At 40.1% G+C, this 128,988-nt stretch overlaps 1 protein-coding gene, 1 long non-coding RNA gene and 1 pseudogene across 7 annotated transcripts; 2 read left to right on the top strand and 1 right to left on the bottom strand.

Annotated features, from left to right (window-relative positions):
- Positions 1–48,277: 48,277 nt before the first annotated feature.
- LOC140712586 (uncharacterized) lies at positions 48,278–100,071 on the bottom strand. 2 transcript variants are annotated; one of them, XR_012094244.1, is made up of 4 exons: positions 99,690–100,071; positions 63,821–63,949; positions 52,480–52,541; positions 48,278–49,825 (listed from the first exon to the last, which is right to left on the bottom strand). It is a non-coding gene; the product is annotated as an uncharacterized lncRNA (long non-coding RNA). The 2 variants fall into 2 exon arrangements; XR_012094245.1 differs by lacking the exon at positions 48,278–49,825 and adding an exon at positions 52,240–52,373.
- LOC119625489 (U7 small nuclear RNA) lies at positions 78,128–78,180 on the top strand (annotated as a pseudogene).
- On the top strand, positions 100,056–127,143 carry NEMP2 (nuclear envelope integral membrane protein 2). 5 transcript variants are annotated; one of them, XM_007965656.3, is made up of 9 exons: positions 100,056–100,235; positions 109,360–109,475; positions 115,773–116,004; positions 116,148–116,220; positions 117,345–117,438; positions 118,551–118,665; positions 120,250–120,475; positions 124,123–124,299; positions 125,365–127,143. In XM_007965656.3, exons 1-9 carry the CDS (start codon positions 100,139–100,141, stop codon positions 125,486–125,488), a joined length of 1,254 nt encoding a protein of 417 aa, XP_007963847.3. In that variant the 5' UTR covers positions 100,056–100,138; the 3' UTR covers positions 125,489–127,143. The 5 variants fall into 5 exon arrangements, 4 of the variants coding, with proteins under 4 accessions (XP_007963847.3, XP_072875979.1, XP_072875980.1 ...); XR_012094243.1 differs by lacking the exon at positions 100,056–100,235 and adding an exon at positions 100,250–101,247 and having other exon boundaries at positions 124,079–124,299; XM_073019878.1 differs by lacking the exons at positions 100,056–100,235; positions 125,365–127,143 and adding exons at positions 100,253–101,247; positions 124,640–125,351.
- Positions 127,144–128,988: the final 1,845 nt, after the last annotated feature.

The following is a 128,988-nucleotide window of genomic DNA, read 5'->3' as shown; positions in this document are numbered from 1 at the left end:
TAGGTCTTAGATTTGTCTTTAATCTACTTTGATTTGATTTTTGATATGATGAGATATAGAGGTTAGCTTCATTCTTCTGCATCTGGTTATTCAGCTTTCCTAGCACCATTTATTGAAGACACCGTCTTGTCTCTAATATATGTTCTTGGCACCTATGTTGAAAATGGGTTAGCTGTAAATGCATGGATTTACTTCTGAGTCTCTGTGCCATTGGTCAATGTGTCTGTTTTTATGCCAGTAGACTTTCTTTTGGCTACTATAACTTTGTAATATATTTCAAAGTCAGATAGTGTGATGCCTCCAGCTTTATTCTTTTTGCTCAGGAATGGTTTGGCTATTTGGGGTGGTTACATTAGAATTTTAGGGTTTTTTTTTTTCCTATTTCTGTGATGAATGTCATTAGTATTTTGATAGAGATTGCGTTAGATCTGTAGCTTGCTTTGGGCAGTATGGTCATTTTAATGGTATTAATTCTTCCAGTCCATGAGCGTGGAACATTTTTCCCTTTTTTTTGTCCTCTTCAATTTTTTCATAAGTACTTTATAATTTTCATTGCATAAATCTTTCACTTCTTTGGTTAAATTTATTCATAGGTATTTTGTATAGTAAATAGGATTGCTTTCTTGATTTATTTTTTAGACTGCTCACTGTGGGCATATTATATAAATGCTGCTGATTTTTGTATGTTGATTTTATATCCTGAAACTTTATTGAATTGGTTTATCAGTTCTAGTTTTTTGGTGGAGTCTTTAGATTTTTCTAAATCTAATATATTGTCTGCAAACATTATAATTTGACATCTTTATTTTTAATTTGGATATTCTTTATTTTTTTCTTGCTTAATTGCTCTTCCTAGGACTTCCAGTATTTTGAATAAAATTCTTTGGCCATTTTAAATTGTTTTTTTAATTTTTGATTTTATTTTGACTTGTAAGAATTCTTTGTATATTCTGATACAAGTTCCTTGTTAGATAAGGTTCCATGGTGTGTCTTTCTCTTTATTGAAGCACAAAAGTTTTTTTATGGTGATGATGTCCGATTTTTGTTGTTGTGCTTTGGTGTCATATCTAAGAAACCACTGTCCAGTCAAAAGTCACAGATATTTAATGTTTTTTTCAAGAGTTTTATAATTTTTACCCTTACACTTAGGTCTTTGATTTATTTTGAGCTAGTTATTCTATAAGATGAAAGGTCAGAATCCAACTTATTTCTTTTGCATGCAAATATCTAGATGTCTTAGCCTTTCTTTTTTTTTTTTTTTTTTTTTTTTTAAGAGACTGCACTCCAGCCTTGGTTTTTCTCTGTCACCCAGACTGGAGTGCAGTCACATGGCTATACTCACTGCATCCTCAGTCTCCTGGGCTCAGGAGATCCTCCCACCTCAATGTCCTGAGTAGCTGAGACTATAAGCTCACACCACCACACCCAGTTAATTTTTTAAATTTTTATTTTCTTGGAGACAGGATCTTGCTATGTTGCCCAGCTGGTCTTGAATTGCTGGCTTCAAGTGATTCCCCAGCCTCAGCCTTCTGAGTAGCTGGAATTACAAGCATGGGCCACCATGCCCAGCTTCTCAGCACTTTATTTATTTTTGAGACAGAGTCTCACTCCCCAGGCTTAAGTGCAGTGGCGTGCTCACTACAACCTCTGCCTCCCAGGCTCAAGTGATTCTCCTGCCCCAGTCTCCCAAGTAACTGGGACTACAGGTGAATGCCACCACACCCAGCTAATTTTTTATTTTTAGTACAGACGGGGTTTCACCATGTTGGCCAGGGTGGTCTCGAACCCCTGACCTCAGGTGAGTCACCAGCCTCGGCCTCCCAAAGTGCTGGGATTACAGGCGTGAGCCACCATGCCCAGCTTTCAGCAGTATTTATTAAAAAGAATAGTCTTTCTCCTTGAATTGTCTTGACAAGTTCCCTTGTAGAAAATTAATTGACCATTATGTGAAGGTTTATTTCTGGACTCTCAATTCTGTTCTATTGATATTTATGTCTATACTTACGCCACTACTGCACTGTCTTGATTATTGTAGCTTTGTAGTAAGTTTTGAAATAGGGATATATGAGCCAATTTCTGCAAAACAACAACAACAAAAAAACCCAAAAGACAGATGGAATTTTTTATATGTATTGCACTGAATATATAGGTCAATTTGGGGAGTACAGTAGTCTTAACAATATTAAGTCTTCCAACCCATGAACATAGGATGTCTTTCCATTTACAGCCATGTACCACCATAATGACATTTTGGTCAATGACAGATACATAATGGTGATCCCATAAGATTATAATACCATATTTTTACTGTACCTTTTCTATATTCTGATATATTTAGATGCACAAATGTTTATCATTATGTTATAGTTGCCTACAGTATTCAATGCAGTAACATGCTGTACAAGTTTGTAGCCTAGGAGCAACAGGCTATGCCATAGAGCTGCAGAGTGTGTAGTAGGCTATATACAATCTAGGTTTGTGTAAGCACACTCTGTGATGTTCGCATGACAACAAAGTCACCTACATCTAACAACACGTTTCTCAGAATATAATCCCATCATTAAACAACTTATGACTGTATGTAAATCTTCTTTAATTTCTTTCTTTGGTATTTTGTATTTTTTGGTGTAGATCTTTTAGATCTTTTACTTATTTTGTTAAATGTATTATTTTATCCTTTTTGATGCTACTATGAATGAATTTTTGAAATTTCGTTTTCATATTGTTCATTCCTAGTATATAGAATTATATTGATACTTGCATTTTGATCTTGTATCTTGCAACCTTTCTGAATTTCTTAATACTTCTAATAGTTTTTTAATGGATTCCTTAGGATTTTCTGTATACAATATTATGCCATTTGTAAATAGAGATGGTCTCATTTTTTACTCTCCAATATGGATGCTTTTTATTTCTTTTTCTTGCCTAATTGCCTCGTCTAGAGCTTCTTGTACAGTTTTGAATAAAAGCAACAAGAGTGGGCCTTCTTGTCTTTTTCTGGACAAGGAAAATCATCTAGTCTTTCACTATTGTGTGTGATGCTAGTTGTGAGGTTTCTGTAGATGATCTTAATCAGTTCATTAAATTTCCTTCTGTAACTCTCTTTAAGTGCCATTGGTGGTCAGGGCTGAATTGTTAAAACAAATGAGATCTGAAAGTTCATTTGGGATTTTATGTCCTTATCATTATTTGTAATAAGGTATGGAAACAATGCCCACTGGGGACAGATTCTCTGTTTTTTTGTTTGTTTTGTTTTGGTTTTGTTTTTTTTGCTTTTCCTGGAAAAGGCTGGATGTTGCAGAAGAAACTTTTCTCTCTCTTTTCCTTTCCCCTGAGCATTCTTCCATATCTCCCACCACATGAGAGCAAACAACTGATTGGGGTGGGTAAATATAATAGCTTCTTTCCATTCTACCCTTATGCTTGTAGCATGCAATATGTTTGTGCATGAATTTTGATGGTGCATATGCCATGCCTGTTATATAAAATAGACAGCAGGAAGTCAGTAAAGGTGTCAACTTTAGAAAACTGTCTCGACTAACTTCTAAGAAGAGAAGACATTATCACATCCAACTGAGAGCTTAGTTCCCCGGGGGAAATTAAGCAAATTAGGACATGGTCTACATCCTGGAAAAGAATTGCTGATTTGATGACAATGATGATACAGCATCAATTTACAGAATAAGAACTACCAGCTGCTAGGTGGTACCTTTAAGAAGCTGAGACCCAAGAGCCAATGCAGGGCTGGCCACTGAGGTGAAAACAGTCTGAGCCGAGGAAAACACAGTATGGCAGGATTCATTGAATGGCTTTGGTGACCATTTGGCAACTTCCTATTGCTTCGTAGCTTGCCATCTTCCTCAGTGGCCTATATTCAATCTCCTACAGTCAACTTTTGACACTTTGCCTTTAGTACTATATAATGTCTAGGGGCCAGTAAGTTCTGCCCCTGGCTGCCCCATGAGCCCCTCCCTTAGATAGCAGAATGAAAAATCATGTCTCCTGATTTTTGGAACTGACCATGCACATACTCCAGGTTTGACTCTGCTCAGCCTTGCATTATTTGTATATAACAATCACAACTGGAAAAGCAAAACATAACATTAAAAAAAATTTTTTTTAACTTCATCTCGTAATTTCAGAGCCAAGTAACAAATGGGTTGCTACTGTGAGCCATTTTTTTTTTTTTTTTTTTTTTTGGAGACAGGGTCTTACTCTGTCACCCAGGCTGGAGCACACTGATGCAATCATAACCCACTGCAACCTCAAACTCCTGGACTCAAGGGATGCTCCCACCTCAGCCTCCCAGATAGCTGGGACTACAGGCTCACACCATCACATCTGGCAAAAAAATTTTTTTTTTTTTGTAGAGACAGGTGTCTCCCTATGTTGCCCAGGCTGGTCTCAAGTGATCCTTCTGCCTCAGTCCCCAAGCAGCTGGGACTACAGGTGTACACCGCCACACCCAGCTAATTTTTTACTTTTAGTAGACACAGAGTCTCACTATGCCGCCCAGGCTGGTCTCAAACTCCTGGGCTCAAGCGATCCTTCCACCTTGGCCTCCCAAGTACTGGGATTATAGTTGTGAGCCACCATACCTGTCCTACTATGAGTCTTAATAGCAAGTTCAATTCTGCTGTTTGAGTTGAGAAGTAGCTTTGCTCTCTCTGATAGAAGAGAGATTATTCTTTGCTTATTTCCATTTCACCAACTTCAGCATTTTGGGCAAGAATTACAAGTTTAAAAAAATAATTTTTAAAGAGCAAGTAATCTTCTTTCATTTCAGATGACAAAATAATGCAATTATAGAGTATGTTAAAAGTTGGCCGGGCGCGGTGGCTCAAGCCTGTAATCCCAGCACTTTGGGAGGCCAAGACGGGCGGATCACGAGGTCAGGAGATCGAGACCATCCTGGCTAACACGGTGAAACCCCGTCTCTACTAAAAATACAAAAAAAAAAAAAACTAGCCGGGCGAGGTGGCGGGCGCCTGTAGTCCCAGCTACTCCGGAGGCTGAGGCAGGAGAATGGCGTAAACCCGGGAGGCGGAGCTTTCAGTGAGCTGAGATCCGGCCACTGCAGTCCAGCCTGGGCAACAGAGTGAGCCTCCGTCTCAAAAAAAAAAAAAAAAAGTTAGACAGGCCAGGTGCTGTGTCTCACACCTGTAATCCCTGCACTTTGGGAGGCCAAGGCAGGAAGATCACTTGAGTCCAGGAGTTCAAGATCAGCCTGGGCAACATAGTGAGATCTTGTGCCTATTAAAAATAAAAAACTAGTTGGGTGTGGTGGCACGTGCCGGTAGTCCTAGCTACTTGAGGGGCTGAGACAGGAGGATTGCTCAAGCCGGGGAGATCGAGGTTGCAGTAAGCTATAATTGTGCCACTATACTCCAGCCTGAATATCAGAGTGAGACTTGTCTCAATTAAAAATAAAAAAAGGTAGATAATTAGGAATTATCTTCTTTGTCCAAAGATAATATCATCTATCCCTAGCTAATAATTTATCTTTGGTCAAAAGAGGGAAGGAGAGATGGGAGAAGCGGAAGGGACTGAGATACATGAAAAGTCACAATAGTACTCTATCTTTTTTAAGTTTTGGTGGGAGAGTTTAGGTGTTTCTTATAAAGTGTCATTGATCCTTGTGAGAGATATACTGTAGTGCTCCATGCTGACCTGGAGAGTCCAGGAACTGCTAGAAACTGACAGTGAGAAGCAAGAAACTGCTTAGAACACCTGACAAAGGGGAATAACTGATTGGCAAAGGAAGATAAGACTTGATTTGTAACTCAGTCTACACTAAACACACAGTGAGGCAAACAGCCAAAAGGCAGGATGATTTTGCTAAGGCCTTGATGAGTTACCACACTGATAAGCTGCAAGCAAAGTAGAGAACCTGCTCAGGTCTTGGACTTCTGAGCCAGCTCTGTAATGAGATAGAATACGCTCAGAGGTCTCTCCTACGCCCCTCTAAGAATCCTGGGAGACTGATTTTCCATTTAGCTACTTGATAATAAAATTCAAGTCCTCATTTTCAGGCAGTTTAAAGAATGGGCAGTAGCTAATGTCATAGTAAAAGCCTGAAAAATGGAAACAATTAAGGAAATGATCATGAAACCCTAAAAACCATTTCCAAGATTGAATCATAAAAATGTAGGCTAAATACTTAATAGCAGTAATCGTGGTAATGAGGTTAAAAATGACTACTGCAACCAAAGAAATTTGAATTCCTACATGGATTCCCTAAGAGAAATGAGGCTTTAACCCAAAGGGAATGTCAAAACTTGTTTTTTTAAAAAATATATAATCTTGTTAAGTTATTTTCTAGAAAATTTGCATTTGTGGGTTTATTCTGAGTAAATTTCCCCAGAGAAATGTCTGGGGATTTAGAGAGTATAAATAGGGTTGGAGCAAGAAATGAAAATGACACTCAGAAATTACATAGAGGTCAAATGGAAACTCTCTGCAGGTGAAATGTTTTTCAATCCATTGGATATTTCTAGTTTCTCTGAAAGGAGTAATTTAATTTTGGGCAGGGACAATGTGGGAGGTGGAAGGGTAGGGGTGGGAGAAATCCTGGTATTCTTTAATGAAGAGACTCGAAAGGGAAAGGAAGAATATAAAATCCAACTTTTGTTCCTCCATTTTGATTGTCCTAAAGAATTTCCAAATAGATAAGACCTTTTCAAGAATACTTCTCAGAAAAAAAGTCGCTCAGCCTCCAAATAGACCTTGACTTCAGATGACACAAAAGCTTTGGGAAGACCCTGGGTAGTGGACTTTAATGAAAACTGAAGTGTAGTAAGTTACCTATGAGGTAGGAATAGAAATGTTCATAAATTCAATGATGTAAATATGTTTTAGGAAAATTAAAAATTCAATATTTCAAATATTCTTTTTTCTTTTCTTTTTCCTTTTTTTTTTTTTTTTTTTTTTGAGACAGAGTCCTACTCTGTTGCCGAAGCTGGAGTGCAGTGGCGTGATCAGGGCTCACTCCACCCTCGACCTCCCAGGCTCAGGCGATCCAACCCCTTCAGCCCCGCCAAGTAGCTGGGACTACAGCTCCGAGCCACCACACCTGGCTTTTTTTTTTTCTTTTTAATTTTAGTAGAAATGCTGTGTTGCTCTGTTACCCAGGCCAGTCTCAAACTCCTGGGCTCAAGTGATCCTCCTACCTCGGCCTCCCAAAGTGCTGGGATTATAGACATCAGCCACCACATCTGGCCTAAATATTCTTTTCTTCAGGAAAAAAAATTAGGAAAAAATGTTATAAAACATGACTACAGTATAGCAAGAAAACTATTAAAGAGAAATTTTTATGAGAAACAAGTCTTAGAGTTTAGGTTAGGAACTCAGCATGAATCCTGTATCTGTGAGCCCCAAGGGAAGAGAGGGATCCAAAGGTATAGTTTCCTTTTATTCAAAAGAGGATGCATTGTAGTGAGCATGCCCTCTGATGTTTTGGGTGTGAGCAGATCTCCATGCTGTGTAAGCCACTGTTTATGAAGCTCATTATTTGTTATGTCAGAGTTTACTGTTCTAATCAAATACAACTTGAGAAAAATTTAGTTTTAATACATTTAAGTTTTATTAACACATTATATATAGAAATATACTGCATAATAGACAAAAATATTAACTCTATTAATTTTTCTATTCATTTTGTCATTTCTTCAACATCTAAAACTGAGGTCAGTTTTTATGATGTCCCCAATTTTACTGTCATCCTTTTTTCTCTTAACTTTCTCATCATGTAGGTGCTTCTGGTTCAGGTTTTGCCCCTTAGTATTTACGCCCATGCCCCTGGGCTGCGGTTTTTCTCTAAGTATTTTATCCCAACATCCCTCCTCACTCCATCCACCCATACTGGAGGATTTGAGCAGCTGCTTTCTCCCCTTGCTCCTGATTATTGTCTCAGGTGGTGAAGTCTTGAAGTGGCAGGAACTCGGGCCTGAAATTAAACTGCAGACTTTAACAGAAGGGCAACAGTTACCTGACAAAGTTGTAGATGAGGAAGAGAGCAACTAGGGAGGCAGAAAGGAAAACGAGGAAGGAAGGAGGGAGTGGGCCTGGTGAGAATAGGCTGGGGCTTCCTGGAGACCTTAGATTCTTCTCTAAATTATATGAAAGTGGCAGTGACAGCCTGGCACCAGGAGACCCAAGCAAGCAAGAGGTGATGTGCCGTAATAAGAAATAGATATATTTGGTCTCTCTTATTTCCTGGCTTGAGGCTCCTGAAATGCTTGGACTCTTGTCAGTGACAGGTGTCTTTTTGTGTGCTGATGAGATCACTAGGGGGTCCTGGAAAGCTTAGGGATGCTAGCTGGTTGCCACAGGAACCAACCTAGTGATTAGAGGTTTGGAACTTTCAACCTCACCCTCTCATCTCTCGGGAGGGGAGAGGATAGGGGCTGAAGGTTGACTCAGTCACTGATGGCCAGTGATTGTGTAGCGAAGCCTCCATACAAACCTCAAAGGACAGGTCTGGAGGATTTCCAGGTTGCTGAACATGTAGAGGTGCAGGGAGGCCGGCACACCAGAGACGGCATGGAAGCTCCGTGCCCTTCACACATGCCCTGCCCTGGACATCTCTTCCATCTGGCTGTTCATCTGTATCCTTTGAAATATCCTTTATAATAGACCAGTAAATACAAGTAAATATCTCCCTGGTAAACTGGTAAACATAAGTCAGTTTTTCCCTGAATTCTGTGAGCCACTCTAGCAAATGATCAAACCTGAGGAAGGAGTCGTGGGAACCTCCGATCCATAGCTGCTCGGTCAGGAGCACAGGTGCCAACCTGGAGCTTATGATTGGCATCTGAAGTTGGGGGAAGTCTTGTGGGACTGAGCCTTTAACCTGTAGGAGCCAAACTAACTCCAGTTAATATCAGAATTGAGTTAAATTGTAGGAAACCTAATTGGTGTCAGAGAATTGGTCAATGTGGAGAAAACTCCACACACATTTTGGTGACTGAAAGTGTCCTGTGTCTTGAGAGCATAGTAGGAGAAAACAGTTTGCTTTCCTATTATACAAGAGACCTCTTTGGAACTGTAATGGATGATGTTATATGTCACCCAGATCTCCTTCACGGCTTAAACCCCATTCCCTCCAGATGCCAGGAGTGACGCTGGCTGGCAGCCCCGAGCTGGGAGCCGTCTTTGGAAGTGCCTTGCCCATGGTCACACTCCATTTTTGTAGCACCTTGTATTCAGTGACCTGTCAAATATAAAGATCATCACCTCACTCCAGGAAAGGACATCTCTGAAAGTTCATCTCAGCTTCAGAGTTTGCTATGGGGTCAGCTGAGGCTTTCGTTGAGACTTTGTCACAGTCCAACTTCTCCCTCTGCTCATGCTTTCTTTCTTTCCCTTCCACAGGGGGTGATGCTGTGACAGGTCAGGTCTCACTAACACGGGCCTCCATTACAACTGTCCCAGCACTGACTGAGTAGCTGGATTAAACATTAAAAACTGATTGTGCCAGTGCCCTTATACAAAGGCTGGAATGTAACAAAGAGCCCACCGGGAGTTTTGCCTAGGCTTTTCCTGAGCCTTAAAGTTTGACAAGATAATGAAGGAATTCTTAACAGGACCCTTTTAGGATTAAACAAGTTTTATTGGGGGCCTGAAGAAACTCCCCAGGCCTCACAGACAAGTTTATTGGGGTCTAAAAAACTCCCCAAACCTCCATGATTTGGCAGGAGACAAGATAAGGGTAATCACCCCAGTACCTAGACCCATTTAGATTAAGTACACTTTCTGAGGCTCCAGAAGAAGGTCTTCAGGACTTAGACCTTAGTTATAGTTTACAAGAAGTTAATCACTTGTGTCTCTAGAGGAATGCACACTTACACATAGACATATAGCTTAGAAGGTATATAAGCTCTGGAAAACTTTGTAATTTTGAGTTGGTCTGGTGATAATTTCCAGGCCTTCTCCCTGTAACCGGTTACAGAAATAAAAACTCTCTTCCTCCCCAGTTCATCTGCATCTCATTATTGGGCCACAAGAAATAGCAGCCCGATCTTCAGTTTGATTTGGGAACAAAATTTGGTTTGCCAGCCAGGAGAGACCAGGACAGTGCTGTGTTGAGTGGCCAGCGGCTTGTGATGAGACAGTCTTTAGGAGAATTCCAGCAGCTGCTGGTGAGATTTTTCCCATGGACCCTCTTGAAGGCTGTCCCTTGCGCAAAAGTGCCTGTCCTTTTCACTATCGAGGAAGAATGGAGATCAGGAGCAGACTCACTCAAAGGGTGAGTTAACTGGGTCATATGCCGGGAGCCTATTGTTTTACTACCTGGTCTTGTTAAGTCATTTGTCTGGTACCGCTAAGGGAAACATTAGGGCTTGCTCATACACCTGCTTTGCATTTTGGTTGTGATCAGGTTTTGAGTTGGTTTTGAGTCTGTTTTCCCTAAATGCACTCCCCACTTGTGTTGTCCAAATTTTGCCTCCACTTATTTGCATATCTGTCTTATTCCCTTTCATAACATGTAAACTTGAAAATGGGAGATATTGGGTCCATTCCTGCTGAGAGGCCTCTGGGAAGGAAAAGTATTTTTTAGAAGCTCAATGATTGAGAGTCAACTTAACTAAAAGCTAACATCCAAGATGTGTTTATGTATGTGTGCGTGTGTGCATGTTTGTATTTAAAAGGCCTTCATGTTTTTGTTTTTCTCTCCAAGGACCTTGTTTTGAGCAAAAGTTTTTATTTTTCTTTTCAGTTGACTGAATTGTGTTTTCTTTATTAATAGCTGTTACAACAGAAGCTACTCGGGGGTTTTTAAGAAAAAGTGTAATTTAGACACTTAGAAATGTCTTTGTTTGGAAAAAAAAAAAAGGTTTTTTTTAAGTGCACTGTAAAGGCACCACATGGTCTAGCCTCATAATAATTCTCCCTTTTTGAAAACCCAGGATGCAGTGTTGGCTCTGTCCAGAGCTCAAAGATCCAGTTAAAAGATAGGAAAAATGAGGTCTTATGAATCTATAAATGTACTTCTACTGGCATGCCTAATATGTCTGTGTATTTATGTCTTGTGTACACCATGTTTCACTACTGAAAATATATAAAAGAGTTCTAATTAATTGGCTCAGAGAAAATTAAAAGTGCTTAAATACACCAACAGAAGAAAGGAAAGACTAGTTAAATGTTTTCTCAAGTGTATATGACTTAAGTAAAATCTTTAATAAGCTAGCTTTAAAAATTATTGGTGAAGTAATGGCTGGGCGCGGTGGCTTGGACCTATAATCCCAGCACTTTGGAAGGCGGAGGCGGGCAGATCACCTGAGGTCAGGAGTTCAAGAGCAGCCTGGTCAACTTGGTGAAATCCTGTCTCTACTACAAATATTTTAAAAATTAGCCAGGCATGGTGGTGGGTGCCTGTAATCCCAGCTACATAGGAGGCCGAGTCAGGAGAATCGCTTGAACCCAGGAGGTGGAGGTTGCAGTGAGCCAAGATCTTGCCACTTGCACTCCAGCCTGGGCCACAGAGTGGGACTCCATCTCAAAAAAAAAAAAAAAAAAAAAAAAATTGGTGAAGTAATATTAGAAATGTCTTAAGAATTGCCAGCATACATTTTTGTTTGCATTTATTGATCGAGCAACTTCATACTTAGCACTGTCAAATACTATAAGGTGTCAAAATTTGGTGTAGAGGCTACAAAACTATAATTCAGCCCAAAACAGAATGATCTTTGCTTGTGTGATTTTCAATAAATAAAACATTAATATTGGTTTAATGAAGATAGCTACATCTTGAATTATTTAGTAAAATACCCTAATCTTGTGGCCTTAGGCAGTCTAGTCGATAGACATAGAGAAAGTTCATCCTGGGAAAGGACTGTTACCATCTCTGTTTCAAAACTAAACTATAACCTTAGTTATGAATAAGAATAGCTTGGAGGTAAGAAGCAAGATGGAGTTAATTAGGTCAGATCATTTTCACTCTCTCAGTTATAATTTTGCAATGGTGATTTCATAACTTTAAATGATGACTATCACAGTTTTCATAAATAACCTAGGTAAACAATTAAAATAAATAATTAGATAAATGTAATGGGACAAATATTTGCAGAATCTAAAGTTAAACAACAGATATTTCATTATTTAGGTATTTTCCAATAAAAATATATTGTAGGAAAACGTTCTTTCTAAAAATTGTGTCCTTTTTAAAGGGTAAATAATTTTTGTCTAATTCAAAGCTTATTTAAAGGTTTTATATATAAAAAACAAGGTAAAAGAAACAAGGAAATAAGATGTAAAGTAAGTTATAAAAATAAAGAGTTTTAAAGTCTATTGGTAAAATAAAAATATCTTCAAAAATGTAAAAATTTGGTCTAAATTATGCAGGTCAAATGTTAAGTTTGCTAAATGCTTTAGGTCATAAACTGCTTTTTTGACTTAAAAAATTGTTCAATTTATTTTGGAGTGTTAAATTCTAAATAAGGCCTGGAGACACATGAAATTAGCCATGCCCCTAGCTATGCAAAAAGGTATTAAAGAAAAGATATTTTATATAATGAAGGATCTTGTGTGGTAAATTCTTGTCCTAAAGTAAAATAATTGGTTGTTTAAAAAGAGGGATGTGGCCGGGCACAGTGGCTCACGCCTTAATCCCAGCACTTTGGGAGGCCAAGGTGGGTGGGTTGAGAGATCAGGAGTTTGAGAACAGCCTGGCCAATATGGTGAAACCCCATCTCTACTAAAAATACCAAAATTAGCCGGGTGTGGTGGCACGTGCCTGTAGTCCCAGCTAGTCAGGAGGCTGAGGCAGCAGAATCTCTTGAACCTGGGAGACAGAGGTTGCAGTGAACTGAGATTGCACCACTGCACTCCAGCCTGGGTGACAGAGCAAGACTCCATATCAAAAAAAAAAAAAAAAAAAAAAAAGTGGGGGGATGTTTAGGACAAGTCAGAAAGTCAAGGCATGTCATAGCTTGTCTGTGTAGTCATGAAATAATTTAAGAAAGGGAATTTATGAAAGAAATGTTGTACAATTTAAAGGTGAGTAGGCCTCCTAAATGTTTATAAAAATGCCACTAAGACTCTTAGCTGTACAACTTGCCTGCTTTACAGCTAGGTAAGGCCTGGGACACATGGAGTTTGACACTGGAATAAATCAGACCTTATCTGCACTTCTGCCTAGGTCCTAGGCTCCACACCTAGTACATAATTAAAATGCCAGACTTACCAAGGTTTTCACCAAAAGTAAAGATTGCTAAAAGTTAACAGTGTAACATGTATTTAAAACTATTGAAGAAACAGTTTACATGCAAGGTGTGTAAGGAAAGCAAAATATACTTCTAGTAAAAAGATTATAAGGAGGCATGAGAATGTGAATTTTTGCCAAGATTAAAAGGTTAAAAGACTGTTTTAAGTTGGATAAAATAAAGAGGAAGCTTTAAATAAGTTGTGGAAGGTTGATTATAAAGGACATTTTGTGTGTAAACATATTGGCTAAAGTTAAAGGGGTATCATCCAGTTTTTCTGTAAATTGAACATTAAAAGCACAGTGGGTTTCTCTTAGAGCACTAACCTGCTCTTTAACAAAAATTGTAAAGGGTTATAAAAGTTCTATAAAAATTCTTACCTTATGGTCAAACATTAAAATTGGGAAAATCTGTCTATAAGGATTTGTTAAGAATTGGGTTTAACATTAGTAGTACACTAATGTAAAGGTGAAATTTGGTTTATTTGGTATAAATATTATACAGAAAGCATTGTCAAATATGAAATGGTGTTTGGCTTTCTTTGGGCTATGTTTGTATATGTATGTTATTGGTATGTGTTCCAAAGTTATGGGAGACTCCTATAATTCTGATACATCTTAGTGTACGTTATCAGTAATAATTATAATTGTTGTGTTAAATTATTGTGTGCTACAGAAGTAACAGATATCCTTGTCAATTGTGTCTTTAACTATGGCTACCCTAAAACTTTTTGTCATCCAAAATCAATTGTTGTCTTGTTTTGGTCCTCTTTAGAAGGTGGTTTTATAATCAGTTATAAAACTCTAACAGGTGTTCTTGAATACAGGTTTCTGATAACTTTGGAGACTGTGACATCAGAATAGAGGAAAAACGTTCAGGACTCTTGAAGAGTTAAAATGTTCATTAATATCAAGCAGGATAGGAATTAACTGCATGAACTGAACTAATAAGAGACTGAAGTGATCTTTGTGACTTTTTGCTTAAAATGTTGCTAATCCTTTGTTTTGCTTTTCAGAGTCAAGGAAACTTTTCTTTTGAGCTATTAACAGCTTTTAACAATTAAGTAAATTATACTCCTATGAACAAAATTTGGAGCATATTTGTTTCTCTCTACCTGATTCCAAAATTTGGAAACTATTTGTTAGAATTCTTAATTTATGGTAATATAGTTATTTGCATAAGTACAATAAGAATCTGTTTTCTTTTGTAACAGGATATAGTTGGAAAAACTGGTTATTTTACCAAGGCTTTGACTGGAAGGGTATGCTCTCCTTTAAGGAATCAAACTTGACTTATGGAGCCAATAAAGCCCTTGGAAAACTGGCCTCATATTTTGCATACATAGTCCCCGTACAGGGTTTCTGATCTGTGGTAAGTAAACAATGTCACTTTCCGAGAGGCCAGGAACCCCAAGTTATCTTGGAACCTTAAGAGGAGAGGAATTCACCCAACTCATAGGTATTTGATGGTACAAATCCATGGCTGGGCTTGGCTTTAAAAAGGTCTCATCTTAGATTCCTTCTATGGAACAAAGTTCCATCCAAGCCAATTTAAAAGACCTATGTGAAAATAATTATTCTTGCTGAACTTTATACAGTTAATCTGGCCAAGTATACTAAAGCAAACCAGTCCTACCATGATTTGTCTTTTAATAAAAATGGGAAACTGGAGAGAGAAAAATTATGTTTCAAAACTATAGTACACCTGTTAAATTCTAGTCTTGCCTGATGTTTTCCAGTTTTTATTGTTTTCTACAGTTTGGATTAAATTCTAATTTTTTTGGCTACAGGTCTCCAAAATAATGTTTTCAATTTTCCCCTTTTCTTTTCCTTTTTCCCCATTCTTCCTAACTGGAAATCACTGAAACCTGAGCTGTGCTTTCTTAAAACCCTGCAAACTGAAGACTAGACAACTTAAACTTCAGAAGAAAACAACAGCAACCTCTTTATATGTGTTGCTGTTGCATACTATTCTAAGCCCCCAAAATAGAGCAAATAGAAGGAACAAATCAACCTTCTCCACTCCAGTGCTGGATTCAGTGCCCCATAATCATGACCCTCTCTCAGTCAGAAGTAGCCAGAAAGATTATGATGCCCCATATCCTTATGATTCTCATGATAAATAAATATGCAAGAATAATAGAAATCATGCACAAATTGACAGTGGGGATTGTGGCAGCCCAGGTCTCACTAATGCAGGCCTCCATTACAACTGTCCCATCTCTGACTGAGTAGCTAGGTTAAACATTAAAAGTTGATTGAGCCAGTGCCCTTATACAAAGGCTGGAATGTAACAAAGAGCCCACCAAGAGTTTTGCCGGGCTTTTCCTGGGCCTTGAAGCTTGACAAGATAACAAAGGAATTCTTAGCAGGACCGTTTTAGGATTAAACAAGTTTTATTGGGGGTCTGAAGAAACTCCCTGGTCCTACGCAAACAAGTTTATTGGGATCTAAAGGAACTCTCCAAACCTCCATGATTTAGCAGGGGACAAGATAAGGGTAATCACCCCAGTACCTAGACCCATTTAGATTAAGTAAACTTATTGAGGCTCTAGAAGAAGGTCTTCAGGGACTCAGATCTGAGTTATAGATGAAAAGAAGTTAATCACTTATATCTTTAGATGAATTCACTCACTTACACATAGACATATAGCTTAGAAGGTATATAAGCTCTGGAAAACTTTGTAATTTTGAGTTGGTCTGGTGACAATTTCCAGGCCTTCTCCCTGTAACCGGTTACAGAAATACTCTTTTCATCTGCAGTTCATCTGCATCTCATTATTGGGCCACAAGAAATAGCAGCCCAACTGCCACATTGGTTTGGGAACAATGCCAAGAGCATGCCCTAATCCCCTCTATACAGTAGTCCTCCTTCATAGAACACATTCCAAGACCCTCAGTGTATGCCTAAAGCTACAGATAGTACCAGACCCTATATATACTTTCTTTTTATACATACATACCTCTGATAAATTTTTTTTAGTAAATAAGGTACAGTTAACAGATTAACAATAATAACTAATAAAATAGAGCAATGATAATAACATACTACAATAAAATCATATGCATGTGGTCTCTCTCGCTCTCTCTTTCAAAATATCCTATTGTTCTGTATTCCTGTGGCAGCAGCTTCTCCATTAGCAGACACAGCCTCTCTGGTAGTAATTTATACATTTTTCAGTCCAAACCTATTCCTGAATCTCTGTAACTATCCCTTACTTGCAATAAATGGCTTGGTGTTACTCGTTTCAGGGGATCCCTTGCTGTAGGGATCAATGCTTATCTTCATATAGGCTCAATGATTTCTGGTGCAACATGTTGCCAATCGAAACACATTTCTTTTAATGTCTCCTGCCCACAAACCGAATGCCTTTTCATTTTAACTAAGCACTTACCAAACTCTGTGGCCATGACGTTTACAGTTTGAGGTGCAGTAGCAAAACCGGCACAAATATATTTTTCTTTCTTTACAATCTCATGGGTAAAACATTTGTTCTTATAAATTTTGTTGATTTCAGCATAGAATTTTTTTTCTTTCCTTGTTAAATCAAGAACTTTCACCTTTTCACTTAAGTGAAGCACTTTATAGCTTCTCTTTGGCATATTGGAATTGCCAGCATCACTACTCTTGCACATTGAGACCATTATTAAGTAAAATTAGGATTACTCGAACACAAGCCCTGCGATACTGCGATAATCTGATAGCCAAGAGGCTACAAAGTGACTAACGGATGGGGAACGTGTACAGTGTGGGTACGTGGGACAAAGGGATGATTCACATCCTGGGTGGGACAAAGCAGGACAGCTTGAAAGTTTATACCCTACTGGGAACGTCACACATTTCAAACTTATTATTTATTTCTCGCATTTTCTATTTAATATTTTTGGACTGCAGTTTACCATAGATAACTAAAACTGCAGAAAGCAAAAGTACCAATAAGGAGGGACTACTGTACACCAGTCTTCATCTCAGAGTCTGTTTCCAGGGAAGCCCACCCTGAGGGAATGAGTGTGCACATCTATAAAATACAGAGGTTATGCTATCAGAAGCATGAGCAACAAAAGAAAAACAGACTTCAAAATGAAAGTAATTTTACCTGGAAATGGCTGGAGGTGATGAATGCACAGCAAGTGAGTGTACTTAATGCCACTGAACTGTGCTCTTGAAAATGGATAAAATAGTAAATTTATGTTATGTGTAATTTTACTATAATAAAAATTAATTAATTAAAAAAAATACAGGAGTAAGGTTGGATATGCTTTTGGTTTCCTGCCCATGCTAAAGGTCCACGATTACTCTGAGTTACTTGGCAGCCAAATCTGGGTTGGTGTGATTTCAGGGATTAGACTGTAGCATTTCTCAATCTTGGTTTTGTATTAGAATCACTTTGGATTAAAAAAAAAAATGATGCTTCAGTTCTGCCCATAGTAGTTCCTATGTAATAGTCTAGGGTCGTGGCTTTGGTATTTTTGAAAGCTCCCGCTGATTCCAATATGCAAATACAGTTGAGCCTTACTGGGCTAGAAGAACCGCAGCCCACTCCTTCCCACCCACTTGCTGTTGCCCCTGAGATTGGGCCACTTGCTTATCTTTCCAGCCTCATCTTTCTGACTCCCTCCTACACATACCCAAGCTGCAGCTGAACCAAATGACTTGTCATTTATCCTCTCCTATCAAACCCTGACTCCTATTCCCTTGCTCATGTTTCCGCTGACAAGATTGCCCTCTTCTGACTGATTCCAGCCTTCGTGGACCCCTTCTTAGGAAACTTGCCTTCAGCACCCACCATGGGCTGTTCAGATGCCTCCACTCTGAACTCTGGAAATACCTCACATGTCAGCACCTATACCGAGGACTCCGGATCAGCACGCTTACCAGCGCAGGGATCAAATCTTCCTCCCTGCATTCCCGGTACAAGGTAGGAAGCCAGGCACCAAGGAAGCTGCCAGTAGGTCTTAGTTGAATAAGATTTCTTTAATAAGATATCATTTGTTCCGCAGTTAAATTGAAATTCTTAAAGTAAATGCATTGGGAAAAATTAGCATATCAGTATAAATAAGGCATTTTAAAAAAAACATTAATTGAGCTATTATTATATGCCTGGGATTGTGCTAATGCTTTACTTGGAGCTTCTTGTTGAATTTTCTTTTATTTTTTGTTTTGAGTCAGAGTCTTGCTCTGTCACCAGGCTGGAGTGCAGTGGCACGATCTTGCTCACTGCAGACTCTGCCTCCCAGGTTCAAGCAATTCTCCTGCCTCAGCCTCCCAAGTAGCTGGGGTTACAGTCGTGCGCCACCACGCCCAGCTAATTTTTGTATTTTTAGTAGAGACAGGGTTTCCCCATGTTGGCCAGGCTGGTCTTGAACTCCTGACCTCAGGTGATCTGCCTGCCTTGGCTTCCCAAAGTGCTGGAATTATAGGCTTGAGCTACCATGCGCAGCCTCTTGTTGAATTTTCACAGCAACCTTAGGAGGCAGATATACTCTTCGTGTTAGAAATGAAGAACTAGTTTCAGACAAGTGAACTTGGCCAGGATCACAGCTAGTGTGCAGCAGAGCTGGGAGTTTCAGTTGGTATACAAGTGATGTTTCCAGAGCCTTCCTGATTTGGGGAAGAGGACAGGAAACATTTAGGTCACTGGGAATCTAAAAGGAAGAGAGGGGCTGTAACTAATAGGAAAAAGGAAGTTAGAAAAAAAGACCACAGACAGAAAAGACAAACTGTAATCTTCCCTGTTTTGGTCAGGCCTCAGCTTAACTGTGAGTGGGTATTTAAATCACAAGCACAAGACTGGAAGGTGGACACTGTGAAACTCTTGTTCCTCAGATACATTCCATTGAATTCAACCAACAACTTTTATTGAGGATCTATGGTGTGCCAGAAACAGTGCAAGATGTCTGAATTCCAAGTACAGATAATATAGGTCTTTGCCCATAAGGAGTTCTCACTTTTGTGGGGCCAAGAGGTACACTGTCAACAGACACTCCAAGCACAATGGTATGTGTTCTATAATCTAGGTATGTGTTAAGAGCTGTGAAAGTGCAGAGAAGCTAAGTTTTCTAGAGAAATCTGAGAGGGTTTTACGGGAGAACTGACACTGGAACTTGGCCTTCGTGCATAGAAGATGGCCACGTGGAACAAGAAATGAAAAGTTGAGCAGCTGCAAAAGCATAGACTCAAAAGACATGGTAGGGCTGGGTGCGGTGGCTACACCTGTAATCCCAGCACTTTGGGAGGCCGAGGCGGGCGGATCACCTGAGGTCAGGAGTTCAAGACCAACCTGGCCAACTTTAGTAGAAATGAAACCCCATCTCTACTAAAAATACAAGAAAATTAGCCAGGTTTGGTGGCGTGCACTTGTAGTCCTAGCTACTTGGGAGGCTGAGGCAGGAGAATCGCTTGAACCCAGGAGGTGGAGGTTGCAGTGACCTGAGATTGCGCCGCTGCACTCCGGCCCAGGTGACAGTGAGACTCTGTCTCAAAAAAAAAAAAAAAAAAAGACATGGTAGATTGGGAACAAGCAAAGGATTTGGGGTCATGGCAAGGAATAGTGGGACGGGAGGGGGGTGGGGGGCAGACAACATTGTGAGGGGTTAGTCCTCTATACCATGCCAAGGAATTCTGACCTTATTCTGTGAATTTATAAGCAAGAGAATGACAAAATTAGATGTGTATTTTAGAAAAATTACTTTAATGGCAACATGGGGGTTTGAATGAGAGAACACTTAGGGTTCTTACAAAATGAAAAATGAGAGTCCCGGGGTAGACCTGCCCTGTATATGTATGTGTTTATGTTTACGGATATGTATGTGAGAAATAATCTGTAGGACTTGGTGGCCAACTGAAACAGGAAAGCATGAAAAAGGGAAAAGTCAAGGGTCCCAGGCTTCTGGTTTAAGCAACTAGGTGACTAAATTGAATTAACAAAAACTGGGAACAGAAACAGTTTGCATTCGGTTTTGGTCACAAGGCATGTGAAGTGCCAAAGGAACATTTTTGTGGAGGCAGAAATGATATAGGAGGCATGACAATGTGACTCAAGAAGTCAGGTTAGGGAGAGATCAGAATAACAATATTTTGTTTAAAAAATGAACGCTGGACTGCTGGACAACATTAAAACACATCTGGGAGGCAGAGGGGTACAGTGGACATGAGTTTTGGAACTGAAGAAACCCAAGCTTCTTGACTTTGCTACTTAATGCTGTGACCTTGAGACTGTGACCTACTCTCTCTGAATCTCACATGTGAAATGAAGGCAGTATTAATCTGTCTTCAAGGTTGTGTTCAGACTAGGAATAATGTATGCAAACTCCCAGTGGCGCTGGGCTGAGTAGGCATATTGTGGTTTCTGTTGTTCAGGCACACAGATGGAAAGGGTTGGGTTAAAGGTGAGGAAGTGGACTCACCTGTGTTCAGTAGAAAAAAGGGAAGAGACTATTTGCCAGAAGTGCCTGCAGTAAGGCAAGGTGCTGTTACTATCCCCAGAAAAAGGGATCTTCAGGTCCCAGAAGTAGGTGTTGGGGTAGGGAAAAGTCCATACCACCTTTTCCATTTGATCCCTCTAGTCACCCTCAAAGGAATGAAATCATTGTGCTGTTCGGGTTAGTTTTCAGGGTAACCCTGTCTATGCCCTTTTCCCACTCACTCTCCAAGAAAGAGTAAAGTAGGGGAGAGAAGGAAGGAGGCACCTATTGATGGACACGTAGACCATCCCTATCTGCTTATTCACGCCTGGATTCCCTTTCAGGTGTGACACATTCTTTCATTTTATAATAGAGAAAGAAGTAAACGACATTCATTGATTTCAAATTATAATCAGTTCATTAAGTAAAAATGATTAAAATGAGGTCCTTTCCTACTTCGATTAGAAGAAAGAATGAAAATAGTAGGGGAGATTTGAATATGGAAAATGTATGGATGGTTGGGAGGGTTGTTTAAAAAAGGTGGGGGGTGTAAAGAGTAGGAACACAGAAAACACATTTCAGAGTTTGTCCAGTGTTTGTTTCCAATATTTGACAGACATTAGCTGCATGTAAGATTTTTGTTGTAAAAAGCTGCCAACAGTGGCAACTGTGCATCTAGAAATTTGTGAAGCTGTTGTTATAATTGTTGTTAACTTTGCTCTAAAAGGCTTTCTTCTCTGAGAGTCTACAGAACAATCATAGCTCTCTCTACTTTCCTAAATGCCAGAGCTCCCCAGGTGTCAATGTTCAGTGCAATTCAGCACACTCTGATGCATTGCATACTAGATGCCAGACACTGCCTCAGGAGTAGGATAGATAAAAGGGAGCCACTGTCTCAAGGAGCTTCCAGCGTGGAGAGAGAGGAAGCAGCTGTGGGGATGGGAGAAGATGAGGATGAGGGAGACAGATGAACAATGGCCACAGAAACAAATATATTTATTATTTCCCACAAATAACCTGGGCCTTGATCCATTTGGAACCATACGTAATCACTGAAACAAGTTCAGCTAAATTATTCAAAAATCTCTGAATGTCAATTCCATTTAATTTTAAATAACAAGCATCTCTGAGAGGGATGATTTTTGGAACAATGACTAAGGGAAAATATTTTTCCAGCAGGGTTTTTGCACAGGAAAAAATTCATTGCTTCCATCCCCACATCCCACACCCCACATTCCACACCCCTTGGTGTAAAAATATTTGTATTTAAATAATTTTAAATGTCATACATTTATAATTAAAAGCAATTCTGTGCTCAGAGAACAGAAATTACTGACATAAAATCGATAAGAAAAACTAAATTTTCCTCAAAGGAAAATTTCATGAGATTCAAAGCGGTTTAAATCAAGCTAATGGATATAAGCCCATCAGTTACATATGGTCTCCAGTGACCACTGATGTCACTGCCCATCTCCAGCAGGAGGAGTATGTAAGGCGTTCCAGCAAGGACTCTTCATTTCTCCCAGACAGCCTCTCCCTCCTCCCTCTTCCTTCCCACCTTTCAGTACCCCAGGGCTGGTTTTGCACAAAATGTTTTTGTTTCCTTCAAAACTATACTTGCCTACAGCTCCTGATTTTGCCTGCCTGACATCCCTTCTTCTAACACAACAGCCTCTCTCCCCACTCTCTGCCCCAGCCAGAAAACTGCACTCCCTTGGCCACAATGACTGGTTCAGGCATGGGCATGTACAGGAAGACAGGGCAGTCACAGCCTTCACCAAGGAAGAAGTAGAGTGGAAAGATGGGGAGGGGTAGATTCCTGGTGACTGAAGGGCACTCCCTGGGTTCCACTCAACCTGTCGTGGTTGGGTCAACTTGCATAGGCTGTGGAACCCAGTTGTTTGGTCAAACACCAGTCTAGATGTTACTGTGAAGGTATTTTTTAAAGATGTGATTAACATTTAAATTAGTAGATTATGGGTACCCTCCAAATTGTGTATGGGTGTCATCCAATCAGTTGAAGGCATTAAGTACAAAGACTGATGTTTCCCAAAGAAGAAGGAATTATCCTCCAGTCTGCAATACAGAACTGCTGCCTGTGTTTCCAGCCTGATGCCCTGGAGAATTTGGAGTCATGACTGTAACATCAACTCTTACCTGAATTCCCAGCCTGCCATCCTGCCCTAAAAATTGGTGCCACAATCATATGAGCAAATTCCTTAAAATAAATATCTTTCTTTCCGTCTCTCTCTCCTTCCTTCTCTGCCTCTCTCCCCATCCCCCTATCTCTGTCTCTCCTTCCCTCACTCTCTCCTACTGGTTCTATTTCTCGAGAGAACCCTGACTAATATACTAAATAAAATCATATTTTCATCCTCAAATTAGTCAGGGTTTTATCTGTGTGTTCATTTTAACTAGGTTGAGTTGTATTTCCATCACCTGTAACTAAGAGTCTTCAACAGTCCTAGGTGTAAGTGGATGGAATTCCCTATAGGCTAATAAGTGAAAGATTCTTCCAAAATTCTACCTTCCTTATTATTTACTATGCAACAAGCTACTTAATGGCAGGGATTGTGTCTGATGTTTTTTATTTCTACTGCTATTGCTTAGAATTCTTAGCACTTGGTCAGGTTAGTAAACATTGGTTGAGCTGAGTTATAGAGGGAGATGGCCTGGAGTGCTTAGCTCCTGGGATTGCCCTGGTACCTGGAGAAACAGATTCTTTGGCATGTAAGCAGCCCAACAGTGACCACGGGTTTTTGTCATTTGCATTAAGTACCACAACAAGTAGTTTCAGCAATCATTATTTTCATGGAGTTGGTCGGAAATTGTATTTTTATTTCCTTATATGTATATGTTTATTATCAGCTTACATAGGTTTCATTCTAGATGTTTGGATTTGGACTGTACACATTTCTTAGCACCATCAAACCAGCACCCTTCCAGAAGCTTTGAGTCAAGACGAACATAGGCCTGCCATTGCCACATTGTTACACAGCATTAATTTCCTAGGGTGGCCATAACAAGGCACCACAAAGCGAGTGGCTTAAACAACAGAAGGCTATTGCCTCATAGCTCTGGATGCCAGAAATCTGAGATCAGGGTGCAGGCAGGGCATGCTTCCTCCTAGGGCACTATGGAAGGATCATTCTGGGCCTTTCTCCTAGCTTCTGGTGGTTCCTTGGCTTGTGGCAGCATAACTCTAATCTTCACACAGTGTTCTCTCTCTATATGTGACTGTCTCCAAATGTTCCCTTTTTATAAGGATACCTGTCATATTGGATGACAGGTCCACCTGACTCCAGTAAAACCTCACCTTAACTAATTACACTTGTCATGACCCTGTTTCCACATAGGGTCACATTTTGAGGTACTACGGGTTAGGACTTCAACATGAATTTTAGGGAGATACAGTTCAACCCACGACAATCTTTTGTACTTGCCCAGCTTTCTGAGCAGCCTTCTCAGGAGGCATTAGCACCGTGTGACAAGTGGGCAGGGAAGCTGGCTGCCAGGGCTGGGGAACACACAACTAAGACCCAACCACATGTTGGGCTATGGCTGCTGCCGCACATTTCCTGCACTGTCTGAGTCCGTTTTGTATTTCTATAACAAAATACCTGAGGCTGGGTAATGTATACAGAAAAAAGAGGCTTATTTGGCTCACAATTTTGATGGCCGGAAGGTTCAAGACTGGGCGTCTGCATCTGATGAGGGCCTCAGCTTGCTTCAACTCATGGCAAAAGGTGAAAAGGGGGTCAGCACACGCCAAGAGATCACATAGCAAGAGAGGAAGCCAGAGAGAAACCAAGGAAGCCAGACTCTCTTTTACAATCCAGTCTCCCAGAAACGAATCCATTCTCCAGGAAAGCAAGGACTCACCCACCCCCAAGAGGGCATTCTTCTCTTCATAAGGAATCCACACCCATGACCCAAACGCCTCCCACTATGCCACGCCTCCCAACAGGGTCACACTGGGGGTTAAATTTCAACATGAGTTTTGGTGGAGACAAATGACATTCAAACAATAGCACACGCCAGACAAATAATTTCTAGTCTGGCAGCACTAGCCTCATTCCAAGACTAATGCTGATAACTTTCCCCTTGTACTCTAGGGAGTCCCCTTTCCTCCCCCAGTATCTTCTAGTTGGCTTTTAACCTATTTCTTCCTTCTCCTTGAAGAGCCAATAATCAAACAATGAGAATTAGAAACAACAGAAAAAGGAATGAGAGGAAGAGCAAGAGAGAATGTTTGTAAAATACCACTTTCAAGATGGCAAGTGTGTTGTGTACTGTGACATACAGAACTAAGATAAACCTTCAAAAAGTAATTTTCTAAGGTTCTAGTTGCTCTGTGCCGCTCAGACCAGCTAGAGATGTAGGAAGTGATACACACAGGGGCAGCTAGGATGGCCCGCACAGCAGGAGAGTGTGTGCGAAGCCCGCTGTGCTCCCAATAACTCTTCACAGCAGTGCCGGAAGAGGCCATTGGATCTAACGCTTGCCAAGGATGGTGCTCCCAGGTGACTGGGGAGAGGGAACATGATTGGGATGGGAGGATGGGGCACTGCAAGGTCGATGAGTTTGTGAAGATGACTTGCCTAAGGGACAGTGAAAATAGGCCCACGTGCCATCTTTGTCATCCCTGCTATAGGTCGCAGACACCTACTCTTGGAAAGCTTCCAGTGTAGTCTCGATGCATAATGTGCTGTGAACACCTGGCTTATATCATTTGGAAATTTTTACATAACTCCTACACAGCCAAGTAAACCGATTCCTGACTAAGGGCACAGCACCTAAAGTAAAAGACACAGAATCAAAAAGCAACTAAAAATTATAGTTAAAATTAAAAATTTTAAATGCATTGGTAATATTAATACTATTCCTACTGACTGATACTTAATATATTACTAATAAATCAGTAGCAAATACGGAAAAATACAGTGAACAAATTATAGACCAGAAACTATTTATTTTGCCCATAACTCATCTGAAGTTATAGACATTTCAAGAGTTTTACCTGTGATGTTCCTCTAGGCCTGCCCTCTATCCAGATGAAAATAAAAGTTTAGCCCAGAAGCTTCAGCTTTTTTTTCATCTACTTGATGCCAAGTAGTAAAGTGACAGGAAACAGAATTCTCACCACATGTTTGAGTCATATAAGCTAGATGTTTAGTTTTGTACAAATCTAGCCTGCCTTTTATAGCTTCTCTCTTCTATTTCCTGATTTCTGTCCTCTATTTATAGATGGAGAAACTGGTAACTGTTGCAGTAGTTAATCTTCACTAATATCAAAATAATGGAGAATAGATAAATTACAGCATGATTTTAGAAGAAACACATCTGATTTTATGACTAAAATAAAAATATCTTTAAAGTTGGCACAAGTCCTGGCCCATACTCCATGTTTGATAAATGTTAGTTGAAACAAATTGAGAAAAAGGGGCCTAGAGAACCACTAAAAATAAAACGAAACACCATTTGCAGTGTTTTTCTATTCTTTGGAGAAAAATGTAAATCAAGATGAGATGTAAACGCTGAATAAGGGAGTATTCTTAAACTTCAGATTAAGGTATATTAACTTTAGTCACTCTTAAGATATGAGTTTGGTCATAAGGTTATTTGGCAAGGTTAGTATTATAGGCAAAGTACAATTTTGCTGGTAGTAAAACATGTTAAGTCTGTGCAGCAACATGGCAACATGGATCTAGGTAACTATTACATTCCAATTTAAAATGGTTGCTTTGCTAGCTAGTAGATAAAATGGGTTCTTAAATTTGAGAATCACAGTAAAGCCTAACTTATTCCACTAAAATGTATTTTCAGCAATGCATCAAAGTAGTTTGCGAAGTTTTGGGGATGAAAGCAAAACACGACTTGATGCCTTTCCAAGTGGAAGGCTGGCAGCGCCACGAGTTATGAAAACAATGAATGAATCAATAGCATTCTTTAAGACAAAGGCTTATATCCATTAAGACATGTAGAAAAGCAGTTATAAGTTACAGTTTAAAATAATATTTGTGGCCGGGCGCGGTGGCTCAAGCCTGTAATCCCAGCACTTAGGGAGGCCGAGACGGGCGGATCACGAGGTCAGGAGATCGAGACCATCCTGGCTAACATGGTGAAACCCCGTCTCTACTAAAAATACAAAATATTAGCCGGGCGAGGTGGTGGCGCCTGTAGTCCCAGCTACTCCGGAGGCTGAGGCGGGAGAATGGCGTGAACCCGGGAGGCGGAGCTTGCAGTGAGCTGAGATCCGGCCACTGCACTCCAGCCCGGGCTACAGAGCAAGACTCCATCTCAAAAAAATAAATAAATAAATAAATAAAAAATAAATAAATAAAATAATATTTGTAATATTGGCTTGCCTTGGAATAAGATCAGTTTCCTAAAAACACTTGTAAGCATCTTTGAGTGACTTCCATATGTAGAAGAATTTGGAGAATAAATATCTGAGTTCTGGAGGAAGCCCTCATTTTCCTTATTCTCCCAAGAGTCTTCTCTTCCCTCTCACTAAAGGTCTTCATCTCGGCCTTAAACAGTGGTTTTTCAACCAGGGGTGATTTTGCTCTCCCTTCCCCAGGAAACATTTAGCAATGTCTGGAAACATTTTTGTTTGTCATATGGGGGTTGTGGGTAGGGAGAGAGGGAAGGTGCTACGGGCTTCTAGTTGGTGGAGCCAGGGATGGTGCTAAACATCCTACAATGCACAGGATGGCCCTACAACGAAGAAGACAATGAAGAAGTATCTGTCCCAAAATATCAATAGTTCAAAGATTGAGAAACACTGGCCTAGAGGTATAAATGGGATGGGGGTGTGTGTGCGTGTGGTATTGGCACATGAACAAGTAGAATATTTTCATAACTGAACTCTTAAAGCCCTTTGAAACCCATGTAAACTGGTGGCCTTACAAATCAAGTTCCAGTAGAGAAATTCCACTTTCAAATTGGATGAGCAAGGAACGCTCAGAAAGAGGTGTTTTTTTTTTTTTTTTAATTATTTCCCACCCCATCTCCTCAAGTAAAAGTTCTGAAGAAAGCATTGTGATAAATAATCAGAGGCACTGTTTCTTTTATTCCAAGGTTTTAGAAGTATAGCCATGCCTTAGCCTGGGATTCGCGACTACTGTGTTGGGCACCTCCATCAGTTTGCTTTTTATTCTGTCCTGGAAGTTTTTACTGTACATTTTAACATTGATCGCTACATGGACATTCTTTCTACCACCCCTTTCAGTTAGATGTTCTTTTTGTCTTATCATTCTCCAGGCCCTCATCAACACAGCAGGTAATTTTCAGGTAACATTTTTTTTCCAAGAAAGTTATTTTGTGGATAGCAATGGAGTCCTTATTATTCACAAGCTCTAAAACACTTCAGCCAAAAGTACAAAAGCTATATTTATACTCACACTTTTCCAATTCTTTTCCCAGGGCTTTTTTTTCCTCCCCTTTATCTCTTAGCCCAAATTCCTAACTCTTCACACAGTCTATTTTAGAAATTAGAAAGCTTTTTCTTTTCTTTTCTTTGTTTTTTTGAGACAGAGTCTTGCTGTTTCCCAGGCTGACATGCAGTGGCATGATCACGGCTCACTGCAGCCTCAACTCCCCAGGGCCCAAGCTATCCTCTTACTTCAGCCTGCTCAGTAGCTAGGACCACAGGAGCACAACACTACACCCAGCTAATTAAAAAAAATTTTTTTTGTGGAGATGGGGTCTCCCTATGTTGCCCGGGCTGGTCTTGAACTCCTGGGCTCAAGCTATCTCCCTGCCTCAGCTTCCCAAAGTGCTGGGATACAGGCGTGAGCCACCGGCCTGTCCAGAAAACTTTAAAGAAAATGCAAATAATGCCTTCTTAAAAAGTTGTAAATACCCACAACGTTTTTATGCTTAGTGACTTGATGCCAAATATATATATTCATGGGTGAATGAGTATGTTGGGATCTATAAATGTCATTTGTATATTTATATGCATTTGTATACTAGATTTCCAAATCTAGTTGTTTTCCCTTACTACCCAGAGACAGCAGTACCCCTGACATCACCATACAATTTCATCAGAAGAGTTGAATTATACACAAATTTATAATAAAGGTAAAAATACATGTATCTTGATAGTTTCCTTCCAGTAATATTCACCAACCTTTGCTAGAAGAGATGAAAAGACAAGCAACCAATGTTTTTCTATGGGAAGGAAGATTTAGATCTAAATAAAAATAAGTAGTATCACAGGCTTGACAAACTTTTCTAGAGAATTCTTTTTTTCCCCCTGCTCTGCAGAGGGCCCCTGACATGGGGCACAGGTCCAGCTGCTGATAGATGTGTCTATGCAAACCTTATTCTGTGCCTTCTATAATCACCACCTAAAATATGTAAGTGGTGGTGCGTACAACCTAATTTTTTTTGTTATTGTGATACTTTAAGTTCTGGGATGCATGTGCAGAAGAGGCAGATTTGTTACATAGGTATACACATGCCATGGTGGTTTGCTGCACCCATCAACCTGTCATCCACATTAGGCGCATTAGGTATTTCTCCTAATGCTATCCCTCCCCTAGCCCACCACTCCCCGACAGGCCCTGGTGTGTGATGTTCCCCTCCCTGTGTCCATGTGTTCTCATTGTTCAGCTCCCGCTTATGAGTGATAACATGCAGTGTTTGGTTTTCTTGTCCTGTGTTAGTTTGCTGAGAATGATGGTTTCCAGCACCATTCATGTCCCTGCAAAAGACATGAACTCATCTTTTTTATGGCTTCATAATATTTCTGGTGTATATGTGCCACATTTTCTTTTTCTAGTCTATCATTGATGGACATTTGGGTTGGTTCCAAGTCTTTGCTATTGTGAACAGTGCTGCCATAAACATACGGTTGCATATATCTTTATAGTAGAATAATTTATAATCCTTTGGGTTTATACCCAGTAATAGGATTGCTGGTTCAAATGGTATTTCTGGTTCTAGATCCTTGAGGAATCGCCACAGTATCTTCCACAGTAGTGGAACTAATTTACACTCCCACCAACAGTGTAAAAGCATTCCTATTTCTCCACATCCTCTCCAGCATCTGTTGTTTCCTGACTTTTTAGTGATCACCATTCTAACTGGTGTGAGATGGTATCTCATTGTGGTTTTGATTTGCATTTCTCTAGTGACCAGTGATGTTGAGCTTTTTTTCACGTTTGTTGGCCACATAAATGTCTTCTTTTGAGAAGTGTCTGTTTATATCCTTCCCCCACTTTTTGATGGGGTTGTTTGTTTTTTTCTTGTAAATTCATTTAAATTCTTTTTAGATTCTGGATATTAGCACTTTGTCAGATGGGTAGATTACAAAATTTTTCTCCCACTCTGCAGGTTGCTGTTCACTCTGATGATAGGTTTTTTTTTTTTTTTTTTTTTTTTTTTTTGCTGTGCAGAAGCTCTTTAGTTTAATTAGATCCCATTTGTCAATTTTGGCTTTTGTTGCCATTGCTTTTGGTGTTTTAGTCATCAAGTCTTTGCCCATGCCTATGTCGTGAATGGTATTGCCTAGGTTTTCTTCTAGGGTTTTTATGGTTTTAGGTTTTAGGTTTAAGTCTTTAATCCATCTTCAGTTAATTTTTGTATAAGGTGTAAGGAAGGGGTCCATTTTCAGTTTTCTGCATATGGCTAACCAGTTTTCCCAACACCATTTATTAAATAGGGAATCCTTTCCCTATTGCTTGTTTTTGTCAGGTTTGTCAAAGATCAGATGACAACCTAATTTATTTTAATGTACATCTCCATACTTTAAAATAAGCATTATTTCTTGGCGAGTGTACTCGGCAAGCTTTCTATTTAAACTGCATATATGATATGATACCAATTTTTAAAAATTGTATGTGTGGATGCATATAGGAAATAAGTCTGTATAAATACTTTCCAAGATGTTAATACATTTGTATATTTATTTGGAAGTGGAACTTTTCTTTATACCTCTCTGTATTTTTTACACAGCTTATTTACTTTAATATGCAGAAAAAGTACTAATTAAGCACAAAATGTTTATGTAAAGACTTCTCAGATGGCACTCCTTGTCCCTCTGATTCACTGGGATTTGCAGCTAGCTCTATTCATTCAATAAACATTTATTAGCTGGGTGTACTGGCGCACACCTGTGGTCCTAGCTACTCAGGAGTCTGAGGCTGGAGGCTCTCTTGAGCTCAAGAGTTCAAGGAGCTGTGATCACACCACTGCCCTCCAGCCTGAGCAATAAAGAAAGATCCTATCTCTAAAAAGAAAAAGAAACATAAAAATACAAATATTTTTTGAATACCTACCCTGTGCAAGGCCCTGTGCTAATGGCTGTTAGATAAATAGTTTTGCCATTTTACAAAGATCAAACCTTTCCATTAACAGATATTACCGAGTGCTTATAATGTCTTTAGAGCTGCTGGGAGCTCTAGATACAGGGTCAAACAAGACTTGTTTCCATACTATAAACATGTAAACCAAATAAGAAGTAATAATGATCATGATGTATGTTTTAAAGGAGATACTTTTGGGTAACATTACAGATGGTCACTGGGTGGGGGAGGTATGGCTGCTTTAGTTACGGTAGCCATGGGAAGTCCTGGCTGAAGAGTTGCCTTCTTCTAATATTTGTGACTTCTGATGAAGTCCTGTCTTCACAAAGTTGCCTCCTTCTAATATTCAGGCCTCAACCTTTGGGTTGACAGGACCTCGAGCAGAAGGAATAGCAAGAGGGAGCAAGCTCACTATATTCAGGGAACAAAAGCAATGACAAACAAAAGACAGTGGCAGAGAGGAGAGAAGGAAGAGAAGTCAGGAGAGCCAATAGGGCAACCTTCAGGCCATGGCAACGAGTTTAGTTTGATTCTCATCGCATGAGAAGTCATTGGTGAGTTATAGGTGGAGAAGTGATGTTGCCTAGTTTACATTTAATAAAGATCCCACTGGCTTCTGAGTTAACAGTAGATTTTGGGGAAACAAGAGTATAGACAGGATGCCAATTGGGATGCTGTTGAGGACACAGCTAGAAGTTGCCATGTAAGAAGAATGATAGTGGGAGAGAAATATTAAAAACTTTAAAATTGGAAAAATACCTCCCAACTGGGAACAAAAAAGCAAGGGTCCGGGAAGTTCCAGTCTTCCATTATATAGCAATGGTTCTGTTTTGACTTTTGTCTTAGGGGGAGTGGCTGAGATTACTATCTCTCAGTGTCCATTTTTTCCTAACTTTTGTCCTGGAACTCTCTGAGTTCTAGCTAGACACATGGCCATTTGGTTATAAAGGAATGATCTGATGCCTAAGCTCAGACCATTGGGAAATGAAGACAAGTAATGTATGCAGTTTCTTGGCCATCTCCTGAGGGACACAACCACAAGAGAGAAGACTCTTCACTATTCCCTCAGGCTGGAACTCAGACATGGCATCAACCCAGCTTTGACCAGAAAAATACCCTGGGGCATGGTGGAGAAGACAGAGGCACCTGCTTTCCTGAATGACTTCATGGGACAGAGCCCTCTGGCTGGCCTCCATTGCTCACCTTCAATCTATATCACATGATAAAATGAACTTTCTTTTTCAAGTCATGCTGTATTCTGGGATCTTTTGGTTAGAACCACTTCTTCTGTACACTAAGTAATATGGGAAAGCCAACGGAAGCATCTAAGCAGAGAAGCTAGAGCATGGCGGATGCCTTTGTGGCTGATCAGGAGTTTTAAAAAGATAAGCGAAAAAGTCTTCTTTTCAATGTCCTCTTGCCTGAGATAGGAGAAGACGTAACCAACTGAGAGAAAAACTATTTTGATACTAATCTTGTCAGGAGCCTTATGGCCATACCCAAGCCTTGGGAGAGTTCTCACTCTCAGCTAAGACTCAGGATGAGTAATAAAGGAACAGTCTGATCATGAACTCTGAATAACATTAAGCTTGTGAAAAATAAACTAAAAGATAACAGATTTATTTTCTATACCAGTTATTTTTAAGAAATTTTACGGTTTGAATTAATTACTCTTAATACAGAAGTTAGGTCTTCACTATACAAATATGGAAAATATACCAAGCTCTGAATCAATCAAGCACATTTATGCTAGGCTTCATTGTGCCATCTGTGTTGGGTGGATACAGCCAACTATTCTCATCTGGTTGCAGTATACCAAAATTTGGGAGCCTTTCTTAAAAAAAAAAAAAAAAAAAAGAGCCTGTCTCTAGGTTTTAGAGAGTAACATACACAACATGAAATGAATTAAGCCATACTAAATATTACAGTAGGTAAGGAAGTTATACGTCCCTTATGAAGTTTTTGTGAAGACTAAAAAAGAGAATATATGTAAATCCCCCAGCAAAAAGTATTGTTGTTGTTACTCTTAGTTTCTCGATTTCCTATACTCAGTCAATTATTTGGCTTTCACATTCCAAAATATTCTGAAATCTGCCTTGCATCCCCTTAAAGAGCAATCAAGTGATTATTCCCAGTAAACAGATAACTTGACTTTTCTACATCACTCAATGTAGGGATGAGAATGAAGCGTAGAGAAGGGAAAACAACATTTATGGAACTACTATACATACACTTTAGATTGGTTATCTCCTTTGATTTCCATAACTCAATGAGGTGATACCATTTCAATTGTCAAACTGGATTTCAACAGAGGTTAAACTTGTCAGTTACATAACCAAGTTGTTGTTAATGGCAGAGCTGAAATTCAAGCCCACAGCTGTGTGTCTCCAAAGCTTACCTTTCCCCCCTGCACCTCTGGCGGAGGGGTTGGGGGGGATCTGAGCCTCAGAGTACATAGAATACAGGGTTATATACAACCTTCTTAAACATAGTAGAGGACCCCAAAAGCACTTTGCATTCTCAATTTTCTTTTTTTAATTGCAAGAAGAATTAATCATTTCCTCCTCCGTATTCCCATTTAACATTTTGTAGTTATTGGTTTATAGGCCTATTTATGGTTGCTCCCACTAGCCTGCTAGCTTTTCATGGGCAAACATTTTAGCATTTGTGTATCTTAGTGTCCAGTAAAATACCTGCAAATAGTAGACACTCAACAAATGCTTATTGAATCATCCACAAATTCCCTAACAACAATAATGTGTTATGTCCAGTTGCTGGGCTGCTGGCCATGGCAATTTTCAGGTCTGTCTTTGAGCTCTCTTTAGTCTCCAGGCCCAAATCTTCACAAGGTTTCCATGAGCAGTAGCTATCACATGTGTGAAGACATGTGAAAAACTGTATATCAGAACTGTCACATATTGACTAGTATAAGCAATCACTTTTGGAGGTCATGCTTTATTAACCACAGAAACCTTTGTTAATAAATGAGAAAACAGCCCTTTTACTCTACCTGAGTTTGAGTGCCTGAAAAGGTTCTGAAGGGCAGCACGCACGCGCGCGCGCGCACACACACACACACACACACACACAGAGCAAGCTAGTATTATCCCTACAGTACCAGAAACCTTCTGAACTGTTATCTCACTGCATGGAGGTGGAATCACAATAGTAAACATGAGAGGCGCTTTCACAACAAATTCTTTGAACATATTCATAGCTATCAGCAATGATATTAGACTCAATTAGGCAACCCTGATTTGAGCTGCAGATTATCTTTACTGTAATTAGTTTCTTTGTTGTACACATTGTCGCTACTGAGGAAGGGTCATTAAAGGGCACATTCTCCTATAAGTCATCACACCCTGGACCATTTAAGTATGATGGCAACTGGCAAAGAAAACACAAAATTTCTCCCCCTGCATGGCAATACAAGGGGGAACAAATAGTGCCTGAATCCTACTTATTTCCATTTTTTGTCAAAATGTTCTTAGTATGATCTTGCTGAGTCCATAAGAGCACATGTCACAAAGTTATCACTGTCAGTTTGGGCAGCACTAGGCAGAAAGGTAAAATAAAAAGCAAGTCACATTCTGCACAGCTCTGTGCTGTACATGTTTTATAATCCAGGCTGTTTTTCAGTGTGGGAATATAGCCAAGAACTGTAAAGGTCTGATATTTTACCCTACTTGCAAGCTAACAAGTTAGCCCACCATAGTTTTATGAATTCCAGTAGAAGAAATAAGAAAATAAGAATAAGAATCTGGTTAAGACAAAAGGCTTTATTACTCACAACAGTTAGCAGATGAACCAACCAGACTGGCTTGGAGTTTCCATTAGGAGAAAAATAAAAACATCATACCCAGGAATGATTTGGGCAGAGTCCTGAATTTTTAAAATAAGTCTATATAACTCTCTACCTCTTTGCTCCTAATCATTACCCAGGAAGCAACTGAGAGAAAATGATCCCTTCCCAAGAAGAGTGGCATTGAATGATCAATTGTCTTACTAAGGTGTGTGGATCAGGAGAAAGTGAGGGAAGAGGAATAGGAGATGTTAATGAGGAGACCATTCCAATGTTCCACAATACCGGATGCCCACAGATGGCTCAACTGATGAGCATGGAAGGTTCATCAAATAACCTGAATGTCAACACACTGTTGAATGACTTTTGTGATAAAAGGCATACTGGTGTCAGACTTCAGATCATTCAGACAGCCCAAAACATGGCATGGATTAGTTTCAAGGGCCATAATGGTGGGGCCAGAATTGGTTGATCAACTGGAACAAAAACACCATAATCTGGAAAAGTGTCCACAGCCGTGAGGTCCTGTGGACAGCCCTGAGAGGGAATCAAAAGTCAAATGTCAATCTGCCATCGCAGGTGGGTCAATGCCCAGTGTGATGTGTCCTCCCTTGTTGCAACTTGTGGCAGAAGTTCCAAGTCTGTCATGCAGTCATAGTGTCTGCATCAGGAACATAGAGACCTTTACTTTGTGCCCAGTCTGTGATCGTGGATGTGTTTCCTCATCCATTATGGTGATGGACCCAGACAGCAGTGAAGGCAATCTGGGCAGAACAGGCTTAATCAGCAACCTGAGTCCTGGCACTCTCATCAGAGACTGGATTCTTGTCATAGGCTTCATCTAGATAGTTCCTTCAGCAGCCACAATTTATCTCCACAATTTGCAGCCCTAAATAGGGGTATTTGAATCGGCCAGTCTTTAGTTTCTAAGTGGCAGACCAAACAGCTAGGCTATTGGCAATGACTTGAGTCAGTAAAAAATATAACAGGTTCTTCAAGGATAGCATTGGCCAGAGCCACGAGAACAGCTTGAGTTCTGTCCACGGAGTGGAGCAGCCTCCTTCATTTTCGGTTTTGTGTTACTGACACTGAGGTCGAACAGCCACAGCAGCCCAGTGAATACCACCAGGTTTCAGCTTAATTGAACCAACCAGGCCCAGGATTCTAGGGAAATGGCTGTGAATTGAAGACCTTGTAGAACCAGTGACTTTGCTTCAGTTGGCAGTGTGGATAAGAGTATTTTCCCCAAAGCAATAGGTACCAATCTTACTGGTAAAGCCTAGATGCTACTGAAGCCATGCTGGTTGTGTTCTTGAATGTGCCATTTCATCACATTTGACTAGTGAAGCTTGTTGGGTCCTTCCCCACTTGTTAGTCATTGAATCCAAAAGACTCACCCCAAAATAGGAATATCACCTCAGAAAGGCACAAGGCTTCCAAGGGTCAGGCACTCAGTGCTGACAAGAGCACATAGCAAGCTAATAGCCACTTTTTCAAAAAGGGCATTCCTGGTAGCTGCATCAGGGAGGTGATGAGTCTAAAACCTCAAAGGGGAATCTCTGGGTAGAAACGACCTCCTTTTGCTAGAGGCTCCAGTCAACAAAATCATCAGTCAGAGAGACTTGTAGTCCAGAAGGGTAATTAGGGTTATGGGGCCCCAAAGTAGAGAGTGTGTTATAACTTGCAGGATAGCTTCCAATGCAGCTTATTCATCTGGGTCCCACTCAGAGGATACTGATTTGAAAGTTAGCCTACATAAAGATACTCAAACAGAATTCTCTAGTGAGGTACATACTGTCTCTAATACTTGGTAGTAGGGATCAAAGAGAGCAGTTTTTCCTTGACTACAAAAGATATTGAGTGATATGTATCCAACCACATAGTACTGAGAAACTTTTCTTGGTCAACAGGCCCCTGAATTTTGTCAGTTTATCAGCCACCTCCGATAAGGGTGACTAAGCTGAGGCTGCTGACTTGCCAATCAACAAGCTGTCATCTATATATAATGAGGGCTTTGGACAACTCTTCTCAATTAGGAGAATCTCTTTTCTGGCACTTATGGGACAGGCAAGTACAAGCATCAATTCCTATTTACATTGCAATGTAGAAGCAGCAGCAACAACACATTGAATTGGCCCAAAGGACCCCACCCACAAGGTCAGGCTAGCTTTCTTTCCCTACTGTGAACCCTGACTAACACCCCTAACTGAATCTGCATGTCTTTTCCTCCCACAGGTCTAGGTAGGTTCTGTATCCAACAGAGTCATAAAAGTTTGATTCTCTCTCCAAGATTCCCCACCATACTGGGATGAATGTGTACGGTCTTTCATTCCCCTTGAGGACAGGAAGACCTTGGCCCCATCTCTAATCATTTTTCTTTAACCTGGCTTAGATCAAGGGAAGAAAGAGAAAGAGACAGAAAGATCGAGAGATTATTTTCTCATTATTGTCCACCAATACTATAAAACCAATCTAGGCCATTAAAAGCCTGGATCCTAGTCAATGCCTCATCTGTGGTTCCCCACAGGAGTTTTTCTTTTCCAGGAAAATCTTCCAAAGAAGGCCAAAGTTCCCTTTTAGCCACCAGGGCCCCACTGCAAAAATGTCTGAGACTTTCTACTGTCATCTCCAACTGGATTTAAGATCTGCATTAGAGATTACAGGAGGTTTTGAGCTATAAAAAAAGCCCAGTTTTTGCCATTCTTGTCTTAATAAGCTTTACTTACCCAACACCTCATTTGCTGAGCAAACCAGCCAGAGTTCCAATGATTTGTCTGGGTTTTGCCCACACTGGTAGGTAGATTTTCCTCCTTTCATGCTCAGTGTAGATGTGTGTCTCTGTAACTTGTCTGAAAGAGAGGAATCTTAGTGCTAGCTGCTACAGTGGGAGAGATTTGAGGTTGACCCCTCAGTTGGTGAGGAAGTTCCCTTACCCAGAGGAGAGTTAGCAACAAGCAGCGCACTAGTTGAACAACTATTTCTCAGCCTACTTCCTGATACTCAACCTGCAATTCCTACAGTTTACCTTCTCAATTCCTTCTCACTAGCAATAGCAGTAGAGGACAATTTATTCCCCAGCTGGCCATACAATTTGGTCGGTTCACTACTAAGTCCTATGACTTTCCCCAAATCCTATTAATAGGCTTGTGGACCACTCATCTTTCCTCTTCCAGAAAGCCAGGTCTTTGTCAGCATCTCACCATCATTACCAAACTGTGAAGAACTGTGAAGAGTCTGACATTTGCCCTACTTGCAAACCAAGAAATTAGCCTACCATAGTTTCATGGAAAACCCAAGATTCCTAGATCAGCGATGAAGAATGGCTTCATTCTTCATTCAATAGCAATAGCCAGAGTATCCGTGTTTTTGCTTTTGTTCCTCAAGTCCCAATTCCAACAGGTGGCACAGAGGGTCAGGTGACATCATCCCATGCAGCAGCTCAGGTTACAGGAGGAGAACCTGAGCTTAGGGAAACTGAATCTTTTATAATGGTCAGTAAGTACGCCTGCCCTTTGCTCCAGAGAGAGACACTAGCTCCACCTTTCAAGGCTTTTCACTGTACAAACATCCCTTTACAGGAAGAAAGAGAAAGTCAGTGCTTTGCTCACAAGATGTGTAGAAATATGAGAGATGCACAGAAAAGTGTCTCCATCAGGACAGAGAACTGTCTATCAGCACTGTGGGAGTGGCACTTGAACAGCAGGTGACTGGGAATTGAATTAGCATCTCATGTCATTATGTGTATGATGTACATGGAGGTGGTGAGAGCTTATGTGATTACATAAATAAATTTTCAACCTTCCACAAGAAATGAAAATGAAAATCCTCACAAGAGGAGAAAGAACCTGAAAATTTCCACCTACGGAGGGACAATAGAAGTCAAGGCATATATTTTTTAAATAGATTAAGTTCAAGCGCTATTGATAATTGTTGAAAAAGGAACTATCTATTAGTTCCTTTTACTATTTTTAACTCTGCTTTTTTTTTTTTTTTTTTTTTTTTTTTTTTGAGACGGAGTCTTGCTCTGCCGCCCAGGCTGGAGTGCAGTGGCCGGATCTCAGCTCACTGCAAGCTCCGCCTCCCGGGTTCACGCCATTCTCCTGCCTCCGCCTCCCGAGTAGCTGGGACTACAGGCGCCCGCCACCTCGCCCGGCTAGTTTTTTGTATTTTTTAGTAGAGACGGGGTTTCACCATGTTAACCAGGATGGTCTCGATCTCCTGACCTCGTGATCCGCCCGTCTCGGCCTCCCAAAGTGCTGGGATTACAGGCTTGAGCCACCGCGCCCAGCCTAACTCTGCTTTTATGTGTTTACAATTTTTTTGTAATAAAATTTTAAAACATTTTTAACTAAACAATTTGAAGTAGCAGAACTATTCACTGAAGAGAAGGTGCTTAGGATAAAAACCTCTTAGTTGGGGTTGGTGTTGAATGTTTCTCTCCACGAAAATCTTTACTATAGTAGAAAGAAGAAAAATATGTAAACATTTTATCTACTGATATAATCAAAACTGAAAGTTTTGTTTTAGAAATACTTGATATATTTTAAATATGGGGACAAAGACCTGAGATGAAAGAATGTTAGACAATCACATTAAATTTCACTAGATGACTAAGTGCTATACTCAACATGCTAAAAGGATCTAATACATGATCCATGTATCACTAAAGTTCCAGTGATCACTGAGAGAACAAGGAGAATGCAGGTCTTACAAGTGTTTACAACAGACTATTTTTATATAAACAACAAACAAAACCAAAACGAAGCTGACTTTGAGGGTACCTAGCCATTCATTCTTCATTGAGTATCAGTCATGTGTCAGACACTGTGCTAGCTGAGTGAATCTAAAAAGAGAATAGGGTTAGACTTTATTTTAAAAATCATGATCTTCAGTATTTTTTACAAGTTGTATTGTCCTTATATTGTTGCTAGTTATTGTATGATTTAGGCATTGAATGTTTTTGAAAGGGGAATACAGAACAAATTCTGATAGGTGGCAGTTGGTTCAGTTCTGAACTGATGGAGAGAAAATGAAGAAAAACCTCACTAAGCTTAGACAAGGGATAGAAAAGTTTCCGAAAACTCTTCAGTGTGGGCAATAAGCAAACGGTGTGTCTAGGGGACATTAAACTGAGCTATGATTATAAGATGATCCTCTCTGGGTTATTTGTTTGAAGCTCTACTAATGGAATCCATTATTGACTGGTTCCTCTGGCCCCTGTTTTGTAGCTGCCTTAGAGCCCAACAGCCTGGTGACTGTCCCTGGATCCAGAGGGTCCCGAGGACAGTGCAAAGTGCCTGGACTGCCCCTCAGCCTGAGCCCCATATCTCGAGGAAGGCAGAGAAGGATCAATAGGGTCGAAATTAGGAATCAACAGAAAGACTATGATCCCTTAGGGAGATGATACCTGAGAGAGGATATAACCAAAATCTGTACTCTTTGTAGGGCCTCTGTGGTGAGGCCTGGCTGCTGTATATGGCTGTACCAGTTATACTTTGCAAGGGCACCTAGCCAAGGGCATGACATGGGGGTGGGGGACTAGACTGGAGTTGAAATCTAGCCCATGCTCCACTCACTGAGCCATGCCCCTGGCATAAGGCTGTGTCTGTCTGAAAGAGGGAGCACCCATTCTAAATTAAGCGCCCAGAGTGGGTGCTGTTTCTTATCTTCATAGAGGCCTGTATGGGCTAGAGGCAGCCCTAAAGTGAGAACATATTCAAATCCTGGAATGCTGAAATTCAGGGGCACCCATTGAAATTCTATGAAAGTAGTTTAAAGATAAATAAAAGATGGCATTACTTTATACAGTGGGTAGTAAACATATGGAACTCATTATCCTCAAGATGTTGCATAGTCCACAAATATAAATAGGATAAAGAAAGACTTAGATAAATTCATCCTTGTTAGATTCATATGAGCTGCTAGAGCATTGTTAGAAACACACAGGGAACATTTCCAAATGCTTTCAGGGAAAATACCATGTTTGTCTTCAAAATGTCCTGCAGTGCCCGTGCCATGGACTGAACACAGCAAATCTCTGGTTATCCAGCTTTCTCAGGGATATCAACATCCACAGTAACCAAGGTTTCCAAGTGACTGGAAGTTAAGCTACTACATTTTCTTTTCTTTTCCCCTCCCTCCCTCCCTCCCTCCCTCCCTCCCTCCCTCCCTTCCTTCCTTCCTTCCTTCCTTCCTTCCTTCCTTTTATTGAGTCTTACTCTGTCAGTTAGGCTGGAGAGCAGTGGTGTAATCATAGCTTGCTGTGACCCTGAACTACTGGACTCAAGCTATTCTCCCACCTCAGCCTCCCAAGTAGCTGAGACCACAGGAGTGCACCATTGCATTCAGCTAATTTTTAAAAATTTTTTTGCAGAGATATGGCCTTGCTGTGTTTCACAGTCTGGTCTTGAATTCCTGGCCTCAAGTAATCCTCCTGCCGGGGCCTCCCAAAGTGCTGGGATTATAAGCATAAGCCACCATGCCTGGCCATATTTTCTTTATATTAACGAATTGTCTAAAAGTCTTTCTCACCGGTGGCATGAATTTTTATGTGCTCTTACACAAGTTTGACAAACTTAACATTTTCTTGAGGACTTGGAGCTGTCATGATGAACACCCATAACTGTCCTGAGCTATGATTTCTTAGGACCCAGGACATCAGCTGAGATTTGTGGCACTATTTGACCATGACCTTGTTCCAGGGAGTTATGGTGGATTTTTCCTTTCATTTCTTTCAGTGTTTATGCTTGCTTCAAAGAAAATTTTTGGTCTTCCATGTTCTTCAGGCTTCCATATTCCCTATTGTGAATGTGATTGCAGAAAAAAACCTTTTACTCCTAATTTGCCACTCCTACCTCTTTGACCTCAGAGGAAAGCATTCTACTTTCCACTTTGTCATGTCATCTCAGTGTGAAACAGACCTTTGCTTACTTCATTCTAGCCCCCAGAGACAAAGTTGCACTTTTAACAAGTTTAAAGGCTGAGGAATAACAGAGGAGAAGCACATTTTGGTACTACTACTGCTAGCTTACTCCTGAACCCAGAGAGGTTGGAACCCACTCTCAGTCCTCAATAGGGATATGCCTGTTTAGTTCCCATCCCTATCAACCCAACCTTGGAAGCAGGCCAAAGATATCTATAACTCCAAGCACAGATCCATGGCCAGGCTCCAAAGAGGGAAGGGCCTACTTCTTCACTCATCATTTATTGGCACCAGCATCTTAGTACTTTTCCTAAAATTACAAAACCAGTAGAACCATGAACCTGTCCCATGGCACCCATTAGGACAATGCATGAAAACACAACAGTCCAACATCAATACATTGTAGATGGTTCAACCTGATATGGCTCACAGACATTGACAGTCCAGGCCTGGTTGAGCTCTACCAAGTCCCAGTTCTGCTCTTCTATGTGGTCTGTCTGATTGCATGAGATGCAAATCTTGCCTGCACATCCTACATGAAATCACCAGATTTTGCTTCTAAGTAAGAATATACACAAATCTCCAAATGAATATGTGGTAGTTTAAGTCCCAGTATAATCCAAATTTATACTTTGAAGAAAATCAGTATTTATCTAAGGAAGATGCAACATGCAGAGATACATTCCTATAGATTACAAAACAGGCATTTAAAATCTGTTGAATTAAAATACAGATGTTAACCACGCAGAGTCACCCTGGCTGAAAATCACCAATTCAGAACAAGGCCTTCACTTATGTTTGAATATCTAAATGACTCATTCTGATCATTTTCTCAAAATGAAAGAACAATCTTCCCTAAAAGGGATTGCCACATGTCATCTCTGGGGATTTAAAAAAAAAAAAAAAAAAAGACCTGTGACTTTCAAATCACAGGGGTTGCCCTCTCTCCTTCTGCCCATCAAGTTTTTAAAAATCGTTAAGGCTGCATATCAGTTCAAGCTCCCCTTAGGTAAGTATGACATTTAATAGATTCCAAAACACTCTCTATTTGTTTTTACATTTCAACATCTCTGACTTCAGGATAGGTCTTATAATCTATGACTTCTAACAATCACATTTAGCCAAGAAGCATTCATGACATAGTTGCCTTTTACTTATATGAGAATTTAGTCCATTAAATAACAACCTTGCTGAAAATATAGTGACTTGGCTGTTAGTGTCAGGGCCTGACCAGACAGCTGCAAAGCTCTAAACAATGGAACTTTTGAGGTCAATTGAGGAAAAAGTGAGGATCTGTTATTGTTAGAAAACCTCCATGAACATCTTCATAGGATCGATAAAGCTCCAGAATTAAAACTTGCATAATGGTGACCATGGCTTAGACAAAAGTCTTAGAGACTGTCACAGAGCACTCTTTTAAGAAATGCTTCCTCACCCATGCTCTTGCTTGTACAGAGTCTGATGCTCTGTAGAAAAGCACATACTAGCCACTCTGAATCAGAAGTCAACCTTCTTCAAATGTGCAGAAGTTTTGAAGAACACTTCAACCAATTTATTTTCATTAATTTACCTTCTTTGGTAGGCAAAAGAGAGGTAAACGACTTTTTAAGGTCTATGTCCAAATATCTATTTCTAAGAAAGCCTTATATCATAGTTTAATTGATAGTGGGTTTTTATTCCTTAGAGGCATATAAAATAATGGGGTATATGTAAAAGGAGTATCAGTGGTCTCCCAATATTCCATCTGTTCCCTCATGTGTCCCAGTGCTCTTATAGGTAGGCTGAGCTATGTGATGAGTTCTGGCCAGAGGGATGTGGATGGAAAGCGAATTATGTTATTTGTGGGCCAAAGCATAGGAAAACTAGCTCTTAATTCCAGATGTCTTTGCTCACACCACAGTAAACCCTGAAGCCTCTTATAGAGATAATGGAGCCTCCATCAGCTTATGGTTCCCGAGTGACTTAGTAGAGCAGAGGCCTCAATTGACTCTTACTGCAGCATGAAATAAACTTTTGTTGTGTAAGGAGGTTGTTTTTATTATAACACAAGTCTGGCATATCCTCACTATGATACAGTCCATCCAGCAACCTGTGACCTCTTACATTTGATAAAATAAAGTATAGGAATACTCAGTGGAATGCTGATAAATGCCTCGCTACCAGCTTTCATGGAGCTGGAGGGAATCCCCGATTTATAGCATTTGCCTATTTTTGTGGTGTAAATACTCCCATCATGGCCAATTTCAAGTTACTAATATGACTTTTTAGGAATTGCAAAATTCCTGAAACTTTAACAATCATCTCTTGGGAACCAACATAAATGGGCTCCAGCACAGCACTAGACATGTACTGCAAATATCTCCCCAGTTAACATTTTTCTCATAGAATGTTTATTGGTTTTTAATAGCCAACTTCATAGGACATATACATCTTTCAATATATCATTTTTTGGCTATGTTTTTATAGGAAAAAAATGTATATTTGCATATTTATAACTCAATAGAACAATTTTAACAAAGCAATACATGAGAAAAGAGATATAATTAGTAGAATGTCAGAATCATGTGCACACACTTTAAAAAGTGTACATTATCAACAAAGGTAAGTTTCTCTGTCACTGGCACTAACAGAGACATCACAGCATATAAAGTCCCTAGTAACTGTATCAGTCCTGAGATGATCAGCAAACATGGTTTGATCATTTTACATAACAATATGGTAGTTTGTTACTTACATATACACACTTTTCTGTGTTTTAGTTACTTTTTAAGAAATTTGTTGGTTTAAAGCTGATGTGTAACACATTGTAATTTTTTCCATTCCAAATAATGGGAAATAGGTTTCTAGTCAGCTTTTAAAATGTAGAACATGTGATTTTCAGTAACGGATTACTGCCATTAAGTGGGAAATGTTGATTATATAAATACTAAAACCTTGAGCTCTTATGAGCTTTAGTGCATGAATTTAAAATGACATCTATTTTGTCTACTCAGGGAACAAAAATTTTTGCATAATTCCTGGTTTTTAGTTATGTTCCAGATGGACAACACTGCTGGTGAGCTAAGTTGTAGATGGTTGAAGCAAGTAATTCTTATATTCTTAGTATAGTTTAAAATATACGGTACAACATTAGTTACTATCTGTTCTGAGAAGAGAAACAGGGTGGAATCCAATTATTTCTGATTCATTGAAGTAAAATAAATAAGCGTTTGGAGAATGGTTAACAACCTTAGCTACTCCATGTCCTCAAACGTCTTTACTTTGCACCAATATTTTAATCCTGCAACCTTCTCAATTCTAATCAGTTAGAATGAGATGGAGACCCTTCTTACAGTCCTTCCCAACACTGACACTTCTCCCTACTCCTGTTATCCTGGGTAAGGTCAGTCTGTGGAGGAATCAGAAGGCCATTTAAGCAAACCCACCCATCACAATATTTTTCTACCTGTCACAGTTTGGCATTTTGCTGATAGAGCTTTATCCTGTAGTGTCTTGAAAATCTGGAGTCTTAAAGACTTCCATGGGAAAGGCCACACCTTAAATTCCTTCCCATTTGATTCTGTAGAGGAAATTAAGACAATTTGTTGTGGTCTGTCCTAAAGAAAAGATCACAGTTTTCTCTTAGGAAAAGACATGTTTTAAGAAGTGTGAGACCAGTAGGGAAGACGGGACCAAAATAAACTTTATCTACTTGACAGCAGAGCCTGGAATTTCTAAGAAGTCCCTGACATTTACCCTAACAGACCATATTATCACTACCCTAAGGAGACTCCAATTCAGCCCACACAGAGCTCTTATATTCACCACTAAAAAGAGCCAAATGATGATTTTTAGATGGCATCACAAGGCTTCTCTCCTTTTATACTCTTAATTTTCTGATTCTGTGGATGGGATAGTATTGATCTCATTCCCCTGATGCATTGTCTGCCCTTGCCCAGGGTACCTAGAGTTTCCTATCTGCTTTCACCTATAGCCTTGCTTCTGTGAGTGGCCTGTCCACACACGTCATCAGCATCTCTTAGAAGTGCAGAATCTTAGGCCTCGCCCCAGGCCTACTGAATCAGAATCACCTTTTAATAGACCCCCACGTGATTCAAAGTACATTAGACTGAATGAGAACACTAAGACTAAACAAGACTGTTGAGAAGTCTTAACAGCCTTTGGAAAGCTAAGGAAGTTCTGAAGACTTCGCTACCATTTCTCAAATAGAGACCTGGGGTGTGTGTGAACTCGGTGGTCAACGAACATCTGAAAGTTTTTAACCACTGAAGAAAACACTTCTAGCATTCTTTCAGTTCTCCACTAAGTTGGACTGGATCGCTCATAGAGGTAGATAGAGGCTATTCAGGAACGACTGATAAGAGTTCTAGCCTGTTTTTATTGAATACTTCTCCCTGCTACACAACATAGCCTTTTTTCTCTATATTTAGTTTATTTTGGGATTACTGTGGAAGACATGGGCCCCAAGTTCTTTCCGCATTTATATGCCATACATCTTGGTTGCCCAATAAAGGTGCTAATCATGCAGTGTACATTTTGTTCGTTGGTCATTTTGATTTGTATTGATTTGATTTGTATTGATTATTTCATATTTATAACACTTAAATATTCAAGATAATTCTGTATTGCGTAAGCACACTATAGTCTAGAATCATAACATCGCAGAGCTTTTGTGTAATTCTTCAGGTATCTTAAGTATACTGTTATTTGCTGCTGGAATTCCCCCTAAACACCCTACAACTGGTCATCTTCACTCCACTTGAATATGTAGAATAATATGACACATATCACATTTTATGCTAACCTCTCCTAGTTTTGAACAATTCTAATTAGTAGAAGTTATTTCTCATACTAGATTAAAATCTGTCATCCATTTGTCTTTAAAATTATGTGTTCATTGCAGTTATTAATTCTACACTATATTTCCTTATCTAGCTGATGTTTTCTTTCTTGTTACTAGAAAAATTGGGAACCAAGGCACAGAAATACTACGTAGGGTTTCAAAGGACATCAGATAGGACACACACACACACACACACACACACACACACACACCCCCCAAGACTGGAAAGCATTTATTTCTAACTTACAGTTCTATTCACTAGACTGTCTGCCAAGCAATGCTGCCCTGTGACCAACACTCTGATAATATATAAGCAAACACATCAGTCCCTGGGAAACAGCATGGATCAGGGTGTGGTAAAAATACAGAAACTGTGTCCCTCCCTTCAGGGGTCAAATATCTGGCAAACATCCTGGGGTCAGATCGGAGGCCAGAATCTACTGTGGGGAGCCGATCCGTTCCCACAAAGGAGATTTGACTTGCTGGCAGCTGGCAATTTTCCTTTGTGAAATGGGTGTTCCTGGCACTCCATAAAAGTCCTCCCTCCCTCCGCTTTTTTTTTTCTCTCCACCCCCGCACTCCACACCCTACTGCACACACCCTCCCACTCCTATACCAATAAAACCCCTCCCTAACATACATTCTGCACACACACATGCCCCCACAACTTCCTCTGCAAACACACCCACATATCTCTCAGATACACGCCCAGGCAGTACAGGGCTTTCTGTCTCATGCCCTCAGTCTTCTAGCATCTTAACACTATATCTACTACCCCATACTTCCTCTTCCTTTCATTATCACCCATACTTATTTTATTTCATTTTAATTTTCCTTCAACTCATCCCAGCCCACCTGCCTTTGCTCCCTGGGTCTGGGAATGCTGGCACTGTAATCTTGTTCTGCACATTTGTAATCTGGAGCTGTCACAAGCAGGAAAGTCATCAGCCTGCATGTGCCTGCCTGTTCTTCTCCTGCAGCTAGGCTAAGAGGGAGGATGGAAGGAAGCTGGCAGGCAGTTCTATTTCTGGAAACTACAGAAACTCTTGTTTTCCCTCCTTAAATTCCCAAGGGAACCATTCTAGGCTTTGCAAGAGTCACCATCATTTCTTCTTTCGTCTAATTCTGTTGCAAGTTTCCCTCTGTCCATTCTTCATATTTACAATATGGTGTCTGTCTATGGTAGCATCCCTCACGTCCTGTCCATTATGACAAGTTACACAAGCCCAGGAGACCCCACAGAAGATATAAAGGACAATGAAAGAGAAGGATAAGATTGTTTATGTCCAACTGGAAAGTTAGATAATTTAAATATATGTTAATCCCCTAGGATCTATCTGTAAACAAAACATTGAAAAAATGCTGAATCAATAAAATACAGAACGTATTGGTTTATAGCATTTCCATGCTCTCCAATACCTGATAGCTTCACTAAGATTTTTTTTTTTTTTTTTTTGAGACAGAGTCTCGCTCGGTCACCCAGGCTGGAGTGCAGTGATGTAATCTTGGTCACTGCAACCTCCACCTCCCAGGCTCAAGCGATTCTCCTGCCTCAGCCTCCCGAGTAGCTGGGACTAAAGGTGTGCACCACCATGCCCGGCTCACTTTTTGTATTTTTAGTAGAGGTGGGATTTCACTATGTTGGCCAGGCCGGTCTTGAACTCCTGACCTCAGGTGATCTGCCCGCCTCGGCCTCCCAAAGTGCTAGGATTATAGGTGTGAGCCATTGCATCCAGCTTCACTAGGGTTTAAAAGTGATCCTCCTGGGCAAATAATTTGCTGCAGTTGCCTAGGTTTCTTGTTACTCCTTGGTGAGGAGGATGATAGTTTAGCTAAAAAAAATATAAAGGAAAATTAGGGTCCTTTATTCATTCCATAATAAGAACACATGAATTTTTAAGAAAAGCCATTATTTACATGAACCTAAATATTACACATAATCTATGACATTATATTGGACATTAAGCAGAATAGATACTGTTTTTGTTCACTGAAAATTTACCATCTAAAAAAAGATATCAATGGGACCAAAAAATGTGAATAAATAGCCAGAAACAGATTCAGTTATTTTCTTTTAATGTTAAAAAAAATTGAGTAAGTCCCCACTTTCCAAATAATAGCATCCTAACACATAAATTTTGCTTTCAAAAACCTAACAATCTGGGTCCAATACACCTTTCAACTCTGTATTCCATTTTTCCCCACTAATGCTGTCGTCACACACTGACTGGACTTTTTGATTCCCAAACACAGTCTGTGCTTTTCAATGGCATCATGAGACCAGGGGCCCTGTCGTTTCTATATTGTATCCCTCATAGTTCTCAGTCCAGTGTATTACTCATAATATTGTACCTGGTGAATAAACAGTTGCTGACAGTGAACTTCATGAGAACAAGGCAGTTATAATTAGGGCGGAGTTAGAAATTGCAAAGCTCATTGCATACAGAAAAGGCATGTCCTCTTTGCCTATAAAGTGCCTACTTACTCCCTATATTAACACTGTTTTTCCGTTGCCATAACTGCCCAACAATGTTAATGTATTTCATGGCTCTAGGACATCCTCATTCAGCCTCACATGTCCAGGCTTCACATATCTTTGGACTGGGTTTTACCAAAGACTAACAGGTTGCTGTCACCACATGTATCCAAAACACACAGGAAACAAGTCAGCACAGCACAAGTGGAGAACAGAACCAGACCGCCGCCCCCTCCCCGGCATAAACTAGTAAATTCACCCTCAATTCAGTATGTTGCAGAAATACCATCTTCAGGGATACATTAAGATGCACATTTCATTAATTTCTTCTCTCCTAGGGAACCATTTCTCTCTTTCATTTTCTTAATGCTTAGCTGCATTTTGATGTTTCCTGTTTCATTTAACAAGTTAAATTTATTAGCTTAAGTACTCTCTTCCATCAACAAACCTTGAAAGCTGGTGCTAGTTCTAAAAATCATTGTTTCCAACCATCTGGTTCAGATAATTTAAGAATCTCGTAGTAACAAATACAACCTGATTCAAGTTGTCAATAATTTTCCATGGCAATAAACATTACAAAAAGTAACGCAGGCAGGGCATGGTGGCTCAATTTTGTAATCCCAGCACTTTGGGAGGCTAAGGCAGAAGGATTGCTTGAGAACAGAAATTCAAGACTAGCCTGGGCAGCACAGCAAGACCTGGTCTCTAGAAAAAATTTTTTTAAATAAGCCAGGTGTGGTGGTGTGCACCTGTGGTCTCTGCTACTCAGGAGGCTGAAGTATTAAGATCACTTGAGCCCAGGAGATTAAGGCTGCAGTAAACCATGATTGTGCATTCTAGCCTGGGTGACAGAGCGAGACTCTGCCTCAAAAAAAAAAAAAAAAAAAAAAAAAAGTAAACCAGAAATATTTCACAGTACTCGTGAATATAGGTCGCTAAAATTCACAGATGATCTGTAATGTTCTTTTTAACTATTAATTTCAATTCTTTTTGTTGTTGTTGTTGTTGAGATGGAGTCTTGCTCTGTCACCCAGGCTGGAGTGCAGCGGCACGATCTCAGCTCACTGCAACCTCCGCCTCCCTGGTTCAAGCGATTCTCCTGCCTCAGCTTCCCAAGTAACTGGGATTACAGGCATGCACCACCATGCCCAGCTAATTTTTGTATTTTTTAGTAGAGATGAAGTTTCGACAGGTTGACCAGGATGATCCTGAACTCCTGACCTCAAGTGATCTGCCTGCCTTGGCCTCCTACCTTTTCTTTAAGCAATATTATTTAAAACCCAAAGGTGTATGTGAGAGCAAATTTAATTTAATCTCATCTATTTGACTATATTATCAGAAGTACTAACAAGCTGTGAAATGGCTCAAAAGAGGACAATGAAGGAAAGAAAAGATTTTGTAAAAATGCCACAGACTGGCTAATCAGATCATGAGCAGATGAAAGCATTAAAAAGAATACACTTTATTTTAAACCTTTAGTATTATACTACAAGGAATTTCTAAGTTTAGCAAAGTAAAAAAAATTAGAAAAAAAATAGTCTATTGTATCAGATACTTTAGAATTTGAGCTTTGAATTAAAAATAATTGAGCAAAGCTTTGCAGAGTTACAAGTGGGACTGCAGTGGGAGGGAGGAAGAACCACTTGTTTGGAATGGTGGGAAACTGGCATTCTGGGAGCTCCTGTGAAAAGAAACAGAGTCAGCTGGGTGCGGTGGCTCACACCTGTAATCCCAGCACTTTGGGAGGGTGAGGCGGGCAGATCACAAGGTCAGGAGTTCACGACAAGCCTGGCCAACATAGTGAAACCTCACCTCTACTAAAAATACAAAAAAAGTAGCCGGGTATGGTGGTGGGCACCTGTAATCCCAGCTACTTGGCAGGCTGAGACAGGAGAATCGCTTGAACCCAGGAGGTGGAGACTGTAGTGAGCTGAGATCGCACCACTGCACTCCAGCCTAGGTGACAGTGCGAGACTCTGTGAAAGAAAAGATAAGAAAAGAGAAAAGAAAAAGGAAGGAAAGAAAGGAGGGAAGGGAGGGAAGGGAGGGAAGGGAGGGAAGGGAGGGAAGGAAGGGAAGGGAGGGAGGGAGGGAGCAAGGAAGGAAGGTAGGAAGGAAGGAAGGAAATAGAGGAAGGAAGGAAGGAAATAGAAAGAAGAAGGAAGGAAGGAAATAGAGGAAGGAAGGAAGGGAAAGAAAGAGAGACAGAAAGGAAAGGAAGGAAGGAAGGAAGAAAAAAAAAAAGAAAGTTCAGAAAGTAATTAGTAGCTACCTAGGGTTGGGGGACGGGTCAGGTGATGAGAAGGTTTGGGAGTGTTGGCTGAGGGATATAAGGCTTTTTTTTTAGATAATGAAAATATTCAACAATCAATTGTGATGACGGATACACAACTCTGTGAATATATTAAAAGCCATTAAATTACATACTTTAAATGGGTGACTGGTACCGTGTATGAATTATATCTCAATAAATCCATTGAAAAGAAAGAATGTAAATGTTGGGGTTTGAGAATTTATGGAATCTAACTCATTCTAACCTGACTCACTCCACTCCAATTGTGAAACACTTTTTTTGGTTTGTTTTCCGTTCATAAGCACATATATCTTAACTGCTTTCGGGCATATTCAAGTCAAGAAAAATGAAAAAGGTGCTTGAGTTCATGAACTTTCTGGAGCAAGGGCTTGAACTGTAAGCTACTCTACCTTTGACTCAATTTATTTCTGTTCATCTTGCAATAAATTTAAGAAAATAGAGGTTTTGTTGCAAGAATAAGTGTGAATTTCATAAACAACTGTTGCAAAGGAATTCACACGATGATGTAAATAGCAATAAAATAAAATAATGACATAAACTTCCAAAGACAAGGAAAAGAGAGAAAGAGGGAGAAACGCATGAGGTTTGAAAGCCAACTCTGCAACTTCCTAGCTGGATGACATTTGGCAGAATGCTAACCATTCCAAGCTTTGTTTTTTCTCCCTTATAAAATGGAGGTTTTTATAATATTTCAAATTTATCCTGAAGATTAGTGATAAAGTACACAAATGCCTGGCATATGGAAGGCATTGAATGAATAAATGGTATTAATAATAACTCTGAAACTAATGCCAAAAACCACAGTTTCTTTTGCACCAACCTAATATTATTGCAAAAGGACCCATATAAATGCTCTACCATTAGTCCAACATCTTATGCATATTATCTCATTAATCTTGAGAAAACCTACAGCAGTCAGGGTAGGCTATGTTGCAATAACAGACAACTTCAAAGTCTCAGGTGCTTCAAAACACCCAAAGATTTATTTTTTGGTCTATTTACATATCTGTCACACATTGGCTTGGGGCTCCACTCTGCCATCTTTACTCTAGGACTCAGGTTTAAAGAGCTGGTACTATCTGGAACATTTCCAGTCTATTAAAAGGAAGAAGTGGGAGAAGGGGAGGGCAAAGAGACAAACTAGGCATATGGCAAGGGGAGAAGAGTAGCAAATTTACACACAGACTTTTAAAACATATACCTGGAAATTACACGTTACTTCTGCTTCCATTCCACTGGCTAAAGCAAGTCCCAAGGTCGTATCTGTCGTCAAAGAGACAGATTACATTTCTAACATGTGCATAGAAGATGGGAAAACAGAGCATTTGTCAACAGCCTTATGATTACCACACAACTTTATGAGGGAATTACTTGTTTCCTCAACTTTAAAATAAGAAATCGGAGACATAGGGAGAGTAAGTACTTGCCTGCAGCTATACAGCTAGGAAGTGACAGAGCAAGGGATTTGGACTCAAGTCCTGTGCTGCCTTGTGCTGTTTCTAGCCAGACCCTGAAAACTGAAAACAACCTACCTACAAGAATGTGTGAATGTGTCTTCCACCCACATTTATAGGAAAATGTGCACATTTTCTTTTGGGAACAAATTGGTAACTGCCTTCTCAGAAACCAATTTGGAACAAAAACATTAAGACCCATAAAATGTTTACATACCCTTTGCCCTAGTAATCCTAGTTCTGGGAATTCATCCTAAGGGAATTATTCCCAAAAGACAAAATATATATATATATACACACACACACACATATATATATATATATAAACGCATGAAAAGATCTATTGAGACGTTGTTTGTAATAGTCAAGAACTGGAAAGGATCTATACTTTTGACAACAGGAAGAATTAAATAATTATTGATTATACACTCAACACATCATCACAAAGCCACTACTTTGTAATTCTGAAGACCATGTAGTAACATGGGAAAAAAGCTCTTGATATAATGGTAAGTAAAAAGCAAAATAAAATTATCTTACTATATTGCAACTGTGTGATACATTTGTATGGCAAAAACTGCTAACATGCTCCATATTTGCTCCCCCTTCCTCCTCTTAGTAATAAGAGTCCCTACCTCCCAGGGATGCCTAGCTATGGACTACATTTTCCAGCCTCCCTTGAATCTAGTTATTGCCATATGACTAAATTCTTGTCAATAGAATATGAGCAGAAGGAATGTGTGTAACTTCCCAGTTTTGCCCAGAAAAAAACATGTTGAGGCACATGTTCTATAGGCCTTATTTACCCCTACCTCCTAGAAAGGAAAGAGTGGTAACTGAAGCAGTTGCCTTAGGCCCAAAGATGAAAGTCACAAGTTAATGGAAAGATACATTTTTCCGTTTTTCCTGAGATTTCTTTATTCTTACTTTCATTATTTAAAAAAGCTGAGAAAGTACACTAGCTATAGTTTAAATGCAACTAATCATCAAAATTTATCTTAAACAAATGCTTTTCTGGAAGGAAAACAGACCATCTCTATTTGTGGGAACATTTGAGGAAACTTAAAAAAAAAAACCCAGAAAATAATAAAGCAGCATATAGAAATGGCTTTTTGGATGGCCCCAGTTTAGGCAATTTCATCATTTTGAACAGCCAGAAATGATTAGGGAGCATAACTGAGAAGGGCTCTGGGCAAGGCACGCTGTAGTGCAGGGGATGGGGAGGGGAGAGGTGGAGAGGGTAGAGAGACCAAGAATCTGTGCAGCCCTGGGGCAACAGGAATCTCAGACTGTGTGTGTGGAGGGCAGGGAGGTGATCTCATTAGTACAGTCTATTAAAAGGAAGAAGTAGGAGAAGGGGAGGGAAAAGAGACAAACCAGTTATTGTTCAGTTTGACCAATGCCAACTCCTTTCCCTTTCATAATGTTCCTATGGGATAGAACATTTATTAGCTCAAGTAAAACCCTGTGGTCTGACTCTAGGGATCAGCATATCTACAAATGCAAAGCCAAGAAAATACTGCATACCTGGAAATTCTTAAGAGAGTGAATCAGATTGTCACAGCTACTTATGAGTCTACAGGAAAAGGTTTTTCATTATTATTATTTTCTATTTTTTGAGACAGAGTCTCACTCTGTCGCCCAGGCTGAAGTGCAGTGGCAGGATCTCGGCTCACTCCAACCTCCGTCTCCTGAGTTCGAGTGATTCTCCTGCCTTGGCCTCCAGAGTAGCTGGGATGACAGGCGCCCACCAACACGCCTGGGTAATTTTTGTATTTTTAGTAGAGACAGTGTTTCACCATTTGGCCAGGCTCATCTCAAACTCCTGACCTCAGGTGATTCACCTGCCTCAGCCTCCGAAAGTGATGGGATTACAGGCGTGATTATGGTTCCTGGCCAAGGAAAAGGTTTTAATTCAAGAGAAAGATATATTAGTAGCTATTTTAAGCACTTTACATGTACTGTATTAACTCATGTAATCCTCCAAAATTCTATTAGACAGGCACAATTACTATTATCTCCGTCTTGCAGAAAATAAAACCAAGGAACAGAGCATTCAGGCAACTTTCCCAAGGTCACACAGCTAATAAATGGAAGCCAGGCAGTCAGCTTTAGAATCTGAGTTTTTATCCTCTATCCACAGTGCCTAAATCACTACTTATTAAATCCAACAAAAATATGTAATCAGGACTCCAAACCATGAATTTGCTAATTGGTCTTCCTTAATGCTTATGTTAACCTTTCTAGCAGTGTATATAAAATGACTAATGGACAGATTGTTTTTGTTTGAAGTAAATTACATGGCAGTTACTAAAACATGTAAAGACATGGGTGCCTACTAAATATCCTTTTTCCCTCTTCTCTCTCAAACTAATAGTACTGCTATTTTAAGCTGGACATAGCACTATCCCGCTAAAAGAACACATTTTGCATCCATGCTTACAGCTTTGTGTGGTCATGTGATTAGGGAGACCCAAATGGATATAGAATGGTGATTTCTGGGAATTTTCCCCAGAAAAGGGTGCACTGTTCTTCTCCTCCATCCTGTTGCTCCATCCTGCTGCTCCATCCTTCTGCTCCATCCTGTCTTTGGGGTGAGGACATACTGGCTCCCAGCTCCCTGAGGAGGAGGCTTAGCCTCCTGCTAAGAAGATTACCTCAGCCATGTAAGAGCAAAAGCTGAAAGGAACCAGGATCCCTGAAGACAATGAGGCCACCATGCTACCCTTGGGCTGGCTTTCTCCAGAGTTCTTTTTACAGGAAAGAATAATGATATAAATTGTTTCAACTACTATACTGGGGTCTCTATTAAGTTACTTGTAGTTGAACTTTATTCAAACTCATTCACAAACCTAATGTTACATGTTTCCATTCAGATTTGGAAACATCAAAAACTCATTTAAAGATATGCAAATGTTCTTACCCATTTTGTAAGTAAACAAATGAACAAGACTTTACCTATATGACTATGAGACTATCAGTCCTTATAAGGGATTTTTATGGCAACTGTTCAAGGCGGTGCTTCCCAACCTTTTTTGTGATATGGCAACCAAAGAGAATCATAATTGTACAACACTGGGTAAAACAATTTGGTTGCTCTTGTCCAGAGCCTACTGATCCAGAAGGGCTGCCTACCCCAAGAGCTGTGGGGATCGATTTCTTAATTCCCTACTCCTAACCCATTCACCACAGCCCAGCTCTGATGGCATTCCACAATGAGTGGACTGGTTCTAATTACTGTTAAATAAAAATGGAATCTGGGACTTATTCAAAAATCATTAAAACTTGAGAAAAGTCATGTGAGTAAATTATTTATTGCACTTTATTGTTGGAGAAAGGGTCTCATTGCAAGACTAGTTGAATTACACAGAGGTCATTTCTTATTTCACATAGGGCATTTAAAAAATGACTTAATTATTCACATGTACACTAAGTATTCCTTTTATATCCAAGATGTCATGGAACCACCCTTGTGAGTCTAGGGAAAGAGGTGGGTTTTTCAAAGATTGAGTTTATACTACTGAAAACCAAGACCCTGGTTTTATCTGTAAGAGGAAAGAAGGGAACCTTCCTTGGTTATTTTCAGTCTACCAAGAGCTTCCAAATGTGTTCTCTCATTTACTGCTCACCCCTTGGTATGGAAGATGTTAAAGATTTTTAAAATTGGGAAACTACAAGCAACAGAACTAAAATGCAAAGCTCTTAAATGTCCTCATGCCTGAATTCCTTCCTGGACTTTCCTTTATTTATTTTTTATTTAAAATTTGTCTCAAGGTAATGTCCTCACAACTCTATAAAATCAAATGGCTTAGTAATACTTACAGTGAAAATCAACTCCTGTCCTGGTCCCCAAAAGAAACCACTCTCAAGCTTTTCTCTTTTTAGTGTTCAGAATGTTTGCCTCCATATCTCAAAAATACATATATTGTCATTTTTCTTTCTAAAATTGTATATATTTTCCATCTAAGTTAAAATGCACAGAGCTTTAAAAGCCAAATAACGAAGATGGCCAAATAGGAACAGCTCCAGCCTCCAGCTCCCAGCATGAGTGACACAGAAGATGGGTGATTTCTGCATTGAGGTACTGGGTTCATCTCACTGGGGCATGTCGGACAGTTGGCGCTGGTCCATGGGTGCAGCTCAACCAGTGAGAGCTGAAGGAGGGCGAGGCATCGCCTCACCTGGGAAGTGCAAGGGGGAATGGAATTCCTTTTCCTAGCCAAAGGAAATTGAGACACACAACACCTGGAAAATCAGGTAACTCCCACCCTAATACTGCACTCTACCAAGAGTCTTAGCAAATGGCACACCAGGAGATTATATCCCACACCTGGCCCAGAGGGTCCCATGCCAAAGGAGCCTTCCTCATTGCTAGCACAGCAGTCTGAGATCTAACTGCAAGGTGGCAGCGAGGCTGGGGGAGGGGCGCCTGCCATTGCTGAGGCTTAAGTAGGTAAACAAAGTCACCAGGAAGCTCGAATTGGGTGCAGCCCACCACAGCTCAAGGAGGCCAGCCTGCCTCTGTAGACTCCTCCTCTGGGGACAGGGCATAGCTAAACAAAAAGCAGCAGAAACCTCAGCAGAGGTAAATGCCCCTGTCTGACAGCTTTGAAGAGAGCAGTGGATCTCCCAGCATGGAGGTTGAGATCTGAGAACGGACAGACTGCCTGCTCAAGTGGGTCCCTGACCCCTGAGTAGCCTAACTGGGAGACATCCCCCACTAGGTGCAAACTGACACCTCACACCTCACATGGTGGGGTACACCCCTAAGAGGAAGCTTCCAGAGCAAGAATCAGACAGCAACACTCGCTGTTCAGCAATATTCTATCTTCTGCAGCCTCCGCTGCTGATACCCAGGCAAACAGTGTCTGGAGTGGACCTCAAGCAAACTCCAACAGACCTACAGCTAAGGGTCCTGACTGTTAGAAGGAAAACTAACAAACAGAAAGGACACCCACATCAAAACCCCATCAGTATGTCACCATCATCAAAGACCAAAGGCAGATAAAACCACAAAGATGGGGAAAAAGCAGTACAGAAAAGCTGGAAATTCAAAAAGTCAGAGCGCATCTCCCCCTCCAAAGGAACGCAGCTCATCGCCAGCAACGGAACAAAGCTGGATGGAGAATGACTTTGAAGAGTTGAGAGAAGAAGGCTTCAGTCGATCAAACTTCTCAGACCTAAAGGAGGAACTACGTAACCAGTGCAAAGAAACTAGAAACCTTGAAAAAAGAATGGACGAATGGATAACTAGAATAATCTGTGCAGAGAAGACCTTAAAAGAACTGATAGAGATGAAAACCATAACACGAGAACTACGTGACAAATGCACAAGCTTTAGTAACCAACTCGATCAACTGGAAGAAAGAGTATCAGCGATTGAAGATCAAATGAATGAAATGAAGTGAGAAGAGAAGTGTAGGGAAAAAAGAATAAAAAGAAATGAACAAAGCCCCCAAGAAATATTGGATTATGTGAAAAGACCAAGTCTACATCTGATTGGTGTGCCTGAAAGTGACAGGGAAAATGGAACCAAGTTGGAAGACACTCTGCAGGATATTATCCAGGAGAACTTCCCCAACCTAGTAAGGCACACCAACATTCAAATTCAGGAAATACAGAGAACGCCACAAAGATACTCCTCGAGAAGAGCAACTCCAAGACATATAATTGTCAGATTCACCAAAGTTGAAATGAAGGAAAAAATGTTAAGGGCAGCCAGAGAGAAAGGTCGGGTCACACACAAAGGGAAGCCCATCAGACTAACAGCAGATCTCTTGGCAGAAACTGTCCAAGCCAGAAGAGAGTGGGGGCCAATATTCAACATTCTTAAAGTAAAGAATTTTAAACCCAGAATTTCATATCCAGCCAAACGAAGTTTCATAAGTGAAGGAGAAATAAAATCCTTTACAGACAAGCAAATGCTTAGAGATTTTGTCACCACCAGGGCCCACCCTACAAGAGATCCTGAAGGAAGCATTAAACATGGAAAGGAACAACAGGTACCAGTCATTGCAAAAACATGTCAAAATGTAAAGTCCATTGATGCTAGGAAGAAACTGCATCAACTAGCGAGCAAAATAACCAGCTAATATCATGACAGGATCAAGTTCACACAAAACAATATTAACCTTAAATGTAAATGGACTAAATGGTCCAATTAAAAGACACAGACTGGCAAATCAGATAAAGAGTCAAGACACATCAGTTTGCTGTATTCAGGAGACCCATCTCGCATGCAGAGACACACATAGGCTCAAAATAAAGGGATGGAGGAAGATCTACCAAGCAAACGGAAAACAAAAAAAAGCAGGGGTTGCAATCCTAATCTCTGATAAAACAGACTTTAAGCTATCGAAGATCAAAAGAGACAAAGCCATTACATAATGGTAAAGGGATTAATTCATCAGGAAGAGCTAACTATCCTAAATATATATGCACCCAATACAGGAGCACCTAGATTCATAAAGCAAGTCCTTAGAGACTTACAAAGAGACTTAGATTCTAATACAATAATAATGGGAGACTTTAACACCCCACTGTCAACATTAGACAGATCAACGGGACAGAAAGTTAACAAGGATATCCAGGAATTGAACTCAACTCTGCACCAAGCAGACCTAATAGACATCTACAGAACTCTCCACCCCAAATCAACAGAATATACATTTTTCTCAGCATCACATCACACTTATTCTGAAATTGACCACATAATTGGAAGTAAAGCACTCCTCAGCAAATGTCAAAGAACATAAATTGTAACAAACTATCTCTCAGACCACAGTGCAATCAAACTAGAACTCAGGACTAAGAAACTCAATCAAAACCGCCCAACTACATGGAAACTGAACAACCTGCTCCTCAATGACTACTGGGTACATAACGAAATGAAGGCAGAAATAAAGATGTTCTTTGAAATCAATGAGAACAAAGATACAACACACCAGAATCTCTGGGACACATTTAAAGCAGTGTGTAGAGGGAAATGTATAGCACTAAATGCCCACAAGAGAAAGCAGGAAAGATCTAAAATTGACAACCTAACATCACAATTAAAAGATCTAGAGAAGCAAGAGCAAACACATTCACAAGCTAGCAGAAGGCAAGAAATTACTAAGATCAGAGCAGAACTGAAGGAGATAGAGTCACAAAAAACCCTCCAAAAAAATCAATGAATCCAGGGGCTGGTTTTTTGAAAAGATCAACAAAATTTATAGACCGCTAGCAAGACTAAAAAAGAAGAAAAGAGAGAAGAATCAAATAGACGCAATAAAAAATGAGAAAGGGGCTATCACCACCAACCCTACAGAAATACAAACTACTATCAGAGAATACTATAAACACCTCTATGAAAATAAAGTAGAAAACCTAGAAGAAATGGATAATTTCCTGGACACTTACACTCTCCAAAGACTAAACCAGGAAGAAGTTGAATCCCTGAATAGACCAATAGTAGGCTCTGAAATTGAGGCAATAATTAATAGCCTACCAACCAAAAACAGTCCAGGACCAGATGGGTTCACAGCCGAATTCTACCAGAGGTACAAGGAGGAGTTGGTACCATTCCTTCTGAAACTATTCCAATCAATAGAAAAAGAGGAAATCCTCCCTAACTCATTTTACGAGGCCAACATCATCCTGATACCTAAGCCTGACAGAGATACAACCAAAAAAGAGAATTTGAGGCCAATATACCTGATGAACATCGATGCAAAAATCCTCAGTAAAATACTGGCAAACCAAATCCAGCAGCACATCAAAAAGCTTATCCACCATGATCAAGTGGGCTTTATCCCTGGGATGTAAGACTGGTTCAACATATGCAAATCAATAAACGTAATCCAGCATATAAACAGAACCAAAGACAAAAACCACATGATTATCTCAATAGATGCAGAAAAGGCCTTCGACAAAATTCAACAGCCCTTCATGCTAAAAACTCTCAATAAATTCGGTATTGATGGAACGTATCTCAAAATAATAAGAGCTATTTATGACAAACCCACAGCCAATATCATACTGAATGGGCAAAAACTGGAAGCATTCCCTTTGAAAACTGGCACAAGACAGGGATGCCCTCTCTCACCACTCCTATTCAACATAGAGTTGGAAGTTCTGGCTAGGGCAATCAGGCAAGAGAAAGAAATAAAGGGTATTCAGTTAGGAAAAGAAGAAGTCAAATTGTCCCTGTGTGCAGATGACATGATTGTATACTTAGAAAACCCCATTGTCTCAGCCCAAAATCTCCTTAAGCTGATAAACAACTTCAGCAAAGTCTCAGGATACAAAATTAATGTACAAAAGTCACAAGCATTCTTATACACCAGTAACAGACAGAGAGCCAAATCATGAATGAACTTCCATTCACAATTGCTTCAAAGAGAATAAAATACCTAGGAATCCAACTTACAAGGGATGTAAAGGACCTCTTCAAGGAGAACTACAAACCACTGCTCAGTGAAATAAAAGAGGACACAAACAAATGGAAGAACATACCATGCTCATGGATAGGAAGAATCAATATTGTGAAAATGGCCATACTGCCCAAGGTAATTTATAGATTCAATGCGATCCCCATCAAGCTACCAATGACTTTATTCACAGAATTGGAAAAAACTGCTTTAAAGTTCATATGGAACCAAAAAAGAGCCCGCATTGCCAAGACAATCCTAAGTCAAAAGAACAAAGCTGGAGGCATCACGCTACCTGACTTCAAACTATACTACAAGGCTACAGTAACCAAAACAGCACGGTACTGGTACCAAAACAGATATATAAACCAATGGAACAGAACAGAGCGCTCAGAAATAATACCGCACATCTACAACCATCTGATCTTTGACAAACCTGACAAAAACAAGAAATGGGGAAAGGATTCCCTATTTAATAAATGGTGCTGGGAAAATTGGCTAGCCATAAGTAGAAAGCTGAAACTGAATCCTTGCCTTACTCCTTACATGAAAATTAATTCAAGATGGATTAGAGACTTAAATGTTAGACCTAAAATCATAAAAACCCTAGAAGAAAACCTAGGTAATACCATTCAGGACATAGGCATGGGCAAGGACTTCATGTCTAAAACACCAAAAGCAATGGCAACAAAAGCCAAAATTGACAAATGGGATCTAATTAAACTAAAGAGTTTCTGCACAGCCAAAGAAACTACCATCAGAGTGAACAGGCAACCTACAAAATGGGAGAAAATTTTGTAATCTACTTATCTGACGAAGGGCTAATATCCAGAACCTATAAAGAACTCAATCAAATTTACAAGAAAAAAAACAAACAACCCCATCAAAAAGTGGGCAAAGGATATGAACAGACACTTCTCAAAAGAAGACATTCATACAGCCAACAGACACATGAAAAAATGCTCATCATCACTCACCATCAGAGGAATGCAATCAAAACCACAATCAGATACCATCTCACACCAGTTAGAATGTCAATCATTAAAAGATCAGGAAACAACAGGTGCTGCAGAGGATGTGGAGAAATAGGAACACTTTTACACTGTTGGTGAGGCTGTAAAGTAGTTCAACCATTGTGGAAAACAGTGTGGCGATTCCTCAAGGATCTAGAACTAGAAATACCATTTGACCCAGCCATCCCACTACTGGGGATATACCCAAAGGATTATAAGTCATGCTGCTATAAAGACACATGCACACATATGTTTATTATGGCAATATTCACAATAGCAAAGACTTGGAATCAACCCAAATGTCCATCAGTGACAGACTGGATTAAGAAAACGTGGCTCATATACACCATGGAATACTATGCAGCCATAAAAAAGGATGAGGTCCGTAGGGACATGGATGCAGCTGGAAACCATCATTCTCAGCAAACTGTCCCAAGAACAGAAAACCAAATACCACATGTTCTCACTCATAGGTGGAAATTGAACAGTGAGATCCCTTGGACACAGGAAGGGGATCATCACACACCAGGTCCTATTGTGTACAGGGAGGGATAGCATTAGGAGATATACCTAATGTAAATGATGAGTTAATGGGTGCAGCACACCAACATGGCACATGTATACACATGTAACAAACCTGCATGTTGTGCACATGTACCCTAGAACTTAAAGTATAATAATAATAATTTTTAAAAAGCCAAATAGCTCCTCAAAGTCTAAAAGACAAAGAGCAGCCCTTTTTCCTGTACAACCTGCACGTTCTAATTCCATTTCATTCCCAAAAGGAAATGTGCTCAAGTCTTTTAGCATGAGCCACCACACCTGGCATCAGCTGTTTCTTTTGGTGTTCATCTCCACATTTTATCTGCTGTTTCTTGATTTTTTTTTCAGTTCCAGATACTATTATCTATGACTCCCTTCTGTGGGAGATACAGATTTAGTCTCTTATATTCTCCAGTTATTCTTTCAGTATAGCTATATTACAGTGTTTTTCTCTAGTAATTATTCAGGTTTTTGTTGTTGTTTTGTTTTGAGATGGAGTTTTGCTCTTGTTGCTCAGGTTGGAGTGCAGTGGAGCTATCTCGGCTCACAGCAACCTCCACCTTCTGGGTTCAAGCCATTCTCCTGCCTCAGCCTCCAAAGTAGCTGGGATTACAGGCATGTGTCACCACGCCCAGCTAATTTTGTATTTTTAGTAGAGACAGGATTTCTCCATGTTGGTCAGGCTGCTCTCGAATTCCCAGTCTCAGCTGATCCACCCACCTCCGCCTCCCAAAGTGCTGGGATTACAGGCATGAGCCACCGTGCCTGACCAATAATTATTCAGTTTTTACATAATTAAAATGACAAATATTATTCAAGGCTTAGGCATATATATATATATATAAAAGATTATATTGATACTTTTGGTACAAATTCCTATTTTCCCAGGAGTTGATTATTATTTTATTTGCTTGCTTAATTTTCTACATGCCTATCACAAATTCATTCCCTATTCTTCACCAGAAGTGTAAACCTCCTCTTACTGCATTCAGATTCATAATGTACTCTACAACAAACGATTTTAGTTTCCTTGGTGACATCCTTACTGGAGCCCTGTGTCCTGTATTAATCTCAGCTTGTTGCTCTCCAGGTTTCCTGCAGAGCTGCTATGCTCAAATCACCTTCACAAAGATCAGGTAGATTCCCTTTTCATCTGTAAGGTGATAGATTCCCTATTTCTTGGATCCAATGTCTTCCTCTTTCTTGTTTTCTTCCTCTTGTTTTCTTAGATAAAATTCTGCAGTAGCTTCCTATAAAAGGATACATGAGACATAAATTTTCTGAATTCCTCTGTTTGAAATTATCTTTATTCTGCCTTGACACTTCATTGATAGTTTAGCTGGGTATTGCACTCTAGGTTTAAAAAAAATTATCCTGGCTGGGTGCAGTGGCTCACACCTGTAATCCCCACACTTTGGGAGGCCGAGGTGGGCGAATCACAAGGTCAAGAGATTGAGACCATCCTGGCCAACATGGTGAAACCGTCTCTACTAAAAATACAAAAATTAGCTGGGCATGGAGGGGTGTGCCTGTAGTCCCAGCTACGTGGGAGGCTGATGCAGGAGAATCACTTGAACCCAGGAGGCAGAGGTTGCAGTGAGCCAAGATCATACCACTGAACTGTAGCCTGGCGACAGAGTGAGACTCCATCTCAATAAATAGATAAATAAATGAAATTATCCTTCATAATTCTTAAGGCATTTTTCATTGCTTTCCCTAGTCCAGTATTGTAGTTGATCAAGCAGTCTGATGCATTCTGATTCCTACTCTTAGCATAAGAGTCGTTCTTTTTCCTTCTTCTGAAAGCTTTTGGGATTCTCTCATTATTCCTAATGGTCTGACACATCTCAATGATGTGCCTTAGTGTGGGCTGTTTTTTATTTGTTGTGCTGAGTACTTGGTACCTTCGATTTTGAGATTTATAGCCTTCAGTTCTGAGATATTTTCTTGTATACTTTTTCCTCCATTTCTTCTCTTCCTTGAGCTCCTTGTAGTCAGATATTTTTCCTACTGGATAGATAGTCTTCTTATTGTTAATCTACTCATCTTTTGGTTCTATTTTCAGCAGACTTCCTTAACTTTATCTCCTACTCCTACTACTGAAGTTTTTAAAATTATATTTTTAGTTTCCAAGAGCTCCTTCCTTTTTTTTTCTAATTGTTCTTTTATCATCACATTCTGCTTTTATTTTATAGATACAAATCTCATAATTTTTGAGGCTATAAATTAGCATTTAAACAGTATTTTTCTATTTTCTACAGTTTCCCTTTGTATTCCATTTTCTGTTTTTGATGTTGCAACCTCTCCTTTAGGTTAGAGGTATGATTTACATGCCCCATGGTATTTTTTTGCCGACTTATATTTAAGAATAGAGCACTCAAAAGCTGATGAAGAGCTCTGTGTGGGTGTGTAGAGTGATGGGCTTCACTTTTGGATGGTAGAGAAAACATTTTGTCTGTTGTATATTTAACTTTTCCGGGAAAAAAACCTCTAGTTTATTTCCTAGGTGAGTGACTTCAGAACCTTTCTTTCTTTTCTTTCTTTCTCTTTCTTTCTTTTCTTTCTTTCTTTCCTTTCTTTCTATCTTCTTTCTTTTCTTTTTCCTTCCTTCCTTCTCTCTTTCTTCCTTCCTTCTTCTCTCCTTCCTTCCTTCTTCCTTTCCTTTCCTATCTTCTCTTTTCTTTCTTGTTTTAAGACAGAGTCTTACTCCTGTAGCCCAGGCTGGAGTCAGTGTTGCAATCACAGCTCACTGCGGTCTCGACCTCCTATGTTCAGGTGATCTCACACCTCAGCCACCACACCCAGCTAATTTTTTGTACTGCTAGTACAGACAGGGTTTTGCCATGCTGTCCAGGCTGGTTTCAAACTCCTGGGCTCAAGTAATCCTCCTGCCTCAGCCTCCCAAAGTGCTGGGATTACAGGCATGACCCACTGTACCCAGTGAGTCTATCTGACAGTAAGAAATTCTTTTCCATCAAGTCCCAGTCAACACACTCACATATATATATATGCGTGTGTGTATATATATATAAAGACAAAAACGTTTTGCGAAACAATATTTACTTTCTCTACATAGAATGCTCTCTGACATTCTCTATCTAGCCTACTGAATTTTATTTTCTTTAATGTTTGTGATGGACGATGATATACTAATTAGATACACTGCAGTGAAGGGACTAGTTGCCCCAGACTCTTGAGACCGCTGCTGGTGGGGACTCTTCAGTTGTCAGCCTTTTCAGGGATTGCTTCAGGGCAGAGCTGCCTTGCCCAAGGTCATACTTCCTGTGGCCACATCCAGTAAGGGTTGGGGGTGGATATATTAGTTTTCTAGGGCTGCCATAACAAAACGCCACAGATTCAGTGGCTTAAACAACAGAAATTTACAGTTCTGGTGGCTGGAAGTCTCACTGTTCTTTGTACATGGGTGCCCCTGTGTGTCTTTCTCTTCTTACAAGGACACGAATACTCCTGGATTACTGCCCTATCCTAATGGCTTTGTTTTAACTTAATCACCTTTTCAAAGAGCATATTTCCAAATAAGGCTACATTCTGAGGTTTTCTGTGTTGGTGCGAGGTGACAATGTGCTAGCAGCCCTCACTCTCGGCGCCTCCTCGTCCTCGGTATCCACTCTGGCGGCGCTTGAGGAGCCCTTCAGTCCACCACTGCACTATGGGAGGCCCTCTCTGGGCTGGCCAAGGCGGGAGCCACCTCCCTCTGCTTGCGGGGAAGTGTGGAGGGAGAGTTCCGGCGGGCGCCTGAGCGAAGTAGGCGGGCCCCGCACAGGGGGCGGCCAGCTGGCGCCACCTGCCCAGCGCAGTGAGGGGCTTAGCACCCCGGCCAGCAACTGCGGAGGTTGCGCCGGGTTCCCCATGCCGGGCGCATGCACCGCGCTAGAATTCTCTCTGGACCTCGGCGGCCTCTCCGTGAGGCCGGGCTGGGAACCTGAAGCCCGCCATGTTTGAGGCCCCCCTACACGGTGGGCTCCCTGATGGGCGCAGCCACCTGCTCCGCGGCGGACCCATGGACTGCCCAAGGGCTGAGGAGTGCAGGTGCGGCTCGGGACTGGCCGGCAGCTCCGCCTGCAGCGGCGATGCAGGATCCACTAGGTGAAGCCAGCTGGGCTCCTGAGTCTAGTGGGGACTTGGAGAACCTTTATGTCTAGCTAAGGGATTGTAAATACATCAATCAGCACTCTGTGTCTAGCTCAAGGTTTGTAAATACACCAATTGGTACTCTGTATCTAGCTAACCTAGTGGGGACTCGGAGAACTTTTCTGTCTAGTACTCTGTGTCTCGCTCAAGGTTGTAAACACACCAATCAGCACTCTGTCAAAACGGACCAATCAGCTCTCTGTAAAATGGACCAATCAGCAGGATGTGGGTGGAGTCAGATAATGGAATAAAAGCAGGCTGCCAGAACCAGCAGTGGCAACTTGGTTGGGTCTAGTTGCACACCGTGGAGGCTTTGTTGTTTTGCTCTTTGAAATAAATCTTGCTGCTGCTCACTCTCTGGGTTCACGCTGCCTTTAAGAGCTGTAACACTCACCGGGAAGGTCTGCAGCTTCACTCCAGAAGCCAGCGAGACCATGAACCCACCGGGAAGAACGAACAACTCCAGAGGCACTGCCTTTAAGAGCTGTAATGCTCAACTGCGAAGGTCTGCAGCTTCACTGCTGTCAGCGAGACCACGAAGCCACCAGAAGGAAAAAGCTCCAGACACATCTGAACGTCTGAAGGAACAAACTCCAGGCATACCATCTTTAAGAATTGTAACACTCACCGCGAGGGTCTGCGGCTTCCTTCTTGAAGTCAGCAAGACCAAGAACCCACTAATTCCGGACACATGGGGACTTCAACATATGAGTTTTGGGAAGATGCAATTCAGCCTATGAGAGAGAATAAAGTCCGGGACATCTTGGCCTGATGTGGGACAACTCTGGAAACTCATTCTAGCTTCAATGCTCCTTGTGGGGTTGGGTGAAATAGTCATTGGGTCTCGCATCACAGCTCACATTCTCTTTTTGTCCAATTCTATATCCTTCCACAGATATTGGTCCCAAGGACAAACCCTAATAAATGTTCTGAACTCTCAAGTCCACCTCAAAGCCTGCTTCTCAAAGAACCCAACCCAAGAAAATGTTGGTTGTGACCCATTAAACAGATTTTATACTCCACTAATCATAACTGAGTTCATAACCCACAATTTAGAAACACTGGCCTAAGGGTTTGCTGCCTGATTAATAGTGCTTTGATTGTGTAGCAGGGGAAAGAGCACAGATAATCCAACCATTCCCAGTGCAGACTTGCAATTCATTTGACTGTTTTGGTCCTCATGGCTTCTTTCTTCTATTAGGTTTGGTTTTTCTGATGCTCAGGCCATTCCTATTGGGTGTCTCTTGATTAACAAAAAATTCTCATTTCCTCCTGGAGCAGGAGGGAGTACCTTGGCTGCTGATATTCTGTATCTGGGGCACAAGAGTAGTCGACTGTTCCGTACATAAGCTTTGAACTTATCTCACACTTTGCACTCCGTACCTCACCCCCTCTCTCTGCCAAGACTGTTGACTCCAAGTCTTGAGCTTCCTTCAGGTCTTCAAGGTGAAATGTCTTATTTATCTTCAGTATACCCCACTGCACACACTTTAGACAATGGCTTTCTCTCTTTTTACATCAGTTAACCCTCCTCCATTCTTTCCAACAAATATTTATGAAATGTCTTATCTACTCATCACCCCATCTCCTGTTCTCTATTGAGAGAAGAGATATAAGAGATATGCCTGTGTTCATTCTGCCATCTTTAGCGAGAAGCCAGCAACTAGAAACTTAGTGGCAGTTCTATCACCATGTGGCAGTTGAATGAGCCAAGAGGTACTTACTTGTCTCTTGCTTTTGCACCCAGCTTGCACCTCTTTATATGTGGAGATTTTTATGTGAGAAGCTTTGCTTTAGGTAGAGATACAAAGTTAAATCATATAGATCTGTCTTAAAAGTCCTCATGAGCCATTAAGAGCTTTAAGATTAAATATGATTCAAGAGAGAAAGTGATAAAATACGTAAGAGGGCATAGCACATTTTTGTGGAAATTTAAAGGAAAGAGTAGTTGTATTCAAAATCAAGAGCAAAAGACTAGTACATATAAAATTGAAGAAAATTTGCCCTAAAGCTTAGTACTGACAAGATAAATTGCCAGGTATCTGAAGCAAGTTTCCAGCCATGGATTGAGTGCTACTACATGTCAGGCACTGTGCTTCACCTTGGAGAGATAAAAGAGGACAAATTGTTCCTGGAGTTCACATCAGCTATGATATTTAAAAAGCAAAATAAATAAATAAAAACAAATTAAGTAGTCCACTACTTAAAATCCACTGTTATACACACACTTCCTCTTCAAGATTGAATTCATAATATTGCAGAATAGATTCTGTTCACACCATGTGGCATATGATCTGAGCTCCTTGAAAGGATAAAAATAGTTGCCATGAATGGGAAGAAACTGCAGCAATATCTTTCTAATTCTTCATACTCTAAATACTCAGAGGACTCAGGAGTGACTTTAATTCTGGAACATCAGGATAGCAACATTAGGGTGATTTGGGGAAACTTTTCTAGTAGCCTTAAAAACATAAACAAGTAGCAGACGTTGGCCTCCCCGCCTCCCCTGGGGCCAGCCCCACAGAGTAAGGAGGCCTTGGCAGGGCTTTGATGAGTGGGCTGGCCCTTGTTTCTGGTATTGGCTCTGGAATTGCTCCAGCATAATTCACAGCCAATTAATCTTGTCAGGCAGCCTATTGATTCCAGCTATAGCTCAGACACCATCATTACAAATAACCATCCCAATGAACCATTATCTCATTGGTGCACCCGTTCACTTCAAAATGTGAGTGAAATATTTCAATTTAGACAAAAGATGGGGCATGTGTTTTCACTGAAACAAGTTACAGTGCTCAAAGTGTATACATATTCGTTGTGGTACAGTTTTCAAAAATAGAAAATCCAATTATTGAGTATGAGGAAGTACTGAAAAAACAATCTAAGCATAAAAATGACTGTTTATCAACTACTCATTTGTGGATAAGCCTGTTGATCAAGGAAAAAAACATAATGGTCATTAGAAAAAAATTATTCTCCCCCGTCCCGCCACTGCCACCCAAAGCACATTCTTGAGCTTTGTCTGCTGAGCAGTGGGAGTGTGAAAACGTCTACCTGTGTGAAGGAAAGAAGATGAGTGGGTGGGTTTGTGGGAGAACAAACAAGAAGGTGGTTGAGTGGGTGCCAGGTCACTGGGCCTGTGTGGGAGGAGGCTGGGCCGCTGAGTCAGCGGGGAGCAGGAGGGCAGGTGCGTGTGGGTGATGAGTGGGTGGGAGGAGAACACAGCACAAAGCCACCTTGCATGTGAATGTCTCAAGGAAATATTCCACAGGGCTGTACAAAAGAGCATTAGAAAACATTTAATTAGCAATTCTAGTCAGAAGAGGAAGAGCAAAGCTTTGCTGATAATGCTATCATATAGATAGTCATTTTGTGTTTATAAAATTTTGCTTTTCAGAATTATATTTGTGTTTGATAGCCTGATCTTTGGAGGAGAACCTGCCACTGACATTGATAACTAATATTTCAGCTTATGCATAGTTTTAGGGTGATCTCAGAGTTACCTCTATCAACAAGTGTGGCCCAAAACAGAGCAGGGGAATGAGTTGAAAACTCAAGGTTGAGGTAAACTCAAATTTCCCATCTAAAATAAGCCTTAAGACCCTAGGAAGAAAAGGGTACTTTTCTTTTCGTGTGTTAGTTGATGGCATTCATAGTTTCTTTTGTAGTTATACATTATACTTAAAAAAATATGCCTTAAAATCTGAAATTGTAGCACAGATTTATATAAAGTTAGGGCAAAAAAGAGACCATCTTTATGAATTGCCATATTTTGCAGAATGAATTAACTGATATTTAGAGAGCTTAAAAGGACTCGTCCAAGGGCTGGGACGGAAAATCTGTAAAGTTTGTTCAATCAATTGATCCATCAATAAGCAAACATGGATGGAATGCAAAGGTGCCAGCCCCAACCCATGGCAGCCTCCAGGGAGATGCAATGTGGGAAACTTGGAAGAATCAGTTAGGGAGTGCTTATGACTCCATGGAGAAGTGAGGCACTCTGTGGGCTGGCACAGCTGGATGCAGAATAGAAAGAGCCCCACGCTGGTGCTGCTGTACATATCTATGGGCAGATAGGAGGGGACTGGGAACACTTAGCTCACTGTGTAACAGTGTGAGCTTCCTGGCTAGGAAGTCACTTTATCAGACCAGAGCTTAGCTATGGATTTCACACCCCATTTCTACTGGTCTGTTTTCCCTTTGAGCTAATTCAGATGCTGAGCTTGCTTCTTGGTCGACTACCCAAAGAGGGAAATAACTATTTGAATTTTCTCTTTTCAGTCATTCAAGTCATCCTAAATCAAATATTTCTTGTTGCTCTCTTCCCTTTTACCAAAGTCCTTTAGTTACCCTTTGAAAACTAGCTTTTCATTTACACTTCTATGTATTAGGAATATCGAGTCAAGGCCAAGATGAAACAGTTGGGCAACAGTAACTACATAGTAAAATAAAAGTTAAGATCCTCTTACCTAAAAAAATTTTAAAAGTTGGTAGCCTGTGAGACTCTTCCAGGGGCCATTAAAATAGAAAATCCACTTTTCCACCATGCAATTAAGCAACTGAACTCATTATGTTGTGAGAATAACTGTGATATTAATTGCAGTACTGGTATTTTGGCATTTATTTTGCAGAATATATAAATGCCTGCATTTGATTTTTTAAAAAGATAGACATATATGGTGTTATGGACTGAACTCTTCCTACCTCTCCTGCCAACCCCCCTCCCCCATCCCTTCTGCTAATACTTGTATGTTGAAATCCAAACCCTAGGACTTCTGAATGGGACTATATTTGGAGACAGAGCTTTTATACAGGTAATTAAGGTAAAATGAGGTCATTAGGGGTGGGCCCTAGACCAAATCAAGTGGTTTCCTTATAATTAGGACATAGACTTGCATAGAAAAAGACCACGTGAAGACAGTAGGGGAAGACAAGTCAAGGAGAGAGGTCTCAGAAGAAAAACCTGCTGACACCGTGATCTTGGACTTCTAGCCTCTGGAACTGTGAGAAAATAAATTTCCTGTTGTTTATGCCACCCTTGGTGCAACCAATTTAGTGAATCACATTAACTTTTCTAGATGAAATAGATTAAAATGGAAAATATAAGGGTAAAAAAAGTTTCATCATATTTTCTTTACATATAATATTCATATATACACATATATATATATGCTATCCATAATCTGTGTATGAATTAGCATGTAAAGTGTCTTCCTTATTAATAGATGATGGTGATCAAAGTTCAAAAGCCATTCATCTAAAACACAAATCTGATCAGTTTACTTTATATTTTAAATACTTTGTTGGCTCCTCCTTTTGGACATAATAAAGCCCAAATGTTTAGCAGAATCTTCAGACTCCCATCATGAGTCTGCAGCCTACTTCTTCTCACTCCTTCTCTTGCTTTCAAAGTGAGCAACATTTTAGGGTTACGTGGTGGTATGCCAGCAGATACTAAGAGCCACTGGATAAACCTTCTGTATTTTACCTTCTGTATTATTATCAGCTATGACAATTTTACCTGCTGGCAAGTAGTGCAAAATATTCTTTTAGTATCTAAATAGCACAGGTATATTACAAAATAGAATTTAAAGTTGGTATGAATTTTTTTTATTATACTTTAAGTTCCGGGGTACAAATATAGAACGTGCAGGTTTGTTACGTAGGTGTACATGTGCCATGGTGGTTTGCTGCACCCATCAACCCGTCATCTACATTAGGTATTTCTCCTAATGCTATCCCTCCCCTAGCCCCCCACCCCCCAACAGGCCCCAGTGTGTGGTGTTCCCCTCCCTGTGTCCATGTGTTCTCATTGTTCAACTTCCACTTATGAGTGAGAACATGCAGTGTTTGGTTTTCTGTTCTTGTGTTAGTTTGCTGAGAATGATGGTTTCCAGTGTCATCCATGTCTCTGCAAAGGACACAAACTCATCCTTTTTATGGCGTCATAGTATTCTGTAGTGTATATGTGCCACATTTTCTTTATCCAGTCTATCATTGATGGGCATTTGGGTTGGTTCCAAGTCTTTGCTATTGTGAACAGTGCTGCAATAAACATATGTGTGCATGTGTCTTTATAGTAGAATGATTTATAAACCTTTGGGTATATACCCAGGAATGGGATTGCTGGGTCACATGTTATTTCTAGTTCTAGGTCCTTGAGAAATCACCACACTGTCTTCCACAGTGGTTGAACTAATTTACACTCCCACCAACAGTGTAAAAGCATTCCTATTTCTCCACATCCTCTCCAGCATCTGTTGTTTCCTGACTTTTTAATGATCGCCATTCTAACTGGTGTGAGATGGTATCTCATTGTGGTTTTGATTTCTCTAATGACCAGTGATGATGAGCATTTTTTCCTGTTTGTTTGCCACATAAATGTCTTCTTTTGAAAAGTGTCTGTTCATATCCTTCGACCACTTTTTTTTTTTTTTTTTGAGACAGAGTCTTGCTCTGTCACCCAGGTTGGAGTGCAGTGGCCGGATCTCAGCTCACTGCAAGCTCAGCCTCCTGGGTTTATGCCATTCTCCTGCCTCAGACTCCCGAGTAGCTGGGACTACAGGTGCCCGCCACCTCGCCCGGCTAGTTTTTTATATTTTTTAGTAGAGATGGGGTTTCACCCAGTTAGCCAGGATGGTCTCAATCTCCTGACCTCGTGATCCGCCCGTCTCGGCCTCCCAAAGTGCTGGGATTACAGGCTTCAGCCACCGTGCCCGGCCCTTCGCCCACTTTTTGATGGGGTTGTTTCTTTTTTCCTTGTAAATTTGTTTAAGTTCCTTTTATATTCTGGATATTAGCCCTTTGTCAGATGGATACATTGCAAAAATTGTCTCCCATTCTGTAGGTTGCCTGTTCACTCTGATGATAGTTTCTTTTGCTGTGCAGAAGCTCTTCAGTTTAATTAATCCCATTTGTCAGTTTTGGCTTTTGTTGCCATTGCTTTTGGTGTTTAGTCATGAAATCTTTGCCCATGCCTATGTCCTGAATGGTGTTGGCTAGGTTTTCTTCTAGGGTTTGTATGGCTTTAGGTCTTACATTTAAGTCTTTAATCCATCTTGTGTTAATTTTTTATAGGGTGTAAGGAAGGGATCCAATTTCAGCTTTCTGCATATGGCTAGCCAGTTTTCCCAACACCATTTATTAAATAGGGAATCCTTTCCTCATTTCTTGTTTTTGTCAGGTCTGTCAAAGATCAGATGGTTGTAGATGTGTGGCATTATTTCTGAGGCCTCTGTTCTGTTCCATTGGTCTATATATCTGTTTTGGTACCAGTACCATGCTGTTTTTGTTACTATAGCCTTGTAGTATAGTCTGAAGACCAGTGGCATGATGCCTCTAGCTTTATTCTTTTTGCTTAGGATTGTCTTGGCTATGTGGGCTCTTTATTGGTTCCATATGAAATGTAAAGTAGTTTTTTCTAGATCTGTGAAGAAAGTCAATTGTAGCTTGATGGGGATAGCACTGAATCTATAAATTACTCTGGGCAGTATGGCCATTTTCATGATATTGATTCTTCCTATTCATGAGTATAGAATATTTTTCCATTTGTTTGTGTCCTCTATTATTTCCTTGAGCAGTGGTTTGTAGTTCTCCTTGAAGAGGTCTTTCACATTCCTTGTCAGTTGTATTCCTAGGTATTTTATTCTCTTTGTAGCAATTGTGAATGGGAGTTCACTCATGATTTGGCTTCTGTTTGTCTGTTATTGGTGTATAGGAATGCTTGTGATTTTTGCACACTGATTTTGTATCTTGAGACTTTGCTGAAGTTGCTTATCAGCTTAAGGAGATTTTGGGCTGAGACAATGAGGTTTTCTAAAGATAGAATCATGTCATCTTCAAACAGAGACAATTTGACTTCCTCTCTTCCTAATCAAATACGCTTTATTTCTTTCTCTTGCCTGATTATCCTGGCCAGAACTTCCTATTGGAAGTTCTGTGTTGAATAGCAGTGTTGAGAGAAGGCATCCATGTCTTGTGCCAGTTTTCAAAGGGAATGCTTCCAGTTTTTGCCCATTCAGTATGATATTGACTGTGGGTTTGTCATAAATAGCTCTTATTATTTTGAGATATGTTCCATCAATGCCTAGTTTACTGAGAGTTTTTAGCATGAAGAGCTGTTGAATTTTGTCAAAGGCCTTTTCTGCATCCATTGAGATAATCATGTGGTTTTTGTCATTGGTTCTGTTTATGTGGTGGATTACATTTATTGATTTGTGTATGTTGAACCAGCCTTGCATCCCAGGGATGAAGCCAACCTGATCATGGTGGTAAGCTTCTTGATGTGCTGCTGGATTCCGGTTGACAGTATTTTATTGAGGATTTTCGCATCAATGTTCATCAGGGATATTGGCCTGAAATTTTCTTTGTTGTTGTTGTTGTTGTTGTGTCTCTGCCAGGTTTTGGTATCAGGGCGATGCTGGCCTCATAAAATGAGTTAGGGAGGATTCCCTCTTTTTCTATTGATTGGAATAATTTCAGAAGGAATAGTACCAGCTCCTCCTTGTACCTCTGGTAGAATTCAGCTGTGAATCTGTTTGGTCCTGGACTTTTTTTGGTTGGTGGGCTATTAATTGCTGCCTCAATTTCTTTGTATTTCCTGAATTTGAATGTTACCCTGCCTTGCTAGGTTGGGGATGTTCTCCTGGATAATATCCTGAAGAGTGTTTTCCAACTTGGTTCCAATCTCCCTGTCACTTTCAGGTACAACAATCTAATGTAGAGTCAGTCTTTTCACATAGTCCCATATTTCTTGGAGGCTTTGTTTGTTCCTTTTCATTCTTTTTTTTAGCGTGTCTTGTCGCTTTATTTCATTAAATTGATCTTCATTCTCTGATATCCTTTCTTCTGCTTGATCAGTTTGGCTATTGATACTTCTGGATACTTCACAAAGTTCTTTAAAAAGTGTTTTTTAACTCCATCAGATCATTTATATTCTTCTCTAAACCGGTTATTCTAGATAGCAATTATTCTAATCTTTTTTCAAGGTTCTTAGCCTCCTTGCATTGGGTTGGAACATGCTCCTTTAGCTTGAAGGAGTTTGTTATTATCCACCTTCTGAAGCCTACTTCTGTCAATTCATCAAACTCATTCTCCATCCAGTTTTGTTCTCTTGCTGGCAAGGAGTTGTGATCCTTTGGAGAAGAGGCATTCTGGTTTTTGGAATTTTCAGCCTTTTTGCGCTGGGGTTTTCCCATCTTTCTGGATTTATCTTTGGTCTTTGAAGTCAGGGACCTTCAAATGGGGTCTCTGAGTAGACGTCCTTTTTGTTGATGTTGATACTATTCGTTTCTGTTTGTTAGTTTTCCTTCTAACAGTCAGGCCCCTCTGCTGCAGGTCTGCTGGAGTTTGCTGGAGGTCTACTCCAGACCCTGTTTGCCTGGGTATCACCAGCAGAGGCTGCAGAACTGAAAAGATTGCTGCCCGTTCCTTCCTCTGGAAGCTTCGTCCCAGAGGGGTACCTGCCCAATGCCAACCAGAGCTCTTCTGTATGAGGTGTCTGTTGGCCCCTATTGGGAAGTGTCTCCCAGTCAGGATACACAGGGGTCAGGGACCCAGTTGAGGAGGCACATTGTCCCTTATCAGAGCCCGAATACTGTGCTGTGATTAATTCTGCGCTGTGAGATCTGCTGCTCTCTTCAGAGCTGCCAGGCAGGGACATTTAAGTCTGCTGAAGCTGCATCCACAACCGCTCCATCCCCCCTGCTGCTCTGTCCCAGGGAGGTGGGAGTTTTATGTATAAGTCCCTGACTGGGACTGTTGCCTTTTTTTCAGAGATGCCCTGCCCAGCGAGGAGGGAATCTAGAGAGGCAGTCTGTCCATGGAGGCCTTGCTGAGCTGCAGTGGGCTCTGCCCAGTTTGAAATTCCTGGTGGCTTTGTTTACACTGTGAGGGTAAAACTGCCTACTCAAACCTCAGCAACGGTGGATGCCCTTCCCTCCACCAAGCTGGAGAGTCCCAGGTCGGGCTCAGACTGCTGTGCTGGCAGCGAGAATTTCAAGCCAGTGGATCTTAGCTTGCTAGGCTCCGTGGGGGTGGGACCTGCGGAGCCAGACCACTTGGCTCCCTGGCTTCAGCCCCTTTCCAGGGGAGTGAACAGTTCTGTCTCCCTGGCATTCCAGGCGTACTGAGGTATGAAAAAAAAACTCCTGCAGCTAGCTCAGTGTCTGCCCAAACAGCTGGCCAGTTTTGTGCTGTAAACCCAGGGCCCTGGTGGCATAGGCACTGGAGGGAATCTCCCGGTCTGTGGGTCATGAAGACTGTGGGAAAAGCGCAGTAGCTGGGCTGGAGTGCATGGTACAGTCCCTAATGGCTTCCCTCGGCTAGGAGAGGGAGTTCCCTGACCCCTTGTGCTTCCCGGGTGAGGCAATGCCCCACCCTGCTTCTGCTCACCCTCCTTAGGCTGCGCCCACTGTCCAACCAGTCCCAGTGAGATGAACTGGATATCTCAGTTGGAAATGCAGATATCAGCCACCTTCTGCATCGATCTCGCTGGAAGCTGCAGACCAGAGCTGTTCCTATTCAACCATCTTGCCAGCAATCTCTCCACATGAATGTGAAGGTAAAAATATTAGCATGTAATAAAAGAGTCCATGGAGATATAGGACAGGATCCTTCTCTCTGCTTCTCAGAGCACTCACGAGTAAACATTTGAGAAATGTTGCCACAATCACCAGAAATGTTCTCACATGGTCCTCTCATACCCACTACGAATCAAAGCTACTCACGTTCAGCAACACGCAGATTTCGTGATGCCACCTGGAGCTGCTCAAGCTACAGACTCCACAAAGCTCACTGCTGAAGCGGATGTTAGCTATCAAGAAAAAGCAAACCAGAGGATTTACAGTCAGAAAACCTCAATTCAGATGTCACTCCTGTCACTTACAGGCTTTAAAGTGCTAGACAAAGCTTTTAGCCAGACCATGAGAGTGATCTGTCTGCAGCACCTGTCACCCTGTGGGTCCTCTGGGAGTATATGACTGATAGAGCTGACTAGGCAGGTTTCTACTTCTTTCCACATGCTACACAGGGATCTCACCAAAGCTGAGTCCTTCGTGGAAAAGTGAACACTCTGCAGGTAGAGGTGGCAGAAGTCCTTCTTGCTACAGTCTTAAATCCAGTCATTTGAGTTCTCTAAGTTCAATTTTTTTTCTGATGAAGAATGGAACGCATAATAACAATATCTCCCTAAGAGGACTATTTTGAGGATTAAATGAGGTAGTGCATGTGAAAACACTGTGTAAATAGACCTCTTCCTCTACAATAATAAGAATTGTTATTTTTGTTACAGCTCTTTTAGAATTTGTTTAGCAGGTTTTCCAGGAAAACCTCTCACTAAAACAAATAAATAAAAAACAAAAAAATAGTTATTTTTATAATATTCTGCTTACGAACTGCTTTGTACCAAAGTTTTGTGTAAAGTTGGTTTCCATTAATACTTGGAACACTTAATTTTTTTTAACTGGTTCTAGGACACAGATATTTTCTCTCTTTAATCATACCAGAAGTAGACTGAAAAAAATACACTGCTATAAAATTCTTAGAGGAGTTTATAACATTGAGAACACATTCCCCAAACTCTGCTGAAGTTACAATTAAATTATCAAAACTTAGAAAACTTAGAAAGTTAATACCAATTTACCATTTCTGCTTCTTGTGAAAATGGGGATTCTATGTAGCAAAGAGAATTTTTTTTTTTTTTGAGGTAGGTTCTCACTTTATTGCCCAAGCTGGATGCAGTGGTGGGATCATAGCTCACTGCAGCCTCGAATTCCTTGGATCAAGCAATCTTCCTGCCTCAGCTGCCCAAATAGCTGGGATTATAGGTGTGTGCCACCACTCCTGGCTATTTTTTTTTTTTAATTGGTAGAGGTGGGGTCTTGGTACGTTACCCAGGCTTGTCTTGAACTCCTGGCCTCCCGCCTCAGCCTCCCAAAGCACTGGGATTACAGGCAGAAGCCACCCTGACCAGTCAAAGAGGAGAATGTTTTTAATCTATTCAGTGGGTTCTGGGAAGATGACAGTGGCAGCAGTACATTTAAAAATCCAAATCTCAACATAAAAACAGAGTAACTACCTAACAAAATAAAAAACCCACAGACAATATTTACAATGACTAGTTACCAGGCATCCGCACTGACGAATGAGGACAAACCACCAAACAGCCACAAGACCTGAATCATATCAGCAACTGAGCAGGAGAAAGCAAGCGGGGAAGCAATGAAACTTGACAGACTTTGACAGACTTAAGAATGAAGGAAGCCCAAAACAGCAACGACTTTTTACTGGGAAGCACGTGGGTAGGTCTTGCCCAACCCACAGACTATGAGTGCAAAAGGTCTGCTACAAAGACTGAGAGTGCTTAAGCAATCTAGACCTTATGGCTTCTCTCTAGAAACGTGACCTGCCGGGGCTCCCTTCCAGGATTCCCTTCCTGGACAGCGTCACACTAAAGAGAAATGCTAAGTGGAATCAAAATTGAGCTGGACAGAGACAATGGATAACAGAACAACTGATAAAAGAGGCCCAGATAAAGGGGGAGGAGGGAACTGAACTAGGAAATCTCATAAGGCAAACTGACTCTTTTTAATACATTAAAAACAACAGAAGAGGGAGTTTGTGTGAAGTTAAAGAAGTTACCCAAAAATCATGAATCAGTCCTACTAACAGTTATGGAAAGCCACTTTCACGTAAAAATTTAAAACAGAAAAGTATTGAGGCCAAATCTCTTGCAGTTATTCCTAAGGGGAAAAAAATGAGCAGAATAATCCCTCCACAAGAAAGACATGCTCAAAGAACAAACATAAACTATAACTTTCTATTTCAAAAGCAGGTAAAATACATTAAGAAAATGATGCAAGAAATGAAATGCAAACATTAATCCAAATTTTAAAAACTCATAATTGAGGTGGCAGAACTCAGGGGACAATTAGAAATAAAATGAAAATTCTTTCAGAAATGAAACTGTACTAGAAGAAACAGAATAGCAAAAACAAAACAAAACAAACTTTGCCCTAGGAAAAATAGAAGATTGAAAAAAGAAGAAAAAAAATTTAAATGAAAAAGAAATAAAGAAAAAGATTAAAAACCATTAGAGAGAAACTGACAAATACTGAAGACGGATGAAGAAGATTCAACCATAAATAACCAGAATCTCCGAAGAAGAAAAGTAAAATAAGGGTACAAAACAAATATTTAAAACTATAGTTGAAGAAAACTTTCCCTAAACAATAATATGAAACTATGTGTTGAAAAAGCATACTATGTAGCTGAGAATATTGACCTAGAACAACTAACACTAAGATGTATTTCTAGTAAGATGGATGAACTTAAAAAAAAAGAAAATATTTCATTGGCTATGAAGTCAAAACCAGCAAGTGATTTGTAAGGGTAAGAAAATTAGATTACCATCATATTTTTTACAACAATACTTTATGCCAAAAGAAAACAGAGTAACATACTAAAGAGACTCAAGGACTACAATACGAACCAACATTACAATTGTCAACTATAAAAGCCACTGAACAATATTTACAATGACTAGGTTACCAGGCATCCACACAAATGAGTGAAGACAAAAACTTTGAGAATATTGTTTTTTAGCCCTTCCTAAAGACTCTACTAGTCAATGAGTTTCAGATCATTAAAAGAGATATCAGCATGAGGACTGGTGGTATACATTAAAGACAATTACCTGAAACTAATAATAAGTGTGAGTTAAGAGAGAGCATAACATGTAAAGGCTACATTTGCACATGATGCAGATATAGCATTGCTATTAAAAAATACAGTCAGAGAAGGGAGATCATATGAAAAAAGTATTTTAAGCTGTTTTTGTACTTATGCTGTTGGTAGTAGTATGTGTATTATTATTCTGATCTTGTTGTGTGTGTAATGTGGAATAAAGTTAATGAGTAATTATGAGATATTCTAATTTCATCTGCTATGGTTTGAATGTTTATGTCCCCTCAAAATTTATATGTTGAAACCTTAACCCCCAAGGTATGGTATTAGGAGGTAAGGCCTTGGGGAGGTAATTAGGTCATGAGAGCAGAGCCCTCATGAATGGCATTAGTGCCCTTATAAAAGATGCACCAGGTAGCTTGCTCACCCCTTCCACCAGGTGAGGCTGTAGTAAGAAGGAGCCATCTATAAACTGGGAAACAGGCCCTCACTAGACATGGAATCTACTGGTATCTTGATCTTGGACTTCCCAGCCTTCAGATTTGTCAAAAATAAGTATCTGTTCTTTGTAAGCTATCCAGTTTATGGTATTTTGTTATAGCACCCCAAACAGATTAAGACACTGTCATCTACTGTATACCTGGGAACTAGGAATCTTGATATGGGGAAAAGAGATTGCAATGTAGTATAAAGAAAGCTAAGTAAAAAAACCCATAGTCCTGAACTTTCATTAGAAATATCAGTAGACAGGTTTTCTAGTTCTGCTACTGAAAAGTTGCAGAAACAATAACCAACCAGGTAGAACCAAGCATTAATGCCTGGATTGTGGTCTTGAAATTTTATTTCCCAAAGGTTTTGCTTTGAAATCTAATTTCAGAGATATCAGAAATTTTTGGAGACATGACGGATTCCATGTCTAGGGAAGGAACCATATAAATGAGCCTGTAACATCTGCTATCAGATATCAAAGAAATTAGCAAAATTACTAGGATATGTCAAAAGGGCTCAGGAGCCAACTTGAAGAGAATCCTATTAGCCGAAGATAGGATAATTTGAGCTTCAGGAAAAAAAAGTAATAATTGCTATTCATTGAAATCTTATTAAATATACAGAAATCCATGAGTTCATGATATTATTATTCAAAAAAACAAAGAACTGTTCAGCTTCAGAGGATGAAAAGGAACCAATTAATTATCTTGAAAACTGGTAAATTAGGGGAAAAGAACCAATCACTTATTCTGCCTTTTCTACATGAACTGCACCACTGGGTAGCCGAATGGTAGATGAGGAGATCCATTTCCTTATAAAAGTATTCCAACTAATACGTGAAAAAGAAATCATGGAATTTGAGTGTCAACATTTTGCAACCTCCAATGAATTAGTGGATCTAGATATCAATAGTTCCTAATGTCACAAAAAGAGAGTTGACCAGACATTTTATGCCTCCTAATGAAAGAACACACACAAAACCTATAGCCTCACTGAAAGGAATAAAACCCAAGTCTGCAGAAGCCTTTGAATCCAGTTGCCACTTTTCAGGAAATACAGAGAACACAGGTACATGCCAAACTGTACCATAAGTATGAAAACAGTGATACCCAGCTGTGGGAAACTACATATCAAACAGCTCTAGTTTTTCAATAGATATATCATGAGGAAAAGAGAAATTGGAAGGGTGAACAGGTAGATATGAGAGACTTAAGAGACAACCAAAACAATTATTAATGGGCAAAAATACAGTGTCTATGGATGTACACTTGGTTCATACAACTATAAACAAACACATGAAAGTGATTATTATGAAAACCAGGATGGTGGATATTTTTGGAGGAGGGAGAGGTTTGAATACATGGAGAGCTGGAGTAGCTGGAAAATTCTACTTCTTGATTTGGGTGATGGCTACCAGAATGTTTACTGTATAATAACCCATTAGAGCACACGTTTATTTTGGTATAGCTTTCTAAATCTGTTTTACTTCATGATAGATATAAAGATTAAGAGTAATAAAAGTCTGTTTAACATAAAAGATTGCTATCACAACAAAGAGAATTTTAACAAGATTCTCTCATTGGTATTACTCAAGATTGAGAGTACCTATAATATTTTCAGTGCTTATTACATACAGCAAAAAGTAGAAAGAGGGAAAACTAGGAAAAGGCAAGAATCAGGTGAAACAGTGAAATGGAGGGGAAGAAGAGTAACCTCTAAATCTTAAAACAAATCCAAGAAAATTAGTGTGTTTAGATGAGCTGTTTGCCCTAAAGTGGGGTTAGATTTTACATAGAGGAATATATATTTATGAAGCCCTTATTACTTAGAAGGGCTGGCCCTTTGAACCTCAGGGTATAAAATTTTCCTTGGCCTGTTCTAACCTTGCTTTAATTATTGCTGAAATAAGTTAAGAGGGTTAAAATTTAAATGGATTGTTTTAAATATTAGTGTCAGGCAAATTATCTTTAAGTGAAAAGAAAAAAAAAGGAGTGCCATCAGAATCCTAATGCCAAGATATATGAACATGCATTTCCAGGGACACACCCACAATGTGGTTAGGAGAGACAAATTCTAACCTGCAGAATGCATGCCTGAGAAAGGAGTCTACATCCTCCCTCTTTCCTTCTATTTGCTCCACTGTCTTAATGGCTTGTCCTGCCTGTCATTCCAATCGGCAAGTGACCTAGATAACTGAGCTTTCTCACACTGGACCATCTGGATTAGTCACTGCTCTTTCCACCCCACCTCTCCTTTTTTATCTCCTCTTTCTTTTTCTGCCATTCCTATCATCTTTTCCTTACTTTCCTCATGATAACCCATCCTCCTTTGTCTAACTTTTCTTCTTTTATTATAAGAATAAAAAGTATTTGTGGATGGGCATGGTGGCTCACGCCTGTAATCCTAGCACTTTGGGAGGCCAAGGTGGGCGGATCACCTGAGGTCAGGAGTTTGAGACTAGCTTGGCCGACATGGTGAAACCCCATCACTACTAAAAAAATACAAAAAAAAAAAAAAAAATAGCTAGACGTGGTGGCGTGCACCTGTAGTCCCAGCTACTCAGGAGGCTGAAGCACAAGAATCGCTTGAACCCAGGAGGCAGAGGTTGCAGTGAGCCGAGATGGCACCACTGCACTCCAGCCTGGGCAACAGAGCAAAACTCCATCTCAAAAACAAAAGAATAAAAAGTATTTGCAATTTTGCTGTTTAGGAAATTGAATAATTTAAAATAAAGATGTTATCTCAATCTATTCAACAGGATTAATAGAGGAAAAAATACATAATTGGTATAGAAACAACTCCCATTTTGAGTCAGTGTGTATATTTCAAAATAGAAAACACATCTGTCAAAGTTTAGAATAATGAATAAAACTCATTTATTAAGTCACCATAAAATTTCAGATTACCATTTTCACACATTTATGAAGGCTCTGGGGAGCTGTCAAAAATATCACCATAGTGATTTTCTCCACTGCCTATTACTATTCTAGTTTTTGTCTTCTATGAAACCACTTCCCACTATAAACACTAAAAATACCAGACACTTGCTCCACCACTTTTAGCAAGGGTATGGGCTACCAAAATACATGGGACCAGAAAGTCTGAGGAGTCTGACGAGAAGGTGAAGGTGAGAGCTTCCAAGAAAGTCTTTTCTTTCCATTCAAGAGATGAAAAGGGAGATAGTCCTCCCTATATTTGGTTGTGATTGTGTGAGAACCCAGTGTCAGCAGCAAGGACAGCCTTTTTCAATTATGAAGGGAAAAGTTTAAGGACAAAGTCCAACAAGTGGAGAGTGGTGGAACAGAATGTTGTAAACAGCCTGGGTCCTTGGGAGCATGCTTAAGCTACTGAATCAACTGGCTTTGGGACTTCAGTGCACACAACATAATAAATGTTTTGTTTAAGACACTTTTAGTTACAAATTTTGTTACTTGTAGTTGGAAATATCCTAGTCAATACATACCTTGACAATGCAGGTAGATTTCTTGACTCTATTGCTAAGGACAGGACCTATAAATCACAGTAAACAGATGTAATAGAATGGTGGGGGGGGGGGGGGTAGGGGAAGTAACTGAAATGTACCAAATAATAATAATTATTTATTTTCATCTAATTTTAGAGACTTTGCATAGTGCAAGCAAAAATATATCTAATTTCAGGTAGATGGACTTTATTGGCAAAATATGATTAATGACATTAGCAAAACTTAGAAGTACAGTCATCCCTCAGTATCTGTGGGAGATTTATTCCAGGGCCTCCCATGATACAAAAATCCAGAGACAGTCAAATATGTGATATAAAATGTTGCAGTAAGTACTTGTATATAGCCTACACTCATCTTCCCATACACTTTAAATTAGCTCTAGTTTAGTTATAACATCTAATACAATGTAAATCCCAAGCAAATTGTTGTTATACTGTATTGTTTAGGGACTAACAAGGGAAAAAAGTCTGTATGTGTTCAGTATAGATGCAGCTATCTTTTCTTTTTTGATGCAGAAAAGGCCTCTGACAAAATTCAACAGACCCTCATGCTAAAAACTCTCAATAAATTCAGTACTGATGGAATATATCTCAAAATAATAAGAGCTATTTATGACAAACCCACAGCCAATATCATACTGAATGGGCTAAAACTGGAAGCATTCCCTTTGAAAACTGGCACACGACAGGGATGCCCTCTCTTACCACTCCTATTCAACATAGTGTTGGAAGTTCTGGCTAGGGCAATCAGGCAAGAGAAAGAAATAAAGGGTATTCAGTTAGGAAAAGAAGAAGTCAAATTGTCCCTGTGTGCAGATGACATGATTGTATACTTAGAAAACCCCATTGTCTCAGCCCAAAATCTCCTTAAGCTGATAAACAACTTCAGCAAAGTCTCAGGATACAAAATTAATGTACAAAAATCACAAGCATTCTTATACACCAGTAACAAACAAACAGAGAGCCAAATCAGGAATGAACTTCCATTCACAATTGCTTCAAAGAGAATAAAATACCTAGGAATCCAACTTACAAGGGATGTAAAGGAACTCTTCAAGGAGAACTACAAACCACTGCTCAGTGAAATAAAAGAGGACACAAACAAATGGAAGAACATACCATGCTCATGGATAGGAAGAATCAATATTGTGAACATGGCCATACTGCCCAAGGTAATTTATAGATTCAATGCCATCCCCATCAAGCTACCAATGACTTTATTCACAGAATTGGAAAAAACTGCTTTAAAGTTCATATGGAACCAAAAAAGAGCCCGCATCTCCAAGACAATCCTAAGTCAAATGAACAAAGCTGGAGGCATCACGCTACCTGACTTCAAACTATACTACAAGGCTACAGTAATCAAAACAGCATGGTACTGGTACCAAAACAGAGATTAGACCAATGGGCCAGGCGCGGTGGCTCACGTCTGTAATCCCAGCTCTCAGGGAGGCAGAGGCAGGAGGACAGCTTGAGCCCAGGAGTTCGAGACCTGCCTGGGTAATATAGTGAGACCCTGTTCTCCACAAAAAAAAAAAAAAAAAAAAAAAAGGAAGAAAAAAAAAAAGACAAAAGAGATATAGACCAATGGAACAGAACAGAGCCCTCAGAAATAATACCACACATCTACAGCTATCTGATCTTTGACAAACCTGACAAAAACAAGAAACGGGGAAAGGATCCCCTGTTTAATTAATGGTGCTGGGAAAATTGGCTAGCCATAAGTAGAAAGCTGAAACTGAATCCTTTCCTTACTCCTTATACGAAAATTAATTCAAGATGGATTAGAGACTTAAATGTTAGACCTGATACCATAAAAACCCTAGAAGAAAACCTAGGTAATGCCATTCAGGACATAGGCATGGGCAAGGACTTCATGTCTAAAACACCAAAAGCAATGGCAACAAAAGCCAAAATTGACAAATGGGATCTAATTAAACTAAAGAGCTTCTGCACAGCAAAAGAAACTACCATCAGAGTGAATAGGCAACCTACAGAATGGGAGAAAATTTTTGCAATCTACTCATCTGACAAAGGGCTAATATCCAGAATATAAAAGGAACTTAAACAAATTTACAAGGAAAAAAGAAACAACCCCCTCAAAAAGTGGGCAAAGGAAATGAACAGACATTTCTCAAAAGAAGACATGCATACAGCCAACAGACACATGAAAAAATGCTTGTCATCACTGGTCATCAGAGAAATGCAAATCAAAACCACAATCAGATACCATCTCACACCAGTTAGAATGGCAATTATTAAAAAGTCAGGAAACAACAGGTGCTGGAGAGGATGTGGAGAAATAGGAACACTTTTACACTGTTGGTGGGATTGTAAACTAGTTCAACCATTGTGGAAAACAGTATGGCAATTCCTCAAGGATCTAGAACTAGAAATACCATATGACCCAGCCATCCCATTACTGGGTATATACCCAAAGGATTATAAATCATGCTGCTATAAAGACACATGCACACATATGTTTATTGCGGCACTATTCACAATAGCAAAGACTTGGAATCAACCCAAATATCCATCAGTGACAGACTGGATTAAGAAAATGTGGCACATATACACCATGGAATACTATGCAGCCATAAAAAAGGATGAGTTTGTGTCCTTTGTAGGGATATGGCTGCAGCTGCAAACCATCATTCTCAGCAAACTATCTCAAGAACAGAAAATCAAACACCGCATGTTCTCACTCATAGGTGGGAATTGAACAATGAGATCACTTGGACACGGGAAGGGGAACATCACACACCGGGGCCTATAATGGGGAGGGGGGAGGGGAGAGGAATGGCATTGGGAGTTATACCTGATGTAAATGACGAGTTGATGGGTGCTGACGAGTTGATGGATGCAGCACACCAACACGGCACAAGTATACATATGTAACAAACCTGCACATTGTGCACATGTACCCTAGAACTTGAAGTATAATAAAAATTTTAAAAAAATATGTTGTCTGTGGTTAAGTAAGGCCATGGATGCAGAACGCACAGCTATAGAAGGGCTGACTGTGCATTTGTTGAATTATTTATACATTCCACTTTCCACGGTCTCTTTTGAAACATAACTAATCTAGAAATTATGATTTTGTTATAGAAACAGTGTAGAACAAATAGATTCTGTTATGTCAGTTTTCTTTGTAAAATAAAATGCTAGGAGTATCTAGATTAAAAATTTATTTCCCACACTGGGTTGCATTTTCTTTGACATTCCACTCCTATGACCAGCTAGAAAAATAGGGAGTGAAAGATCTGTATAAAGACTCCATAACACACTTGAATGTAGCCAGATATGGAGTACAAAGAGACAGGAAGAATGAAAACAGAGGCTCTGGAGAACTGACTTTAAAAAACAAAAAGAAAGAAAGGGAGAGGGAAAGAGAGAGAACATACAAGCAGAACAAAATCTGAGACACTGTTATATTTATCTCTGTTCCCCAACCTCCACCCACCAGTTTTTAAAAATATTTGAGTTCTTTCCAAAAACACATGAAAGAAAATAGATTGAAGAATTTTCTGCAGAGATTGTGATTGCTGGGGATATTCTGAAGTGTATGTTCAAGAACTGGAAGCTAGAAGAGACAATCCCAATGTCTTAACTGAATTGAAAGGCTCCTGAATCATACATAAATCTCTTTCATTATCAAAAAATGACTAAGAAAGGCAGTTAAGTAACTTAAACTTAAAGGGTATCTGCTGTTTGTAGGTTTCCCTGAAAGAAAATAACCTTTGAAATATAATTCATCTTCGGTCACTGTAAATCATCTTAAAAGAAATTACCCCAGTGGGGGGAAAAAAAGAGGATGCTAGATTGTAGAGAATGGCTGTTTCCTAATGGCGTGTTAGTTGCAAAGAAAACTTTGGCAGAGGCTCCTTAGGAATCAAGTGAAGTGGAGTGTTGGGATCAGATGGTCTCAAAGCAAGAGATAAACTAGAGTCTCAATGCTGGGAAATTTTATTTATAGTGTAATCCTAAACTTACTAACTGAAAAATAAATCTTTTCTCATTTTTTTACTTTTTTGTTTTACTTATTTACTCATTTTTGAGTCAGGGTCTTGATCTGTTGCCCAGACTGGGATGCAGTGGCATAATCATAGCTCACTGTGGCTTAACTCCTGGCTCAAGTGATCCTCCCACATCAGCCTCCTGAGTAGCTGGGACTACAGGTTGTGCCACTACACCCAGCTAATTTTATTTTATTTTTTTTTTGGTAGAGACAGCGTCTCACTATGGTGCCTAGGCTGGTCTCAAACTCCTGAGCTCAAGTGATCCTCCTGCCTTGGCCTCCCAAAGTGCTGGTATTAGAGGCATGAACCACCATACCTGGTTACTTTTTTTAAAAATAACAAATAACTGGTGACCAGTTTCCTGCATCTTAGTTACCTCAAATGCACTCTTAGATGCACTGTATTTGTTCAACTTTGCTTTATTCAGATTAACTGATTATACTATTTTTCCCATTAATATTATTTTCCAGCCATGATTTAGTAATCACCAATCACTTTTGAGTATTTTTTCTCACCAGTAATACATAGTCAAAAGAATATTTGCTTCAGAATCATAAATGTAAATCCCCAAGCTATATATCAGACCTACTGAATAAGAATCTTTAGAGATGGAACTCTCATTCACACCAAAATTTGAGAACCACGACTTAAAAAAATTCCACATCTCTCAACTTACAGGAATTTAACCATTTTTTTTTTACCAAGAGCTTTAGCAATTTATTATAGAGGACATACTACCTTTTTCTTAATAAATTATATTTATTATAATCCTTTCCAATGTTTATTTTTATTGAAATAATCTATTTATTTGATTTGATATGACTTATTAAAATTACTGAACTAGTATATGGCAAGTCAATTTCAAAATATTTTCTAAATGAAATATACTAAGGAAAACGTGATACAACAAATCAACTTCTATTTTTATTCTTTTATGGAGAAGTCTTGGATACTCTGTCTTTTCTCTTAATGTGTAAAATTCTAAAACGGGATTTTTGAAAGAAAGAAATGATGACACATAGCCTCTGTAATCTTTATGGCATTGGCTGGTATTATTGCAGTAACAGACCAAATTTTTCTTTATGAAACAACCTAAAGTAGTAGAACTTTGCCTATTTTCTTTTAACTTATTTAATTAAATGCTCTACCTAAAAACTAAGTGAAAGCTCCTAAATAATTTCTCACATGAGCTGAATTTTACTTCTGATTCATAGTGACTGATTATAGCCCATGACAGTTACTGAAAATTAATTAGTTATAAAGAGCAAGAACCCTAGAAATAAAAATGCAGAGGCTGAAAATTGAATTGTCATCTTTTTCACATCACATGGAAGTAGTGTAATGGAATTAAAAGAATTTATGAGACTGCTGGTTCCAAAATGGTGGTATATAAGCAAGCTGGCTTCACTTTTTTTCTACAGAAATCCAAAAACAAATATACAGCTCCTAAGATTATCACCAGCAAAATTCCCGAACTCCAGTATGAGGATAAGACAGTTCCTAAAGCCACAGAGAAGTGAAAAAGTTACAAGCAGATGGCAAGAATATTGAACTTACATATTTACAATGCACCTCTCCTCAATCTGCCTGTCACCAAGTGTGTGGCATTTCAGGCACTGCTGATACTTCCCAAGGGTTGAGGCAAGAACAGGACTCCTGCCAGGGAACCCAAGATGGTGAGAAAGCTGATTGTCCACCTCAATCTCACTTTTCCGGTGTAAAAACTGTGAGCCAGGGAGAAATATCCTTGAGAACAGCCAGAGACAGGGGCAAAAAGAGAAGACAACCATCCCACCTAAAAACTCTGCTCAGTGACTTGGCCAAAAGAGATATCAAATGAGAGTGACAGTTCAACAGCACCATACTATAGGTTTGTTCCACAGGTCCCCTGGGCACAAACTCCTAGCCAGCCTTTTCACAGTAGCAGGCTACCACACTTTGGGACCTCCCTCATTTGGGACAGGTGGCACTCTGGTTATTTACTAGCGCCAAGCAAACTGGGCTTAAGGCACCATCCAGTGCTGAAAAGAAGATAGCAGCCTAGTCGGGGGTGGAGGGAAGACTATCAATAGATAAATTACAAAGAATCTCTGAGCAAACATGTACAGTAAAAACCCAAACAAGCCAGATAGAGAAGACTGAAATAAGTAACGAATTCTTCAATAAAAAGACATAGCTATAGATTCACAAGAAACTATAGCAAACAGGGAACCATGACCTCTCCAGACAGACAAAGCAAGGAACCAGTGACTCAACCTACAAAAACAGTGCTACATGAACTTTCTGACCAAGAATTCAAAATAGCAGATTTAGGGAAACTTAGTCATCTCTAAGATAACACAGAAGAGCAATTCAGAAATTTATCAGAGAAATTTAACAGAGATTAAAATAATTTTAAAAATCAAATAGAAATCTTAGAACTGAGAAACACGTTTGCTAAACTGAAAAATTCATTAGAGGTTCTCAATAACAGAATGGATTGAGCAGAGGAAAGAATCAGTGAGCCCAAAGACAGGCTATTTAAAAAGACACAGCCAGAGGAAAAAAAAAATTTTTTTAATGAAAAGGAAGAAGATCACCTACAAGATATAGACAGTCACCTCAAAAATCAAATATCAGGGCTGGGCACAGTGGCTCACACCTGTAATCTCAGCACTTTGGGAGGCCAAGGCGGGCAGATCACTTGAAGCTATGAGTTCAAGACTAGCCTGGCCAACATGGTAAAATCTTGTCTCCACCAAAAATACAAAACTCAGCTGGGTGTGGTGGTGCACTCCTGTAGTCCCAGCTACTAGGGAAGTTGAGGCAAAAGAATTGCTTGAACCTGGGAGGCAGAGGTTGCAGTGAGCCAAGATTGTACCACTGTATTCAAGCCTGGGCAACAGAGCAAGACTCCACCTCAAAAACACAAAACAAATCTAAGAATTATGTGTGTTCAAGAGGGAGTGGGGCAAGAGCAAGAGGTAGAAAGCTTATTCAGAGAAATAATAACAGAAAAATTTCCAAAACAGAAAGAGATAAATATCCAGGTACAGGAAGGTCAGGGAACACCAAACAGATTTGACCTTACTAAGACTACCCCAAGGCATATAATAATCAAACTCTCAAAGGTCAAAGACAAAGAGAGGATCCCAAAAGCAGCAAGAGAAAAGAAACAACATACAAAGGAGCTCCAATTTGTCTGGCAACAGACTTCTCAACAAAAACCATACAGGCCGGGAGGAAATGGGACATTTTCAAAGTGCTGTTTGAAAAAGGAAACAACAACAACAACAACAACAAAAAACTGCTATCCAAGAATACTGTATTCTGCAAAGTGATCTTTCAAATATAAAGAAGAGATAAAATCCTTTCCAGAAAAATGTTCACAGAGTTCACCATCAGCCCCATCTTACAAGAAATGCTAAAGGGAGTTCTTCAATCTGGGAGGTAAAAACACTAAGTGGCAAATAGAAAATATTTGAAAGTTTAAAACCCAGTGGTTAAAATTAAGTATGTGGGCAAACCCAGAATACTCTAATACTGTAATTGTGGTGTGCAATCTACTAACAGCTTTAATGTGAAGCCCAAAAGACAAATCTATGAAAAACAATAATAGTTACATCAATCTGTTAAAATTAAACAACTTGCTTCCAAATGACCAATGGGTCAATGAAGAAATTAAGAAAGATATGTAAAAATTTCTTGAAACAAATGAAAGTATAAATACAACATACCAAAATCTATAGGATATAGCAATAACAGTAGTAAGAGGGAAGTTTATAGCAATAAACACCTATATCAAAAAGTAGAAAGACTTCAAATAAACAACCTAACAATGTCCCTGAAGGAACTAGAAAAGAACAAACCAAACCCCAAATTAGTAGAAGAAAAGAAGTAGTAAATATCAGAGCAGAACGAAATAAAATGGAGACCAAATATTTATATATTATATATAAATATATATTATATTTATATAATACATAATAAATATTATAGATATAATATATAATTATTATCTAATATATATTATATATTATCTAATATATATTACATATATCTTATAATATAATATATATTATTACATATATAATTATATATTAAATAATAATTATATATTTAAATGAAATTGTTTTTGTGAAAAGATAAAATCAACAAACTTTTAGCCAGGCTAATTGAGAAAAGAGAGAAGACCCAAATAAATAAAATCAGAAATGAAAAGGAGACGTAACAACTGAGACCACAGAAATACATGGAATCATTAGAGACTATTGTGACCAAGTATTCACCAACAAATCAGAAAACCTAGAAGAAATGGAAAAATTCCTGGACACATAAAACACGCCAAGATTGAAGAAATTAAAAACCTCACCAAATCAATGATGAATAATAAGCACGAAGCCATAATAAAAAATCTCCCATCAAAGAAAAGCCCAGGATCTAATGGATTCACTGCTGAATTCTACCAAATATTTAAAGAATAACTAATACCAATTCTACTCAAATTCTTTTTAAAAATTAAAGAGAAGGGATTACTTCCAAACTCACTCTAACAGGCCACCATTCCCTTGACACCAAAACCAGATAAGGACCCACACACAAAAAAGAAAACAACAGGCCAACATCCCTAATAAACCTCAAACCCAAAAATCCTCAACAAAATACTATCAAACTGAATTCAACAACACATATAAAGATCATGCATGCTGGGTATGCATGCTGGCTCATGCTTGTAATCCCAGCACATTGGGAGGCCAAGGCAGGAGGACTGCTTGAGCACAGGAGTTTAAGACCAGCCTGGGTAACATAGTGAGACACTATCTCTACCAAACATAAAGTAAAATATATTATCTGGGCTTGGAGGCATGTGCCTGTAGTCCCAGCTACTCAGGAGGCTGAGGCAGGAGGATCATTTGAGCCTGGGGGGTGGGGTTGAGGCTGCAGTGACCCATGATCATGCCACTATACTCCAGTATGGGTGATACAGTGAGGTTCTGTCTCAAAAAAAAAAAAAAAAATCATTCACTATGATCAAATGGAATTCATCCCAGGGATGCAAGGATGGTTCAACATATGCAAATCAATGAATGTGATACATCACATTAACAGAACAAAGAACAAAAACCATATGATCATTCCAATACATGCTGGAAAAACATTCAATAAAATTATTCATCCGTTTATGATAAAAACCTTCAACAAACTGAGTATAGAAAAAACATCTCTAAATAATAAGGGCCATAGATGAGAAACCGATAGTTAACATTATACTGAATAGGGGAAAATTGAAACCCTTTCCTCTAAGATCTGGAACAAGACAAGGATGTCCACTTTCACCACTTTTAGTTAACATAATACTGGAAGTCCTAGCAAGAGCAATTAGGCAAGAGAAAGAAATAAAGCCTTCTAAATTGGAAAGGAAGAAGTCAAATTAGCCTTATTTGCAGATGACATGATCTTTTACTTAGAACCTAAAGATTCCACAAAAAAACCTGTTAGAAGTAGTAAATGAATTCAGTAAAGTTGCAGGATAAAAAATCACCATACAAAAATCAGTTGTATTTGTATATGTTAAAAGCAAACAATCTGAAAAAGAAATCAAGACACCAATCCCATTTATAATAGCTACAAAGAGTATAAAATAGCTAGGAATCAGTTTAACCAATGAAGTGAAAAATCTATGTATAAGTAAACTATAAAACACTGATGAAAGAAAGTTAAGATTCATGGTGGAATAATTAATATTATTAAAATGTCCATACTGTCCAAAGTGATCTACAGATTCAATACAATCCCTATCAAAATACCAATGACATTCTTTACAGAAATAAAAAAAGTCCTAAAATTTGTATGAAGCCACTCAAGATTCAAAACAGCCAAACCAATTCTGAGCAAAAAGAACAAAGTTGGAGACATCATACCACTTGATTTCAAAATATATTACAAAGCTATAGTAATCAAAACAGAAGGGTACTGGCATAAAAACAGACACGTAGACCAATGGCACAGAATACAGAACCCAGAAATAAAACCATACATTTAGAGCCAACTCGTTTTCAACAAAAGTACCAAGGACACACAATGGGGAGAGGACAGTCTCTTCAATAAAATGTGCTGGGAAAAATGGATAATCATATGCAGAAGGATGAAACTAACCTCTATATCTTACCACATGTAAAAATCAACTCAAGATGAATTAAAGGCTTAAATTTAAGACCTGAAACTATGAAACTACTAGAAGAAAACGTTTCAGGACATTGATCTGGGCAAAGATTTTTCGGTAAGATCACAAAAGTACAGGCAACCAAAGAAAAAATAGGCAAACAGAATTACATCAAGCTAACAAGCTTCTGCATAGCAAAGGAAACAGTCAATAAAGTGAAGAGACAACCCATAGAATGAGAGAAAATATTTGCAAACTACTTGTCTGACAAGGGATTAATAATCAGAATATATCAGGAGCTCAATTGAATAGCAAAAAACCCCAAATAATCCAATTTTAAAATGAGTAAAAGATCTGAATAGACATTTCTCAAAAGAAGACATACAAATAGCTAACAGGTATATGAAAAAATGTTCAACATCCCAAATCATCAGGAAAATACAAGTCAAAATCACAATGAGATATCTCACTTCACTTAATTTTTTTTAATCAAAAAGACAGGGAATAACATGCTGGCAAGGATGTTAAGAAAGGGGAACACTTGTGCACTCTTGGTGGAAATGTAAATTAGCATGGCCTCTATGGGAACTCTATGGAAGTTCCTCAAAACTAGACCTACCATATGATCCAGAAATTCCACTACTGGGTATATATCCAAAAGAAAGGAAATTGGTATATCAAAGAGATATTTGTATTCTCATGTTTATTGAAGCACTATTCACAATAGATAAAACATGGAATCAACCCAAGTGTCCATCAATGAGATGAATGGATTAAAAAATATAGTATATATACACAATGGAATATTTTTCAGCAATAAAAAAAGAATGAAATCCTGTCATTTGCAGCAACATAGATGGAACTGGAAGTCATTATGTTAAGTGAAATAAGCCAAGTACAGAAAAACAAATATCACATGTTCTCATTTATATGTGGGAGCTAAAAAGCAAGTGGATCTCATGAAGATAAAAAGTAGGTTGGTGGTTACCAGAGGTAAGGGGAAGGTGGGAGGGGATGAAGAGAGATTGCCTTTTTTTCCTTTCTGTTTTAGTTTGGAATGCTAGAGTGGATTAGTCACTTTAGACCATCGTGAGACAGGTTAGTTTCACCCTACTGTTGATGTGTGGTTGCCATGGTAATCCTGCTCAGTATAAGAGGAACCACAGGTTCAGACATTTGTTGTATGTGCTTGGCTGAGGAGCCAATGGGGTGAAGCTACCATCTGTGGGATTATGACTGAATGCCTCTAAGTCAGAATCCCACCCAGGCAGAACAATAAGGAAAAAGGTTTAATTGACTCACAGTTCCACATGGCTGGGGATGTCTCAGGAAACTTACAATCATGGCAGAAGGGGAAGCAAATATGTTCTTCACATGATGACAGGAAGGAGAAGTGCCAAGCAAAAGGGGGGAAATTCCCTTATAAAACCACCAGTTAGCATGAGAACACATTTGCTATCAGAAAACAGCAGCATGGCAGTAATCACCCCCATGATTAAATTACCTTCCACTGGGTCCCTCCCATGACATGTGGGGATTATGGGAACTACAATTCAAGATGAGATTTGGGTGGGGACATAGCCAAACCATATAATTCTACCCCTAGCCCCTCCAAAATCTCATGTCCTCACATTTCAATACACAATCATGCCCTTCCAATAGTCCCCCAAAGTCTTAACTCATTCCAGCATTAACTCAAAAGTCCAAGTCCAAAGTGGCTTTGCAGGGTACAGCCTTCTCCCTGGCCACTTTCACACGTTGGCATTGAGTGTTTGCTGCTTTTCCAGGTACACAGTGCAAGCTGTCGGTGGATCTACCATTCTGGGGTCTGGAGGAAGGTGGCCCTCTTCTCACAGTTCTACTAGGCAGTGCCCCAGTGGGGACTCTGTGTGAGGGCTTTGGCTCCACATTTCCCTTCTGCATTGCCCTAGCAGAGGGTCTCCATGAGGGCTCCATCCCTGCCGCAAACTTCTGCCTGGACACCCAGGTGTTTCCATACATCCTTTGAAATCTAGGTAGAGGTTCCCAAACCTCAATACTTGACTTCTGTGCACCCACACGCTCAACATCATGTGGAAGCTGCCAAGGCTTGGGGTTTGCACCCTCTAAAGCAATGACCTGAGCTGTAGGTTGGCCCCTTTTTAGCCAAGGCTGGAGCTGAAGCAGTTGGAACAACAGAGCACCATGTCCCAAGGTTTCATAGAACCGGGGGGGGTGGGGTATGAGGGGGGCCCTAGGTGCAGCCCATGATACTATTTTTCCCTCCTAGGCCTCTGAGCCTTTGATGGGAGGGGCTGCTGAGAAGGTCTCTGACATGCCCTGGAGACATTTTCCCTATTGTTTTGTTGACTAACATTCAGCTCCTTGTGACTTATGCAAATTTCTGCAGCTGCATTGAATTTCTCTCCAGAAAATGAGTTTTTTTTCTATTGCTTCGTCAGGCTGCAAATTTTCCAAACCTTTATGCTCTGCTTCCTCTTGAATGCTTTGCTGCTTAGAAATTTCTTCCACGAGATACCCTAAATCATCTCTCTCAAGTTCATAGTTCCACAGATCCCATAATTTATATAGGAAAGAGGTTTAATTGACTCACAGTTCTGCATGGCTGGGGAGGCCTCAGGAAACTTACCATCATGGTGGAAGGGCAAGCAAACATGTCCTTCTTCACAAGGTGGCAAGAGAGAAGTGCTGACTGAAGGGGGAAAAGCCCCTTATAAAACCATCAGTTTTCATGAGAACTCACTCACTAGCATGAGAGTAACAACCCCCATGATTCAGTTACCTCCCACTGGGTCCCTCCCACGATGTGTGGGGATTATGGGAACTACAATTCAATGAGATTTGGGTGGGGACACTGCCAAACCATATCAACTTATATTCAAATTCACTGGTTCTTTCCTCAGCTATGTTCAGTCTGCTGATAAGCCCACTGAAAGAATTCTTCATTTCTGATAAGGTGTTTTTAATTTCTAGCCTTTCCATTTCACTTTTTAAGTAATTTTCCTCTTTCCGCTGAAATTCTGTATATATATTCATGCATGTTATTCACCTTTTCCACTAGCTTTTTAAGCATAGTAATTATAGCCCAGTATATGGGTCATTTCTGAATCTGGTTCTGTTTTACCTCTTGATTTTTTCTCCTCTCTGCTTTTTTGAGTGTCTTTTAATTTTTGATCAAGTGACGGCTATCACATGTAGGAGAATAGTAACGACTAAGGTAAATAATATTAATGTCCAGAAATAAGTCTCTTCTGTCCAGTCAATAATGTGGGTAGTTGAGTCAATCTAGTTGGGAGTTGTGCTGAATTTGGGTTTTATTGTTGTTGTCATTGCCTTCACTCTGTACCACAGGCTTCATTCAGATTCCTCTAGCAGGGGGTTACTATTACATTGTTTTAGTGTGGAACCTAGAGTGCTGGGGACTTTTTCTCAGTGCCCTTCACTCAGCTTTAGCAATGTTTGCATGACTGTGCTACAGAGAGGTCTCTCCCCACACTCTTTTTCCTCCTCACTAGCTGACTGGTGGTGTCACTGGTGCTTGGCTTGTAGTGGGGAAAAGGGGTTTTTCACACTCCTGGTCCTGCCTTGGTTTTAGGCAGGCCCTGTGCACCTAAGCCTCAGATGTGGGGCTATCTCAGTATTCCTGATACTTCTCCATTGCAGCCAAATCCTTCCTTTATCTGTGGTGAGTCTTGAGTGAGAGTTTCCCAGCAGTAGCCAACTTCAACTTTCTATTGGTTCAGGACACGGAGCCCTAGTGTTTCCTGCTCCTGCTGCTCCCCAAAGGGCAGAAGGTTTGTGCTTCTACCTCTTCTCCAGAAGCAGGGGTCTTTGCCAGGATCCTGTTGGTGGTAATGCTTCCTGCCCTTCCCCCAGTGGATAAGGTTTTCATACAGAAGAAAGGTTTGGAGAGGTTAAGTGGAATTTTATGATTGTCCCCCAGTGACAGAACTGTCACCTCCTAATATTCTTTTTATCTCCGGAAAAATATTTATTGCTTATAGAGTGAAATGTAGTGTTTCAATATAGCTTCTTTACAGATATTTACTAATGATCTGTGATATAAATAGCACTTTAAATATTCAGTACATTGCTGCCTGCCCTTGTTTCTCTACCAGATATATCTGTATGAAAATACATTCATCATTCAACAATCCACCTGTTTATTTTAGCTACTTTCCATAGTGCCATCCAAAATTAAACCAAATCAAAATGAATGTGGTTAGGTACAAAAGCTGTCTCGCAAGAAGCAAGTGCGCACCTCACCTGGGAATATCGGGAAGAATTGGATCAGGGTTCTGCTGTTTCTCTGAAGACAGGCTTCACTCAAGTAATGATGGTTTATTTTTAAAAATCATCCCACTGAAAAGTCCCTTACAAGGAAATTTCTTAACTTTTTAAAAGCCATACATGGGGTACACATGGTGCCAAGTGCTTAAGGGCAGTTGTTTAAATTTTCCTTTGAGGGCAAGGAAAGCCTAGTACATTCTACTCAGACTTTTAGGAAAAATGAGGCTTATCTATTTTAAAAAGGATAATTTCTGTTACTTTGTGTTCTCTATCTCACCAAAAGACCAGAATTAGAGAAGACTGTCCTAGTTAAGTATGGAATATTGAGTCAAATTAATGGGTTTCAGGGCCTGTGGAGGGAATGTTCTTTAAAATATATATTAATATATCTCCTAATTATCAGTATTAAGACCATTCGAGTTGTATGTTAATTTAAAAACATATTACATTAAAAAACTATTTTCTTAACATAAGCTAATTTTAAGAGAAGCTTGATTGTCATATTGGTGAAGGAACATTTTACAAGTCCCTCTGTACTCTGAAATGTGGTGTCCAAGATTAGACATACAAGTCAGTGTTACTTAAGCGGCCAAGTTTCCAATTTGTTATTGCTTGTTACCAAATGAAAGTAAAAAGGAAAACAGAAAGGTAAAATAAAGAAACTGGCTTTTATGTATTTTATTCCCAAAAAGGGCGTTTGCCCAAGGACCTTCCCATTCACGGGCTGTCACTCACAGGTGCTCTGAGAATTCAGCCTCCAAATCCCGCAGGTCACACAGATCAGTCAAGTTTTAAGAAACACTCCGGATTAGCGACCCTTCCTCTCCGCAACTCCCACCCTTGCGCCGGGACGCTGCCGGGTGGTCCCCAAGGGAAGATCAGGCCCTGGACGCCCCGCGAGCGCTGGAGGCCCGGAGGCCGAGGCCGAGGACGGGAGCATGCCACCGGGGTCGCGCCACAGAAAGCTCTTCCGGCCTGGGCCAGCCTGCCCCGAGGCCGCGGGCGGAGGCTGGAGTAACGGGCCCAACTCTCCCTCCGCCCCGGGGAGGCGGGGTCTCCGCCTTTCCCGCGTTCGGGGCTCACCGCCCCCCTCCGCCTTCTCTGAGGCCCCGCGCCACTTCCGCTCCTCGCGGCGGAGCCGGTCCCCTAGGGCTCGGGGTCGCACGGAGCTGACCCCTAACGAAATGGGGCCGTGCCAGGGGCAGTGGTGGCTGCTGCTCTGGCTGCCGCCCCTGGCCACACTGCCCGTGCGGGGGGAGGCGGCGGCGGAGGCGTTGTCAGGTAACTTGGACCCGGCGGCGGCGGCGGCGGCGCGCGCGTGCGTGCTCGCTCCCCGGCTTCGCGACTGCCCGGAGGGCGCGCCCTTTGGCCCGGGTGGCACCACGAGGCCGATCCGGGTGGGCGCTCCCTTTTCTCCCTTTGGGGTCTCCCGGGCAGGCCCCGTCCGCCCTTCCTGTCTTCTTGGGCTTCTTTGGTCTCTCTCTTGGCAATTGGACATTTTGTAATTTTAGGACTAGAAACCGTGCGATCCAGTCGCCCAATTCCCTCGTTTTACAGAAGCAACCGAAACTCAGAGAGGTTTTGATTTGCTCAAGGTGACACAGCTTGTCACTGGCACAGCTGACCGTAGTCTCCAGACTTTCAGCACAAGGCCTTTTGTACAGTACATCAATGCGTGTTGAAATCTTTGTTATTTCGCTATCTCGCATTCCTTTGATCTCAAGAGTAGAGAAGGTAACAGCTTCAGCTTCAGAATCGTAGCGAAAATTCTCCTGCCACTGACTGGCTGTTGTGATCTTGAGCGAGTAAACATAACGGGTCCCACGTGAGTCGCGGGTAATGAGACCTCACAAGGTTCTTGTGGTGTTGGTGTGCACAATGCCTGGCGCACAGGAAGCAAGAACTGGTAGTGGCTGCTAGCGTTAGGGGCTCGCCACGGAGTGGGCTCAAGATGCTGGCACACTGGGGAAGGATCTGGGAAGGACACCTGGGGAAGTCAGAAACCCAGAGTTCCAACTCCAGACCTGCCGCTAACTTACCATGAGCTTCACATTTCTGTTTCTTTTTCTCATAAAATCTTTTAAAAGATTTCCTGGATGCACTCTCTACCAACTTCTCTTCCTTGCTTTGGCTACCCTGGTTTCAAGGGAGGCTGCCAAGTGTATTCTTTTAGCTGGGCATGGCCCTCCCTCCAGTTATACCGCGGTTTTTTATCTAAGGATGAATGAGAGACTGGATGTTGATGAGGTCATTATCAGATTCTGCCACAGCTCCCAACTGAGGGAATCTTGCGGTGAGTTATATGTTGGGGAACTGTTGGATTCCGGTTTTCATCGAACAGAAATTTTTTGAGTGTTCGTTATGTGCTAGGCAGTGTTATACGTGCTTTAGCTGCGGTATCTATCATATTTAATACCCATAGAGGCCCTATGGGGGAAGGCATCATTTTATACCCATTTTTCAGATGAGAAAACAAAGGCTTGGTAGTAAGAAATACAACAATTTTATGCCAGTGAAAAATTAAAACACAAATCTGTCTAAGCAGGAAGGTTTCTGGGCATGGCAACAGCGAGAAAATTAGAAGTAGCCTTAGACCAGCACCCAGCACCTTGGATTCTAGACCACTCACTACCTTCAGCCATAACTTGTGGTAAAACTTTGGTCCAGGCACAGAGTCTTTATGAACCGTAGTTTTCTCTTGAGTAAAATGAAGATTTTTTTACTGAAGAGTTTCCAGTATTTTCCTCACCTCAGTAAACCTGGTGTTTTTAAAGTTTTTATGTTACCGCATTTAGTGTAATAGTAACAGCTTGCTTCTTTGCTTTGTTAATCAAAGACACGCATAAATACTTATTGGAGCTTCTGTTCTGCCTGAGACAGGTAGGATGCCCACTGACCTGATAAAACTAGTCCACAGCTAAGAAGAATGGCAACTTCTGTAGCCTTACAGGGATGCCTGCCATTCCAGTAGGCTTTCCATTACGGACTGTGAAGCGCCCAGTATCTGGTAATGTGCCAGTGACACTGTGTTGGCAGCCCTGGATTAGACTAGGCTTAAGAACCATTGCTGCTCTTTAAAAGTCTATGGTTTCATGAGGACCCTGAGAGGAAACAGCTGGTACTTCGTTTAAGCGAGGGGCTTGGATTAGGTGATACTTAAGATACCTTCCTATTCTAAAATTTTGTCTTGAATAACACACCCTTCAATGGAATGGGGAACATTCAGACCAACACCAGCTTTCTGTAACTATTTGGAGGAAAGTCAGAGACAGTTGACACTGAGAGGAAGAGAAACTTCAAGAGGTTCAGCCAGTTAGTAAGGTCCCTAGAAACCATGTGTTGTCCTGAGATGAAGTTCAGGCCCTGGCAGTGGCTTTTCAGGCTTAAATCATGGTAACAGTCCATTTGAAATCACAGCTTTCAAATTCATCTGTGAAGATTTGGGCTTGAAGTCAAAGACCTGAGTGTGCATTAGTATGTACTAATTCCAGTTTCATTCTCACATTCTTGGAGAAATAAAAAGATGAATATTCAGGTTAAAAAAAAAAACTGAGGTTAAGAGAATAGTTACCTTTATCATTTTGATGCCTCATGTTAACTCCTTTGAAAATATGAATTTACAAAAAACATAGAAAAATCCTGAGTCCATTTGACTTCTCACAAGTTAAGACTTGTTCGTTTTTTGCTTTTCATGTTTCCTACTCTTCTCCCTCCCCTTCCTTGCTCCCAAAGAAAAACGGTTATAGGGAAAATGGAGAAATTTGTCATATAATGTAGTGTTTATATTATGATTCCGTTCTAGTTTCATCTGAAGATATTTTTTTTCCCCATATGAGGGCCATGTCAGTTTTCAGGAGGAACATTGGTGAGATATTTTTATGTTGGGAGTTAGGTTCTGCTAAGATTTAAGGTGTTTGTGCTTTTTATTTTTAGCATATTCTGTAAGTAGGTTTAAGTAGTACTACCTGCTCTTTTCTGATGTTTTGACTGAGGTTTTTTTGTTTTTGTTTTTGTTTTTCCTGTGTATATGACTCAACTCTTTAACTTAAACATATACTTACATTTGGGAAAACTAATACATGACGAAAGTACTACAAAGAAGATAATTTTAATTAAAGTAGGTGATATGTAGCTGTCCCTTTTTTATATTAGATATGTAATTCTAAAATTAGGTTAATTGAATATTTATAAATTGAGTGGTATTTAAAGTGAACTAAGGAATCTTATCTCATTGGTTAAAGGAACCCCTGACTTTCTGAATCCTTTGGTAATGTAAATAATTAATGCCTCCTGTAGCGTCTTAGTGATTTGGGCACAACTATCCAGAAATATACTGTTCTCTAAAAGTCAGTATAATTGAAAGGATCAAGGGAGCCTGCTGAGGATTGCAAGAAGTTAAGGAAAATGATGCCCTTCCAGGCTTAGAAACCTGTCTTTCCATAGTAAGGATGGCATTCAGGGTTGATCCCACAGATACTCCTCAGTCCTTCGGAGTTGAGGCAAACCTGGGATAGCCTACAATCCCAGATCTTTCTCCTGATCCGATTCAGGCTTGAGGAAGTGATTACCTAGGTTATGGAGCACCTTCCAGGGTACGGACATATTAAATACCTCAGCCTCAAGTAGAAGCAGTAGCTTTCCCTAGGCAGGTATTGTTCCCTTTTGACCAAATGAATGATTATTGTTAGATTTTTAAAAATTCCTAGAAATTCTGTTTCATTTCCTGGATTGCATTGTAAGGGGATTATTGTTTTTGTTCTAATTTTTAAATGTATATTTACTTATTTTTGAGACTGGATTATGAGACTGGCCAATTTTTTGCGTTTTTGGTAAAGACAGGGTTTCACCATGTTGCCCAGGCTGATCTCAAATTCCTAGGCTCAAGTGATCCACCTGCCTTGGCCTCCCAAAGTGCTGGGATTACAGGCATGAGCCACAGCGCCCGGCCTGTTGTTGTTTTGATACATTTGAGTTTGCCTACATCTGCTACCAGCAGGTTCTATCCCAGTAGAATTAACCAGCAATAACTGGGGCCTAATGAATAAATGAAACCCGCAGACATGCAGGCAGCTTCACAGCCTTCAGTGTCAGGGCGTACTCAGCGATAGAGTTCAAATAAGCAGTCAAACTGACTCTGTTTCCTATTTCTGCTGGACATGATTGAAACTGAGAATTGAAGTGGCTCTAGAAGAAGATTGCTAAAGGGAGGAGAGACCTAAGAAAGCCTGTATAATCAAAGATTGGAAGATCTGTTCTCTTTAGGAAGGCGATGGGCCAGCTGTGATAACAGTCTTGTGACAATCACTGTCTTTTGCCTAGTCCAATTAGCCCATGGCTTAATGAACTGACTTGAAGCTAGGCTTGTGGCTTCTTATGGCTGAATTTCTGGTCCCTTACATATTTAGGAATTCCTATGTGGGTTGAGACTCATTCACCTCGGGAGAGAGGTGATAAGAGAAAAGGGCAGCCAGAGGACATGATGAAGCACTGCCACCTTGTCTGCGAAATCTCATGAATTGTGTAAATTCCACATCAGCTTCACCTCAAAAGCCAGAGGCCACTCTGGAGAATTCGAGGGAAAACACTGTTTGCAACATGCTTTTACTAGCGTGTCTATAGGTATGAACAGTCAGGACAACGTCCTTCCTTCTATGCTGTCTTTAATCTGGTTGAAGGCTGAGGGGAAATGCAGAACAAGTTATTTTCTTCTAACTGGCAGATCCCTTACACAGAATACACTGATGTATCATATATGAGTCAAATAAAAGAAGCTTAATCCCACCTATTCTTTCTGCCCTCCTCTATCCAGTGAGGGGCAAGAAGGTGGTCCCCAGCCCAGAGGATGTTAAGGGTTACAGTACTCAACCCTCTAGCTATGGATGTATTGACCATGGGGTAGGGTAAGGGGGAAGTTCAGCCTGTGGCTTCCAGACTGGCCCTCATGCTTTGTGGGTTCTGTAGATGGGATGGCAATGGCACAGACTGGCAAGGGCATCCTACTACGTCAGGTGGTTCCAAGGGAGGGCCAGAGTGCACCTCCTTTATGGTGCTGACTAGCCCTGACTAGGCTCTTACAAAGATTGGCTGGATTTCCATTGGTAGGCCACATATGCCCAAATAACCCAGTAGTCCTCTCGAACCACAAGCTACACACAAAAGACAAATATTTAAGTTCTGGGGGTTACAGTAATAAACATGCAATGTCCCTGACTTCGTGGAGAGACAGAGTATAAGCTAATAAATACATATGTAATACGAAGAAAGAAGAAAGCAGGTGGAAGTGGTTGGGGTGTGTTTGTTTAGATAGTGGGGTCAAAGAAGGCCTTTATAAGAAGGTAGCATTTGATAGAATACATCAGTGGTTGGAAGGCATGAGCTCTGCCAAGATCTGGGAGAAGAAGGTTGCAGACTGAGGAAACTTTACGTGGGGGTTGGCTGGCATCTTGAGGACAGGAGGGCCAGGTGTGGCTGGAGCAGCCGGGCTGGGAGGGAAAGTGGAGGAGGGAAGGTCGTAGAGGCACTCAGGTCCCTGGAAGGGAGGGGGATTTTATTAATGATGTAAAGGAAAGCCATTGGAGGGTTTTAAGCAGGTAAATGATGTGTTCCCATTCGTGTTTTTGTTTGTTTGATTGTTTTTGGTTTTGTTGCTTTTTTTTTGAGACAGGGTCTCACTCAGTCGCTCAGGCTGGTGTGCAGTGGCGCGATTTCAGCTCACTGCAGCCTTGCCTCCCAGGTTCAAGCGAGATTACAGGCATGAGCCAATGTACCTGGGCCCCATTCATGTTTTTAAAAAGATCTATTTGCTAATTGAAGAGTAGGTTGTAGAGGAAAATGTGGTGGTGGGGGGCAATTCAGGAAGCAGGGAGACCAGCTGGATAGAAGGCTATTACAATCATCCTAGTGCAAGAGGAATGTGGCTTGGGTAAGAGAGAAGCATTTACTCCTGTGTTGAAACCACAGTATACAATATACTTAAATTGCACCATCTTGCTCTTAAGAGCTCCAGATTTGGAATGATTTAGGGGACAGTCTTAGGACCAAGTGGAAAGAACCTTATTTTAAGAGAGCATTTGATTGCAAAACTCAGGCCCCACCAAAAGGCTGTTTCCTCAGACCATTAACAAAAGTGAACTGTTCTGTGGGAGCTGATTTAGCCCTTGAAGTAGCAGCACTCTCTAGGAGAAGAATTGCAGTGAGGGGCCCTTGGAGGCACCCACAAGAAAAGCCCCTCTAGCATCGAGCACATGGGTGGTAAAGAAAGACCTGTCTGGAAGTAAACATTCCTATCGTAGTTTGGGCTGCTGCTTCTGTGTCCCTGAGACTTCATGCTCTTCACCTGCCCTGCTGGAATGCACTCCCTTTCCAATGATGGGTAGGAATCCCTTTTATTTGAGGACTCCCAGTATAAAGTTCTCAACTCTAGCCGTGCTCAGAGACCCCCCAAAGGCAGAACATGGTAAGGTGAATCCAGAGACCTGCTCCCCCCACTTCTGCTGCTCACTAGCTGGGAGCATTTAATGTGTTCTCATGTCTTCTCATTGCAGTTGCTCAGGGTCTTCCAGGTTATATACTACATTCCTTGACATTCATATTTTTTATAGGTAGCTGCCAGCCCTTTGATATCCCTGGGACTGCACCTCCCCCTATGCTGCCTTGGCCAGAAGTCATTTGCATCTCAGATATATCAAAAAATGTGCCTCAGCATTGGTTGCTTTGTGTGCTCATAGCCTTGGTTGTGAATTCTCCTTTTGGCTCTTGTGCATGGAAACAGCATGCAAGAGCACATTTTTCATTTTTAGTATCCTGTGTTTAATAGAGAGCCTCTAGAACAGCGGTCTTCAACCTTTTAGCAACAGGGACCAGTTTCGTGGAAGACAATTTTTCCACGGGATAGGAGTAGGGTAGGGGGTGGTGTGGGGATGAAACTGTTCCACCCCAGATCATCAGGCATTAGATTCTCATAACAAGCATGCAGCCTAGATCCCTAGCATGTGCAGTTCATTGTAGGGTTCATGCTGCTGTGAGAATCTCATGCCACTGCTGATCTGACAGGAGGTGGAGCTCAGGTGACAATGATCACTCGCCTCGCCCACCACTCACCTCCTGCAGCCCTGTTCCTAACAGACCATGGAGTGGTCTTGGTCCTTGGCCCCAGGGTTGGGGACCCTTGCTCTGGAGGTTCCTTCTTATGGTTAACCTGGATTCTTGTATTTGCATCTTGGACTCTCAAACTCTGCGAATTTTTTGATATATTTAGAAACATATGCATTTCATCATAATGTGAAGAGTAAAGATGAATGATTTGACTGTCACAGTTGAATACACTGGGTCCTTGTGTAATTTTGCTGCTTCGTGTGGCCACTGGAGAACCCTCCCTTTTATGGAGTTGTGTTTTGGGAGATGGCGAGCATTCCCAGGATCCTTTCCCAAAGTCTGTCTTCACTTTTCTCCAACTTAATGCTAAGGATATTTCAGGCCAGGACCAGGGACTTGTCTGAGTATATTCAGTGTTATTCCCTACATGGATGTGATTGTTTACTAGTTGTTACTGGTTACTCAGTCCTTCCCCAACTTTGGTGTAGCAAGTTGTTCTAGCTTCATTTCAGGTTTTTCAGGAGAAACAACTGACCACACTCTCCTTAAAGGAGTCAGGGGTTGGGTGTAAAGCCCATTTCTGTGTGTACCCATAAGTGTTCCTTGTTCCTGTTTCCTGTTGGACAGATGTGGAAGTGACACTCTATCTTGAATCCAGAAGAACTTACGACTTTCATTTCACTTCATTTCAAATTCAAATACAGCAACGACCACAGAAGAAAATGAACATCATTACTTTCTAGTTTTCTTGTGGCATTTACATTAACCCTCTGTAACACAGAGGGTTAATATATATCTCTCTTTCTCTCAGTTATGTTGGGTTGTATTATATTATATATTATATATAACATACATATATATTTATGTATCTACATCTGTCTTCAGCCAAATTTCTCCTCGCTGGAGATGTGAAGATCTGTCCATCTTCACAGAATCCCACCAATGAAAACTCAGTATATCCAAAATTGAACTCACCACCACTTCCCTGTACAAACTTGCTTTTTCTCTAGTATTTCTTGTCTGAGTAAAGGGCCTCACTATCTCTCCACTTACCAGAAAACTTTACATCATCTTCTTGTTTTCCTTGATAAAATGAATCTGTAAAGCCTGTTGATTTCATTTCCTAATCTGTTATTTCTCCCACCTCTCTTAGTCCATTTCTTGTTTAGATTGCTTCAGTGGCCTCCTTAGTGGTTCTTCTGCTTTCAATCTTCTTCTTTAATATTGCACACTACCTACAGAATGTTCTTTCTAAAATACAAATGCATTTCTGTCACTTCCTTATTGAGCTGGTATTCCCTGTTTGTTGCTGTAGGTCTATTCTCAGTCCTTCTTTTCTCCGCTTAGTGCCTGGAAGCTAACCTCTATGGACTGCATTATATGGGCTTCTTTGCTGTCTGTCTTCCTGTTGGGTTTGGCTGATTCAGGGCACTGAGGGGACAGCGGAAGAGACAGGTTGAGGTACCCATACCTTCACCCTGCATTCCATGGGAGTCCTGGCAGTGACTGCATTCCTTTAGACTACTGTCCTCCTAGTTCCAGTGACTCTAGTAAGATGGGATCCTCCTTGCCATTTTGGAACTTGGGCTGCTGAAAGCTTCCTGCTGTTGTTGGTGCCTGAGAACTTCATAGTGCCTTATTATTAGTGCCTTAAGCCTGTCCATATCTTTACTGAACTATTTTCAGTTAAATCCTTTTGAGTGTCAGTGGTTTCTTGCTGAGACTGATACTTATCTAAAATCCTCCAGTGCTCTGCTTTCAAGATGGAGTCCACATGGTATAGTAGTAGTCATGGTTTACCACTCCAGCTACAGGTGTTCAAATGTCTTCTTGTATCCCTGTACCTTCCATCCATGCTCCCTCACCAATATAAAAATCCAATATCTCTAAACTGAATTAATTCCATAATTTATCTCATCTTCATGATTCTGTACACACTTGCTGGTCCTGTCCACCTCCACTCCCACCTCCTAATTTTTGTCTTATTGCCTCTACCTCGCCCTTCAGCCCTTTACTCATATTTTTGTCTTTTCTGGGAAAGTGCCCATAATTCTGTCTTCTGCTTCAGAATTGAAGAAGTACTTGTTCTCTGTGCTCTTATAGTGCCCTCCAATGTCATAAATGTTGAGCTATAGTATTTTCTGTCTGTCTCCTCCTTGGTTGGAAAGACTGAAGGACTATAATGATATAGGAGAATTTATTGGTCATAGAACGTTAAAACTGCTACTGTTACCTCCCTGAAAACTTTTTTTAAAAGAAGATTCTTGGCAATTAAACAGTTAGAAAATGTATTCCATTTTTCATCTCTCAGTTCGTAGGTGTAAAGCTTTGAAGGAAAAAGATTTAATTAGAACGTCTGAGTCAGACTGTTACTGCTACAATCAAAATTCCCAAGTGGAGTGGAAATACATATGGTCGACTATGCAGGTAAGGGCCTACTTTTAAATCATGTCTTAGGGACAGAGAATTACCATGTTCTAGGGACAGGAAATGCACCATTTCAGGAATAGAAAGTATTTTTGGTATGACACAGGTCTGTGTATCACTATGAGAGCTGACTTGAGGATCACACACAGTGGTTCAATGGGTGGGCAGTGTGAGAAGAGGACACTAACTCCTTCATACTCTCCCTCAGCCCCTCCCAAGCCACTCCCAATGAATATACTATCTAAATGTATACAGCAGTCTAAAGACAACATGTTCCTCCTACTTTCCAAAATTGCTATCCAAAGCCCCTCCAAATAGAAATTCTGGAATAACCACTGATCCCAAATATGGCCAAGATAGCAGTTGCTCTCAATTGCCTAGTACTTTCTTTCATTCAGCATTTAACAAATATTTATTGAGTGCCTATTAAGTGCCAGGAACTATTTCTGGGCTCCTAGGATACATCAATGAACAAAATAGATCCCTGCCATTGTGGATATTTACATTATCTAGGGTGGGGAATAGTAAACAATAAATGTAATAGAGATTAAAATGGTAAAACTAGTAAGTACTATGAAAAAAGAAAATGTAGAGTAATATCAATGGGATGACAGAAGTGGGAGCAAATTGGCCAGGGTAGTTCTCATTGTGAAGGTAACATTTGAGAAAGATTTCAGTGGAGTGAGTTACCCAAGAAGGTACTGGGGGGAAGGGTGTTCAAGGCTGAGAGAATAGCTGGAAAATTGTATCAGCAAGCATTTGATGTCGATTGATGCCATTGCTGATAATATGCACTACTTTGATCACATGGTTAAGGTAGTGTTTGTCAGGTTCTTCCACTAAAATTAGTATTTTCTTCCCTTTAATGAATATTTTGAGGTGATAATTTGAGACTGTGTAGATAACCTCTTCCTCATCAAACTTTCTTCCCTTAGTTTATCATTCATTGATGATGCTTTACTGAATCAATAATCATGATGATGTTTATCAAATATTAATTTTTCTATATCCATTCTTTTTTTTTTTTTTTTTTTTTTTTTTGAGACTGGGACTCACTCCAGTTGCCCAAACTGAAGTGCATTGGTGCGATCTTGGTTCACTGCAGCCTCAACCTCCCGGGCTCAGGTGATTCTCCCACCTCAGCCTTTCAAGTAGCTGGGACTACTTGAAAGGTGTGCACTGCCACACCTGGCCTTTTTTTTTTTTTTTTTTTTGTAGTTTTAGTAGAGACGGGGTTTTGCCATATTGCCCATGAGTCTACTGAACTGCTGGACTCAAGCAATCTGCCTGCCTCAGCCTCCCAGAGTGCTGGGATTATAGGCGCAAGCCGCTGTGCCTGACATCATTATTCCATTTACATTCATTGGCATTCTACTATAAGGAAGAGATTTTCCTCCCCCCATTTATTTATATCCATGTAGTCTCACACATTGCCAATTATTTCAGGAAACTACAATCCATTACTCTCATTATTTATTTTGATACTCAAATTGTCCTGGATTTAGCCAGTCAGAGCCCCTTCAACTAGCTCCTGTGTCCTTCTGCCACGTGCCTAGCATTTTTGAGCACTACTTTACTTTCTAACAAACAAGATGTTCTAGACTTGTGTAATATCATAGACTCAGCTCTGGAATCATACATTTTTTCCAAGGAACAGTCAACATTAGGTGTGTTCATTGCATAGCGTCATGTGTGTACACACACATACACACCCATACACCTGTACATACATCTGTATCTACCTATTAGAAACTGTGAGTTCTGAGATCTCCAATACCACAGGGTTCAGGCTAGTTTTCCAGTTTTTGTATTTGTAATTCCCTTCTCTGATAATGAGAAACTTGATTCCCATTTCCTCAAATATATTTATTTATTTGCCTAATCCCAGAATACACTAAAAGTAGTTTCAGAATTGCAAAGTCACACCATTGCAAAACACAAACCTAATAACAGGAGTTCAATATTTATTTATAGCATTTTTTTTTAAATCTTTTTCTGAGGTTGTGTTTTTTAGGTTAATTCATCCCAGTCCACTCTCCCTTCAGTATGGTTATACTATTCATTCAAAATATAGTTTGTTTTTATTTGTTTCAATTTCAGGGTTTTCACCCATCCTGGTCAATTTTATCATTTTTATTTTTATTTTTTTAGTTTGTTGACAAAAAGTCACTCTATAAAATATTTGAAGAGATTTATTCTGAGCCAAATAAGAGTGACCAGTGGCCTGTGACACATCCCTCAGATTCTGAGAACATGTGCCCAAGATGGTCAGGGCACAGCTTGGTTTTTCACATTTTAGGGAGACATGAGACATTAATCAAATACATTTAAGGCGTACATTAGTTTGGTCCAGAAAGGTGGGACAACTGGAAGCAGAGAGGGGTGCAGTGTTCCAGGGTATAGGTAGATTTTAAAATTTTCTGATTGGCAATTGGTTGAAAGAGTTATTATCAATAGAAAGGAATGTCTGGGTTATCATAAGGAATTGTGGAGACCAAAGTTTTATCCTGGAGATGAAGCCTCCAGGTAGCAGGCTTCAGAGAGAATAGATTATAAGTGCTTCTTATCGGACTTAAGGTCTGTATTGATATTAAATACTGGTTGGTTTTCCCTGAATTCCAAAATGGAGGAGGGCATAATGAGGCATGTCCAACCCCTGCTTCCTGGCATAGCCTGAACCAATTTTTCAGGTTAACTTTGGAGTGCCCTGGCTGAGAAGAGGGTTTCATTCAGATGGTTGGCAGGGTAGGGGGTGTTAGAATTTTATTTTTGGTTTACAAGTTTTCTTTACCTTTTTATTCTCAGAAAAGATCATAGTGGGTTTTTTAAATGAGATTTTGTTTTTAATTTTTTAAAAAACCTTTTTAATTTTTAATTTTTTAGATTTGGGGGTACATGTACAGGTTTGTCACATGGATATATTGTGTAATGCTGGGGTTTGGGCTCTACTGAACCCATCCCCCAAATAGTGACCATAGTACCAAATCAGTAGATTTTTCAACCCTTGCTCCTCTCCCTCCCAACCACCTTTTGAAGTCCTCAGTTGTCTGTTGTTTCCATCTTTATGTCTGTGTTATTATCATTATTTATGAGTATCTACAACATTAATATGGCTTAAAAGTTAAAACTCTATACAAAGGTATTTTCAGAGAAGTGTCACTTTCCCTCCTACCTCTATTAATTCCTATCCAACCCTTGTAGACAATCAGTTTAAGGAGTTTCTGGTATATCTTTCCTGTGTCTTTTTTTGGCAAAAGTAATTAGCGGTGCATATTTATATAGATGGTGTCTAAAGCCATGAAATCGAGTGAGTTTAGATGGAGAAGAGAAGAGGACCAGTGGCTAAGCCTGGGTCAGTCTTGTCAGGAGATCGAGACCATCCTGGCTAACATGGTGAAACCCCGTCTCTACTAAAAAATAGAAAAAAATTAGCCGGGCGCAGTGGCGGGCGCCTGTAGTCCCAGCTACTCGGGAGGCTGAGGTAGGAGAATGGCGTGAACCCGGGAGGCGGAGCTTGCAGTGAGCCGAGATTGCGCCACTGCACTCCAGCCTGGGCGACAGAGCGAGACTCCGTCTCAAAAAAAAAAAAAAGAGTTCAGGGAGAAGGAAGGAGCCAGCAGAGGAGAAACACAAGGAGTGACAGTGAAGAAGGAGATGTCCTGGAAGCCCTGGGGAGAAGTGTAATGAGGAGGAGGGAATAACCAGCAGTGCCAAGTGCTGTTGACAGATCAAATAAGATGACTGAGAATTAATTGGGCATTTCAGTTAGCAACATGGAAGCACCAGTGACCTTGTCAGGGCAGCCTTTTGGGAATGAAATCCTGATTGAAGTGAGAATGGAAGGAGAGGAACTAGAGACTGCAGGCACAGGCAGCTTTTTAAAGGAATTTTATTGCAACAAGAAGCAAAGAAATGGGTGGTAACTGGAGGGAAAAGTGGAGTCCACAGAAGGTTGTTTTTTCTTTTTTAAATGTATGCTGAGAGAAATGATCTCGTAGAGAGGGAAGAAGTGCTGCTGGGATGTCCTTGAGTAGGCAAACGTGGATAGGATCCCATGCCCAAGTCGGGACTTGCCTTTATGGAGCCTGCAAATTTCCTCTGGAAGAAATTTCCTCCCCACAGGCAGGAAGCGGAGCATGTGCCTGCAGGTGCTGACAGGTAGGGGGCTTTGCAGATAGGAGCTGGTGGACATTCACTTCTGATTTCTTCCATTTTCAGTGAAGTAGGAAGGATCAACAGCTGAGAAGAGGATGGGGAGGAGTTGTTGAGTATTGAGGAAGAAGTTGTGAAATCCTTTATTGCAGAGGGTAGAAGAATGAATGAATAGTAATATGTGGTATGAATGACTGCAGCTTTCATGTCCCTCTCTGAGTTCACAGTCATGGATTTGAAGTGAGACCAGTGTGCATTTCTCCAGCACACTGGTGATGCAAATGCAGGAGTAGAATGGTGGAGAGTTGAATTTTGTGAGTGAGCATGACAAAGCAAGAGGGGTGCAAAGGAGTCAAGGGTATGTGCCAGGGAATGGTGTGTAATAATTGATCATAGGGTTTAGCTGGCTAAAAAGAGATTGAGGATATTAAGAGGGTAAGGAGCAGGAGAAGAGAAGGATGTTCAGATCCTTGGTGGGGTTGGGGCACTAGATGGGTACACTGGAAAGATAGGAGATGGTGGTCACACAGTGAGAGGCATGAAATAAGATGTATGGAGGGGCTGCAGTCTGGTACTGACAAGGTCCGGGGTATGGCCATGGAGTGATGAGCTGAGGTAGGGAGGACAAGAGCATAAGAGGAAAGGAATCCCAGGAACTGAGAGGCCAGGATATTGGAAGGATTGGTGTGTATATTGTATACACTGAAATACCTAAGAAGAATGACAGGAAATAGTATTGGAGAGAGAGCAACAGTGAGCCAGGAGCCAAAGTCAAAGAGAAATGTGGGGGTTGGTAGATAGATAGTGGGTGATATTGCCTGATGACTGAGATTCAGAGCTGGTGCTCTTACTCCCCTTTCAGGTTGCCCTACTTTTAGAAAAAGAAGAATAATAGAGAGAAGAATGGACAAAGGCAGCAGCAAAATTGTCATTTAATGACCACTGGGTTGTCACCATCGGCTTGTAGCCAGTGCTTTGTTGTATGATGTGAATAGGACCTGAGGTTGGGATCTTGTCCTTCAGTAGGCATGGTGAGAGAAGCATGAATTATAGATGCTCAGCTGATCCAGAGAAAGGAAGTGCTTTTTCTTAATCACAGTAGAAAATGGTGTAGATATAAACCCTATTTTCAAACCATGCCTACTCACATATTTTGCCACCGATCACAGGCATATTTCAGAGATAATGTGACTGTGGGTTTGGTTCCAGAACACTGCAATAGAACAAATACCCCATAAAGCAAGTCACACAAATTTTTTGGTTTCCTAGTACCTATAAAAGTTATGTTTACACTATACTGTTAGTCTGTTAAGGGTGCAATAGCATTGTATCTTTAAATAAAACCCCTACATACCTTAATTTAAGAAACAGTTTATTGCTGAAACATGCTGACACAAAGACATGAAGTGAGCACATGCTGTTGAAAAAATGGTGCCAGTAGACTTGCCCGACAGAGTTGCCACAAACCTTTCATTTGTAAGAAATGCACTATCTGCAAAGCACAGTGTAGTAAAACAATAAAATGGGTATGCCTGTACATTCTTCTCATCCTTTTTAATGTCTCTTGGCCACAATAACTTGCTAGAAGAGGGACTTAAGTCAGCCACAGCTTGTGGGGAGAAGCATTCACTTTCAATAATGTCTGTGGTTCAGTGTGTGTTTGGACTAAATACAAATCTGTTGATTCTACCTCTGGGATCAGAACATAGAACGCTACCCTTAGCACTTGAGTATTCTTTACTCAGCTGACCTTGAGTTCTCTTTACTCCTTTGCTCATGTTTTTAAGAAGCTTATAAGAAGTTTTGGCCGGACGCAGTGGCTCACGCCTGTAATCCCAGCCCTTTGGGAGACTGAAGCAGGCAAATAGCTTGAGCCTAGGAGTTCGAGACCAGCCTGGGCAACATGGCGAAAACCCATCTCTATAAAAAATACAGAAATTAGCTGGGCAGGTGGCATGTGCCTCTGGTCCCAGTTACTTGGGAGGCTGAGGTGGGAGGGTCACCTGAGCCCTAGAGGTACAGGTTGCAGCGAGCAGAGATCCTGCCATTGCACTCCATTCTGGGCAACAGAGAGAGACCCTATCTCCAAAACAACAACAAAGAGAAGTTATTCTGTTTATGGATTTGTTTGTTCTTGTTTTACAGGTGAAAATTACCAGTTCAGGCCTGTTCAGAATTGTATATATCACAGAAAGACATAATTGCCAATATCCAGAAACCATTTTATCTTTTATCAAATGTGTGATTCATAACTTTTGGATACCGAAAGAATCTAATGAAATAACCATAATCATCAATCCATATGGAGAGACTGTGTGCTTTTCTGTGGAGCCTGTCAGGAAGATATTTAACTATATGATACATGTGAATCGAAACAGTAAGTCCAATTTTATTATACTTGACTTTCTGGATTCGGTTCTTCTGGAGTAACTTTTCAATAAATTGACTTTTTTTCTTTTACCAACATTACATTGATAAAAAGTCTTTTTGTTATGTGTTTGTGTGTCTTTTTTACTCCAGTCATGGATTTCAAACTCTTCCTTGTGTTTGTGGCAGGAGTTTTTCTTTCCTTTTATGCAGAGACCCTGAGTCAGTAAGTATTTCTTTTTATATTTTTAACTTTGTGAATGAAAAGAGGTTTAGATCATTTTTGACCACATGCTAAGTATTTTCACATTATTGTGCATTTGTAGTGCATACTTTAGGTTTTGCAAATAGGTCAGAAGATGGTGTTGAAAAGGCCTTTGAAAACAGTAACAGTTATTTGTATAGCGTGATATGTATATGTTACAAAGTGCTTTCACATATTTTATGTATTAACATATTTTATTAGATCCTGATAATAACTATGCAAGCTCTGTATTATTGTTCTCATTTTATAGATGAGAAAAGCAACATCCTTCATCACACTATTAGTTCTTATCAGGGCTGGAGATTTGTTCCCTGGTTTTCTGGTCCACACACCTTGCTCTATTACATTAGAGCCGCCTCCTAGATTTATGGCCCTGATACAGAAGGCTGAATATAGCAAATATCTGACTCTTAGAGAAACGTATTATCATTTTCTTTTTTGTTACTGACATATTCTCTTCTGAGAAACATATTATTCTGATGTTTTGTTTCTTGGAATTCTCTCATGAGAAAGAAATCTTTTTTCAATATTTTATTCTTAGCTTGTGGATTCTAGGTTAGTACCCAATACTCGTCAGCTCTTCTTAACATTGTTCATTTTGAAGCTTTTCCTTATAGTGTTACCAAGTGTGTTTAATGTCATCCATGAACTTTATAAGCCAGATGATGCATACATAGCATGCAGAACAAAGCCTGGACTCCGAGGAGCTGGGTTGTAATCCCTAATCCTCCGGTGAGCAGATACTGACTTAGGGAAGATTTTTTAACTTCTTGGTGCCTTAATTTTCTCCTTTCTAAAACCTGGACAAGTGCCTGCTACATGATAGGTATTTAGTAATTATTGTCTGATCAGATCCTGAATATGAAAAATAACTCAGGCATTCTGGTTTGAGTTAGTGGCAAGCAACTTACCATAAATTTCAAGTACCCATTTTGTTTTTTAAGAGTATAGGATATAATGAGAGCTGCCATCTGAGTTTTTTGTTCTTAGTATTATTTATGACCGACGTTGCCAGGTTAAACATGCTTTTCATACTCAAAGTGCTGTTTGGCATTTAAATGGCTTGTATCTGCTTATCTTGACAGAAGCCCTACTTTCTATTACTCTTCGGGAACTGTGCTAGGTGTTCTAATGACATTAGTCTTTGTCTTGCTGTTGGTGAAACGATTCATTCCGAAGGTAGGCATACTATGTGTAAATGAGTAAAAAATGGAAATCATGATCTTACAGAAATGAAAAATTAATCAAAATTAATTCACATTATGATAGGTTCTAATTTAAACTATGTTTCTTCATTATGTAAACTGGCTCTAAAATGTATCTTTTTCTGGAGTTCCTGATTTTATTTATTACTATATGTAGTATAAGTTTTGGTGCTACTTTTTTTGAGATCATTTTGCTTTCTAGGTAATGTGTTTTTCTTGAGTAATAGGAAGCTATTTCTATATTGAGTGAAAATTTCTATTATCTTTATAGAGCTGAGAATCTCATGATGCTGAACCATTGGGGCCTTGAATAACAGCACTACTACATCTGGGAATTTCTTTATTATTATTAGTTCCCCAATCCACTGTCTTCCTTTATTTTTATTTATTTATTTATTTTTGAGACAGTCTTGCTCTGTTGCCCAGGCTGGAGTTTAGTGGCATGATCTTGGCTCACTGCAGCCTCTGCCTCCCACCTCAGCCTGCCAAGTAGCTGGGACTACAGGTACACACCACCATGCCCAGCTAATTTTTGTATTTTTTGTAGAGACAGGATTTCACCATATTGCCCAGGCTGGTCTTGAACTGCTGAGCTCCGGCGAGCTGCTTGCCTTGGCCTCCCAAAGTGCTGCAATTACAGGCGTGAGCCACCGTGCCCAGCCAGACCTTCAATAAAATAACACACTGAACTTAGTTGGGGATAAATAAATAATTCAGGATGGTGGTGTTGCAGTTACACTAATTAAAGTTTACAACACCAGCATTATTTTGAGATAAATTTATTCTTTATAACAGTGCTTCTCCAACTTCAGTGCACATGCAAGCCACATGGGAATCTTGTTGAAATGCGGGTTCTGATTCAGCAGTCTGCGGTGCGGCCTAGGACTCTGTCAACCCAGCAAGCTCCATGTGATGCCGGTGTTGCTGACTTGTGGACCACACCTTAAGACCCTAGGGAGTTTCTTAAATTGACTTCAATTCAGTTTGATGTAGGAGTTTCTAATACAAAAGGTTTATTTGTTTGCTTTTATTTTTATGAGAGTGAATGAACGAAAAAATGTGTCATTTATTTTCTTCCACACACAGTATAGCACCTTTTGGGCTCTAATGGTTGGTTGTTGGTTTGCTTCAGTTTATGTTGTGTGCCAGTTGATGGAAGATCTGAAGTGGCTGTGGTATGAAAACAGGATATATGTATTAGGTAGGTAAATAGAAAAGCAATACGCTCTGTGATTGGTAAAACTGAGATGTACAACTAGAGGCCTTCTTTTGATAGATGTTTCTCTCCAACATCTAAATTTTCATTTTGAACTAAGGAAAGGTGCTACTAAAAATAATATTTTGTTTATTTTATTCCCATTGTTGGTGATTTCAGTTCATTTAGATCTCATTTTAGATGATTTCCCTATGACATGTTTCTTAGTTTTCTATAGTAATGATCAAAAGAGGAAAAAAAAGTGTTTGTCCCTTTTGAATGCACATGCTTCTGAATTGTGGTTAAGCTCTAACCACATCTAACTTGTAATGTAAAAGCTTCTCTGAAAAGCGACTGTTTATTTCTTTCTCTCAAGTATTCAGTAAGAAAGGTGAGAAATCCTAAATATAAATGACTAATGAAAACTTGACTTTTCAGAAACAGAGAGGCTAAGAAACCATTTATTTTCCTTGTTTTTCGTTACAAAATAGATGTTTTTATTATTTTAACGAGAAAATAATGGACAATGAGAGAATGAATTTTCTCCGCACCTTTAGCACCAAATTTCTCACATAAGTTCACTTCCCTCAAAAGAAAAGCAATTAAGTTTTTTGTTTTACTTGAAAACTGTGTATTTTTAGCTCATTCTTCTTTTTGTGCTTCTTTTAAATTACAGATATCATGGTATGCTCCCCTGAATACTGCACTATTCATCTCTTAAAAAAAAGAGCCTTTTCCTATATAATCTGTTAATTATTATCTGAAAAATAATTACATAAAATCATCTATTACCCAGGCCATGATAAAATTTCCCATTCTTGATGGCTTATATAAACTAGGATATGGTCCAGAACCACATTTAGTATCTGTTTTGTCCTGTAAATTGCTTTTAATCCATGGCAGTTTTTTTTCATCATAGTGATATGCTAAAGAGACCAAGCTTGTCCTATAGAATGTCCACCTTCTAGATTTATCTGATGACCCCTTTATGGTAGAATTCAACATGTTCTTCTCTTCTGTGTATTTTCTGTAAACTGGAAATTAGACCTCAAGGCTTGGTTAGATATAAACACTTAAGATAGAATACCTAAGACGTGATGGGCACTTCACCTTGAATCATACTCAGAGACACAGCATACCTTATAGTCTCACCATCGTAATGATGAGACTGAACATTGGATTCAGAGGATGACTCCCTCCACTGTAAAATTACCTTTTCCTTTTATGACTAGAAGGTAAAATAAAAAATAGGGTTTGTAGCCAATGGTCACATATAACTATGACTTCTTCCTGGCCAGAGTAACCATGATAACATTTTAATCCAGCGAAGGTGCCGGACTAAAATACAGATATACTTATGTATCATCATAATAATGAGTGTACATCCCAAATTTTTGCGAAAGTCAGCCTAGTATCTCATATGGAAGGAATAACACCCTATGTACATTTTTCAACCTTACTTTGTGGGGAAAAAAAACCAAAAATTAAGGTTCTCCAATAGTTTTTACCTTTAAGTCAAGGCTCTGCCAGCTTTTTCACATAATGTCTGAAATTCAAATTTGTATTATTTTACCTCTTCCACTTTTCCAGGCTATGTCTTGATAGTTGGATTTTTCAGCTTTGTTGTTTGTTACAAGCATGGGCCCCTTACAGATGACAGGAGCAGAAGTCTTCTGATGTGGACACTACGACTCCTCTCCCTGGTTCTGGTCTATGCTGGTGTGGCCGTGCCTCAGTTTGCCTATGCAGCCATAATCCTCCTCATGTCCTCCTGGAGTCTGCACTACCCACTGAGAGCATTCAGTTATATGAGGTGGTATGTATTATTTTTCCCCCCAGCAAATTTGACTTTTTGAGCTCTGGTTTTATTATTTAGGAGAGTTTTTGCACACATCATGTTAATCTCAAAATTACATTTGATCTGGAGATTTCATTCTGAGCAAGATTGGGGGTGGAGGGGGAAGAGAGCTCCAAGCGTCTGATCCTATCTTCATGGCTAGTCTTCATTAATCGTTCAGAGCTGTACCACCAATTACCAGGTAATTAGAGCTCACTCAGAATTCACTAGAGTCAGTGACAGAAGTACTTGGACTCTGGGTTAACTAAAATATCTTCTTTTATTCAACATTTTCTTTAATTAGAGCCAAAGACTACTTTAGTGGTATCAGCTGTCCTTATGAGATACGAATTAGGAAACAGAAATGAATCATAAATGATTGAAAGGTATTATTTGCATTTAGAACTTTCTTTTCTCTTAGGTTTTAAGTTAAGGCTTACGGCCTTTGAAGTATAAAAAGAAAAATGAAGTAACCTCTATTGTCACAGCTTTGTTATGTTTCTCCTTGGTCATTGAGTCTGAGCAGCTGTTTTCACGTCAGGTGCACAGATGGGGATGGTTCTTGCCCTTGAGGTATACTTGCTAGACATCAGCATACATTTCTATCTCTTTTAAGTATTAAAATAGAGACTTGCCCAGGGACCAAGGGTATATAGAGAAAGCCAGGAGAGCTTTCCTGGAGGAGATATTACTATGCTGAATCTTAAAGAATGAATTAAAATAACCAGATGAATAAACACGGAGGGCTTTCCTGATAGAAAGCCCAGTTTGGTACCATCGGGAGGCAGGCAGTGTTGTCAGTGCAACAAACAAGGTGGGCATGGGCCAGATGCATGGCAGCCACGCTAAGCAATCTAGTCCAGTCCTGTACACAGTGGGGTTTAACCGTGAGACATTTTAGTTAGTCCTCTGACTGTTGCCTGTATAGCAGTTATCAAACCAGTTGGTTAGGACCCAGGCAGATACTATGGTGAGTGATGCTGAGCAGGGGTAAGGCAGCAGTAACCAGGAGGAGTGTGGGAAATTCTGCAAAGCAACCTCATTGAAAACGGGGCAGTTAACACTCAGCTTGAGCTGATTGCTCTCGTGTGGGAATATGAGTCCTGTATTGCCAGATCTGCTGGTTTTCTAGAAAAATTGGAAGTGGGAATTACAATTAGAATGTGAAATCTTAGCATTTTAAAATGTTGGCATTTAAAAATAAAAATAATTAAAAATAAAAATACATTGGACAAACAAAAATCACAGCAGAGACTATAAATACTCATTGGCCGGTGGGATGTGGCCCATCTGTCTTCTGGCACAGCAGGCAGATACAAAGGGGAGGTCCCTGTGGCAGGAGAACAGTTATTAGACATCACAGTGGTCCAGGCGAGAGATGATGAGGGCCTAGGGTAGGACCATGAGACCAAGGCTAGAAGAGGGAGTGAATAAATGTTCAAGAGGTAAAATTGGCTGTGAGGAAGGACACTATGGTGACTGGTAGTTTATGGAACTGGTGACTGTGTGTGTGTGGCAATAACACAGGGTTAAAATTGCACCAGTGACAGGACAGGGAGCCCACACAGAAGATGCTGGTGGGGCTGAAAGGCAGCAGGGCAGGGTTGGAGGGTTAATGCTGACTGGGTCTCTCTTTGCCCCAGCTGCCCGAGGCAGACAGTGAATGGGAACACCAGTCTTCTGTCAGTAAGGCTGGCCCCCCAACATCTTCCAGGTCCCTGGCCCTCTGCCAGGCTTGTGGCCTGAGGAACTCAGGATAAAGTTCCTTCTTCCTTCTCTTTAACCCTCCAACTCCCTGCCAAGAGCAAAGTGTGTTCTGCACAATGGTTCTTTTGTGCACTAGCTGTGTTCTATAATAATCAAAATGTACTATAACTTCCTCAACTTAAAATTTTGCTAGTGAGTAAGAACTAGGGAATGAAACAGGAATTTACAGGTTAAATAACACAACAGAGAAATAATACCTTGATTTTGTATAGTACTTTCTCATTGCAAAGAGCTGTTTACTTTTAATAGTATATGGTAACTACTCTTTTGATTATCCTTATTGAACACCTACTATAGGCCACTTACAGTGCTAAGCACCCTACACAAAATATCTCATTTAACCTGTACGGTGACCTATGAAGTAGATGAAGTAGATATTATTGCTTTTATTTTTATTTTTTTCATATGACCAACGTGAGGCTCTGAACTGTTAAGGAATTCCCCAAGTTCGTATAGTGAATAAACCTCAAAGCCAGGACTGTGTCCAGGTCTTCTGGCTCAGCATCCAGGGTTTTTCCTCCAGGGAAACCATGCACAGGTATTCAGAAAAGGAAAAGGAAATGATGTCACTGGTTCCTTGATCTAGCTCATCAACTGTGAAATCTTTAAAAGATAATAGATTTATTCAGTCCCAACCCTCAAGAAAAAAATATATATATATAGAGAGAAATATATATTATATAAATATAATATTCAAATAATTCTGATGTTCATTTATATTTGGAAATCTCAGGTTAAATTTAAAAATCACCCCAAAATATTTTTTAAAACTCATTATAAATAAAACAAATGTTTTAGGTCGGGCACGGTGGCTCACACCTGTAATCCCAGCACTTTGGGAGGCCAAGGTGGGTGGATCATGAGGTCAAGAGTTTGAGACCAGCCTAACCAACATGGTGAAACCCCGTCTCTACTAAAAAATACAAAAATTAGCCGGGTGTGGTGGCACGCATCTGTAATCCCAGCTACTCAGGAGGGTAGCCGGGTGTGGTGGCGTGCATCTGTAATCCCAGCTACTCAGGAGGGTGAGGCAGGAGAATTGCTCGAATCCCAGAGGCAGAGGTTGCAGTGAGCCAAGATTGTGCCATGGCACTCCAGCCTGGGTGACAGAGACTCTGTCTCAAAAAAATAAAATAAAATAAAATGAATAAATAAAAGTTTTTAAAACCTTATTATTGTTACTATTTTTATGAGATTCTTAGATTCCTAAATTTTTAGGTCCCTACATTTTATGAGATTTAGGATTTTCTTGGTTGGAAAAAGAAAGTTCTAATCATGATCTGCTTGTCATGTAATAAAGGAAGAATTACTATAAATTTTGTACAATATTTGCTCTTTCTCTCTAGGATTAGTCAGAATCACCACCACTAGGTGGAAGTGATATCCCACAAATCCTCCCAGGTTCTTGGTGTGGAGAGTAAATGGTCAGTGTTCTAGAGGGTCTGCATAAAAGGACATCTCAAAAGCTTGCTTCTATTAGTGCCTAATAAAATAAACAGGCCAAGCATTTAAAAAAAAAAAAAAAAAAAACAGGCTTAAAGAGAACAAAACAGGCTTTTAATTGCCTGTGTGATTAGAAATCACCGAGGAAGAAAAATACAATTAACATCTGTATCAGAAATTAATTCTCAAATGCCTTAGGACATTATTTATGATAGTTCAGGAAATGGGGAAATGTACTATTAGGCCCAAACTGCATGTCCTCTATACCTCAGTAATGATAACAGCAATAAAAAAATATAGATATGATATGGAGGAAGTTAAGAAGTATTATTACTGTTACAATCTAAGAAATGTATTTTTGTAAATCTTAAGGATTGAATTAGGCAGTAATCCTGCAACCACATGCCACGTTTTAGGAAAATACAGCAGTGGTTTACATCGAAAGAGCTAGTGGTGAAGTATCTTACGGAAGACGAGTATAGGGAGCAAGCTGATGCTGAAACGAACAGCGCTCTGGAGGAGCTGCGCCAGGTCTGCCGAAAACCCGACTTCCCCTCATGGCTGGTGGTCTCCAGACTCCACACTCCTAGAAAGTAAGTCCTGCTCTGCTGTTCAGACCATGGTTTAGTTGAGAATGATTTTAAAAATAATATGATGGTTTGGTACAGGCACTTCAGGGTGGAAATAGACTACTTCCTTGGATAACAGATGATGTGGAAGTTGTCAGAAGTCCCTTTCCTCAGTACTGTGACTTTGCACAGTAGAACTGCTGATGTCAGAATAAATATTTATCTGATGTTTTATAGGGAAGGCTATAAACATAACTTCCTTATGTTTATAGGGAAGGGAAGGTGGAATAGGATGTGTGACCTGCTTCTCATCCTATTGGTGGGGAACATCTTTTTTTTGTTTTGTTTTGTTTTGTTTCTTTAGATGGAGTCTTGCTCTTTCGCCCAGGCTGGAGTGCAATGGTGCTATCTCAGCTCACGGCAACCTCCGCCTCCCGGGTTCATGCCATTCTCCTGCCTCAGCCTTCTGAGTAGCTGGGATTACAAGGCGCACGCCACCATGCCTGGCTAATTTTTGTATTTTCAGTAGAGATGGGGTTTCACCATGTTGGTCAGGCTGGTCTCTTAACTCCTGACCTTGTGATCCATCTGCCTTGGCCTCCCAGAGTGCTGAGATTACAGGCGTGAGCCACCACGCCCAGCTGGAAAATCATTTTTAAAGTTCACTAAGAAAGACGTCTGTCCCAACATTTTTCCTTATTGCTTTCTCTTCCTCATAACTTTATCCAAATAACAGTGCCCTCAAATTAAAGATGGAAGGGGGAAAGCATTTGACACAAAATAATGAATAATAATAAATTCAAACTAATAAAAAATTGAGACAAGAAGGAATTAGAAAACAGGAGTGGGTACATTTGGCTCACGTAGTGCTTATACATCTGCCCTACTTCTCTGCCCTTTCCATGAATAGCTGTCTTTAGAGGGATCACATAAGCCATTCCCATTTTTACACCCACTGGGTAAATACCACCCTCTATTGATGCAAAGCCAAATTTAATTAAAGGGGATAAATAGCAAGGGAACATGTTATCTTTCAAATAAACCTTCCTGAGATAAAATTAACTTTATTTAAAACAAAAAACTTATTAGATTTGCAGACTTTGTTCTTGGAGGAAGCCACTTGTCACCTGAAGAAATCAGTCTGCATGAAGAGCAGTATGGCCTTGGGGGTGCCTTCTTGGAAGAGCAGCTCTTTAACCCGAGTACTGCCTGACATGCGACCTTCAAGTTGACTTCATTCTGGACAAGGAAGTGGGAAAAGGGCAGGGATTCTATTAAAGTTAGGCAGAACTGTTCTAGTGAACAGTGGCAAAAACATTTGCTGTGGAGAAAAGTCATTCTGGAAAGGAAAACTAACCCATTTTGAAGATAACTTAGCATTCTTGGTGAGTTCTGCTATTTACTGTACTGTATGTAGGTGGATACCAAGATTCTGTGACAGCCACTACCACCTTCCTTGAATGAAGGCTTTCATTAGGAACAGGGGAATGGCGTTGTTCTTCAAGGGGCTAATAAGCGTGGACAGGTGCTTTGTCAACACCAGGGCCCTAAATCCGCTCTTAATCCCCTGAACCTGTGTCAGAAGATGCTGCAATACTCTTCCTATATTTCATCAGTATAAGTCCTAAAAGAGACCTGAGACATGCTGGACCAGTGTTTTCCAAAGTACAGCTCACAGGATACTACCGACTGTTGGTCAGTAAAGGTATTCTGAGGTCAGCTAAGATTGATATAAAGTTAAACTAATGTATTTCAGTACCTCTCAGTCATTCATAATGCTCATGTGCACTGTGAATCTCCCAAAGAGGAGAAAGTGTGTGCTGCAGTTTCTTGCTTAATTTGATCACAGAACTCTTTTTCATGAGATTAATATTCCTTGGAACACATGTTTGGAAGGTGCTAATGGCGGTGGAACTGAGCTCTGGAGAGGTTAAACAACTTGTGCAAGACCACACTGAGATGCAGCACTGGTAGAAATCCAGCCCTGGTGTATCCTTTGACTCAGGTAGATAAGATCTTCAGGTGCAAGCTTAGGAGCCATCTTCCAAAGCCATGGGCCTCACAATGTTGGTGGCTTTACTTTCTATTTTTCAATAATGGCCAGCTTGCTATTTAACTGTGATAAAGGGAAATGTTTCTTAAGACATTTTAAAGTTTTTTATACATACGTAAGATTTTTATATACATACCTAAGGATTAGATACTATGATTACTTTTTTTGTTGTATTTTGAAATTGAAGGCATTTAACCTCTTGTGACATTTTGAATTGACTGATCCATTTAAAAAATTGTTTAACTATATGTGTTTATAACAGTTTCTTACAAAACAATTTTTTTCTTGAGTCATGATATTAAACTCCAGAGAGAAACGAAGGGCTGTGAGCTTTGACCCTGAGGAAAGAAGGCCAAAACATAGATCTGAGAAAAGATTTAAACATGGCAAGACAATCTTAGGGTTAAGATGTTGCTTAGTTGATTCTGAGAATCAAAATCAGGCTTTTTTTCCTCTGATGGGATCATAAAAGTCTTTTTATCAGGACAAGGGTTATGGGGGAAGGATAGACAGAATTTTGGCACTGCTGCTTTCCTGAGCCAAATTTAGTAGTTTTTCTAAATCATGAAAAAAGAGCATGACTATCCATCTGGAACTTTCTAGATTGATTTTCAAATGATAGTTCCTCTTTGAAGTATTTACAGGTCTGTTTTTGCCAGACATCTTTTCATACTAGGAACTTTGTTTTTTTGTAATATTCACTAAAGTTAATCTGCCTTTATATAGACTTGGATTTTTAAAGAACCAAAGGATGTATTTCCCATTCAGATTTATGGTAACTATTTTATGAGTAAATAGAAGTTTGAACATTTTTCTTATGGTTTAATCTGTTTTTTTATAATTATATTTATTGGTGATATAAATGTATCAGATGTATCAGTGCCTGTGCTCACCCAGTTCGTCTCCTAAGAGGCAGTTTGTGTGGTACAACATATGTGTATGAGTAAATAACACATAAACAATCTGCTGGGGCTGCCAGGTATGTCCCAGCCAAGACAGCCACTGGGCCAGGGGGAAGAGGTACTGCCGAGGGAAGGAAGCAGCTCTTCATGGGCAGCTAGCCAGGTGTAACCATCACAATAAGAACAGCCAAAGAGAAGAACAACAGCAGTCCTCCAGGATATTGTTTTCCATGTTTATTTTTAGAAGAAATCATAGGTTTGTCAGTTTCTGCTTTGTGACTACTATGAGAAGCTAAACAATTAAAAGCATTACTTGTGATATTTTTAGTGTATTTATGTTGTTTCATTTGATTTGGGGGTATATTATAGTACTGATCACAATTCTAATCCCCATCAAGCAATGTACAGATAACTCTTGTAAGAAATGTTTCCCTCCTTTCTTTCCTCCCTTCTCTTTCTCCCTCACCTCCTCTATCCTCTCCTCCTCCCTTTTTAAAGTCCTTTGAACAGTTTAAATGACCACTAAATAAAATGGCTCTGCCCTTCACAGGTGGTTGGAAGTTGACTTTGTGCTTCACACACCATAGGTGTATAATTATGGAGCCTAACAGATCCCTTTGTTATGTTATTGCTTATGTTTCATGCCTACAAAAGCTTACTGTTGTTATCAAGTTTGGACTGTTTGACACCAGATGTGTGGGTGAGATATAGTGTAGGTGGCTATGCTTAAACAATTGTATCATTCAAGTGTTACTTTTAAAAAGTTTTAAAACACATTTTACATATCACAAAAAAATGCTTTGTGAATTAGTTGTATGGTTTGCCAGTAATACTTAGGGCTGAATTACAGGGGAATGTCCATCTGACATGAAGGACAATATTTCAATTTATGACTTTTTAAAAAAGATCTGGAAATTTCAGATATTTTGATTTTAAGAGGGTTTGGAATAGATGATGGATTACATAAAAATATCTAAATATGTGGAGGAATTACGATCCTGAAGTGATGCCAACTAAACAAATGCTCTCTTACATTATTCTGTATGTGACTGTTCCCCAGAGTTAGAGATGTACAATTTTATAAATTAAATTTTCTTGTCCAACTGAAAGCAAGATAGACAACATAATGGACGTGGAAGTTTGAAGACACCTGCGGGAAGACAGAGAGGTACTTTCAGGTGACAACAGGAGCAAGCTGCCTTCTGAGAGAGCCTGCTGGGTGGCATGACATTGAAGAGTGAACTATTTGGGTGTAACTGTTAGCCTTATTGACTCAGAACCCTGCTTTTTGTTATTGCACCATAAGACTTGTCTCCTGTTAGCCAATTCATATAGTTGGTACAGGTAGTGATTCAGAACCAAAAATATAACTAGCATGAGGATAAAAACACTTGAACTGATATGACCAGCAGATTCTCTCTCAGAAGACAGAGTTACAAGGGGTCAAATTATAATAAGGAGGCTACTTGGTAAACTGAAACAAAACAAAGGGAGCTTGTTATATAATTCACATGGTTAATGTCATGAGGCCAAAGAGTTTAATGCAGATGCCACCCCCCACCCCAATGGGGCTAGCCTTGTTAATGGGATGAGATACCAGGTCTGTTGACAAAGACCACCCCTTCCTTTATGCAGGTCCTGCCAACTTTTTCCTCTCTGTGACTGCTGTTTTTCTAATCATTATTGACCAACATTCCACCCCCTCTGATGGGCATAGTTTTACTTAGATATGTTAAAATCTTTAGTCTTTCTCTGGCC

Source organism: Chlorocebus sabaeus, chromosome 10, assembly GCF_047675955.1.
Source record: "Chlorocebus sabaeus isolate Y175 chromosome 10, mChlSab1.0.hap1, whole genome shotgun sequence".
Lineage (NCBI taxonomy): Eukaryota > Metazoa > Chordata > Mammalia > Primates > Cercopithecidae > Chlorocebus > Chlorocebus sabaeus.
This window is presented reverse-complemented; position numbering and strand designations above follow the sequence as displayed.

What these genes read in the sequence shown, in the direction of transcription:
- NEMP2 (XM_007965658.3), top strand. Translation starts at nt 100,995, where the DNA reads ATGAGCTTCACATTTCTGTTTCTTTTTCTCATAAAATCTTTTAAAAGA. An exon ending in CCAACTGAGGGAATCTTGCG is followed by an intron (nt 101,248 to 109,359) that starts GTGAGTTATATG and finishes TTCATCTCTCAG; the next exon opens with TTCGTAGGTGTAAAGCTTTG. An exon ending in GCATTCAGTTATATGAGGTG is followed by an intron (nt 120,476 to 124,122) that starts GTATGTATTATT and finishes GCCACGTTTTAG; the next exon opens with GAAAATACAGCAGTGGTTTA.